The 121,896-nt window shown below is 42.5% G+C and overlaps 1 protein-coding gene across 1 annotated transcript; it reads left to right on the top strand.

Moving 5' to 3' along the window:
• The first annotated feature begins 826 nt into the window (after positions 1 to 826).
• On the top strand, positions 827 to 75,335 carry Ss18 (SS18 subunit of BAF chromatin remodeling complex). The gene is given in 13 exon segments (XM_028861277.2): positions 827 to 869; positions 872 to 909; positions 4,035 to 4,102; positions 11,009 to 11,017; positions 13,446 to 13,530; positions 48,933 to 49,086; positions 53,462 to 53,683; positions 63,378 to 63,545; positions 64,218 to 64,322; positions 67,169 to 67,261; positions 67,949 to 68,068; positions 70,120 to 70,253; positions 73,670 to 75,335. Coding segments are annotated over 13 exon segments (1,251 nt in total). The 5' UTR covers positions 827 to 841; the 3' UTR covers positions 73,697 to 75,335.
• The last annotated feature ends 46,561 nt before the right edge of the window (positions 75,336 to 121,896 follow it).

Here is a 121,896-nt window from a genome sequence, read left to right as displayed (position 1 = left end):
AGTCTAAGCTTGCAGAATTAATCCGCAGCAGTGTGTTCCTTTATTAATTTGCAGCTGTTGGTTTTATTCCCCTCACACTGACTTGAAGCTTGGCAGCTTGGGCCTAATTAACAAGCGCTAAGTATTTAACTGGAAAAGAGGGTGTCTTCTCATAGCTTCGTTTCAAAGGCTCTAAGTCAGACCGAGTGATCCACAAGTGTGGGACGGCTCGATCCCTAGGTAAGCTGCGGGTCCGGTTCCTTTCAACTTGGCGAGCGTGCGGGCGACTCCGAGGTGCGCACGTGGAGCGCAGGAGCCATTTAAACCAGCGAATCCGCGTTCTCGGTGCTGACCCGGCAGACGCTCCCGAGTCCCGGCTGTCCTGTTTCCCTCTCAGCGGCGGCCCGGGCGGCTCCGGACAGCCGTCTCTTCCCCGGAGGGTCGCGGGCGCAGTTGGGGACAGTTTGGCGGGCGGGCCCCGCGTTTCCTGTGACAGCGCGGCCGGGCCGCTCCCTCCCGCGGCGGCGGGACCATTTCCTGAGCGTCGGGGCGGAGGCGGCCGGCGAGGCGCTACCATCGGCGCGCGGGCGCGGGGGTGCGCCGGACAGCCTTCAGGGACAGACGGGCGGGCGCGGGCGGGGCGCGGGGATCGAGTCTCCCCGGCCCCGAGCGGCGCTCCGGACGCCTCGCTGGGAGCTGCCGCTCCGCGCAGGGCGCCACTCGGCCGGCGATGCGCGCGGCCCCGGAGCATCGTCCCCGCCGCGCGCGGCGAGGTGGGCTTGCCCGGGAGGCGGGCGTCGGGCCCCCAGCTCCGCGGCCCCCGGAGCGCTCCGGACTCGCCGATCGCGGGCTCGGTGGCAACATGTCTGTGGCGTTCGCGGCCCCGAGGCAGCGGGCAAAGGGGAGATCACGCCCGCCGCCATCCAGAAGGTGAGCCGGGAGAGGCGCCCGAGCGCGGGCCGAGGCGGGGTGGCGTTGGGGTGGAGGGGAGCGGCCGGGCGGTGGTGGGGGCGGGCGCCGGGAAGCCGGCGGAGCCCTTTGGCGCCTGCTCTGCCCGCACAAAAGCGCCGGCAACCGCCGCCGGACCTCCCCGCGGGCCCGGTGGGCTCGGCGGGGCGGCGCGGGGCCGGGAGAGGAGCGGCCCGCGGGACTCCGGCGTCGCCCCGCCCCGCCGGGACCCCACTCGCGGAAGCCGGAGCCTGGAGTGCTGCGCCGCAAACTCCGCGGAGTTGAGGCCCTCCCGGGAGAACTTGGGAACCTTCCGCAGAGGCTCGGCGAGGAAGGAGCCAGTGGGCGCGGGGCTGCCCCAGAGGAGCACCCGGGGTCCGCTCCGGTCTGCCCCTGCTAGATGCGCCTGAGCGCGGGGCAGGCGCTGGGGTTCGGGAGGGCGAGCCTGCCCCTCGCCGGCCGGAGTGGGCCGTCTCCGGCTGTCCACACCGACGGGCGGGCGGTTTGCATTAAGTCAGGGTAGAAGCGCTGGGAGCTGAGCGTGCCACCCCAGTCGCCGCTCTGGGACTGCCAACTGGGGACACAAAGGTTCTTTATTATCCTCTGAGCCTGTGTCTAAGAGCAAGGCACTATTCTAGATCTCGGCGTGGTAGACTAAGAAAAGTCGCTTGCTAAGTTGAGCAGTTTGCCTTGAGTATTTCTGTCTTGTCCCCTGCCTTGGAGCAAGCTTGAGGAGACAAAGTCAATTTGTAGTACCATTCGGGGCACCCCTGCAGACCTGGGTGTTGATGGCCACCCGTTTCTGTTTACTGTCAGGGTCTTTGTAGTGTGGCCTTTGACATTTGCCAAACTGTTGCTTTATTTTCTTTGAAGAAACCCGCCTGGCAGCGCCTGGAAACGCAGTTGCTTTCTCTAGTGGTAGCCTGGCGAACAACTTCCTTCACACACGTGCAGAAAGCATGTTTCTGAAGGGATTCGCGCTTTCTTTTTGAACTCTAGAAGACGTCTGTCGTTTTCCTTTTTCTCGGTAGAGTTCTTTCTTCTGTGTCTTACTGTTTATCGTGAGTGATCTAGTAGGTGTTAACTGGTTATTTCTCATTCTCAGATGAGAAGTGAAAAATGGATTAAATCTTTTTATATTGTGTGTGTGTGTGTGTGTGTGTGTGTGTGTGTGTGTGTGTATCATGTGCATGCAGTGCCTGGGGAGGTCAGAAGAAACATTAGATTCCTTTGAATTGGCGTTAACAGCCAGTTGTGAGTCGCATTGTGTGGGTGCTGGGAACCAAACCCAGGTCCTCAGCAAGAACATTAAATGCTCTTGTCCTTTGGGCCATCTCTCCAGCCCCCAACGTGTATTCCAGTTTAGTCTTGTTTACACGGTCAGACATTGGTATTAGACAGGAAGCAGACAGGTGGTTGTGGTTATTTAATGTACCATGCATTCCTTGATTTGAGTATTGAATTGATGGCACTCAGGAGGCAGACGGATCTCCAGATTTAAGGCCAGCCTGGTCTACATAGTGAGTTCCAAGACTGCCAGGGCTGTTATAAAGAGAAATCCTGTCTTAAAACCAGAAACAAACAAACAAACAAACAAAAAGAATATTCTTGGTATCTATCTAGTGATCTTTTAAGAAGCACACACCTTAGAGAAGATGGGGTTTGGGTGGTGTTCCTGGTCATTCACTGAATCACGAAAGGTGGGTTCAGGGTCAGCGTTACCCTAACCTAAGCTCCTACAAACTCAGATGGTGTGCTAGGGACAGCGTGCTGGCACTAACCGTCTTCTGTAGGTCCCTTTGTTTAGTGCCATTGTCATAGATGAGTTATTTAGATTGTTGTCAGATGATAAAATCATAATTTATGTATCTTAGGTTTTTTAAGCACTGAGAGATACCTAATTGTATATTATAAACTCAAATTTTATTAAATATTATAAATATCGTTATGTTATGTGTGATGTTAGAGAGTCACAAATCTATACAGTTAGAAAAGAAGGTAGCCTGTTATGTCAAGTTCCTGGGCATCCATATTCGTGTGTTTATTTCAGTCTGGGTAAGGACAGATTTCCTTCATATTACAAAGCATTAGAATGCTCCAAAACCAATTGAGACAACTTTCAGCTAGTTGAAACTATAGTTACAGATAGCACAGACAATTAAATGTTTCTGTATTAAAAAACAAACAAACAAACATGGGGCCTGGAGGATGGCTCAGTGGGGTTCAGGAGAGAACTGTGTCACAGAGTTGTCCTCTCTCTACATGCACCTTGGCGCGCGCTTTTGTGTTGTGTTAGAGTGTTAGATTGAGAGACAAAGAGAGAGGAGAGAGAGCACACTCACTAATGCTAAATAAAACAGGTCAAAAGAAACACCAATTTTCCCTTCTGGGTTTCAAGGAGAATAATTGGAATAGGGTAAATAGAGTATTAAACATAATTGATGAAATGTGATATCATTCCAGATATACAAAGTAGAGATTTTTTTTTTTTTTTTTTCGAGACAGGGTTTCTCTGTGTAGCTTTGCGCCTTTCCTGGAACTCACTTGGTAGCCCAGGCTGGCCTCGAACTCACAAAGATCTGCCTGCCTCTGCCTCCTGAGTGCTGGGATTAAAGGTATGCGCCACCACCGCCCGGCCAAAGTAGAGATTTTTATGTGTGTGTCACAAGGTATAATCTGTATATTAACAGAAGACCCCAGTAGGTTCAATTTCCATGTAGATGTGACATTTCTAGAAAAATCCAAATTACAAAAATCAGCTGTTGCAGAATTATATATATGAATCATGACTAGCATATTTTATAAGTATTTATACATTTTAACAGTATGAAAAATTTTAACTAAGTTAGTTCAGTCTCATGATTTCTTATTACTATGACTTTGAAATATTTTTGTAGCAGCAGGTAGAAACATTAACACAAAGTAATTGAAGTGGGTGTTTTCCCTGTTCACTTGGATGATTTTGCAATCTGTAATGATGACTTTGAAGAAACTGTATTTGTTCAGTATGTAATATTCATAAATATCTTCTGTCTTCAGACCTCTTGGTCATTCATCTTACTTGATGTGCACTAGATTTACAATAACCTTTTTCTGTTTTATTTTAGATGCTGGATGAAAACAACCATCTTATTCAGTGTATAATGGACTATCAGAACAAAGGGAAGACATCAGAGTGTCTCAGTAAGACCCACAGAAGCTCCTTGTATCTGGGTGGTGGGGTTTTTACTTGTCCTTTGAATAACAGTTTTAAATTTTATTTGTAGAGTTGTGGTACTGTCACCTGAATTGGTTTGAGGAAATTTTCATCTCCCCAAAGAGAAACACCTGTCCATTGGGATTTTTGTTTTGTTTTGTTTTGTTTTGTTTTGTTATTTTGAGGCAGGTTTTCTCTGTGTAGCCTTGGCTGCCCTGGAACTCACTCTGTAGATCAGGCTGGCCTTGAACTAGAGATGTGCCTGCCTCTGCCTCCCATCTATTAGTGTAGACTTGAACTGTTGGGACCTTTTGTGTAAATGGATTCCAACCTTGTGGTCTGTTTTGACTGACTTCTCCGCTGCCCCTGTACTTTTTGAAATAGTGTCTCATGAAGCCCAGGCTGCTGTCAAACTCCTGATCCCTGTTTCTGCCTCTCAAGTGCACATCATGGGGGTGAACCAAACACCCAGCTCTGATTGACTTTTTTCCACACAAAAAGACGTGATGTTTTCAGGGTTGATTGATACTGGCACATGTACTGGTACTTCCTTATAATGCCAAATAATCTTCCATTGTACTCTGTCATTTGGGTTGTTCCAGTTCTCTGCTCATGATACTCCTCTGAATTCATATGACTGTCTTTTCTTGATTCTTTTACAAAAGAAAAGCCCTTTGTGGTGGGAGGTAGGTGTCTTTTTTTCCCCCCTGTTTCTTATCCTATAGTATAAAATAATGATTTTAAACTTGTATAGAGCCTCATCTATAGAAAAGTAAAATCTTAGCTTGGTGGTGGTGGTGGTGGTGGTGGTGGCGGCGGTGGCGGCGATGGCGGCGGCACACACACCTTTAATCCCAGCACACAGGAGGCAGAGGCAGGCCTAGTTAACAGCAAGTTCCAGGACAGCCAGATCTACACAGAGAAACCCTGTCTTGAAAAACAAACAAACAAAAACCCCAAAAACAAAAAAGAAAAGAAAAAGAGAAATAAACTCTTCATGTATGTACTGTATTTAGTTACTTGTAAATACTGAGAGAGCAAAACTTTATGTTGTAGAGAACTGATTGTCTTTTACAAGGGCCAAACTTTGATTTTACAATGATCTCTCTGAAGTGACTGATAGATCCTAATAGACTCAGATTTGAGGTAGGCATGGCCAAGAACCCCAGCACCTTCAAGGCTAAGGCAGGTGAATGATAAATCCTGAGCCACACCTCAGGACCCTGTCTTTTATTTTATTTTTATTTTTGGTTTTTTGAGACAGGATTTCTCTGTGTAGCTTTGCGCCTTTCCTGGAACTCACTCTGTAGCCCAGGCTGTCCTCGAACTCACAGAGATCTGCCTGGCTCTGCTTCCCAAGTGCTGGGATTAAAGGTGTTGCCACCACCACCTGGTTAGGACCCTGTCTTAAGACAACAATCATACAACCTCAAAACAAGATTGGATGTGGTGGAATTGCCTATTTTGTCAAGCATCATTCAGAACCGCAGTGTCCAGCAGCTATATGTAAATACAAGTAACATTTTCTAGTAGACGCCGTAAACAAAAAAGAAGTGACATGAATGTGCTTTACTTGGTTCATTATTTATAAAGTACGGTCACCTTGATGCATAACTTAGATCAAAGCATTGCGAGAGCTCACACTCCATTCCAGTCCCGAGTTGTGGGTAGTGTTTCGATCAAGACCAGAAGTGCCATTCCACTGTGTCCAGTGGCTGCTGCCCTGGAGAGCACGGTGTTAGAATGTTTCACTGAACCCTGTTTTAGGGCCCATCCTTTCCTAGCGGTCTCATTGGCCTGCTCTGGGGGGACGGTCCCAGCGACCAGGTGATTGGCTTTTCAGTCTTTGTTGGGTTCTTTTCCTCCAGCGATTCACTCACCTCTGGATTTTAGGTCTCTTTCCCTTCGTTTAAATTAACTTTAAAATAAAAATCTCATGTTCAGTATTATAAAAATGTGGTATTAATTAATTAATTCCCACTGTCTTGTCTCCCTCTCTGTATTTATGTTAGTACACACACAGATTATGCTGTCCTAGTGTTTATGGAGGTCACCTTTTCCCCTCTTTCTTTCTTCCTGAGTTAGGCTCTTGTCTCTGTTTGGCAAGTGCTATCCCCTCCGAGTGAATGTCCGAACAGTCCTAGGCTGCAGTTCTTAAATGGATACTAGGTCAGAGACCATGCTAAATTGCCAGGCTACCCTGCCAAAAATGTCCTTGCTTTACTTCAGTCCTGTGCTGGTGTTCACTGCCAGCAGTAGATATTGGCCATCTTTTACAAAATTCTGTATATCTGATTGGTAAAAACTACGAGTTTTTAAACGAATGCTCCTTTCCAAACATTTCCTACTTAGTGAAAAGGGCTTAATGATGGTAATATAAATACTATATGTCCTTTACTGAAGTTCTTCAGCAGGTAACAGGTTAGCCCAATAGCTTTTTATTATATCGACATTTGAGACTGATTGCAGACATGATTCTCTTACTGTAAGTAGCCCAAGTTTTCCCTGAAGTTGGGCATGTATTCTTACATTGCCTGAGTATAAATTATTGAAGTGACTAGTGCAGTACGTCATCTCCAGCATTTTCAGGCTTTTAGTGTGTTCTTTTCAGATCCCAATGTGGGTCAATTTTGCCTTTAATGGGTATGTCTTGTGTTACGCTTTAATCTGCAACTGCTCCTCAGACTTAATGCTTCATGGTGTTGATGTTGCAGAATGCAGTTACTCTGTGGAATGTCCTCATTTAAGACCTAATTTACGTTTCTGCAGAATGAAGCTCACATGTGCCCTATGGCATTAGTGTCACATTGTGAAGTGACGCCCTTTTGACTGCGTCCTCCCTGGTTCAGTACTGGTGGTGGCTTTGATCCGCTTCCTAAGCTGGCACCTGCTGTTTTCTCCACCAGAGTCAGTATTTTCTCTTTTGTAATTCAAATGCATAACACTAGGCAGACACCTTGAAACACACACGGACCTTTTCTTCAATCCACTAATTTTAGTATCCACTAATTGTACTGAAAGTTTTCCTGTGCCCACAGCTGCTCAGACTCAAATGAACATACAGAGGCTTATACTAATTACAAACTGTATGGCCTGTTGGCCCAGGCTTCTCACCAGCTAGATCTTACATCTTAAATTAACTTATTTCTATAAATCTATATTGTGCCATGTGGCTCGTGGCTTACAGGTATCTTTACACCTTGCTTCTCATGGCGGTGGCTGGCAGCCTCTCCTCTGTTCTGCCTTTCTCCTTCCTCCTCTCTAGTTAGAATGTCCCGCCTAACCCTATTCTGCCTCACCATTGGCCAAACAGCTTTATCAACCAATCAGAGCAACATATTTTCACAGCTTACAAAAGACATTCTCCCATCAACTAATGCATTTTGCACAATGGTTGTTACTGTTGTGGTTGTCAAATGATGACCAGCTCCATCACTCCTCCTAAACTTACTTGGAATTCTGCTGTGAGAAAGTCATCTTTTACCCCTTCCCTCCATTCATTATTTCAGATTTTTATGTTTAAATGGATTTGTACATCCTACTGTATTCTCTGTCTTATGTTCTACTCTCCTACTTTGTTTTCTTTCTCGGGTTGTTCTAGATCTTACTACTGGAAGCTTTTCTGTCTGGCTTCTTGACATCTTTCAATTTTTTTCCTTTCCCTCTCTTCCTCCCTCCCTCCCTCCCTCCCTCCCTCCCTCCTCTTCCTTCATTCATTTATTGAGACAGGGTTTCACTCTGTAGCCCTGGCTGTCCTGGAACTCACTTTGTAGACCAGACTGGCCTTGAACTCACAGAGATCCACCTGCCTTTGCCTCCTGAGTGCTGGGAGTAAAGGTGTGCCACCACCACCGCCTTTCTCTGTTATTTTTTGAGCATTTTCTTTTTCTGTACTATGAAGTGTTCTAGTTTTGCCTTGTATTTTTCCTTGTACAAACCTGGAATCATCCATTTCTCTTTTAAGACCAGATTGGGAGTTGTTTTGTTTAAATATATAGGCTGAAATGTAGAAACCAAATTGCTGTTACCAGATTGTCTTGTTTCCTAATCACTTCCACATTTTGCATTTTGTATGACCATTTCCATTTACATATTTTGTTTCTTTAATAAATTTTGTCTGTATATATTTGAAATTTCATTTTTAAAAAGTAGAGGATCTATTTCTGTGGTTCGGCTGTGGGTAGTGCATAATCTTCAGTTGTGAGATCACCCCTGAAGCCAGGCGTGGAGGCCCTAGTGGGGTGACTGTTTTTCACCCAAGGCATTTAAGAACCTGTTAGAGATGAAAGATTTTGTGGTGTAGGACAGGTTTTGTTTTCATGTGTGACCAGTGTTATGGATAGCGAGGTGTTCCCAGCTGTTCCAGCTGTTCCGGTCTGAATCAATAGTGGTTGATACTGTTTACATTTGCAGCTTTGTTATTTATGTGTGTGTGTAGAGAGATAGATGCACTACTTTTTAAAAATAAAATTTCAGATACATGCAGACAAAATTTATTGAAGAATCAAAGTATATAAATCCCCTCTTCCTCTGCACATCAGGATAGACCTCAGAAATTTCTCTTAGTTGATGCACCTGGGACTTAGATTGATTTAAAGTAGAAACTTAAATTTTGCCCTTTCTAATGAATTTTATAGCTCTCATCCTTAATTAAGGGGGCTTTGCTATGTCACTTAGGGTTGCCCCGAATTCTAGGTTTTGGAATTTTATGTTTTTCAAGTTCATGTATTCTTTCACAATTTCATACCTATGCATAATGTACTCGATGATATTCTCCCCCATTATGCTCTCTTATCCCTGTCTACCAAACTCTTCTTCCTGTCAAGTCTCCCTACTTTCGTGTCGTGTGTGTGTGTGTGGGTATGTGTGTGTGTTCGTTCGTGTGTTCGTTTCGTTCTGTTTCAGCCGCAGAAGAGCTCGATCGACAGGTCTAAGCTGCCGGCCCTGCTTTGATGGGTTTACCTTTGTTTTGACTGTTCTTTTGGTATTCGTTCTTTCTTAAGTTGTCAGTGCGGTTTGAATAAAGAAAAAAAATCTCTTGCTCTCAGCAAATGCTCCTGTCCCTCATGGTGGAAGTGAAACAAAAATGTAGAGATAGAGTAAACACCAACTCTCTGCAAATTGGTAGTCTGACTTTGATTAAATATTTCCTTTGAATACAATTTCTTAGATTAAAAATAACTTACTTCCATCATGAGTGAGAGAGGATCTCTTGCGGCCCCACCCTCTCTAGGGCTGTGGGCCTTAGTAGTGCTGGGAACAGCTCAGCTGGGAGGTGCCTGTTCTGTTCCTCGGTGGTGTAACACTGACAAGCTGCCCCACACACATAAAAGAAGCTGATTTGGCTGGATGGCTTATATCTGTAATTCCATCACACTGAAGGCTGAGGCAGGAGGATTGCCATGAGTTCAAGGCCAGCTTAGACTATATAATGAGACCTTGTCTCAAAAAAAGTAAACCAAACAAACCCTTACTGAGTTCTGACCATTAACAGTATATGTCTTGTTAAAACAAACAAAAAAAAGAAAAAGAAAACAAATACATTTAAAACAAGACAACAAACACATCCTTGCCAAACAGATTGCGGTGGCGATTCTCTCCTCTCTGTGGCTCTGGCCATCGTCATCAGGAGACCGACACTGACTTGTGTTATTCTCCGTGTCGGAGGTCTGAAGCACTCACTGTGTGCAAGGCTCACAGCTCTCACGTGTGCTAACGCATACTCGGGACATTGCTTCCTTCTGTGTGGTTTGAATATTTCTAAAGCAGTTCAGACTTCGCTTTAGTCAGCAGCCTCGTTTGGGTATTTTAGGATGGGTACGACTATATTTCAGAGTGCTTTATAATTTTAATGCAAATAATTAGTATTCGTCATCATTTAGTGGAATTTTAGTTTAAATTACTGCTTATCAAGGTTACTTTTATCCTGTAAACTATAGCGCCATCCAATAAATGTGCTGTTTTAAAGTTGCTTTTAAATTAAACCTAAGCTTTTCAGATTATTTTTAATTAATAAACTTAGGACTGGTTATTTTGCCTTGTGCAAGGTACTGTGTTGTGGCTTTTAGTGGCGTCTTTGGAAGCTGGGCTCTCTTTTAATCCTGATCATAAACATTTGGAGGTATCTGTCAGAACTTGTTAGGACCATACAGTCATCAAACAAGATTTTGATGGATCTGGTAACTTTGGCTGGCTTTCAGCAGTTACCATGGTCAAATATAAGATGTTGAATATGTTTGCTAATCTCCCATTAGCTTGTATATTCAGCTTCCTTTGTTAACAAGGTATAGTTACATTTAAAGATGGGGACACCATAAAAGGCACTGTCAGCTAGTGTTGTCGTCGTGTAAACATTGCAGAGCACGCCGCGCAGGCCACAGGGCATGGGGCTGCTCAGCAGGGGTGGGGTATTGCCTGAGCTTGAGCACCACTCCGTGGCTGACTAAATGTAGAAGAGCGCAGACTCATTAGGATTGCAGGGACAAGTGGAATGGTATTTATAGACTAGAAAATGAAATGTCTCAGGAAATGTTTCTATTTTCATTCTGTAGTCTGAGCTGAGTTCTGATTCTCCTGTGGTTTTTGTTGTTGTTTCGTTTTTTAATTCCATTTTAGGTGACTTACATACAAACACAGAAGAGAATGTGAGAATATATAAATAACCAAGTTTTTGTTAATCATTTTTTGATACTTGTTTTTTTTTTCTTAGAATAAGCTTTCTGATGAATATTCCTTAGTTTTCTTACTGCAGTTTTATTCCACAGAGTTTCCATTACCCTGGACTAGAAAATTGAGAGCCTGACTCAAAAACCAAAAGCAAAACCAAAAAATATAAACCACAGCTAAAACTTGCTTTTGCCCACCTTCTTATGTTAGGAAAAGGAGATGTGGGCAGTAGGGTGCGTTGGGATGGGCTCTCTGGTACTGTGTTAGTGTCTTTGCGGTGGTTCTAAGGGGTGTCTTATTTGGGGGAGATTGGTATCGAAGTATCGTGTTGTGACTGAGTATGTGTGCATAGACATGAGACAGAAATAGAGGACAAATGCTAGAAAAGACTATTTGGAAATTTGGAAGAGAGATGTAAAAGGCTTCCCCTCCACCCATTCCTGAAACTTTTCTGAAAATTTAAAATAAGTTCAAATTAATTAAAAGTTAGATTTGATGTTGAGCACAATTGGGTAAATATCTTGAGAATAGATAAAGTTGCAAGGAGCTTTAGAGGCCTGCTCTAACTCCTGTTAGATTAAGCATGGGGCACTTAGTGACTTTCTGAGGCTGGCTAGGGCTAATCAGCATAATAACTAAGCTTTGTTGTGGTCATGTGTGCCATGATGTAGTTGGTAGTCCCTAGAAAGCTCACACTTGAGCATCATACAACGTACGAAAACTCCTAGAAGAAAACGGAGGATTTCCAAGTGTAGTCGTTGAAATCAGTGTGTGTCCTAATTAGAAGTGGCAGCTCGGGCCTGCTAGCTGGCTCAGCTGGTGAAGGTGCTTGTGTCACCAAGCCTGACTTCAGCTTGACCCCCAGGACCCGCATGGTGGAGAGAGAGAAGCAACTCTGGTTACTACTCGGGGCCCTTGTACAGCTCCCACCACCATGAAGAAAGTTAATAAGATGTTTTTGAGGCTGGCCATGGTGGCACACTCCTTTAATCCCAGCACTCAGAAGGCAGAGGCCAGAATGTAGGTGGATCTCTTAAATTCCAGACAACCCTGATCTACAGACTACAGATTAAGTTCCAGGACAGCCAGGGCTACACAGAGAAACCCTGTCTCCAAAAAGGAAAAAAAAAGACTGATTATTTTTGTCTAGAGCAGTGTTAAGTTCCCTGTGAGACTTGTAGAAAATTATGAAACAGTCACAGCTTCTGTTTGCTGTCAATTAATTATAATTAACCATAATAATTACTCATTGGTTTTGTTTATCCAAGGACCATTTATATGTGAAGAATGGAACTAAAAGTGTAGGCTTCTCAGTGTGGAAGGAAGCTTTGTGATCAGTAAGAGTCAGGCTTTCCCTTGTTAGAAAAGTGAAATCAGCCATTTATAACAAGGTTAGAGAAGTATTTCAGTTTGGATCTGAATTAGAATGCTTCATTTATTTGAATACAGTAAATGAAATTCATTGACATTCATTTTAGATTTATAGCTAGTATCTATAATAAATGATGTTTTGTCTTCTGAGACCTGGTCTTGCTATATTCTTAGACTAGCCTGTGTTTCTGTACCAGCTTCTCAAGTGTTAGGGCCACAGGCCTGGCCTCGGGAAAGTGAAATCTTAAAACAGTGGTACATTTGGTGTAGGTTTTCAATTTGTATGTATGGAACTTGCTCTTTCATGCACTGAGACCAGACAGCGATTAGATTGTTGCCAGTTTTGGGTTTTATAAGAGTTTAAAAATTATAAAGCTGCTGGGAGGTGGTGGCTCATGTCTTTAACCAGCATTGGTGAGGTAGAGGCAGGCCGATCTCTGTGAGTTCGAGGCCAGCCTAGGCTACAGATTGAGATCCAGTCCAGGAAAGGTGCAAAGCTACAGAGAAACCCTGTCTCGAAAAACCAAAAAAAAAAAAAAAAAAAAAAAAAAAAAAAAAATTATAAATCAACTTTAATTATTAAGCAGTATTACTAAAAGCCATTTTTGTAGTTATATTTAGCTATACAGCCCAAGTATTAAGAATTTGCTCTATTATTTTAAAGTGAATTGTTAATGATTTCAGTGACCCTTCATTTTGTTCATGTCTATTCTTGGGAGGCAGAGGCAGGTGGACCTCTGTGTTATTGAGACCTATGGCCTACATAGTGAGTTTCAGGACAGCCAGGGCTACATAATGAGTTCCTGTCTCAGAAAAACCAACCACAACAAAAGCAGAAGGAAGTGTGAGGGTGGGGTGGGGTGGTAAGCATATTTTATTGAACTTCTTTATTTTAGTTCTTGTAAAACCTAATAATATACTGTATGTCTGAGGCTGGATGTCGGTTATTCCTTGAGCAGCCATGAAATCGTGTGCAACTCAGCAGTCTCTCAACCATGACTCTTCAGTCATAAGGAGAAAGCGAGAGCTGCTGCCTCTGTTAAGTGAGGTATGTGCACATCGACAGGAACGGAGTCTCTCTAGCCCGTGGTGGATCACCGTGTTCCCCATTACTGTAAATGTGTTGTGTGCCATTTGGAATTACTTTGCAGAGGAAATAGGAAAAGTGCTATTGATGTTCAGCTAATACATCTTTCATTAAGCTCTAATAATAATTATAATGCTGCTTGTACTTAAGTAGCTAGAAAGATGTTCTTTAATACTGGTATTTGTTTTATTTTAATAGGTATCAGCAGATGTTGCATACGAACCTGGTATACCTCGCTACAATAGCAGATTCTAATCAAAATATGCAGTCTCTGCTGCCAGCAGTAAGTGCCTTGAAACATGTGAGCTGTGTGTGTGTGTGTGTGTGTGTGTGTGTGTGTGTGTGTGTGTGTGTTTGAAAATGTGTGAGGTCCATGTCTGAAGATGTGTATGTGATTGAAAGTGTGAGGTCAATGTCTGTGTGTGTGTGTGTGTGTGTGTGTGTGTGTGTGTGTGTGTGTGTGTGTGAGAGAGAGAGAGAGAGAGAGAGAGAGAGAGAGAGAGAGAGAGAGAGAAAGTGTGAGGTCCATGTCTGTCTCTGTGTGTGTGTGTGTGTGTGTGTGAAAGTGTGAGGTCCATGTCTGTAGCTGTGTGTGTTGTTTGAAAGTGTGTGAGGTCAAGTCTGTAGCTGTGTGATTTAATGTGATTTGTTTCAGTGATTTTGAATTTTGTGTCAGAAGCTCTGAATTATCTCGAGAACACAAGCCTATTCTGTACTCTCTAAATGCAGGACTGTTTCACTCATCTAATTTGAGTATTTGAATTAATTCATCTAAAACACTCCCTTCCCTGGGGAAGTTGTGTCCATTCACCTGTCTACCTATCTGTTTAGTTTATTTTTAATTACTAAGTAATTGCTAATGTATCTGGGGTATTTCCTATCATTTCAGTATTGAACACTTGCATATGAATCTTTAGCTATCAGGACTGCTATTCTTCACAATAAAGTAAATCAGTTTCTCAACATCAGTGAATGGCTAATTACTTTCAAGTTTTATCTCTTCACTCAACAAACTCAGCTTTATTTGATTACCTCATGTCCAGACAAAATCCTGGTGTTGCACTGGTTGGTGTACCTAACAGTTTATCCTTTTATATCTCCATTTATTTGTTGGGTAAACTGAGCCAAGTGTTGTTCAGATTTTATCATACTCTGAATTCTGTCTTCCAGCTTTATAACATGTCCTTCCATCTCAGTGCACAAACTGATAATTAGGTAGAGACTCAGAGCTGGGTTTGATGATATTCTAGGTGCTGTGGATTTCCTGTTGGAAACTGTCAGGACAGTATGGTGCTTTCAGGTCTGAGATAGCAGTCTAGTTATCTTTTATGCTCAAGAAATAGAGTTTTCAAGGAGTTTTCTTTCATTTTCTCTTCATTTATTTGGGGATTAGTACTCAGAGACCAATCTGAATGTTTGGAACATTTGTTATTACAAGATTTTCATGGATATTGAACATTTTTAGTAGACAGAACCAGAAAAAAAAAAGTTAAGAATTTGAGATCTAAGTGGTGTTTCTACTTCCATAAATTATTTCAATTATTTTATTTTATTGAGACAAGGTCTCACTGTATCCCTGACTGGCCCAAAATTTGCTATGTAAACAAGGTTGGCCTTAAACTCACAGTGGTCCCCCTGCCCCTGCTTCCTAAAGGCATGCACCACCATGTTCACCCTCAGAAACGATTTTTACCTAATTCTGATTTTGTTGGTATCTCTTGTCTTCATCTACAAGTTCGTAGTTGATTGCTTTATAGTGCATTGTGTAAGAACATAAGAGTACCCTGACAATAAGATCCTTGGCCTTAAGCTGCATCCACCTGGGCATATTTAATGTGTTTAGTTTTGAACATGAAATATTTATATGGATATCGCCTTAAACTTCATTGTCCTTGAGTTGATTTCTGCGGACTGTGGGAGGACTTGGCTTTCTCCTGTTTGCTTTCCAACAACTACTTCTCTGTCTTAGCATCTTTGGAGATGATTTTTTTATCTGGTTTGTCTGACCACTTGTATCATTTATCAAGTGTTGGTATATGTGTGGATCTGTGTTGGACCTCTGTTGTGTTGGTCTTTCTAAATAAATTCCATAATCTTGTCATACCTAATAATACATTTCTTCCCTCTTTCCTCCTCAAGAATGCCCTGGATACAGTGAGCTCTTCAAATGTCCATACAACTTAAACATCAGCATGACAGATTATTATTCTGCCTAATGCTGTTGGGATTTTCATTATTACCTGGACTTTAAGTCACTTTGGGAAGAATTGATACCTTAAAAAAAATGAGTCTTCCAAATCAAGAGCATTTATATGCATTCTTTGTTCATTCCTTTCATATCTGTCAGTTAAGTTTCTGGATTTCTCTCCTCAAGCATCTTTCTGCTCTCATTGGGTATAGTGCTAGGCACTTCATTCAGGGGTGTGTGTACACATGCATGTGCGTCACAGCACTTATGTGGAGGTCTGAAGCATGATCTTAACTAGTCTTATCAATAAAAACCAGGATATCAGGGTAAAAGCAGAAAGATCAGAGAAGGAGAGAAGCAACCACCAGTGACTTCTTACCTTTCCAAATCCTCTGATTTCCAAAAAGACTCGAGATCCTGTCTCCCATCTGTACAGACCTCCAGACTTCTATAGTTAACCAGTGGCTAGCTCTGTACTCTGATCTCCAGGTGAGCTTTATTTGTCAGAACACAAGCAAAGTATTACACAACATTTTCCCCTTGTTGTTAAAATAAAAAGCAAAGGTTTTAACTAGCATAGAAAAACTATATACAGTAAGTATAATAACTATATACAAATATATACTGGTAATAACTACATTAACAATGTCTAGTCCATTAGTATTTGACAAGTTCAGAGAAAATACTCTAATTCACCTTCTGCCCTAACTTGTATTACCAACCTATCTTTTGATGTCTTTCAACCTTATGTACTTTACACCTCTTTTGTGAGTAACTTTTCTGAATTTGTTAAAAACAAAACTATAACTGTCTGTTCTTCAACTCTGTCAGAGACCTGAGAAGGATGTAATATTACCCACGTAAACAGGAAGTGCAGAACAAACAAAATCCAAAATTAAAAAATAACAGAAACAGCTGGCTGCTTGGTCAGCTACCCAAGGTTCTTCTTAACGTTGGGGGCATCCATCTTTGGCCTGCAGGCCTGGAATATCTGACATGCTTTTCTGTGAAACAGAACTTTGAAAGGATTGTCCCACCTTGTCTTGGCAACGTTTGACAGTCAATTTCTTTTGTGTCCTCCTTGTCCAATTTGGACAGCATACTGGCAGCAGTCAGTGCAAGGGCAGTTCCTTGCCCAGTGGCTAACTTTTGTTGCAAAGAAAGTTAACTCCATATGGAGTTTCTTCGATGCCCATTATTTCTGAAGTAGATTGGTGCCACCCAGAGCAGATATGTCTCATTGTCATAAAAAACAAAACAAAAAACTAACTTATGTTACTGAACATCTTAAATGCTATATTCTGTAGATCTCTGAAGTGTTTGAAGACTACTTGCCTGTCTAAAATATATGTTTGACTTTGAAAACATACTTAACATGACTACAAGTTTGATTGTAATAGGTGACTATTGACTTGCATTTCTTTATTATCCTACTTTGTAATAATAACTTTCAACAACTAGAAATTTACATTACATTGTTAAATGAGCTGTATAGGTATGATACCTTGAACAAGTGTGGAAACATATGTATAGTATATTCTAACAAAAATAACCTTAGATTTGTATCAATATACAAAAATATCTTAAACAATAGTAGAAACATATATACAGTGTAACAACCTCAAATTTGTATCAATATACAAAAAACCATATCAATGTAAAATATTTAAAAATAAATAGTAGTTGGGTTTTTTTTTTTTTTGGTTTAAAAGCAGTTTTAATAATCTACCCTTTCCCCCCATCATTTCTGTATCCCCCTTTTTTCTTTTTAGAATGAGATCTCTGAATCTAATCTCCTTTGTTCAGCTTTTTTTCCTGACCATTACCAATAGCAACTTGTAATCAACTCCCCTAAATGATGACAAATATCCATACCCACTGAACGACCAGAAACCACCCACCCCACCTCTTGGGAATGTGGGCATCCTGTTCTTAAGTTTAATTCCTGCTGTCTGGAGGTGACGGCATTTTTAGGCATCCTGAGAAAAAACATTGGGATAATTGTCAAGTCTTGGATAGCTCGCTGTATCAGTTGTTATACAGTCTCTGTGTGATGATATCTTTTTCAGGAGCAATTTGTAATTTTCAACAAGGCAAAATTTTCTTTACTTCGAATATTTTCTCTAAACTATATACATTTGAATCAGCTAGTAAGATACCGTTCATATAATGGTAAATTACAGATTGAGCAAATGGTACATGAATCATTTCCTTCAGCTGTCGTACAAAATATTGGTATAGGATGTGACTGTTTGTTTAACATCACTCCCTTGTGGGAGGACCCTCCATTGATATCTCTTAACAGGCTGAGAATTATTATAAGTAAGCACCGTGAAGGCAATTTTTCTCTATTTTCTTGTAAAGGTATAGTGTAGAAACTATCTTTTAAATCAACAAGTATAATAGCTACTTAGCTAATCCATGTAGGCTAATACGAGAAGGCGAGGCGGAACATTTCCAGGTTTCTAATAAAAGCCGCCATTGGCTGAATCACCTTATTAACAACTCTTAAATCTGTTGCCATTTTCCATATTTCTTTTTAATAACAAAATATAGGAGAGTTTTAAGGACTTGTCAATTCTTCAATATGTTGAGCATTTAACTGCTGCTGTACTAGCTGTTCTAGGGCCTGTAATTTTTCTGATGCCAAAGGCTGCTGTTCCACCCAGACAGGTTTTTCAGTCAAGCAATTTAAAGGTAGGGCTGTTGGTACCTTTGAAAGATCAAGAGCTGTTGTACCCTCTTTTTGTACAACCTGAATGGTGTAGTAGAATATTTTAACGTGTATTACTTTTGTTTATATTGCATTGCTTTAACTCTGTGAAGCTGTGTTACTTGCCTGTCTAACACACTTAATGGTCTAATAAAGAACTGTGCAGTAGCAAGGCAGGAGAAAGGATAGGCGGGGCTGGCAGGCAGGGAGAATATATAAAGGGAGAAATCTGGGAGGAGGGATCTGATCTAGGAACCAGAGGAGGAGGACTCCAGAGACCAGCCACTCAGCTACACAGCAAGCCCAGAGTGAGAGTAAGATTCACAGAAGTTAGAGAACAGGAAAATCCCAGAGGCAAAAGATAGATGGGTTAATTTAGGGAAAGCTAGCTAGAAACTAAGCCAAGCTAAGGCCAGGCATTCATAATTAAGAATAAGCCTCCATGTGTGTTTTATTTGGGAGCTGGGTCACAGTCACCCCAAAAAAAGAGCCAAACAACAACAACAACAACAGAATGGTCAGTGACTATTAATACCTTTTTAATAGTTTTTCCAAAAACATAAGTTAATTTATGGTTTGTTTCTGAGATTGGAAGAATGTTAATCTGGGTATTCCACTGCTGTAACAAATCATGTCCCCATAAATTCATTGTTGTATTAGCCACATATGGCTGTAATTTCCCGTTTTGTCTTTCTGGCCCTATACATTTGACCCATCTGGTGTTTTGCTTTACCTCAGATAAAATTCTAGTCTCTAAAAGCTGAATATTTACCTCCTGAAGAGACCAATTTGGATGCTAAGATTCTGGTGAAATTATTGTTACATCTGCCCCTGTGTCTACAGGACCTTCAATCATAATGTCATTTATTTGTACCTTTAGCTTTGGTCTTTGATCATTTATAAAAGCCTACGAAAATATTTGCTATATGGTTTCTCCTGAAATTTTTGTTTCATCTTCTAAAGCTGTTCTATCATCCAGGGCAGTTTTTTTTTTTTTTTTTTTTTCTTTTTAACAACAGGCATTAATTAGGTCTTTAAATTGCTCTGGGGAGGAATTTCCCCCACAGTTAGAGGGAAATGACTGAACCAAATTTGACATGGGAGCATGTGAGAGCGCCCCCCCCCCCCAAGGTGTTTTCCCTTTGGCAAAGGGTTACCCTGTCAGGGGCCTTCTGTTTGAATTTTCCTAGAAATAACATTATTTCTAGGAATGCCCTGTCTGCAATCCCTTTTTAGGTGGTCTTGTTTGCCACAATTAAAATACCTGACATTTTGATTTTTTTCTTCAAGTCCTTGGAAATCACCTCCCCTATCCAAGCATAATCATGATTATGAAATTCAGTATTGACTGTATCTCAGATCCATTCCTCTATGGATGCTGATCTTGCCTTTAAAGGCCTAATTACCCTTTTGCATTTTGAATTAGCATTTTCAAAAGGCAAAGATTTAATTATTATTTGTATAGCTTCTGAATTTGGTATCATTCTATTTACTGCTGAAGTCAATCTTTGAAAAAAGTTAGTGAAGGTTTCTTTTGGGCCCTGTATAACTTTAGTAAATGACTCAGTTCTTTTTTTAACTTGTTCAATTCTGTCCCAAGCATTTGAAGCTGCATGACATAAAACCAGGGTGTATTCATCATATAGTGACTGTCTTTATAGGTCAGCATAATCACCCTCTCTAAGAAGTTGGTCTTGAGAGATTTCTATACCTCTAGTCCTACTTTGTTGTTCAATGGTCTTAGCCTCATCTTTCCACCAGGCCCTCCACTGTGACTGAGGACCAGGTTCTGATACTGTTGTAACCAAGTCTCTTCAGTGTTGTGGGACAATTCTGTTACTAGTTGATCATGAATTTAACATCTGCTTCACAAAAGGTGAATGCATACCATATGAGACTATCACTTCCTAAAATCTCCTCAAATCTAACATTTCCACAGGAATCCAGTCAGCTCTTGCATAACCTTGTAGATTCCTTTTATTTGACAGTTGTTTCTATAAGGTGACTGAATAAATTAAGGTTGGTTGTTTGATAGCCTTGGGCTGTTCCTCTCTAATTTTATAATGTAATGGTGAGGTTGGTTCTCCTTTAAATTCCTGTCTGGATATCTCTATGATCTATTTTAATAAGTTTTTCTAAGCTTGTATCTTGGCACTCGTATCAACCAACTTTTTTAGGGATAAAAATTACCAGAATGATAATTAACATTATGTCAATCCCAGTTAATTTTATTATCCCTTCTTTTAATTGTTCCATTTTTAAACCATCCATTGTGCAATCACACAGAGACCTAACTTCCTCCATCATAATAGTGTCTCCCATTTTTCAACATGGGAAGAAAACTTTTTTTTTTTAAACTATTCCCCCCTTTAAGAATTCCCAGTTGTCTCACCAAATCTGCTGACAGTGATGCTGAAGATGACGGTGAAGTGTGAGGCTGACTGCTGCTGCATAGAACAGTAGACACCCAAGCAGCTGTCAAGGCAGCTACCTGGTGTGTCAGCAGCCAGAAGAGGGGATCCAGGGACAGCCCACAACCCCTGAAAATGCACACAGGGGAGCGTGCGGAAGAAGCACATGTGGTGGGAGCCGCCTGGTGGTGAGGAGTTAACTTTGGCAGTGTTTGGAGCCCACATGCCTGTGGAGTTTACTTCAGAGAGACTGCAATAGAAAATTCCCAGACTCTCTCAGAGGGTTTGTGGGGGGAAAAAGGAAAACCCAGCTTGCGGGGCAGTGACTGGCAGGAGCCCCCACGTGCAGCTCCAGTGTGTGCCATTAGCTGCAAAGACTCAGGCATGTGGCTTTTTCATGAATTCATGCCCCAAAAGTTGGACGCCAGATGAAGTGTAATCCCAATTAGTCTTATCAATAAAAACCAGGATTCAGATACTGGGATTAACTCGGAAAGATCAGAGGAGCAGCCAACAGTGACTTCTTACCTCTCCAAATCCTCTGAACAAAAGGGCCGAGATCTGGTCTCTACCCTGCACTTCCTGTCTCCAGTCTGTACAGACCTCCAGACCTCTATGGTTAACTAGTGGCTAGCTCTGCCCTCTGATCTCCAGGCAAGCTTTATTTGTCAGAATACAAAACATAATGTCACACAACAGAGGTCAGAGGACAACCCTGTACTTTCTACCTTCTGTGAGTTCCAGTGATGGAATTGAGGTCCCAGGCTTGTGCTGCTGGGTGAGCATCTCTAGCTGCCTTTTTTTTGTGTGTGTGGTTTTTAAGCTTTGTTTTAACTGCATCTGTCATCTGCATGGAAATGTGGTTGATTTTGAATCTTAGCCTCTTGGGCATTGTCTTTAATTGCTAGTGTTTTGCTTTCTGTATTCACAGTTCTGTCATTTGTGAACAGGAATTCTGTTTGTTCCCTGCCAGTCCTGACACCTTCTCTTCTTAGAAGTGATAACACAGGACATCCTTGTCTAGTTCCTGATCTTAGAGGGAGACTTTGTTTGACCATTAAGTATGATGTTTGTTCTAGTGTTCTATAAGTAACTTTGATCAAAGTAAGGAGGTCTGCTTTGGTTTCTGGTGTGCTAGGAGTGTGTAACTTGACTGTATTGCACCTAGTGAGGTGAGCTTGTGCTTTTCTTCTTTAATCTGCTGTCAGTGTGGTAAATTACACTGGTAAACTCACCAGTGAATCCTGCTTCATAGGGAATTTTCTTGTGTGTAACTCACCTTTGCCTTTCTTTTTTCTTTTTTTCCTTGAGATGGGACATCTCATTATAGCTGAGGTTGGATTGGAATTTGCTTTGTAGCAGAGGGTGGCCTTGGCACTCAGAATCCTGCCTTTGCTTCCAATGTGCTGTGTTAACGGGTGTGTGTGTGTGTGTGTGTGTGTGTGTGTGTGTGTGTGTGTTTGTGTTTGAGTGCGCGTGCCACCTGCCCACTCACCTGCCCGGGTTGCTCACTGTCCTTTTAAATACCTGCTGTATTATGTTTTATAAGGATTTTGCATCTTTGTAACTGACCTCTGATTTTCCTTTCTTATGGTGCTTCTTCTGTGTATTGATTGCAGTAGGCGTCATAAAATGAAATGGAACTTTCCTGCTTTTTCTTATCTGAAATAATATGTTAAATGTGATTTTTTAAATGGTTGATATGCTTCTATAGAAAAGTATCTGAATCTAGTTTCCCTTGTATGAAAATATTTATATATTTTTTAAGGAGATAGGAAATTTATGTTTTTATATTTTGTCTATTTTGGTAAGATGTGGCTTTTGGTATTTTAGTAGCATTTTAAATTTATTTCCATAAAGTTGATGAAATCTTTCTAATTACAGGATATATGGGAATCTTGATTTTTTTTTTTTTAGAATAATTTATTTGTATATTCTCTTGTGAATTTTCTGTCATTCTTGACACACATAGGTTACTGACTTTAAAGAAAAAGGTTTTTGGCTTTGATTTTTCTGTGTTGTGTTTTTCAAGCTTTTTTTTAAACTCAGAATCCCATTGCACTGTCGTCATCATGTTATGATTGCAGATCAGTTCTCATGGAGTCTAGGCTGGCTTCAAACTCACTGCAGTTTAGGCGGCTGACAATTGTCTATCGGTCTGGTTCCAGGGAATTGGACACTCTCTTCTGACCTCGGGTACAAGGAATGCACACTGTGCACTGTTACCTGACAAAAATGTTCCTGGGGAGGCACAGCACACACATCTACTCACCCCAGATAGGAACCCCATGGCAGACCAAAGTAGGGATACCATCTAAGTCCAACTTGGTGAACCAGTGAGTTTTATTGGGATTATGTACAGGAGCAGAAATGACTCAATGATAGTTGTATCACGAAAGCCCACCCAGCATGGGTAACAGCTTACAAAGCTAGGGACCTGGGACACACTGACGGCCTGCAGGCAGCTCAGACAGGTTGGAGAGTGTCCTTTCCAGGCAGCTTGGCTGGTTTCTGCTACTTCCATGCAGCTGGTCTGGGCACAGAGTCCTCTTTGCAGTTCATCTTGTCTTAAAGTTGTCTTTATAGCTTGTCTTGTCTCCTCTAGTCAGAGAGGGTTTCTCAGCTTTTATTGCTGGGAATGGGTTAGTGAATCTGCTCAGCTTCAGGGACTTTCTGAATCTATTTTCAGTTGTTTACCTCCCTGCCTATTAAAGAGCTTTCCTGCAGGACGGTGTGTTTCAATCTAGGATGAATACGTAACACATGTGCATACATGTCAGTAAATCACTCATACACATAAAATGAATGAATAAGGGAAACAATAATGTAATACTTTATGAGAAACTACTGTGACAGATTTGAAATTTTTGCTGTAAATCTCTAACCTATAGTATCATCTGTTACTAAATTATAAATGATTTTCTTTGCATTTGTTTTTAAAGTTTACATTTTTCCTTATAATTCAATTAGTATAGAAAATTTACCCATGTATTATTACATCTAATTATTATAACTAATAATGCATGTTTAAAAATAGGAAAAAAGACATTTCAGATCCATTTATCTGGATTCACCACTCCATATTCTGTTTTATTCATGAATTTCATATCTGCATTGCTATTTGGTATATTTCATTATTTTAAAATAAAATTTTGCCTAACATCCATCAAAGATGAAAATAAAGTGGTCTGTCCTTTATGGTCATGAGGGAGCAGGGCTCACAGTAGATGTGAGGGAGCTGGGCTCAGTGGATGTGAGGGAGCAGGGCTCACAGTGGATGTGAGGGAGCTGGGCTCAGTGGATGTGAGGGAGCAGGGCTCACAGTGGATGTGAGACAGCTGGGCTCAGTGGATGTGAGGGAGCAGGGCTCACAAAGAGGGTAGTATTTTGGCAAACATAGAAATGAATACATATTAATAGAAATCAACAAAGGGTTAAGCCTGTAAAGAAAAAGACCCTTGAAAGTAATTAAAAACCATCCAGACACCTGGTGTGGTGGCAGGAGGTGGAAGCAGGCAGATGGAGTTCAAGACTAGCCTGGTCTACATTGTGAGCTCCAGGACAACCAGGGCTATAGAGAGGGACCTCAGAAAACATTCAGACAAACCAATGAAAAATCACCCTGAAGGTGAACAGGTGCTTTGGAGGTGTCGCAGAGGGAGGATGGCTTTGAGAAGGCTGTGGTGACAGGACAGTAGCTCCTCTTAGACGGGTAGTGTGGTGCACACCTGGAATCCCACCACTTGGGAGATGCAGACAGAAGTGGGAGGTTAAGGCCAGCCTGGGCTATGTGAAGCCTTCTCTGTCTCTGTCAATCTCTGTATGTCTCTCTCATTGTGTCTCTCTTGCATACACATTGTGTACAATTAAATGGTTTTAAAATTTTTGAGAGACCAACTTAATTCAATATAAGTTTCAACTTTTTTTTTTAATTAGTTTTTCATGGGGAGAATAGTCTTTTGTTGCACTAGTTCATTTTAAATCCATAAAATCAAGAGTTCTAGCATTGGGAAAGCATTTTGGATATCACGTCTAATATTTTCAACCATGGTCACATCTCAGAATCATCCAGAAAAAAAATTACTTAAAACTACCAGTAGCTAAGTTGTCTGGGGATGGGGTGTGTCTCTGTGCTCTAAAGGCCTGAAGTGATTCTGAAGACAGTAAGGGTCGAGAGCCTTGTATGTCCATGATTCATAAATGAAGCATTCAATGATATTATGGTATATGAAGCTTCAGAAAAATAGAGTTCATACTCTTGCAGTATCAACTTCACTTGATGATGTAAATTATGAATCATTTACATACTCTGAGAAAGAGTACTATATACTATCATTATTATGATGATGATGGTTAAATAAAAACCCCTAGGGTTTAGCATCTAAGAGAGCAGTTGATAAGTGTTGATGGGGTGACGGTGATGAAGGGGAAGGCAGTGAGGAGCTGGAGCCTTCCTGAGACAAGGCATTGGGTCCAGAACAGTCTGGAGTAGGACAGACAGAGCGCAGTGACTCAGTACAGGGTTGAGGAAGAGGATTTGGAACAGATATTCATTTAATAAGACTAAGCACACAAAAGCACATTGGGATCAAGGAGGCTGCTGGCAGTTATTTATTTATCTTGCTTTTCATTTAATTCATTTTGGATACTTAATTTCAAATTGTAGATGTAACCAACCGTCTTATTAAATAAGAAACACAGAAACAATGTAAAAGAGAAAGCCGAGAGGTCAGAGCTCAGAGCTAAAATCTCACCCTTCCTCCTGCTGTCCCAGCTTCGCGAAAGAGAGCTACTTCCTGTCTGTTCGTTTTTTTTTTTTATAGTATGTTGTTCTGCCTTCTCATTGGTTGTAAACCCAAACACATGACTGCCTCGTCACTGTCTGAATGTACAGCCCCCTAGGTCTTAAAGGCATATGTCTCCAATGCTGGCTATATCCCTGAACACACAGAGATCTATGGGATTAAAGGCGTGTGCCACCACCGCCACACTCTTGCTATGGCTCTAGTAGCTCTGACCCCCGGACAACTTTATTTATTAACATACAATCAAATAATATTTCAGTACAATTAGATTACCACCACATTTCCCCTTTTCTATTTTAAATAAAACAAAAAAAAGCAAAAGGTTATAACTAACAAAAGAAAACTATATACAAAAGTACAATAACTATATATAATATATACAAGTAACAAATACCTAAACAGGTATTTGACAAATCAGAGAAAATAATTCCATTATCTATCCTATTTTGGTAAATCCAAGATGTATCTAATGCACTTTCTATCCTAATTAATTTTCAACTATAACTAACTAATCTTCAACTATAACTAACTAATCTTCAACTCCCTCAGAGACCCAAGAAGGGAATAATATTAGCTAACAAAAATAAAAACAGGAAGTGCATGTAAGCAACTTCCAAAAAATTTGTAAGTTGACAGAAACAGCCAGCTGCCTGGGCAGTCACCTGAGGTTTCTCCGCAGTGTTGGGGTATCATCTTCAGCTTATAGGCTTAGTGTATCTGACAGACTCATTTGTGATGTAGGATGTACACAAGGTCAACAGTTCAACCTCACATTGGGTGAGAGCAGTCCACGTACCAGAAACACCTGAATTCCACTAGTGTCCTGTTATGATTCAGGATTTTAAATTCTGGAAATTGTTGACAGTTTTTAAATTCAGCTGTCCATTCTTCTTGGCTGTGTATATATGGCTTCATCTCAGCATCCCCTTCTTCTCCACATCCCTCTATTAAATGCCAGTCTACTTTCGAGAGACGTGAGCTTTCAGCTGCTGTTCCATTGTACAACAGAATCCATCGGTCCTCTGCCTGTTAAGCTGCCTTCGAAGAAAAGGGCACCGTACCTTTTCCGGATGCGAAGGCCACTTCAGAGATGGGGCCATATTGTCCTGGCCTCAGAAGATGCCTTTTGATAAAGCCATAACCACACTTGTTTTGGCAAGAATCAGTAGTCCCTTGTTTCGTGTTCTGTCTGTCCATTTTGTCCTGTTGATTCGAGGATAATTTGTTGTCAAGTGGCTAACTTTTGCCACAATGACAGTTGACTCTGTATACAGTTTCTTCAATGCCCATATTTTCTCTGAAGTAGATTGGTACTGCTAGGAGCCGACATGTCTCAAAAAAGAAAATTTTTCTAAGTTATTAAAACATTTTAAATGCCATATTCTGTAGATCTCTGAAGGGTTTGAAGATGACCTGTCTAAAACATCTCTGCTCAATTTTTAAAACATATCTAATATGACTACAAGTTCTATTGTAATGTCTAACTACTAACTTTCATTTCTTTATATCCTAATAGTTGGGAATAATAACATTCAAGGATCAGAAATTTGTATTACATTGTTAAATGAATGGTATAAATACAAATAGAAATATACATATAGCATTTTCTAACAATATCAGTTTCAAATTTGTATACAATATAAAACAATTCAATCCAATGTAAAGTATTAGTAATTGTCTTTTTTTCTTTTCTTTCTTTCTTTCTTTTTTTTTTAAACAAGAACCTTAAATCTAATCTCCTTTGCTTAGCCTTTTTCCTAACCCTTGACAATAACTTGTAACCAACCCCCCTAAACACTGAAAATTATCCCAGACCCAAAACCCATTAAAAAGACCAAAAAACCACCCGCCCCACACCACCTCTTTGGGAATGTGGGCGTCGTATTCTTAAAATTGCTTCCTGCTGGGTATGGGCGAAGTTTTCTTTATTCTGAAAGAAAAATTTTAGGTTAATTGTCAAATTCTAGGAGAGGTAACTATATCCTTCATTATCCAGTCTGTGTATAATGCCAAAGTTCAGGGTTTATCTCAAGTCCTTATTCAAGTAGTCTTTGAGACTGGATCATCTCAGCTAGTCATCTCAAATTTGCTCTGAGCACCTTGTAGTTCAAAGCTGATCTGTGGATGATGTTTGTCAGCTTAATGATATTATTATTGTCCACGTGGAATGGTTGTTGTTGTGGGGCCCATCTTCTTTCTGGAGACTTCAGTTGATGTTAGGCCTGGCCATGATTTCCTGCAGAAAACTGACAAGAGACTCGAACACAAAAACATATATATGCAGCTAGCCTTTTTTCTAGAATTAGTTAGTACTCTATATGACCATTCATATCTTAACAAAGTTTAAAATGTATATATATATATTAATCTTGTAAATTTTGATATAAAATTTATACTTTGAGAAAAGTTTAAAGAATCAGAATAGAATCAAAGAGTCGATTAGTAATAGAATAGTCCCTTAATTAATTTTGCTTTTGTCCTGTACCATAGCAGAAGATGGCTCTTATTCTGGCATGATACAGGGAGTTTGCATTTTCCTTTTAACAACATGCTTGATTTTAAAGAAGGAGAGAGCCATTCTCCAACTCCAAAGTCAGCTTTAAATTTTAATTGAACTGGGACTATTAGAAAACCAATAGTGTTAAATCTTTAGAGAAAAGCAGAAACAAACATTTAGGAAGACATAAAAATTTTTTAGATAATATATACCCATACACCGTTTCACTCTGTTTCTTGGGATAGATGATTTGTCCTTTTCTTCAGTTGTCTCATTTGTCCAGTGTTCTTCAGATTCCTTAACCTTCATTCTCCTAAAAGACAAAAACAAAAACCTTTCCCAAGACTAATTTTGGGATGTTTCCTTTTGACAAGTTATCTGATTAAATGAAGAGGCATGTGTTATTGATACCAGTTAGTTTAAATTGGATGTTCATGCTGGTTGAACTATCACCTCCTCTAATTAAGAGGTTACTCTTGTTCAAATCGAACCTTTATCAATTTTGATGGTACCCACAGCTTATCCTCTCCTGTAGAAACAAAAGCAAAACCTCGTCCCAATGTAATACATACCCTGGTTTCCATTCTGAGGTCAGCACATCCTTAAAGTATATAGGCTGATTTAATTCTGTAGTTTTTTCTATTATCCAATGTCTCTCTGCAGCTGTTGTTCCTTTCTCATTGGCATTCAGAAAATTCAAAGTTAATAAAGCATTATGCAGTCTATTTCTGGGGGTTTTTGTTACCCCTTTCTGTTTATTTAGCATATCCTTTAGAGTTCTGTTTGATCTTTCTATAACTGCTTGACCTGTAGGATTATGTGGTATGCTGTAATATGCTTTATATTGTAATAAGCAAAAAACTGTTTCATTTTAACAGAGACATATGATGGAGCATTGTCAGTTTTGATTTGTGCAGGTATACCCATGATGGCCATAACTTCTAGCAAATGAGTGATTGCAGAATCAGCCTTTTCAGAACTCAAAGCAGTTGCCCATTGAAATACTGAAAAAGTATCAATGGTGTGGTGTACATATTTCAGTTTTCCAAATTCTGCAAAGTGAAACACGTCCATCTGCCAGATTTCATTTCTCTGAGTACCCTTTGGGTTACATCCTGCTGGTAATGGCTTTTGATTGTAGAAGGAACAAGTAGGACATTTCTTTACTATTTCTTTGGCTTGTTGCCAGTTATGGAAAAATCTTTTTTAAACCTTTACTATTGACGTGATGTTTTTTATGAAATTCTGAGGCCTCCAGCACATTTCCTATCAATAATTTATCAATCTCATCATTGCCTTGTGCTAGAGGGCCTGGCAGACCAGTATGGGATCGAATGTGAGTTATATATAAAGGATGATTCCTTTTCCTGATTGTATCTTGTAATTGAATAAATAGTGAAGTTAATTCTGAAGCATCAGGGATAAATTCTGCAGTCTCAATATGTAATACCACTCTTTCAGCATACTGAGAGTCAGTTACTATGTTGAGAGGTTCTGAAAAATCCATTAATACCAACAGAATAGCATACAATTCTGATTTTTGAACTGAATTATACGGACTTTGAACCACTTTACTTAAATTTTCTGATTTGTAACCTGCCTTTCCTTCTTTGTTGGCATCTGTATAAAATGTACGAACTCCAGATATGGGTTTTTGCCGTACAATTGGGGCAAGATCCAATCAGCTCTCTTTATAAAATCAATTCTGTTGCTTTTGGGATATTTGCTGTTAATTTCTCCCAAAAAATTACTGCAAGCTCTTTGCCAAGGTTCACTTTCTGTCCATAATTTTTCAATGTCTCCTTAGTTAATGGTACGACAATTTCTGCTGGTCTATGCCTGCTAATTGACAAAGTCTCAGTTTTCCTTTGTAAATCAAGTCAGAGATTTTTTCCACATAAGTTTTAAATTTTTTATTTGGTTTATTTGGTAAAAATATCCATTCCAATATAATATCTTCCCTCTGCATTAATATTCCAGTAGGAGAACGCCTAGAAGGTAAAATAACCAAAATGCAATCCAGCTTTGGATCAATACGATCCACGTGTCCTTCATGCACTTTCTTTTCTACCAAGGCTAATTCTTTCTCAGCTTCAGGTGATAATTCTCTTGGACTATTTAAGTCCTTGTCACTTCTAAGTTTTGAACAAATTAGTCAGTTCATCATTTTTTACCCCAACAATAGTTCGTAGATGAGAAATATCTCCAAATAATCTTTGAAAGTCATTAAGAGTCTTAGTCTATCTCTCCGAATTTGCACCTTTTGGGCCTAATTTTTTGTAGCTCTATTTTATATCCTAAATAATTAATAGAATCTCCTCTTTGTATCTTTTCAGGAGCAATTTGTAATCCCCAGCAAGGCAAAATTTTCTTTACTTCTTCAAACATTATTTCTAAAGTACCTGCATTTGAGTCAGCTAGTAAAATATCATCCATATAATGATAAATTATAGATTTAGGAAATTTTTTACGTATCACTTCAATGGCTGTTGTACAAAGTATTGGCACAGAGTTGGGCTATTCAACATTCCCTGAGGGAGGACCCTCCATTGAAATCTTTTAACCGGTTGAGAATTATTATAAGTAGGCACTGTGAAAGCAAATCTTTCTTTGTCTTTTTCTTGTAAGGGTATTGAAAAGAAACAATCTTTTAAATCAATACTATGAGAGGCCATCCTTTTGGTAACAGAGTAGGCAAAGCATCCTAGATTGTAGAGAGCCCATTAGCTGAATTACTTTGTTAACTGCTCTAAGGTCTGTTACCATTCTCCATTTACCAGATTTCTTTTTAATAACAAATACAGGAGAATTCCAAGGGCTGGTTGATTCTTCAATATGCTGAGCATTTAACTGTTCTTCTACCAGCTTTTCTAAAGCCTGGAGTTTCTCTGTTGTTAAAGGCCATTGTTGGACCCATACAGGCTTGTCTGTTAACCATTTTAAAGTAGAGCTGTTGGTGTCTTTGGAAGATCATCAGTTATTGTGCCCTGTTCTTGTATAATATGGATGGCTGGTGACCACTCATTAGAACAATATCTTCTAATATTTCTCTCAGTAACATGTGCTAGTTTATGATTTGTTTCTGAGATTGGAGGTATGTTAATCTGAGTATTCCATTGTTGCAACAAGTCTCGACCCCACAGGTTCATAGTTATGTTAGCCACATATGGTTTTAATTTTCCTCTCTGTCCTTCTGGACCTATACATTCGAGCCATCTTGCACTCTGTTTCACCTGAGATAATGTCCCAATTCCTAACAGTTGAATGTTTACCTCCTGAAGAGGCCAAGTTGGATGCCAAAATTCTGGTGCAATTATGGTAACGTCCGCACCTGTGTCTACCAGAGCAGACAACAAAACACCATTTATTTTTATCGTTAATTTTGGTCTCTGTTCATTAATAGAAGTTTGCCAAAAATTTTCTTTATGTTTTCTCCTGAATTTTCTATTCTCTCTGTTTCATCATCCTGACCAGCATGATTTATTCCAATAGGCATTTGGTTATTTAATCGCTCTCCAGAGCAGGCATTTCCTCTATGACTGCAGGAAAGGTTTGAACTGGATTTGCACTGGGGCCTGCCTGAGGCCCTCTGGAGTTTCCCGAAGACTGAGGCAAAGGATTACCCTGTCTGTCCTTTGTTGATCTACATTCCTTGGTCCAGTGTTTTCCCTTACCACACCTTCTGCATACTTCAGAAGGAAGGGCATTCTGTTGCCATTGTTCCTTGAAGAAACATTGTTTCTGGAATGACCTGTCTACAGTCCCTTTTCAAATGTCCTTGCTTTCCACATCCAAAACATCTAACACTCCTCAAACCTTTTGAAATTACTTCTCCTACCCACGTATCATCATGCTCATCAGCTTCAACATTAATTGTCTCTAATCCAATCTTCCATAGGTACAGATCTTGCCCTTAATGGCCTGATTATTCTTTTGCATGCTGCATTTGCATTCTCAAAGGCCAAAGATTCAATTATTGCCTTACCAGCTTCTGAATCTGAGACCATTCTCTTTACTGCTGAAGCCAGTCTTTGTAAAAAATCTGTAAAAGACTCTTTTGGCCTTGCATCACCTTTGTAAATGACTCAGATTTTTTTCCTGATTTTCAACTCTGTCCCATGCATTCAAGGCTGCCGTTCGACATAAAATTAGGGTTTGGACATCATATAAACATTGTGTTTGTGCTGAAGCATATTGGCCTTCGCCAATAAGCTGATCCTGGCAAACTTGTATTCCTTTATCCCTCCATTGTTTTTCTATGTTTTTAGCCTCCTCCTTAAACCAAGTCAGAAATTGAAGTCTCTGGCTGGGTTCCAGAACACCTTGTGCAAGGTCCCGCCAGTCCTGTGGTACTATCCTATTATATGTTGACCAAGAGTTTAACATTTGCTTTACATATGGGGAATGCATGCCATAAGATACTATTGCCTCCTTAAACCTTTTTAAATCCAACATTTCAATTGGAGCCCAAATATTTTGTGTAGCCATTTGATCAGGCATCTGCTGTACGGTTACAGGATAAATTAAGGGTGACTGTGTGAAAACAGGCTTTCTTTCTGCAACCTTATGATCCCAACTTGAAACAACTTCACTGTTAATTTTTCTGTCTGAATTTTTACAGGTTTAACAAGTTCTTCTAAAGCTGTTATCCTGGCACTTAAATTGACTATCTTTTTAAATGTTAAAACGTGGATTAGCATAGTGATAAGGTGCATAATTCCACCAATACTAATATTATATAGTTGTTCCATTATCAGACTGCCTAAAATTTCGAACAAAAACCAATTTTCTTCCAATGTACACATAAAACCCATTTGTTTTTTAATGTGGAAAAATTCTCTTTTAGATAGTTTCCTTTAAAATATCTGATATGTTATGACTTACCAAATCTGCGTAGAACAGTAGAAATCCGAGGGGATTTTCAAAGCAGCCACCTAGTGTCCCAGGTGTAAATCCAGAGAGAGAGAGAGAGGGGGGGGGGGGAAGAGAGAACGCACAAGAAAGCGTAGCCGGCTAAAGCTTAAATCCAGCACATGTTCCCTCTTGTGCCGAGTCAAGGCTTGGGTCTGGCTTCCTTAAGCTCTGACCACGTGCGTTGGCTTTACAGGCAGGGCCCTGTTCAGCAGGCAGGTCTGAGTTGTTTGTAGTACCGGCTTTAAGCAAGCTGCTCACAGACCTAGGCCCGGGCTAGAAGCTGCCACCCGGACTAGGACGCCGGCAGCTCGGACTAGGACGCCGGCCGCTTCCTGCCGCTTCCTCTGCCGCCTGCCGCCCTTGCGGGAAAGCGACCTGCCGTCAAGCCAAGCGTTTTTAATGGATTCTTGTCACGTTGGGCGCCAGATATTGATGTAACCAACAATCTTATTAAATAAGAAATACAGAAACAATGTAAAAGAGAAAGCGAGAGGTCAGAGCTCAGAGCTAAAATCTCACCCTTCCTCCTGCTGTCCCAGCTTCGCGAAAGAGAGCTACTTCCTGTCTGTTCGTTTTTTTTTTTTTATAGTATGTTGTTCTGCCTTCTCATTGGTTGTAAACCCAAACACATGACTGCCTCGTCACTGTCTGAATGTACAGCCCCCTAGGTCTTAAAGGCATATGTCTCCAATGCTGGCTATATCCCTGAACACACAGAGATCTATGGGATTAAAGGCGTGTGCCACCACCGCCACACTCTTGCTATGGCTCTAGTAGCTCTGACCCCCGGACAACTTTATTTATTAACATACAATCAAAATAATATTTCAGTACAATTAGATTACCACCACATCAAATGGTACAACAAAAATCGTAATAGTACTTTAACCAATTATATGTCTTAAATTTTAACTTTATTAAAGGTAGTTGTAATTGTAAATGACCTATATACAAAGAATGAAAGATTTGTCTATGAATAAAAATGAATTCAGAGTACATAGTCTTACATTTTAGATAATACCTTCATTTTCTAGTCTGTAATTTTTGGGTGATGTTACATTTAAGATCATGAAAAGCCCGTGGGTGGTAATTAATGGCTTTTTTCCAAAAGCTTTAGCAAAATTGATTTTAGTTTTTAAGTTCAATGAGTGTTCTGTCAGAGCATCATTTAAGGCCCTTAATGACTAAACTTTAATATAACTATTATAAGTACAATAAGTAAAGTGAAAGAACATCTGTTGCTGTAGAGCGTTGTGAAGACTGCAGTGTGTGTGTGTGTGTGTGTGTGTGTGTGTGTGTGTCTGTGTGGCTGTATCACATCTATTGATCGGCTCTTTTCCCTCCGCCGTTTTGTGGTGAATCCAGGGGCTGATCTGCTGCTGAGATGGCGCCTCCACACTCGCTTCCACCTGCTTCTGTGCTTGTGGATGCATTTGTGCATTGCACGTGGGTGCATGCCAGGGTGCACATGTGGCAGTCAGGTTCACCTTAGGTATCAGTCCTCTAGGCTCTCTGGCCTGTGAGCTTCTGGGAATTCTCCCATCTCAGCCTCCACCTCCCAATGGGACAGCCAGGATTACAGATGTCCATGCTATGCATCCAGGTTTCACATGCGTTCTGGGACTTCGTGCTTGCTGTTTAATTTGATATTTAAGTGAAAGGCTTGCATTCTTGTCTGAGGTTATGGAACAAAGTCTGAAGTATGAACATTAAGTCATGGCATCTGTTAGACACAATACTATTTTTCCTGATGTCTTCTTTGCCTTCCCTGATTTCTTTTTCCTTTTAAATTATGTGTATGTATTGATTTGTGCATGTGAGTGCAGGTGCCCATGGAGTCCACAAGAGGGCGTCAGATTTCCTGGACCTGGAGTTAGAGGTCTTTACAGGATTCCTAACATGAGTGTGAAAACTGAACCCGGGCCCTCTGTGAGAACTCTGCAGTCTTAACCACTGAGCTGTCTCTTCCACTCTGTTACTTTTCATCTCACCTTCTGACTACTCGTGACCTGAATGTACTTCATTCTTGAGCATCTTGGTGCACAAGGTTCTTCAGGGAGGATTTATTTATGCTCTTAGTTTCCTGTGTTCTTGACTTAAACAGTTCTGCCTAGAAATAGTTTCCAAATAAGGATTTTCTTGCCGAGTGTGAGACAGGAATCTAGCTTGCATTAGACATGACTATTTGTGTGTCCACAGGCCTTTCAACACAATATGAAAAACAAACAAAAACCTCATTTGTGACTGTGATGGGACAGACTTCTGGGAAGATGCAATCCATTTGCCTGTCCACCCCAGAAAGGGAGCCCACAGACTTTGGCACAGACACCACCAGAGTCCAACCTGGTGAACCAGCGTGTTTTATTGGAGTTACTTATGGGAATATGAGTGAGGGGTTACTTACAGAATCAGAAATGACTCGAGACAGCTGCATCACCAAAGCCCAACCCAGCTTGGGTGACAGCTTACAGAAGCTGGGAACCTGGAGCCCACTGCACAGTCTGCAGGCAGCTCAACAGGTTGGAAAGTGCCCTTTCCAGGTGACATAGTTGGTCTAAGTCTCTTCCAAGCAGCTCAGTTGGTCTTTGTTTGTTTGTTTGTTTGTTTGTTTGCAGTTGACTGGTCTCTCAGCCCTCCAGGTTGCTTGTGTTGTCTCAGGGTCTTATTTACAGCCTAGCTGTTCTGAGAGTGACTCTCCCTAGTCTTCACTGCTCATAAACTCTTGGGGAGGAGGGACTTGGTGAATTTGATCAGTTTCAGGGAGTTCTTGAAGTTATTCTGAGTTGTTTTTGTCTTAACAGAGCATCCACACAGCACAGGTGTTTCCTCTCCTAGAACATCCTGTTATTTGACCTTATAAATACCCTGTCCTGAAACATGTTCTCCTTCACTTTCTTTTAAATCCCATGTCTTAGTAAGTTTCCCTCCAAGATGATGGGTTTAACCAAGGAACCTGCTCCACAACAGTGAGATAGGAAGGAAAGAAACCTCCACAGCCATTTTCTACTGCCAGTAAGGACAAGCATGCTAGCCTCCTGCCTTCTTGCCTACCCACAGCCTGATTTTCATGCCTTCTTTAGATGTCCAGTGGAAACATCTGATAGAAGGAACAGGGAGCAGACCTATAAACGAAGCATCTTGGAAGGGTGTTTTAGATTCAGTACAAATAAAAGCATCAGTATTTGATCTTCTGGTGAAGGGTATTTGTTTTATTTTGTTTTTTAGCATAAAAAAGAAAACACTGTAGAAAGATTGATTTGATTCCTTCAAAAAGTGTAAAACAAAGAATTTTACATGCTTTAAATGCTTGTAACTGAAGACAACTTCCATGCATATTTTATATAGACTACTATGTAGTATTATAGAAATGCTATGTATATTGGAGTATGTTTAAAACAGCAGATGAGATTATTTGAGATTAGGGACCACTCCGTAAGGGAGTTGGCCTGTGTTTGTGGAAATGTTACTGTGTGCATGTATTTTTATGTGTCGATACCACAGGCAACATTTTACCAACAAAAACGTAGTGTCTATTGGACTTTTTGGTTTTTTTTTTGAGACAAGGTTTCTCCGTGTAGTTTTGGTGCCTGTCCTGGATCTTGCACTGTAGACCAGGCTGGCCTCGAACTCACAGAGGTCCACTTGGCTCTAACTCCTGAGTGCTGGGATTAAAAGTGTGCGCCACTGCCGCCCGCTGTCTGTTGGACTTTATAAAATTCAGAAGCCTATGCAATTGAATCTAAATATGTAAAGAGATTGGCTATATCTTTCTGTGAATAGAAGTGTGTGTGTGTGTGTATGTGAGAGAGAGAGAGAGAGAGAGAGAGAGAGAGTGCTTCCAAAGGATTGTTGGATTTGTTCCTTTTTTAGTTTAATTGGAAATAATACTTCATTCTTCCCTACAAGGAATGGAATTACTATATCATGTGCATTGTATATATATGATATATATCATATGTATTATATATATATAATATGTATTATATATCATATGTATTATATATATAATATGTATTATATATGATTAAGAAAAGAACCTAGGTGTTGGAAAACGAATAACTTACTTTTAAAAAATCATATGCATGTGTATTGTATGCATGTTTGTATGTGTGTGGCTGAATGTGTTCACGTATGTGGGCTTGTATATGGAGGACAGGGTGACTGGGTATTTTCCTCAGTTGCTCTCTGGTCTTTTTGTGATGGTGTCTTACATAACCTGGTCTTCACTGGTCTGGTTAGGCTGGTGGGGCCAGCAAGCCCCAGATCTTGGTGTGTCTGCCACCACTCACCTTCTTCTCCCAGTTCTTCCCTGGGTGCTGGAGCTCTGGAGTCAGGTCGTCATGTTTGGGTGACAGGCACTTTATCAACTGAGTCGTTTCCCCAGCCCCATAGCCTGTTAATTTATACACATGCACAAAAGTGTTTGTATAAAGCTGTTTATTAATAAAATTATTTATTAATAAAGCTGTTTCTATTAATAAAACCAACAAACAGGAGCAAGTACCAGAATTAAGGATGACTAAAAAAACATACAGCTATTTAGTAGAATTCTACACTTGAATAAGGTTGATTTATACAACAATAAATAATAATTTGTAAATAGTACTGCCCTAGTTTTAAAAATTAGACATATGTTTATATAGGTTTGTTTTAAGTTTCAAGAAATGTGTATACTAAGCTTTTAGATTTCCTTATTTATTTTTTTTACCATGTTTATAAATGCATTGCTTCTGTAATTTAAGCAGATTGATACAGATGCAAGAACAATATAAAGAGTGAGTATAAATGTGCTAGTTATTTTGTTGCTGTGACAATACAAAGGAAACAACTTAGGAATTAAAGATTTACTTTGGCAGTAAGTTTTCAGAAATGTAAGTCTATGGTCAACTGGCTCCATCATGTTTCCAGCAAGATAGAAACATCATGGAGGAATGTAATGGGTAGCTGTTCTATGACCTTGAAGCACCTCCCCTAGAGATGTAGCAAGTAACTGCCCTACCTTCCTATGACCTTCAAGTACCTGCCCCTGGGGCGGGGCTCGGGGCTACTGTTAAAACCTGAGACACATGTCAGCTGCTCTCTGCTCTCCCTCATGGGCTTGGATGCTGAGACAGACCAGCCTGAAGACCAGTGTGGGACTGTAACTCTGCCTTCCAGGACCTACGATAAATCTCCCATTCTATAGTGAGTTTTCCTCCCTAATAAATTCCTTTACCCTTTAAGCAGACTCTGAATTTCTCAACCTTAGGGGAAGGTCATAGAAGACAGCCATTCTCTTCTTGGCAGCCAGGAAACAGAAAATTAACGGGACTGGGCCAAGTTAGACCCTTCAAAGGCATGACCCCTGGTGACCAGCTTCTTCTAGCTAGTCCCCCACATTCTCTTGTTTCACTATTTCCTAACAGTCTACTCAAAATTTCAATCTGTCAGTGGATTAAAGTGGATGGTCAGAAACATCATGATGTGGTGGTTTCAGGAAATAGCTCCAGAGGCACCCAGAAGTGTGCTGTACATCTTCCTAGGCTCCACTCAGGCCATTAATTTGACATTCAGGATTAACTACCACACATACTATCTTTCATTTTTTAAATGCATGGTATAGGTATAGCTTGTTGTTTGAGCATTTAATGGTCTGATATTCACAAGGCCATGAGTTCGACTCTAGCTTTTGCATATGAGGTCATATACATCCTTAAGTACTTGGGCGTGGAGAGGTGGCCCAGTGGGTAAGAAAGCTTGCTGTGCAAGCATGGTATCTTAGTTACTTTTCTATTGCTGGGATAAAACATGAACAAGGCAACTTATAAAAGAGTTTATTGGGGCTTACAGTTGTAGACGGTTAGAGTCCAGGACCATCATGGTAGGGAGATGGGAACAGGCATGGCGCTGGAGCAGTAGCTGAGAGCTTACAGCAAAGAAAGAGCTAACTGGGAACTGCATGGGCTTTTGAAACCCCAAAGCCCACCGCCCAGTGACACACCTCCTCCAGTAAGGCCACACCTCCTAGTCCTTCCCAAACAGTTCACCAACTGGAACAAACATTCAGATATATGAGCCTTTGGGGGACAGTTTAATGCAGACTGCCACACATGAAGATTTGACTTTTAATCCCAGCACCCACATGTAACCCACGTGTGTAGTAGAGGAGATGCAGATTGGTGGCAGCCAACTGAACTCCAGGAGGAAGCCCCTCGAGGCACACGAGTGGCCAGGCCTCTCTCCTGAGAACCTCTAACTGCCAGGTTCCACCCACAGAACACTCTGCTCTCCTAACAGCTGAATCCCAGTCCTCATCCTAAAAAAGCTCAAGCTCTGGACTTGAAATCCCACCAATCCCCAGCCTGGAAAGCTTCACTGTGAAAAGCTCTACCCTCTACCCCCAAGAAACTCCATATAAGCCCTGCCTTCTTCTGCTCAGTTCCCTGCTGTTTGTCACCTGGGCAGAGGCTGCAACCCTCCTGTCTTCTTCCCTCTCAGGAAATCTTTTATGTGAGGTTTGTTGTGTGCTGTGACTTTGTGGTATTCATTGGTTTCCGAATGACAGGATACCTTTCCACCCAGGTTGAAATGCTTACACAGGTACAGTGATAAAACCTCTTCTTAATTTCTATGTTCTTAGAGATCAATCTCAGAGCTTTAAATATGTTAGGCATGTGTTTCCCATAAGTGTGTCCTCAGCCCATTGTTTTGAAGCATATTCTAGAAAATCCTTTCCCTGGGAAGAGAAATCCCCCCCCCTCCATTTGCTTTCCTTATATAAAATTCAGGCACATGATGCCTATAATTTGAACATCCCAACACTGGGGAGCCTTACTTAGAATCACAGGGTCCAGGACAACCTGTCCTACAAAATGGGTTGGGATAAATTTGGGTTATCAGAACTGGGGTAGAGTGTAATATTTGGTTTGTTATATAGGAAATACTTGCTCTCATGAATGAGAAAGACTGGGTTGATTGGGAACCTGCTACTAAAACTGGGGAGCGTCCAGGCACTAGTGAACACTGAGTACCTAGGAAGTTTGGAGAATGGTCATCCTGCAGATATAGGTGGGCGCATTAACTATGGAAGGTCACCCAGTCAGTTCTTGTGGTTAGTTCTGAGGGTTTTTTGTTTGTTTGTTTGTTTGTTTGTTTAACTAGCTTTCTAGTTGGGGAGTTCAGATGATTCAGTTATGGAAATTAATTGATGACCTGAACACCTGCAGAAATTCAATACTGCTTATGATGGCATCCTGGAATCTCTTGTGAGAATGAGTGAACATGAGAGACCTTCTTCCTAAGCTGTTTAAGATAAATGTGTATGTATATATTATATATGATGAATATACACATGTATGTAGGTATACATGTATGTGTGTGTATATTCACTTTTGAGAGACTAAATTAGGGCCAAAAAGTCAAGCACGTGTGCCGGGGGTGAACAGGTGTGCCGGGGTGAGGCGGTGGCATGCATCCTGTCTCAGTGCATGACTAGGTCATATTTACGGGTCTAGCTTTTATCAACTGTAGGCAGGTTTATGTGTACATTTGTTTCTTGTTGCTCGTTTTGAGTCTTAGATTTCTGTGTCACTTTGGTGCCTCCTTGTGGGAGCTTTTTTAATGCCAGTTATACTACAGATGAGGAAGCTAAAGATTCTGTTTTGTTGTGGTATGTTTATGTTCTAAGGAGATATTGAAGGTAATTTGGTACACTAATTTATAGTTTTGTGGCAAACTATGAAATTTTGAGCTCATTAATTTGTTGACTGTATATTATTTAACAATATGTCAGGCTGTGTTAGTTAGTTCCTTTGAAGTGTCCGTGAAGAAAACTGCCAGAAACCCCTACTGTCTTGGGTTCTGTTTTCCATCAGGCTAGGCAGGTGTAGTAAAAGGTTGTGTAGGGTGTTGAAAGATGGTAAGCTGTGGAGAGGGAAGGCAAAGAGCAGGAAACATGTATTGGGGATACTGACAGCCATTGCAGTATAGGATATGCAGGGTGGAAGGAGGGAGGCTGCTCCTCATGGAGAAGCGGCTGATGGGAAGCTGTTTCTTGTTAAGGGAACAGGATGAAGGCTCTTGGGCCAATATATACAGTGAGTGAGGAGGCATGTCACCAGAAGATTGCTTTGTGGACTGTTCTAAGGACTTGGGTTTCTGCTCTGAAAATTAAAGCTATTAGAGGCTTTTGAGAAGTTGTTGTAGTTTAACAAGATCCTCTGCAGACCGGAGAGTATGTTACAGAAGAGGGTGGAGTGGAGGGAATCAGGAGGCAACTGTTACATCTGAGATGGCAGCAGCTGCGCCAGGATGATGGTCCAGGATGGGATGATGTCCAGGATGATGGTCCAGGATGATGGTCCAGGATGATGATCCAGGAAGCGATAGATGACGTGGTCACATCCCAGGTGTAAAGTAGAGGCCAGAGGATGTGCCGAAACTGTAGTGCCAGTGGGGATGAGGAAGAGAGGTGTTAGGGGTGGCTCCTGGGTGGAACTGCCTTCACTGAGACTTCAGATCCATTGATTTGAGCATGGGAGGCATCAAGGATTCACATCTGGGACATTTCTGGAAGAGGGGAAGGAACAGTGAGGACTAGGAGGAGGGTCAGTGGAAGAGTGCTTGTGAGCTTGTGGAAGACCCTGAATGAATTAGATCAGTAGATTCTCGACACGGGGAAAACAAGCATTCAGTGAAAGGACCCTGATGTGTATTTCGTAATCATTTCCCAAATATTTATCAAGTTGATACTGGGTAGTTGGAGGCGTCAACAATTAGCAAATAATGTAATCGTGGCCCTTGCCCTTCCTTAACCTACTGCATAGTAGAGTTATAGACAGTGAGCAGTGACAGACCTGGAGAATTAGAACTGGACCCAGCAATGGAGAAGTATCTGGGATGTTGGGAGTAAACAGTGGGGGCCAGGAAAGGTAGCAAATGCAGTAACCTTTGACATATAATTCACATGCAGTAAACCCATCCTTTGACGTGTTTAGATGAGTTTCCATAAATCCGTGGGTTTATTACTCGTCAGAACAATGCTGTCATCCCCAGAGTTTCCAGTGTACCTTTCTTAGCTACTTTTTAATTCCTTGAACTTTTTGCAATTGATTGTAAGAATTTTTAAAATAAAGACTGAGTCTCAAAGCTCGGGCCCTGTACATAGAGTTAAGTCTTTGTTTTCTGTATCTCTCTCACAGAACTTCTGCTTTAAAAGTTGCCTTGGTCTGCTTGTAACAGCATTGGATGCACGTTCCTTTTCCTTTATCAGGGTTGGAAGATAGGCCTGTATTTTCTTAAAAGTTTACCCAATAGTTGGTGGGTGTGACTTAGTGGCAGCTGACCAGCGTGCATAAGTTCCTAGGTTCAGTTTCTGGTAGGGGACAAGAGGAAAAGTTTATCCATGATCAGTTACATATCACACTCTATTAATTCGGCATCATTTATTGGAAAGTGTTCCTTGACCAATGAATGTTAGATATTTTTTTCTTACTCTGTGTGTGTGTGTGTGTGTGTGTGTGTGTGTGTGAGAGAGAGAGAGAGAGAGAGAGAGAGAGAGAGAGAGAGAGTTCCCAATTCTCTATTCTCTTTTCTCTGTCTCTTTACCTGTCCTTGCACCAACCACGTGTTTTTATTATTGTACCTTATAGTTAGTACCTTCCTATTTGCTAGTAATTGTTCTTAAGATTGCCATGGTGACTCTAAACTCTTTGGATGGTCTTGTAAATGTTGGAACGAGTTTGTGAGTTCATGGGAAAAGCTGGCTGTGGTTCTGGTATGTGTTTCATGGCATCTGTAGGTTAACGTTGGGGAATCCATTATCTGTATGCAGTGTCTGAAGACGGCAGGTCCTTCTGTTGCTGTCTTCAGTGGCCCTCAGCAGTGTCTCTCTGGAGATGCTGCACATCTCTCTTAGGTTCAGTGCTACCGGTTGACAGTTTCATTTTCAGTAGGTTGGAAATACACAGTAACATAGTTGATGTATGTGTCTACTTATTCTACATGTGTGCACATGTGTGTGCTCAGTCATGCATCTGAGGAGACAGCGATGTGGTTTCCTTTCCCAGTCTTCTGTCATCATTGCTGTTTTCTAGTTTCCTTCTGACATTAATTTGCTTGTTGGTTTATCTCACTGAAGATCAGTGTTAGTAAACTTTTCTGTTTTACTGCAGGGGCATGAGTACAGTATTTCATTCATAAGATGGTGTTGGTTGTAAACGTTTTGTAAATTAGTTTTATTTGAGTATGATGCTTCTTTTGCTCTTCAGTTGTTTTATACATTAGTGGATGGGGTTGTGAGCATCGTGGTGTGCTGTGGGAATCAGAGGTCAACCTTGTGGGGTGTTTTCTCCTTCCAGCTTGAATGGGTTCTTGGGGTCGCACTGTGGTCATCAGGCTTTCACTGTGGGGGGTCAGGCACCCCGACCTGCTGAGCCACCTAGCCAGGTCCACCTCTGTGCTGCATTGCTGAGGACTTTTATGGATAGGAATTAAATCTCATCAAGTACTTCTCTTCATGAGCTTTCTGTAGACTTCACTTGGTGATTTGGTGTTTCCGGTCATTTCCACGGTGGTGCTGGCCTGCGTGTCCAGAGTGCAGCCACTGCTTACGATGTTTTGCCTCGTTGTTCACTGCTCTAGACTTGATTGGCTCATGTTTGGATCAGGTTTCTAGTGTCTGAAAACATGTCCTGTAATTTTTCTTCTGAAATACCTCTGTCAGGGTGTGATGGCCTCGTAAAGAATTGGAAACTGCTCTCTCGTTTTTATTTCTGAAAGGTTACATATGGATTTCTATTTGGTATTTTTTTATTCTTAAGTGATTTACATATGAAACCATAATAAAAGCCCATAAGAGATTTCTTCAGGAAAGATTAAAAAATATGGATCAAGTTTTTAATAGAGAAATTAAATTTCCCTCCCCTCCCTCCCTCCTCCCTCCCTCCCTCCCCTCCCTTCCTCCCTCCCTCCTTCCTCTCTCTCTTTCTTGGTGCTTGGAGTTGAGTCCAGGCCCTCAAGTGTGCTGGCTGCCCTGCTGTGAGCCACACACACAGCCGCCCTCAGACTTGCTGGTTTTTGTGTCATTTTCCAGAAGCTCGATATGTTTCCAATGTTGTGTTTACTTCACATCATCTGAGTTATCAGGCGCCTGTTTAAAGTTGTTCCTAACAGTCTCTTACTGTCTCTTACTCAGTCTCTTGAGTATTGATTGCTGCTTGTACCCTTAATTTCTCTAAAATTTTATATTGTCTTTTTTCTTGGTAATTCCTGCTAAGGGTTGTTGGTTATTGGTAGTCTCAAAAAACCAGAACTTGGCTTTCTTTAAACCACAGACTATCATCTGCATAATAGTTCTGCACCTCATGCTTCTCTGTCCTTTTTTTGAACCAGGATCTTGCTGGGTAGCTCAGGGTGTCTCAGACTTAATGCTCTTCCAGCTTTCCACCTTGCCGAAGGGTTAGAATTCTATGTGTGCACCTATGCTGGCTACCACAAATTTTAATTATCATTTCAATTAAAACTTATTTCTGCTTTCATGTGGTTGCTTCCTTGAATGGTATCATTTTGTTAGTGATTTGTAGTTAATCATGCCAGCCTTCTGGTTTCCGCTCTTTTGATTTGCCTTTTTATCAGGGACTATGGGGGTCCAACCCCTCGATAGTCCCCTCCCAGGGTCCGGGAAGAATCTACAACCAGCTGATAATTAATCTTTGATGAAAAGAAATGAATCTATGTACACGAAATTCCTTAGTCCATATACTTTATTATTCTGTGTCAGTTACAAGCTTATATTCTGCTCTCATATTTAGCTCCTTTCTTGCCCAGTATCTCTACATTTATCTGTTGTCCCCTCTAGGTTCTATCTTAATTCCTTCATCTAGTTCTGTCCCTTCTAGGTTCTCATCCATCCAGTTCTTTCCCATATCAGCTCCTCTCCCGTCTCCTTCTCTCTCGTCTAGTTCTTCCTCATCTTGTTCTTCCCCATCTGGCTCTTCTTCATCTTCCATCTCATTCCTCTAGTATTCTCCTGTAGCCCTTCAATCTACTTCTTCCCCATCTCAGTTTGTTCCTCTCAAGTTCTTACCCATCTAGTTCTTCCATACTCTTTTCTCTTCTCCGTCCTGTGCCCTGGAAGTCCTGGTATATAAAACCAGACTTCCAGGGTCAAACGGAGGGGTGATAAGAATCACATAAGGAGGCAGTAACTGTAAATTATCATTTGCAACCCCAAAGGGAAGTGACCAATGGGGAAATGAATTAACTAAAGTCTAGATTTAAGTAATATCTAAGAAGAGGGCTCTTATGTGCTCAACTATAGTCTTAAATGTGATTAGTAGAAAATGTTAAGAATCTATAAGTTGCTAGGTCAATGGGAGAAAATAAAACTGCTTTCTTTTTTCCTGTGGCTCCTATCTGTCCAAGCTATCTGCCATTTTCCTGCAGGGTGGGGGAAAGTATGCTCAGTCGCTAGGCGACCTGTACAGCTAGATGCCTCTGGTGATAGTTAAAGGGAGATCTGGAACTAGAGGTAAGGTTTGGGAAAGGAGGAAGTAAAGTTTAATTGGCACATCTGCCAGGCCTTCTCAAACAGGTGGCCTGGATGCTTACAGAGGTATCTCTGATAAGGTACTTTCCTTCATCTGGGGATGGACCTGGCCGGATGCTGCCAATGATGATAATTACAGGGAGGCTTGAACTGAGGTTCTGGCTGAGCATAGCTGTCAGCGCAGGTTATCTAAATATTCCTAGAAGTGGTTAGGTAAGGAGTTAGCAGTCTATAAAGTTAGTAAGGCTGTAAGAAAGGAGGGTCCGAGCTAAATTGTGTAAAGCTATTACTTAACGTCCACCTGACCTAGGTGGTGTCTCCTTGTGGAATTTATCTTAAACCAGGAGACTTGCATGTGGACTGTTATTACTGCTAGTCCTTGAAAGTGGCCAAGGGAGATATCTGATTCCAGAGAAAGTCTTTCCTGAGGCTGTTTTCCAAACACCTGGAATATGTATGTCCAGAGAGTGAACAGCCCACACTGTTAGCCCTTCTTAGGGAAGAGTCAATTGGGAAAACTATGAAGGCACACATGATTTTCATAACAGAAGACAGCTGATATATAACAAGCCAAGTAACACCAAAAGCTCCTTGGGATTTGGCTTCCTCTGGAGGAAATCCTTGATCCCTCCAGGTAGTGACTTTGCCATAACCAGCTGAGTTCTTATGATATATTCCTGCGGCCTGCAGCACCTTTTTTTTTTTTTTTTGGCCTTTTGTGAATCACTGAGAGAAGTATGTTGAAAAGTCTTAACTCTTTCTCTGTGGTTTCCTCTTTGTCATTCTCTCAGTTTTTGCTTCTCAGGTCTTTGGAGCTGTGTTAAGAAGTGTAGACACCCTTGCTGTCGAGTATATGGTTTTGTTCTCTTCCTTCTGGTACTGATGACTCATCCCAGGGCCTTGTGCTTACTACTGTTCCCAGCCCCTCTACATGCCATTGTTACTGTGAATGTTAATAGTAATGTATGTTAATTGATGTATTGATTGATTGATTCATCATTCCTCCATACTCTTTCGTATGTAGTTACTTGCTGTTTAAAAGAGTTTGCCTGCATGTCTGCACATGTTTGTCTGTTGTCCCCAGAGGCCAGAACAGTTGTCAGATCCCCTGGAGCTGGAGTTTGCAGGTTGTGAGCTACCCAGGTTGTTGTTCAGTGAACCTCTTTCTTGTAACAAATTCTAGCTTTTGCTCACCTTAAAGAATTTGTATTTCATCCTCAAGCTGGAGAGAAGGGTGTTTTATCTTAGTGTAGAGTTCTGGGCTGATCTGTTACCTCTCCGTGTGTTGTCTCGGTGTTTTAAAGGAGTCGTTTATTAGCTTTGGAATGCTCTCAGCTCTGTGTTCTGTAACTCCAAGCAGATGCTGTATGTGCTCTTGTACTTTGCTTCTTCAGTGCTGGGCCTCCAGCCCAGGGTCTTGTGCATGCTACACCAGTTCTTCACACCAGCTCGGTCCTCCAGCCCAGGGTCTTGTGCATGCTACACCAGCTCTTCACACCAGCTCGGTCCTCGGCCGCTGTGTGCTTTCTTTGGTTTGTTTGTATGTTCCCTCTTTTACATGTCTGTATTTCTGTAAATTTCTTTACAGCCTGTTTTGTTGTTTCTAACTATTGCTTTCTTAATTTCTATGATTTTATTTCTAGCTCACAAATCTATACCTGACTCCCTTATAAGATTCCCAGGACTTTACAGAAATTCTCCATTTTCCTGTTTGTTTGTTTTTTGTTTGTTTGTTTTGTTGTTGTTGTTTGTTTGTTTTTTCCTATTCTTGCTAATATCAAACATGGTTATTTTTAGGCTTTTGAAAACCCCCAAATTTGAATGCTTTGCCAGTGTAGAGGAGCTTGCTGCCAAGCCTGACCATGTGAATTTGATCCCTAGGACCCACATCATGAAAGGAGAGAACCAACTCCCTCAAATTGCATTATGACAATGCCTCCCATCCCCGCCGCACACATGATAAAAATAAAACTTTAAAAATGTAATGTTACGATTATCTCCTTTGTTTATCCATTTGGATTGAAATAAAATTCATATATAACAGCCACCTTGTTAGCCATTGTAAAGCACACAACTCAGGGACCTTTACCATTACCATTGTGCCATTTCAAACCAAAACCAAAACCACGAACCTTCCTCTCCGCAGCTGGAGAGCGGCTCAGGGCGGCTGTGTGGTCTTGCACTTGACCCTCCTCCTGGAGGGATAGCCTTCGTTCCTCTTCCGGCCTGCTTTTGTTTCCCAGCACTGTATGACTTGGTATTAGGAGTGTGTTTGCTAGGCCTTGGAATGATAATAGTGATCCAGGATGTGTTATAGATTGGATTACAAAGAGTTAATCGGATTTGGAGGTGATGTATATAATTAAAACTGAGATGTGTGACTGTTTTTTTTTTTTTTAAATCAGAACTAAATTATTAAGTGTGTAAAGATATAAGCTAGACAAAGACCTGAAGATGAGGTTTTAAAATTCTTACTAAAGATTAGTGATCTGGATTTACTAATAAATTAAAAGTTGTGTTTTTGTATTTTTTTTTTCAAATGGTTAGAAATAACCAATATTGCTGGGTGGTGGCACACCTTTAATCCCAGCACTCGGGAGGCAGAGGCAGGTGGATCTTTGTGAGTTTGAGGCCAGCCTGGTCTACAAAAAAAGAAAAGATTTCTCTACCTTAGGGATTCATTAACAATGAGCATTTATGATGCCTGCCAAGTGCTGCTGTGTTTCACATCCGGAAAGCTACATAGTAACTAATTAGAGGTGACAAATACAGAGAGTTGCTGAAGTGGACGATGACCTGGAAGGAGGAAGGAAAGAAGGCAGGAGATGTGTGGAGCATAGTGAGCGCGTATATCCAAGTCTTCTAACCTGCAGACCGAAATGAGGGCTTCGGAGAAACTAACCAACCATTTGCCTTTTCCACCTAAGACAGGTGTTGAAGACCATCTTTTATGTGCATGAGTGCATGCGTGTGCACGTGTGTGCGTTTCACCCTTTTGTGAACTCAGATTTAGTGAGTAGTTTTCTTCAGAATTTCATTAGGAAGCTTGCCAAAGGCGTCCTTTAGAGGCCGCTGTCTGGGTACCCTTCCAGGCCATCAGTAACATTGCCAGCCAGTGAGGGACCCAGAGCTAAGCTGAGCTGTTGGACGTTCTTCCTGTCAGTCCTGACGCTCCAGGTCTGAAGACAGCACTCTTTGACACTTCTTGCTCCTTTTATGTGTTGTGCTGTTACTTGCTTTGCAGGTAAAAGTCTTCCATTAGTAACCATGCAAATATGTTCATTATGAAAGCACACTTAGTTTTTTAAATGTAATTTAAATAACAGTAGACATGTTAGAGATCATCAATAAATGAAAAAATCTGTTTGGATAACCTATTAAAAATTTCATTTCACTGTGAGATTTTTTAAGTTAGAACACACTCTAACTGTAGTCTACTTTCCAATGCACTTGAAGTTATGAGAGATTATTAAATATGATATTAATAAGTTCAACTTTTAAAGGCATTGAAATGCATTTATTGTTTTGTTTTTATCCAGTTTAATAATATAGACAGCAGCCATTCCATATGAATCTTTCATGCACCCGTCTACTGTTTCTCTTGTCTTACTAAGCTGTCTCTCTCTTTCAGCCGCCCACACAGAATATGCCTATGGGTCCTGGAGGGATGAGTCAGAGCGGCCCTCCGCCCCCTCCCCGCTCTCACAACATGCCTTCAGATGGAATGGTGGCTGGGGGCCCTCCTGCCCCACACATGCAGAACCAGATGAACGGCCAGATGCCTGGTAAGTTTTCTCCTCTAAGACATTAACACCAGAGTTGCTTAGCAACTGAAACGACATGGGGGCTCAGGGGATACTAGATTGTTGATGACAAAACTGCTTTGAATGCCCCCGAGTCCAAGCTCTCCTCGAGTTTGTTAGCTACAGAGCTACGTGACCTGTATTCAGTGTTTATCAGGCTGCCCTAGGGCTTTGGTGTAGCTGACACACAGCATTCCTCTGATGAACAGAACTGGCTAAATTTAGTCTGTCTGAAACTATGCAGTACAGTTGGCTTTAGGAGCTTTTGAGGGGAAAGGGATTGTGCCTTGGCTTAAGAATTCAAACCTGTTCATGAAAAAGAACCATCATGCGTTTATTTACCTAAAAATGTATTGATCTCAGAAACAGGAATGCTGCAGAAAGAACATCTGGGGACAGGAACAGAATTGTCCCTGAAGTGCTGGTGTATTTAGTATTTCCTTGCAGATATTTCTGAATCCAAATCTATATTCTTATTAGTACATATGTTTATGGAGTATCATTAGTATGGAAATTGATTTAGAAGCAGTATTAAAAGCTGAAAAGTACCACAAGCTCTTACATGTTGAGCCGTTCCCTTTGTCCGATTTTACCTTAGAGTCAGTATAACAGTAACCTTTTTAGGCTGTGGGTGTCTGTCTACTTAACCTTCCGCCACAGTGTCCTTAAACTGTCCTTTATAACAACAGTATCTACAGCATCAGTTTTGGCAAAGCATACTGTACCTTTAATTTGAGAAAATTTTTACTTTCCGAAGACTTAAGGTTATTTTCATTAGCCAAAAAGAAAAGAGCACTATTCAGTTAGCAGTAGAGTAATTTACAGTAACAGAATCATTCTTCTTATTAACCTGGATAATTGACATGCACAGCACAGTTTCTGCTTTGCCTGGTCGTGTGGTTGGTTGTGTTGACGCCCAAGGATGATGGATTTAGTCAAAGAAACAGAGGGGAACACTGAGTAGGAGAGACAAGGTGGTCTGGTTTAGAAGATGGATGTGTCGTTGGTAATGCAGGCGGTAAATGTGTTTCTCTGGTTCGCGTTGGTTTCCTGCTAAGGCTCGCAGCATGGCCTGCTCTCGCCCAGCATGGAGGTAGAAATGCAGGCATACTGTTTAGTCTGCAGTTAGGCTGTAGTTGAGAGAGAGCTGCTTGCCAGGTCACCGTGTGGCTCTCTACGACACAGTTTTAGAACTGCGACACAGTGCTGGTCCGGGTTACCCAGTTGGGAGTTCTGTGAGTCTGAGTGGTAGAACCTTTGATTAGAACTCGTACCTCAGTCTCCAGGTTACACTGGGCCGAAGACCAAGGAAACGGCTGAGAAGCATACACTTACTGCTAACCTGACGTCTTGGTTGATATATAAAGCTATATGTAATAGAGATACGTTCTTTCTTATTAAAAATTTCAATGCTTATCGTGTATGTGGATGTATATGGAATCCGAGGAAAATTTTGAGGAATTGGCTCTCGGCCTTGCAGAGGAAGGGTCTTCTTTGTGCTATGCACTGTGGACTCAGGCTAGCTCGCTGTGGACTCAGGCTAGCTCGCTGTGGACTCAGGCTAGCTCCCTGTGGACTCAGGCTAGCTCACTGTGGACTCCCTTCTGTCTCTTCATGTCTCTTGGCAGTGCTGGGATCTCAGGTGTGGCCACGGTGTCTGACTTCTTTATGTAGATTCCAAGTGTGGAACTCAGATCAAGGGGCTTGCATGGCAGTAAACACTTTACCTGCTAAGGCACACCCGTAAATAACATTTTCTGAGCAAAGATCATCAACCAATGATGAAATTGTCTAGAATACTACAGAGCTGCTAAAACAGTAATTTCTAAATACCCATTACTGTCCTAAAAGAAAGTTTACTGTTTGTTGTAAGAGAAATTGGAAGGCCAATAGCTTATATATTCTTTCAACGGTTTTAAATTTCCTAGTGTTTTTTGTTGTTGTTTGTTTGTTTCAAGACAGGGTTTCTCTGTGTAGTCCTGGATGTCCTGGAACTTGCTCTGTAGACCAGGCTGGTCTCACACCCAAAGAAATCTACCTGCCTCTCCCTCGCAAGTGCTGGGATTAAAGGCCTGTACCACCATGCCCAGCCCCTAGCATGGTTTTAATAGTTTTATTTAATAGTTCATTTGTGTGTATGTGTGTGTGTATATATATATATATATATATATATATATATATATATATATGTATATATATATATATATATATAGCTTTTTTCCAAATTTATAACAATTTGTTAGTGACAATCTTTTGTTTGTTTTGATTTTGGTAAGCATAGAAAGTAAAAGTAAGTCTATGGAACCAGAATCAAAAGGCACAGATGTTTCTTCTTCTCCCTCGCTTTTTCAGACACTTAGTTCTGGGTCTGGGGAGAAAGGAAAAGGAGCTCCTGTAATTTCTGGTTTCCTTTTTTTTCCTCCCCTCCCCTCCCCTCCCCTCCCTCCCTCCCCTCCCCTCCCCTCCCCTCCCCTCCCCTCCCTCCCCTCCATCCTTTCTTCCTTTCTAAGAAAGCATCCTTGACATAAACTTTGCATTCATTGTACAGACAGCCATGCAGACCCAGCTGGCTACCATGGGCTGGGGCATGGAGCGGTGGGAAGTTACTCACACCATGCAGGCACATGTCCATGTGGAAAGTTTTTATTATTAAAGGGGGAGAGAGAGGGAGAGAAGGAGAGAGAGCGAGAGGAGAGAGAGAGGGAGAGAGGGAGGGAGAGAGAGAGAACGAGCAGGCGAGTGCAAAGGGGGAGGAGTTTTTTCCTTGGAGGGGACTTTATATAAGATGACATTAAGACACTGGGTGGGTCCCCAAGGAGCGGGTCCCCAAGGGGCAGTTCAGAATACTGACAGCAGCTGTCTCATTTTCTTCGGTGCCCATGTCACATTTTTTTTAAAAGTATATACATGTTTTGCCTGCATTGTATGTCCGTACCAAAAGTATTCGTGGCACCCCAGGAAGCCAGTAGGGCGTAGGATCCTCTGGGACTATACTTGTAGACAGTTGTGGGCTGTAGTGGGTGCTGAGAATCAAACCCGGGTCCTCTGGAAGAGCAGCCACTGAGCCATCTCTCCAGCCTCATACCTTCCTTATGGATGTATCTAATCTGTACACTATTTTCTGATGACAGAAATGAAGTTTCTAGTGTCTTGGTATGTCTATGTATATGCATATAGTTTTACATCCATACATAGGTGTACCCCAAAACTCTTCTATGTGTGGAATTCCTAGAACTTAAATTATTGGATTACAAGTACATTTTATGATGGGTGTAAAGTACATTTCAACCTGGATGTAGTGGTGAATGCCTGTAATTCCAACACTTCAGAAGTGGAGGCAGGAGGGTAAGGAGTTCTAGGTCATCCCTTGCTGCATAGTCAATTTGAGGCCAGTCTGTGCTGCAGAGTATTCTGTGTTATAAAACCAGTGCACTTTGATCATTGCACGCTGTTCTGTATAAAAACAGTACTTAGATTCACATTCCTTCAGCAGTGCAGGAAAGTGTTTCTTCATGATGTGCTGGATCAGTGTTTAAGAAAGGTCCCGCTGAACCTGGACCTCACGAACTGGGCTAGGCCAGCTGGCCAGCAGGCCCAGATTGCAGGTGTGCGTTTCTCTGTTGTACACATGTTCTGGGGATCCGAACCCAGGTCCTCATGCCTGCATGGTAAGCAGTTAACCAACTGAGCCGTGCCCACAGCTTCTAGTTTAGTGTTTTTGTTAGGTTCAAATTGATTTTTATGTAGCTAAATTGATCCATTTATTATGGCTCTGAGCTTTCAAGCATGTTTAAGGCCTTCCCCTTCCAAGATTATTTTCAAAGTTCTCGTGTTTGAAATCATCTTTAATGATTTGTTTTCCTTTAATATGTAAATTTTATAATACACGTGAAATTACTTTAGTGGAAGGAGCGAGGTACTGATCCAGCTGGATGTTTTTTCCGAATGGCTCTCTCGTTGTCCCAGCCCTCTGCTGAACTCTGTCGCGTTGCGGAGATACAAACGTTACCTTGTTGTTTATCGTTTGCTACATTAGGAATGTCTTCACACTCCTGTGCTCCACTCACTGTCGTCGTTGCTTGTGTCTGCTCGGTACCACACACTTAGTTACTCCTCGAGTTGTCCCAGCAAGCTAGCGCTCCTCCTTTATCCTCTCGGACAGTTCCTGGTTTTCCAAGATCAATTTCCTCATCTCTAAACTGGGAAAATAGCAGCAAGTACCTGGTCAGGGTCACCTGTTTATGAAGTGTCTACTTATTTCCTGCTGACTAAATTACTACATTACTACAGTAATGAAAAAGACTTGTGCCGTGCATCTCTTGAACTCATTTTCCCTTCTGACCATTTCTCCTCGAAGGGCCTAACCATATGCCAATGCAGGGACCTGGACCCAATCAGCTCAACATGACAAACAGTTCCATGAATATGCCTTCAAGTAGCCATGGCTCCATGGGAGGTTACAACCATTCCGTGCCATCATCCCAGAGCATGCCTGTGCAGAACCAGATGACAATGAGTCAGGGGCAGCCGATGGGAAACTACGGCCCCAGACCAAACATGAATATGCAACCAAATCAAGGTAACTGCTCATCACTCCTTCCTCTTTCCCAGCTCTGGCCCCTCACTCCCTTCCTCCCAATTTGTGATCTCTTCCTTAGTTATTGGTGTGTGTGTGTGTGTGTGTGTGTGTGTGTGTGTGTGTGTGTGTGTGCGCGCGCGCGCTCACACATATGTGCACATACATATATAACTTGAGTCCATTTAGCATTGCTGTGTTTATGGCTCACCATTTGTGATCGGATAACCAGTTTTGGAGCTTGTTCCTGAGCAGCCTGGTTCTCAATTTTGGAGCTTGTTCCTGAGCAGCCTGGTTCTCCCTTTCTGGGCAGCTGTTGACATTGACGTTCTTCATCTAGGTGTAGGATCTTGTGGAATTTCCTCTGTGCATGTCGTCATGTCAGCTGGTGGTGTCATGCCATCTTGTGTTATTGAGATTTCATGGGTACATTTTTTTGTTACGTCTAACGGACACTATCTAGCACCAACTCTCCTGGGTCCCTGATTGGCTCGTAGGGGCATTCTGTTGAGAGGGGAATGCTTTTAAAGACAGATTCCCACTCTCTCATTGAGGCTGGCCTGGGCTTCGGAAGACCTGCCACAGCCTCTCCATTGCTGAGAGTGTAAGCATAAGCCCCAGCTTTGAACTTACTTATTTTCCTGAGTACTGTGCTGTAGACTTGTTGGTTTGCTTTGGTGATTGAAGGCAGAGTCTCTGTCTTAAGTGTGAAGTGAGTCACAGTTGTGCTCATGAGAAAACAACATTGAGTTGAAGTTGCCTTCAGTCTTTTTATTTGTGTTTAGAAATTAATTTGCCCAATTTGCCTTTTCAAAGTTGTTTGCCTTTTGCACATTTTATTTGGAGGTCTGTTGTTAAGTTGTTTCAGAATGCTGGGCAAGGCAGCATTTTGTTTCCTGTGGGAACACTGGGGCGCACAGTTTGCTTTCACAAGCACACTATCCTGAAAATCACCAGCCTGGTCCTTTTCACTTGCTGGGGGCACTTGTGATGACTTTCCTGTGTTTGAGGCAGGGACGGTCCTTCTGAAGATGGGGTGTGCCTCTGTGCCCATAGCTACTTTTAGCGCACTGGTTACAGTTTATTGCCAGGCTCAGTGAAGTTGTTACCATGTTCCTCTTTTAAGTAGCCTGTCAATAATAACTAAAAACCAGTCAATGGAGCTCTGTTCTGCTAATTGCTGTGTTAAAGAATTTGGCACATTGCCTCCTTAAAGATATTTCAAATACAAAATGTAGTGAGCCTTGATCTTTATTATAGGAAAAAAACTCAGATCACTCAAAGGTTCTCAGATAAAGGAAGAATTGGTTGTGTTCACATTATTTATGATGAAATATTGTAATTTCAAAATACTCATACAGTCTGGGCTTTTTATGATTTTGATGAGATATGCCTAAGTTAGTTATCTGGGATCTATTGGATGGGAAGCTGACCTGGCAAATGAAAGTTTCATTAATAAGTTTTTTGTTGTTGTTGTTTCATCATAAAACAGTTCTTTTTTTAGGTAGTTTTTATAAAAATAAGCCACGTATTTTACATGTTTTTGTTTAGACCTAACAACACGGCAGAGGTTAAAGCATACTGCTTTGCAAATTGTCCTCTTTTAGAAAGCTTGAAAAACTCTAAACGCGAAAAGGAACTTGTTTACATTTTTTACCTCTCAAACATTTCTCCCAGGACCCGAAGTCCTGGGTCCAGTCCTAGGCACTGTTCCGCTCCCAGGTCTCAGATTTAGTAAGGGTTGCTTTTATGTTTTGTTTTACATTTATCTGTGTGTCAAGAAACAACTAGAAAACTGTTTAAAAGTACTTGCTCTTGTTTTCCACGGGGCTGTGGCAGGGTGGTGTGGTTTGTTAAGATTTATTTTATGTGTGTGTTTGCCTGTATGGATGCGTGTGCACCATGTGTGTGCTGTTGCCTTTGGAGGTCAGAAGAGGGGCCCCTGGAGCTGGAGTCAGTGGATGCCTGTGAGTCACCATGTGGATGCTGGGAACCAAACCCGGGTCCTCGGCAACAACAAGTGCTCATAACCCCCGAGCAGGTCTCCAGCCCCTGTGTGTTTGTTTGAGATGGGGTTTCGCTGTGCATTCCAGGCTGGCCTTAAGCTTAGACCTCCCCTTCCTCAGCCTTCTCAGTTCTGGGCTTACAGCCATGTGCTACCATTTTTTAAATGGGGTTTTTGAGTCATGGAAACTAAATATTGGTGAAGTTCTAGGATTCGGCTTATGTTAGGGATCAGGAATGTAGCTCATTGGTAGAATGAGTGCTTTGTACGTGCAACACCCTGGGTTTGAGAAGAGGAAAGGAATAAAGGTTTTGTAAAGTGACTGAACACAATAGAAAAAAATAACAGCTTGAGTTGTGTTGCAAGGGAAAAAAAGAGGTACAATTGAATGGCAGTTAACTAGTGCATTGTATCATTTACTAATATACTTGTAATTAATGCTTAGTGCTATTTTTATGAATTGACTGATCATGTTGTAGTTTCTCTTTAGATTTTCTTGCTGGGGTTGTACCCTTAGGTGCATCCACACAGCACAGGTATTCTACACCAAGCTACATCTCACCTTGCCCCCTTCCACTCCAGTAGCAGTGGTTTTCTAATGAAGTTTTCTAATGAGGACTCTGCAGGACAGAGTCTAATGCACTCATTCTAGTAGCTGCTATAAGAATTCTGTTGCCCCCTTCCCACACCTCTACTTTGAATGTGAAATTAATGGGGAAAAAATAAACTCCCAAATTTTTTACATTGTATTTTTAATAGTCCATATGAAGTAATCTAATGTCTACTGTATTCATCTTTAGCTTTTAGATTGCTTGAGAAGTAGAGAAATACCACTGGTGCTGATGTACTTAGGCCTTGTAGGATTGAAAGAGCAGTAGAATTTGGAATTCCTTTGGATTTTTAAGTCTCTGAAAAATATTGAAATTAGTTTTATACATGAGCATATAAAGTACTGGGCTCCATTATGATATTGTCATATGCGTTTCATTACACTTTGTTTTAACTTGTCCACTTGCCCGACTGCCCTCCCTGGGCCTGGCCGCTCCGGCTGGTCCCCTTCTTTCCTGTCACGTGTACTCTCTTTCCCTGTAGGGTCTCTAGCTCCCTGTCATGGTCTCCTTTCTAGTTGGACCTTGTGAGTAAAAACTGTTTTTACCATTTAATAGTTTGTGAAAAAGTTTAAATTGACACAAAAGTTAAAGTAACAAAAACCAACAGTGTGCTGCGGGAGCGGCGTGTGCTGCGGGAGCGGCGTGTGCTGCGGGAGCGGCGTGTGCTGCGGGAGCGGCGTGTGCTGCGGGAGCGGCGTGTGCTGCGGGAGCGGCGTGTGCTGCGGGAGCGGCGTGTGCTGCGGGAGCGGCGTGTGCTGCGGGAGCGGCGTGTGCTGCGGGAGCGGCGTGTGCTGCGGGAGCGGCGTGTGCTGCGGGAGCGGCGTGTGCTGCGGGAGCCGTGCACACACACAGACCTGCATGGAGAGGGGCAGGAACACTGAAAAGCCAAGAGGCAGGGACCGTGGCTGCTCTGTTCCCGGCCTGCTTCACAGTGCTTGAGGTCATGCGGTCTGTTTCTTTGATGACTAGGAATTGGAACCAAACGTCATGGCATACTCTGGAAAGATGGCTAATGAAACAGCAAATAAGCCAAATTAGAAGAGAAAAGCCTCTGGAGATGACCCACGGTTACATTTGCTAGAAGCAGTGTATTTTTTATTCACAAACATTAATTGTAGCTTTCCTTAATAGAATTTTATTAATTAAGTGTCAGGTATAAGAGTTTCACAAATTGTTATTTTGTGTTAAGAATGTGCTTCACAAGCTCCCTGTACATAATTCTTTGGACTTAGATTGAAGTCTTGATACCAGGGCTTGCTTTGATAAAGCGACTAAAATTCTTGAAGATGAAGTGAAGTGGAGCAGTGGGATGGTTTGGTGGGTAGGAATGTTGGCTGCACACACCTGAGAACCTGAGTTGATTCCTCTGCTCGTGGTGGAAGGGCAGAACTGACTTCCAAAATTGTCATCTGGAGGGCTATAGAGGTGGCCCAGTGGTTACTGGGTCACTCTCGAAGACCCGGGTCCAGTTATCAGCACTCAAATGATAGTTCACAGCCATCCACAACTCCAGTTCCAAGGAGTCTGATTGATACACACACACACACACACACACACACACACACACACACACACACACATATATGCAGGCAAAATCAAATCAAATGAACCTTTAAAAAAATTGTCTTCATGTACCAGGCTCTGCTGACTTCCCATGGGAGGCCTTACCTTTTCGGAGGAGGGGATGGGTGGAGGAGGGAAGAGGGGGATCTGTGGTTGGTATGTAAAATGAATAGAAACTTTCTTAATTAAAAAAAAAATAAAAAAATTGTTTCTGGCCTGCTCCCCTTCCCACCCCCCACCAACTCATTTCTGCCATTACTAATGATGGTGATAAAAAATTAAGTACTGTAAAAGTTCTGATTCAGTAAGCGTTTGCATACTTTATATGAAACCATTTGGTCAGAGTTTTTCAAGCTTTTTCTTTTTAGATGATAGACGAACGTAAAAACCCGACATTGCTCTCTTAGTCTATGCAGCCACATTCCCTTAGCTGAGTTCTAGTCTGACTCCTCCCCTCTGAGCGGAGAGCAAATCGGAGGGGTGTCAACCCCTTTAGGTGTCATGACTCTTTGGAAGAACTTGTGGAACTCAACTGCATGCCCTTCTGCGGTCTACAGATTGACCCCGGGCCGGGGAGGAGGGTGCACAGGCTGCAGCAGTACCCAGAAGGGGCACTGGGCGATGCTCTGTTCTCTTCTCGAAGCGTCGCTCACTGGCGTGGATATGAGAACATGCATACATAGTTACCTGTGCCATGGGCCTCGTAAGGTAGAGTTGATTAATAGATTGGCCCACGTGGTTAATTTACATCTTTAGTCATGACTCCTGCTCCACGACTCCGAACTCAAACCAAGTTTAGGAACTGTAGGACTCTAGTATAGAAATTAAAATGATTGTAGTATATGGGATTATAGAGGACTGTTCCAGTCAGTACTGGCCTCGCTGCTTTGAGGGTAGATCTCAAGTCACTTACTAAATTTTGAGAATAGAAAATTAGCAAATGAAAGAGCTACTTGAAGTATTCCATGGGAGTGACTGTTTGGTAACGTGTTTTTAGTGACGGAATCGCAGTTATCTTTGTTCTTCCTCACTATTGAGACTGGTAAGTCTTAAAAATATTGCTGATACCATGGTTGCTGAGGTAAAGAGTTTGAGGGGTATTGCAGTCTTTCAGTTGTAGTTCAGACCAGATATTGTGTTATAATATATCATTTTTCAGTTACAAAAGTTAACCTCTGTTTAATATGAAGACTCTGGAAGATATATGAAGCATAGAATGCAAGCTAGGAATCACCTCCAGACTTGACACATTTTAAATTATTCTGTACGCACACCTATAGGTACAGTAGCATACTTAGGCTGTTCATGGAGATCTTAGCAGTTTTTATTACGTGATTGTTTATTTTTTTCCTCTATACTCTTTGTTGAGGACATCAGATGCTGTGGTCACACTGTATAATGTGTGTTGATTGACTGGGTACTTAGCTCGATGTCCTTCTGCTGTAACAAATTAGAAAACTAACACACTGTCATCCACCGGCTGTTATTTTTTGAAATTGTAAAATTATGGCACCGTTTTCCCCTTACCTCTGCTCCCTCCCAGCCCTCCCGTATCCTGGCATTGTAGCCCAGGCTGCAGCTCCAGCTTGTCAGATGTCTGGAGATGACCTTTGATTCTTGGTCCTTCTGCCCACACTGCCTAAGTGCTGGGCCGCAGGCATACGTCATGGTGCCTGGTTTATCTCACGCTGGGGATCCAATCTGGGATTGTGTGTGCTAAGCAAGCAGTGTACCAACGGAGCCGCATTTCTGATCACAAGGTATTCTGATGTAACCCCTCCCCATGGCTGTCTACTTAGGTAGATAGGGTTCTTTCGCAACAGATCTGTCAGTGTGCCACACGCATCGCGAGAGTTTTGGAATTCAGTTTGGTCACCAACAGATGTGTACCAGTGACTGCCTTTATTTACGAGTCACTGTAGCTGTAAGTTTCTCTGGTCCTGCCCAGCCTCGCGGTCCTGCGTGGTCCTGTGGTCCCGCAGCCACTTATAAAATAATTACTCAGAGGCTTGTATTAATTACCAACAGTATGGCTTATGGCAGGCTTCTTGCTAGCTAGCTCTTTAATCTTAAATTAATTCATTCCTAGTAATCTATATGTTGCCACGTGGGCATGGCGTTACCAGGCTGATGGCATCTTGTTCTTCCTTTGGCAGAGGGTGGTATCTGCCCCACCCTCCTGTTTTCTCCCGTCTCTCCAGTTGGAATGTACCACCTAACCTCATTCTACCTCACCATTGGCCAAACAGCTTTATTTATCAACCAATCAGAGCAACATATATTCACAGCATACAGGAAGACATCCCACAGCACTTCCTCTTTTCTGTCTAATCAAAAAGGAAGGTTTTAACTTTAACATCTGGCTATTTTTTCTGTGTTTAATGTAGAATTGCTATTGTCGATGGTGCAGTAAGTTGTAAAATTCAAAATGGAATAGTATGGAAATGGTGAATATTTGTTTTATGTACTCTGCAAAATAAATTAAAAATATATTTTAGGTTAGTAAGGTATTCTACATCTTTATGTGTTATCATGCTTTGTAACATATCTAATATATTTTCATTACATGAAATAATTTATATAAAAACAAGGACTATCTGAAGTGAAGAATAACGTATGCTGCTGTATTTGCAGGAAACGATGATCTGTACTAGGTTGATTTGCAAGCCTACCCTACTCTGCAGTGTACATTCTTCGAGTTGGTAGCCTTCTTTCCATTACTGTGTCAGGAAGAACAGCATACATTGTAAACAGAACTGAAGTTCTCAACTCTTCATGGAGGTGGTGCAGAGTGCCTGGTCTGAGCAGCACCATCCTGTCTCATTCTTTCTGGTTTTAAATTGATCTTGGATCAAGCCAAGGTCCCAAGAGGGAAGTGACAGACTAAAGGAAGGTGGTCCCAGCATACTCAGATGGCACGGTCTGCCTGGCCGTGGCTCCTGATGCATTACTGTTCTCCTGGAAGAGCTTTCAAGTGTGGCTGAGAATTCTGTTGTGCTAGATGGTTGTGGATTCCACCTCCCCCCCCCCCTTATATTTACCGTTTTAGTTTGGCTCCAGTATACAAATACAGTTTAACTATAACTATTACTGCTAAGTGAAGAGTTCTGTGGTGATTTTGTAAGATCTAAGGCGAGAAAGCTTTCATGTTTCCATTTCTTGAAAATGAAGTTATACAAAGGCCCAGTTAGGTTGACAATAAAATAGCATTATGAATACCTTATCGTATAGGAAATAGAGTTAAAAGTTTAAGTTCATGAGTATAGAGGGACAATACTATACTAATGAATGCTCAAGAACACTGGCTGCTGTTCCAGAAGACCCAGGTTCGGTTCCCAGCACCCACAGAGCAGCTCACAACTGTTTATAACTCCGGTTCCAGGCTATCCAGTGCTCTTCTTGGACTCTAGGCATGTACATGGTACACATACATACATGCAGGCACAACATTCAAACACACAAATTTTTAAAAATAATCTTTTTGTGGTGAATTCTGTGAAATTCATGACTGTTCTGCAGCTTTCCTATGGCAGAGTTTGCTGTGCGTCTGTGAACTTTGTTAAACCTTACTTTTGAGAAATGCAAGTGAAAAAAAAAAAAGGGTAGAAGAGGCGTGCACGTGGAACGCAGACTTGAGGTTGGTCTGGTCTGGGTCTTGGGATTCCTTGGTTGCCAGAGGCTCACGGGAAATGCATGTGAAGGCCGACTGGCTCCTGTGGTGCCCAGGGTTCGCTTCCTCACTGCTCTTACTGAGCTCTTCTCCCTGCTGTGAAGACTTCATTTCCACATTGACGGCCCCAGAGTAAGCTTTGGGAAGCTTATATTTATGATAGTAAAGATTGGAGAGAAAAGAATTTGAAACAAAAGAAAAGAATTTGAAACAAAGCTGAGCAGGCAAAGGTGGGTAGGAAGAAAATAGCTCTGAAAAAGCATTTCTTGAGATGAAACAGTTGGCCCCATTGTCAAGGAGGTAGAGTGCCAGGCTCCGGTTATCCCTGTAAACTGAGTGGCTTGCTGGTGTTTAGATGTTTGTTCACGTTAGTATTGTGCCTCTGGTCCAGCTGTGTCACTTCTGCCTGCAGAACTTTGCCGAGTTCTCTGGTCTTCGTGTTGTACACTTTCTTAAGTGACCCCCCCAGGCGAGTGAGGGGTGGTATGTATGTTAGTGGGGCGCTCCCTCACTCCTGAGAGGGCATCGAGAGTAGTGGAGTGAGGAGCTCTGAAGCCTCTGAGGGAGCAGCTTACCCTGCTAGGTGGCAGCATGGGGTGGGCTGGCCGCTGCTGTATGGGCAGATTGTCGCTGCATGTTCATGTATGCATGTACATGTATGCCCACAGAACTGGAGCTGCAGACAGTTGCTGGCTGCAATGTGGGCGCTGGGAATTGAAGCAGAGTCCTTTCCACGAACAGCTGAACCATCTCTCCAGTCTGCAGGACTGCAGTGCTTCTTAATCAACAACTAAACCTTCTCATCCCACCTTTTGTCTCCCCACACTAAAAGCTCCCAGGAGAAGGACTGTAATAAAGCATGGACTCAGAAAACAGACCTGCACCATCTCCAGTGAGAACCCAGAAGCAAAGGCACACCACTGCAGCGCACAGCAAAGCTGCAGCACACCCCTGCAGCGCACAGCAAAGCTGCAGCACAGCGAGGCACACAGCGAGGCACACCAAGCACACAAAATAATTTTTTCTTTATAAAAGAAGCATTGTGGTCCTTTGTTTTCAAGTTTATAAAGCTTGTAAAAAAAATGGGGAAGGAAAAGGGTTTTGTTTTGTTTTTTTTTGAAATTTTGTCCTCAAATTGAAGTTTATAAAATTCAACCGATCTGTTTGTGAAGTGCTTTTATAGGTTTCTACCTACCACTATTGAATAAATGTCTATTAAAAAGAATGAAAGGTAGGGTCAGAGGCACGGCTCAGTGGGTAAGAGCATTCATACTGGGCAGCTCAGAAGCACCGGTAACTCCTGCTCTAGGGGCTCTGATGCCCTCTTCCAGCCTCATTGGGCGCCTGCATGCATGTGATGTGTATAAATTGTGAAGCTCACGTACTTACATACAAATAGATAAATCTTTACCCTCCCCTCCTCAGAAAAGAATGAAATGGAAATCCAGAAGTTTGGTTTTTTGTGTTGGTTTGACTACTGATTTGATAGGGAACATTTGTGGAGTTTACTTATCATGGCTTTTCTAATACTGCAGTAAGATAATTTTGTCTAGAAAGATGGTATAGAAAATATGGTGTAGAAAATGCCCATGTTCAGGAAGAGGTTACTGTCTCCATTTTGACTTTTAAAAAAATGACTTTAGGTGGACCTGAGATTTGGTTGTTTTTTCTTACTTGCACATGAACTTGGGCATGTGAGCTTTATGCAAAAACTCATTTATACTTGAAGTCAATTTTCCCTGTTTGATTGCACATTTTGTATATTATATTTTAAAAAATTCTTGCATCTATCTTAGGATATTGAAGTGTTACCAGAATACTGTGTATTAATGTTTTATGTGTCCTCAGGTCCCATGATGCATCAGCAACCTCCTTCCCAGCAGTACAACATGCCACCTGGAGGTGGGCAGCACTACCAAGGACAGCAGCCGCCCATGGGCATGATGGGTCAAGTTAACCAAGGCAGCCACATGATGGGCCAGAGACAGATGCCTCCATATAGACCACCACAGCAGGGTGAGAGCCATTTGGAACATGCCTTGCTCAATGTAAATAACAGTGATTGGAAGGCTTTAAATTTTAATGAACTTTTTATCTAGGTAAACCCAGGGCTTTTTTTTTGGATTCCCCTCACATCCCCTCCCTAAGGTAGCAGGGTTTAGGGCACAGAAGGTCATGAGGTATATAGGAGCTTCCCAGCACACAGCTTCCTTTTGTCTGTTATTTTCTAGGAAAATACTACATCATGAAGTTTTCTATCACAATTTACTCATTTACAACAGAAAATACCTAAAAAAAAAAAAAAGAAAGAAAGAAAAGAAAAGAAAGAAAAAGAAACTACTAAATATATGACCAAGGACAAAGTCGATTTTACTTCAAAATGCACTAATACTAAAGTAAAAAGAAATGAGTTTCCTACCAGCTTCAGCCCCTTCTGAAGAGGTTGTTTGAGTTGGTTTGTTGGATATTATTTATTTATATGGTCTTATATTAACTTTATAAATGTGACTTGTGGACCTGCTGTGTGTATCTGTGTGTGTGTGGAAATAGTGAAAACGTCAGAAGGGCAGAGCGTTGGAGGGGAGTCTGCAGCTGAGGAGTAGCCTCTCTTAGTATGAGGTTAGGAAGAACGCCTGTGATGACCTCGAGGACAAATGATTTACATCTTGACTGGTTGTGGTTTTTCAGGCCCACCACAGCAGTTCTCAGGCCAGGAAGACTATTATGGGGACCAATACAGTCATGGTGGACAAGGTCCTCCAGAAGGCATGAACCAGCAGTATTACCCTGATGGTAATCTCTCCTAATGCTAACCTTCCCGTTTTCTATCCCTGCCCAGTATTGATGTAGACAGCATTTCATAGCTTTTTAATGAAGGGTGAAGAAACTACCTCTTGTTTCTTCCTTTAGAGACATTTGGGTATTCTACAGTAGCAGCAGTAAGCACATTTGTTTGTAATTAATTCACGGTATATTTGTATAGTTACTGTTAGTGCCGTCAGGAGTTGCATTCCGTCACTAGAATCTTGTCTCACATAAAGAGGCTCCTTTTATATTTAGGATTGTTCATTTGAATCTCAAACAAATGTTACTGATTTCTTTCGTCTTTTTTTTTTTTTTGTAATATTTTTATAGAGATTTAATTCACCTGCTGTAAAGTATCACCCATTGGTTTAAAGAATATGGCTCTGTAGAACCATAGAGAATATAGTTCCTGAGTATTTTCACTTTATCTAATGTTACATTCTTGTGAAGGAACTGTAGCTTATGTTCTTGCTTGCCTTTGAGAAAAGATGTGTCCACAGCACAGCAGTAGACAGGTGCACTGACTCATACTGAATGAACAATGCTTTTGGCTTTTCAGTTTGCCTTCTCCCCAGCCCCCTCTAGAAGGGAAGGTGAATCGGGAGAAGTTGACTTTACCGAGGAAGGGCTAAGAAAGTACATACAATGATAATCCAGGCGCACAAGTAGATTTTTTACTGTGCATTTTAAAATCTTTTTGTTTGAAAATTTTGTATTTTAATGTTAAAATTATCTAAATATATAGAACTGGTGAAGTGATAGGTGGCTATATTACATAGTGATTTGTCTTATAATGAAATGGTTTGCCAAAATATTGGTCTATATAGTAAATTCTGTTGTTATTTTTAATGTAAATTATATAGCAAAGAAACTTCAGGATAAAGTGTTAGGACCCCTTGGCTAGAACCTAATGCACGCCAACAAGAAGATGGAGTTTGGTCTGTTGTAAAGGCATTTCACCTGCTGCTTTCATGAGTGTATGAAGGATGAAGGTGTATCTGCATTAGACACCAACTGTCACCACAGAGGTCCTGATGAAGCAGAGAGAAGAGGCAGGCTCTTGTTGAACTTTCCACACAATAACGTTTATTAATAATGATGGTGTATCTATGTAATTCTGGTTAGAACAGTGTATTTTTTAATGCCAGATATTCTTGCCATGAAATATTCAGAATGTTCTTTTTTCTTTCCTTATTTCTATGTAGATATATTCAATTTTTTTAATTTAGAAACTTTAATAAGATAATTATATGTTTACAGAAAAATTGAAAAGATTGACATCTACCTGCTAAATATAAGTAATCTGAGAATAAATGAGTTTTTAATCAACTTTAAAGTACATCTTAAGCAATTATGTTGAACTTGGTGTTTTTTGGTCCTGGGTATTTCCTTAGATGTGAAATTTGTCTTATCTTAAACCTTTCTATTCAAAGTAGACCCACTACTTTTATAAATATTAAAACTTAAAGTTATTATAATTACTTGTGCTAGTATGTTTTCAATTTAAATGGTATCATGTTTTCACAGGTGTGTATAAGTCTTGACATATACAGAGTATTCCATTTATATCAACAATTATATTTTCCTAGGCAAATTTGAGCAGCATCTCTTTTTATGTCCAGATGTAATCATGTCCATAAAGACCTGGATGAGTACCTGGCTGAGGTTTTCTGCACAGGGCCAGGCAGTGAATGCTTTGGTCTTTAAGCCCTATGGTCTTGCTCTCGGATTGCAAATGGTTTGCTCTCAGATTGCAAATGCAAACCATCCTCACCAAAATCACGAGAGCAGCTGTAGACAGTGCTCAGGGGATGGGCATGATCGGATCTCAGCGAAACGCAGATCTAACAGGCCGCTGGCCTAGTAAGCTGTTTGGTCATCTTGCCAACCATTAAAATGGCTTGGGGGCTTTAAATCCTAACACAATGAGTGTAACTGTAGTCCTTCCTCCTAACTAGGCATTCTCAGAACATTAGTGCCATGTTTTAGCAACTGAAAAGTGAAACTTCAAAGAATGAGAAAATAATTAGTCTATCAGTGAAAGTTACTGTGTCATAAAACTTGAGGTGTTTTCTAACTTAGAAATTATAAATTTTATGAATTTTTATATTCAGGATACTCTAGAAGTATTTCTAGAGATGCCTAAAATGACAGCATTGAGAAATATATTTTCTACTTGTGCTTCACAGGCAGGTGGGTCCCTGTGAGTTTAAGGCCAGCCTGATTTATATAGAGTTCAAAGAAGCCGGGGTGAGAGACCCTGTCTTAAATTTTTTTTCTTGCATCTGAAAATACTGTGCAAAACACTTGTACTTGATGCAATAAAATTTTGAGAGTGTTAAAAACTCACTTCAGCTTCTTTCAGGGGAAAAACTTAAGGACCTCTTGTATAATTTGTGTTGTTTTTCGTATATGCTGTGGAAATGGTGGCCAACAGAACAGGGGTTTGATAAAGTACTGTAATTGCATACTGTTCATTCTGATTCAGCTTGATTTACTCACATGCGAGAGGCCTAAATGTTCTTATTTTCTCTTTAAAAATAGAATATAAGGTTTTTGTTTTTGTTTTTTTGCCCTCAGTGAGGGTTATCAAAATTAAGAGAACGAGTGTAACATTTCTAAAACTATTGCTCTTTGCTTTGAAAAAGTGTGCATGTTATCGCACTGTGAAAGCATTCACGTTGGTAAATACTTGCTAATGCAATTAAAATTATTTCTTATGTATTTCCATTTCTTTTTCTTTCTTTTCTTCAGTTTTATCTTAAAGTTTAATTGTAGGGTTTTCACTCAGTGGCCATTAACGTTTCTTCCTGTCTCTTGTCGAATTGATGTAGGTCATAATGATTACGGTTATCAGCAACCGTCGTATCCTGAACAAGGCTACGATAGGCCTTATGAGGATTCCTCACAACATTACTACGAAGGAGGTATCTATATACCTTCACACACATACACATGCAGACCCCTTCTACAGGAATGGCAGTTCTTGCATAGGACAGTGTCTTCCCATGCAAAGCTCTTGTAGAGTACTAGTTGCTGGCTTTCTGGAAAATTACAGGGCCCCAAACAACCTTACAAATATTTAGAATGTAACCACGATGTGTCATTTCTAACAGCAGTAAAAAGACTAAAACATTTAAAAATGCTTTTTTGCTCCGTGGAAATTTCCTCTTTGAACATAAACCCATCGGTCCCCACCCCCTACCCCGTGTGTGTTTGTACCTGTGTATTACTACATCTCAGCATAGTGCCTCTAGGGAACAGCTTGCTGGTGTTGTGTAGCTAGTGTGTGCTCTTGTAGCTGTCTTTAATTTTGTCTTTTTTATTTTATTTAGCGTAGTCATGATCTTAGGACTGATGCTCCAGTAACTGTAATGCTCGTGTGGCAGAGACGCTGACAGCTGCAGTTCAACCTTGCACACTTGGCTTTAACTGCAGTTTGTTTGGCCGAAATCCTTCTGTTTGGTTTGAGTTTTCCTTTGTTTTGTTAACTTTAAAAATCAGTATGGCATTTCATTCTGTTGTTGTATTGTTGGCTGTGCATCTGAGAGGGAAACCCGCGTCCTTGGGCCGACTTCTCAGTGCTTTGCCCGCCTCTCTCCATTCTCCTGTAGGAAACTCACAGTATGGCCAGCAGCAGGACGCTTACCAAGGACCGCCACCTCAGCAAGGCTACCCACCCCAGCAGCAGCAGTACCCGGGGCAGCAGTACCCAGGGCAGCAGCAGGGCTACGGTGAGAGCTCCTCTATCCCGCCTCCCTCCAAAAGGATGTCATGGGGGTGGTTCTAAAGTACACAGTGGTATTTCAGTTTCTGAGCATTTATTGTGTATATGTGTACACATGGAACACAGTGCATGTGTCTAAGTCAGAGGATAACCTATAGGAATCACTCCTTTCCACCATGTGTGGCCTGGGAATTGAACTCAGGTGGTCAGGTCTGGTGTGGCAAAGTGCCCTTGCCCACTTCGTCATCTGTCTCTCTAGTCCTTACATTTTTATAAGCATTCTTTTAGCCCGTCTACTATTACGTGTTTGTTTAGATTGTTCCATTTAAAGGCATGGGGAAATAACTGTTTCTATGGTAGGTTTTAAGTGGCTGTGGGAAATGACATTGAAGTGTCCAAACTGTCAGCTTCCGATTGAGAAAACCTTCCCTGGAGTCACTAGTTGAGTTTCCAAAGTAGAGCGCTTGCTCAGCAGGTGGAATCAGTCCCTTGCCGTTCCTGGGTCTAATCATTGGTTTATAGGTAAAGTTAAGGTGTTAACAGTGATTGATTCTCAGAGTGTGATTTTCTTCTAAGATTTACTTAGTTGTATTACGTGGGGAGGAGTGTTTCACCTGCATGTATGAGTGTGCACTGTGTGTGTCTGTTTACGTGGGGAGGAGTGTTTCACCTGCATGTATGAGTGTGCACTGTGTGTGTGTCTGTTTACGTGGGGAGGAGTGTTTCACCTGCATGTATGAGTGTGCACTGTGTGTGTGTGTCTGTTTACATGGGGAGGAGTGTTTCACCTGCATGTATGAGTGTGCACTATGTGTGTGTCTGTTTATGTGGGGAGGAGTGTTTCACCTGCATGTATGAGTGTGCACTGTGTGTGTCTGTTTACATGAGGAGGAGTGTTTCATGTATGAGTGTGCACTGTGTGTGTCTGTTTACATGAGGAGGAGTGTTTCACCTGCATGTATGGGTGTGCACTGTGTGTGTCTGTTTACATGAGGAGGAGTGTTTCACCTGCATGTATGGGTGTGCACTGTGTGTGTCTGTTTATGTGGGGAGGAGTGTTTCACCTGCATGTATGGTGTGCACTGTGTGTGTCTGTTTATGTGGGGAGGAGTGTTTCACCTGCATGTATGAGTGTGCACTGTGTGTGTCTGTTTACGTGGGGAGGAGTGTTTCACCTGCATGTATGAGTGTGCACTGTGTGTGTCTGTTTACGTGGGGAGGAGTGTTTCACCTGCATGTATGAGTGTGCACTGTGTGTGTGTCTGTTTACGTGGGAGGAGTGTTTCACCTGCATGTATGAGTGTGCACTGTGTGTGTCTGTTTACGTGGGGAGTGTTTCACCTGCATGTATGAGTGTGCACTGTGTGTGTCTGTTTACGTGGGGAAGAGTGTTTCACCTGCATGTATGGGTGTGCACTATGTGTGTGTCTGTTTACGTGGGGAGGAGTGTTTCACCTGCATGTATGGGTGTGCACTATGTATGTCTGGTGTTTCAGGAAGTTTGAAGAGGGCATGGGATCCCTCAGAACTGGAGTTAGTCAACTTTTTTCACATATAGCTTGTGAGTTTTTGAGTCTTTGTTTTTGTTTTAAAATACTGTGGAGGTAAGTTTATTGGTGATGGTGTAATCTTACCATTTTGATGATTTCAAATGTGAATTTAGTCACACAGTTAGAAATGTCATTAATTCCCCAACTTTATTCAGAAATTATGTCATTATTTGGACCGGCTTCTTAGTTATACTGGTTGTACACAGATAGATGCAGAGATTAACTTTGTTGTTATCATGGAGTTGCCCTGATTTATTGCTTCTTGAGTCTGTCTTACCAGCCCCCAGTGTGTGCATTTAGCACACTTATTTCACTGAAGCAGCATTCCAATGTTTTCCCTTCTACTACAACCATGAACATTTATTTCACAACACATCCTGAGAAAGTCAAGATGCTAAACTATCCTTTTCAGTTAGACACAAGATGTAACATCTCATTTGAAATCCTGAAATTGTGAAGACTCAGTACAGCTTTACCTGAGCGTTTGTTGGTATTAACTATCTTGCAGGTCCTTCCCAGGGCGGTCCAGGTCCTCAGTATCCTAATTATCCTCAGGGTCAAGGTCAGCAGTATGGGGGCTACAGAGCGGCACAGCCGGGACCACCCCAGCCACCCCAGCAGAGGCCTTATGGGTACGACCAGGTGAGTTGGGTGCCACCGTGGCATCACCACACTGTTAGTCATCTGCATGGACTCTAGTTGTTTCACTGATTTTCCAGTCAAGATTTTGCCATGTTGCCCAAACTGGTTTTGAACTCCTGATCCACCAGTCCCAGCCTCCAGGAACTGGAATTTCAGGCATGGGCCATCACACATGCCCCTTCTCTTGTTTGCTAGCTGGCGTTCCACTCCAAACAGTACAGGTACTTTAAAATATTTTAGAATGTCAGTACAGTTCAGTCACGGTTCCTTCTCCTTGTGAAACAACTTGAACTGAGACAGCAGTGTATTGTCCGCGGGCACACCGTCCACCTGTGTTTCTCTGCTGCCCCTTACGTTTGTTGAGAGTGCATCTGGCCCGGGCTTGTCTCAGCTCCCGGTGCAGCTCACCTGGCACATGCTGCCTTTGCTGTCAGAGCTCTTTGCATTGGAACTGCCCTGCTTAGTCCTTCCTCACGTATCTGTCGCCAAGTGTTTCTCTCTACCCTTAGATTTCAAATGTTGAGATGTGTCTTATCCTGAGATAAGAGTCCCTGGGATCTAGTAGTAGTCATCTAAGTTTTGATCTTTTTAACCAAACTTCTCAGACTTGTAACGTGTGCCTTAGGCACTTAGGTTGCCCCTGTTCTCACTCACTCATTACAGGAATAATTTATTGGCCACAGAATGTTTCAGTTTTGTGCGGTGAGGACATTTTGATATTTTCACAACTTGTAACGTACTAAAATGGGGAGTTTTGAACATGGGATCGTGTATAGTTTTAAATGTGGGATCTGAGGCCGCTGGAGAGGATGTTCCCATTTGAGGGACAGCCCAGGTGCTGCATTGGCTGGCGGTAGAGCCACCAGCAGCTCTTCCTGCCCTCCGTCACGCCCCAGCCCCTTGTGCCTACACTTGCTCTTTAGTGAAGACAAGGACAGAGACTAACAGAACGGGGAAGCGGATAGAAGCCCTGCCTGCTTTTCAGAAGAGCAGAGTCGGAGGAGAGGACAGAAATTAAGTTTTATTTTGTTTATTTGGCTTATATTGGGTATATGAGTGTTATGCCCACGTGTATGTCTGCACCGTGTGTGTGCAGTGCCTGTGAAGGTCAGAAGAATGCACTAGGTTCCCTGGAACTTGAGTTAAAGACAGCTGGGAACTGCCATGTTAGTGCTGGGGATTGAACCCAGGTCCTCTGGAAGAGCAGCCAGTGCTCTTAACTGCTGAGCCAGAGTATGGAAAGTGGAGTTCCTCTCGACCATTTAAGGTCTGCCGAGGGAAGGAGGCGGCTCGGCCGTGAAAGCACTGGCTGCAGTGGCAGAGGACCCAGTCCGTGGCTCACAGCCAGCTGTGGTCCAGCTCCAGCGCGGTCCTCCCGACTGCCACGCGGGCCCTGCATTCCTGTGCCTAGACCCACACACAGATGCACATGCATTATTTCAGATCGTTTTTTTAAAAACTAAAGATCTGGTTATATAACTTGATTGATTCTAAACTCTAGATGAACATTTTAAAAGGGGAGACTCATAGTCACATGGCTGTTGTTCTTCTACACGTGCTGGGCAGGTGAAACGGATGCTGAGGGGTGTAGAGCGGCTGTCTCCATCTTCCTTCTTTTAACGTTGGCCCATGCTCCTGTCTCACACTTAGAGGCCAGAGGTCGTTAGCGTGCGTCTACATCACTCTCCTACTTCTCTTACCTTTACACTTCTTCCTTAGTCCATCTGAACTGCAGATCAGAGAGCGTAGGAGTTTGAGGAAGTTACTGAGCAGCGTTATACCTGCTGTCTGTTGGGATTTTTAAATTGGTGTGGTGTGTATTCATGTGTGTTCTTATACTGAGGCAAGGTCTTTCGCTTGAACCCAGCACACAGCAGTTTCTCTGATCTAGCTAGCCAGCTCGCTGTAGGATCCCATGTCTGTTCCTCTGGCTCTGGGGTTCCAGGCAGGCTGCTGTGCCTATCCAGCCTCTGATCTCTTTATTTTTGAGGGTGGAAGCAGGAAGGAGAACCAAAGCATATTCCTCAGCCCAGTAGTGACAGAATTGTCGTGGCAGTTTATGTAGTTCGGACAGATAAATTTACAGTGAATTGAGGACCAACACTTCTTGGTGGTGCGTTCGTGGTCTCCATCTCTAACCTGTTCCTTGAGTTGACAACCTTGAATTGGAGATAGGTTTGCCTCCTGGCCTGTTCACACCAGGCCTGTACACACCAGGCCTGTACACACGAGTCACACAAAACACAAGAAGTAGTTGTATTCAGGACCACTGCACAGGCAGCCAGCACAGGACAGCGGTCTCAGATATGAACAACAAATTAGGTGAGCCCTTTGGAAACTGTTAGTGAATGTAGCAGAAACAAATGAATAAGGTCTTTTCCTAGAGAGAAAAGAAACTCCCTAAAGATAAGTGTGAACAAAAACCTTGTTATACGTTTGCTGGTGTGTACGCGCTCACATGTGCACGCCGGCACCATGGCATACCTGTAGCAATCAGACCATTGCGGGAGTTATTTTCTTTTCCCAACTCTAGATCCTGAACTCCTCAGTCTTAAGGCCTCATGGCAAGTCAGCTGAGCCTTCTCACCAGGCTCCTTTCCAGCAACTGTGTGCAATATACTCTGCTCATTAGCATCCCACATCACACCTGCACAGGGGATGTTTCCCATCACTGTTGAGACTAGGTGCGTTACAGTTAATCAGTAAATCAACTCACTGATTTTGAGACAAGGTTTCACCATAGTCTTGATCTCAGACTTCTAGGCTGAAGCAGCCCTCTTTGGCCTCCATAGTGGCTTGGACAGCAGACATAAACCATGGCACCTGCTCTTTATGAAAACCTTCTCGTGTCCTGTCTTGGTGAAGGAAACTAAGTCTCAGTATTTTTAGGCAAGGATAAAGGTAGCAGCAGAGTTAGAACTTGAGTTCACTGTTGGGCTTAGGTTCTGTAATGTGGGACAGTTAACTACAGGAGACCAACAGTTACCCTTTTAAAAATGTTTAAGTTTTAGTTAAAACTAAACTTAAATATATATATGCATGCAAGTCTGTGGGGGTTTGTGCATGTGTTTCCCATAGAACCTAGAACTCTTGATTTTGACTACACTGGCATTAGATCTACCTGCTCACTCTGCTCCCCACTCCTCCCCCAAATCCTAGGGTTACAGGCGTGTGCTACCACATCCAGCTTTGAAGTACTAATCCTTTCTGTAATTTAGGCAGTAAGGTGTATTTGCAATTGAATATAATACCAGGAAAATTAGAGTGATAATACCTAATACATAAACGTTTGAACTTATTGGATGTATAGTTGCTTTCCTGATATGATGACATTACAAATTACATTTGTAATTTTCTGTCTTAAACTAACTTAGGTCAAGCTCTTAACTAATTCTGTTTTTAAATTTATCTTTTAGGGACAATATGGAAATTACCAGCAGTGAAAATGTCCTTACATTCCAATAGCCAGTATCTATTAGCAGCCATATTGTCACAACTTCTGCACTGTGGACACCTCCCTGTGAAGACTCCTTCCATTCCGCCTGGTTTTGGGGAAAATGTTTGGATAAGTGGCTGCTTTATCAGCAGACTTTGTGGGTTAGTTTCTAAAGGCTCAGTAGCTACCAAATATACCTGATTTCACAGTTCTACTCTAGATGGCAACATTGGACAGAAAATGCATTGACAGGAAGTAATTTGCAGCGATTTCGGAACTGTGTTCCAAATGGACTGTCACAGACTGAGAGGTGTCAACAGCTTTGTATGTTTACGAAGGTTGAGGGGGTTTCATACTTTTCCACAGATTATTTTGTAAGGGGAAGGGGGAAATGTACACTTTTTACAGCAGCAATATTTTGTATATTATGTTTATTTCATGTGATGAATATGCAAGGCGGCACACTACGCACCGGGCAGAATCAAAACCCTGTCAGTGTGGAGTGTGGTAGATGCTTGGTGAAGACACAGGTGAGCGAGGACAGAAGCACACCGCATGTACTGTTAGTTCTTAGAGGAAAGTCACGTCTCTCTTATCTACCAGTTCAGCCAGGGCACTGTGATACAGTTTCTGAGTACAAAGACATTTTTTTAAAAGCCTTCCAGTTTTGTGCATTAAAGCCTTTTTGTAAAGATGATTTCTAATACTGTTTTCAAATGCAGGCAATAATTATGTTGCATCTGTGAATGTGCAGGTTCGTGCAAATGAAGTGTGAAGCCTCTCAAAACAGCAATAACTGCAGAGGAAAAGGCACTGTTTTTACCTTGTTTGAGCAATCAGGGAGCTTAGTGAGCACCGTCCACACATTCTAACCACACCAAAGAGGACTCAGTGGTGATTGGATCGGATTTTTTTTTAACGTTAGTATAATTGGTTCATGGAACAGAGTAAGAGAAGTCCAGGAGACTTTACACACTTGTATTTTAACTTTCGTAATTGGATATAAGTAAAGGGGCTCCTTCATGTTCCTCTCTTCATCTTAGTTACTATAACAGGAAAATGCTTTTGATGGGCGTTTCTCATCTGAATGGAAAGCCTTGAGGCTGTATTTTATGGTTCCTTGTTTTTAAGCATGACATACATAATCATTATTTGAGATTGGTTATTTTAGCTGAATTTGAGATATTGCACTGGTCAGGAAAGCACGCACTGAGAGATTTCTAAACACATCTATTTAAGCATACTTTGAAAACATCTAGCCCAAAGGTAAGTTGCTGTGTCCTCACAGTTGTCTGTGTCCAGGGAATATGACATACTCTTTGTAATTGACTTAGTTTTTGTCACTTCTAGCTGGAAACAGAACAGAAAGGTGCTGTAAATTCAAGAAGCAAAGCACACTGTTCTCAGCATACTGTAATCAAAGGAGGGGTTCGTGTGTCTGTGTAAGCGAGAGTGTGTGTTTTAAGGTCAGAATAACTTGGTCCACAGAAAATAGGCATCAAGTCTGAACAGATGAGGCATGGGAAGCCTTACTGTGATTGAAATGCTTATAGGTTCTGTGCCAGGTTCTCCCTACCACTGTGTACTTTGTTGCTATTTAAAACTGTATCAACTGTAACGAAAGAATAAATTATTTGTGATTTTAATTTTCTCATTTGTTTCTTTAAATTAGATCTCTTTGACTCTACTGTTTTGTCTGGAGACCATACTCTGGGTTTTTATGTAAGTTCGTCCAGTACGAATAGACTATATTTGTATTCTAGGACTTGATCAAAATTCTCTTGCCATGCCCAAGTTAATTAGAATTAACTGTTCAGTAATCAGCGTGTTGTGTAGGCTGTTTGTTGCAGAATTCTTTCGCTGAAAATGAAGTCCATGAGGCTATAATCAAGATGACTGAATTAGATAAATGAGTTGAGGAGACAAAATTGTGCTGATCCCAACCTGGTGGAGATACGTTATCTCATTTGAAATGAGCTCAGCTGACATTAAGAAATAATTTGTCTTGCCAGCCCATCTTCTGTTGTCTTATTCTCCTTTAATGGAAACTAAAATTGCAATTTTAATAAGCAGAATTTCCTCCAGGACTTTCCTCCTGGAGACTGGTGCATTTGCAAGGTTTAATTGTTTTATAACAGTCCTATTTCGTAAAAGTTTTTAATTGGTGGTGACAAAGATTACCTTACTCCTTTGGTACCTAGTAAGAACAATAACTTCACCGGTAGCTTTTCTACGAAAGTTGACATTTTCATACAGAAAAAAAGTAAAATTTTCATGTTAGCAAATGAATTCTAATGAATAAATATTATAGCATCCCATAAAATCCTAACAGGAGTAGTGTGGTTATTGATAAGGCTTTTCAGAATAATAAGTGTGCCAGTTCTGTTGCGTGCAACTGTTCGTGTTGTTGCGCAGCTTCTTCTGCTGGCACACTGTTGGAGCTTTAATGGATTTTCAAGTCAGAGTGCAGAGTGGGGTCCTGGGCCCTCCTGCAGGAGCCCAGTTTGCCCACCTCGCAGTCAGTGCTGGTCTTCTGTTGTCTGTACCCCATCTCTCAGGCAGAGGCAGACACTCTTGTGTAGCTCATAAATAGTTCAGTAAGGACCTGAGTGACTTCTCAATTTCACAAGATGCCTTGGACTTGGAGGAATCTTCTGTTCCTGAAATTCTTTATTTTCAAGAGCAATGTTCAGTTAGACACCATCTCAAAACCTGCCTTTCCTTCCACATTAAATAAAAAATTAACAAGCAAATTACCAACAGTGGACGTTTTATATAACTTTATCCCGTAAAAAATAATTTTTAAGGATCTGGTAGGTTTTCCCTGCTTGAGTTTTGACATATAGTCAGCATATATGTCAAATATACATAATACATATTCTCATTTTCTTTTCAACAAGAGAAGAATTGTGCTTTGCTGTTTTGTAATGTCTTTCTCTCTCTTTTTTTTTTAAATTTAGGATGCTCCTTTCTGAGTTACTTTCCTTTTTTTTTTTTTTAATATTATAGAAGCAATTTTCATAAAATACCCAGCAGAGTTCTTTATATGTGCTTTGGGGCTGTTTATGTACACTTCATGTCTTGTGTGTTAGCTTTATGTATATGTTGGTCTTTGTCTCTTTGGTGTCTTACAGATCTTTTTATCTGTCGCTTTTAAAACTTTGGATTATGATGTCTTTCACTATATTAAAGGTTTCCTGTAGCAAATTTGTTAAGTAATCCTATTTGCTTGCATTTTAAAAATTCACTTTACTTGCTATGATTTAGGGCATTAACTTTTTTTCATACAAGCAGCCAACTGTTTAGCCATTCATTAAAAAAGTTGTTGAGTTCCATTTTATTGCTTTTGTTAAAAATTTGAATATATGTAAGGTATGTTAAATATTTTATTTCAAAGACTATTAGAGTCATTCATAAAATAGAACTACTTATTGCCACAGAGATGAGGTCTTCTTTTCCTCTGAATTTCTTTTATTGGATAAAAGTCATTTGCAGACTTACAGACAATGACTGGCTTCTTAACAGTAAGAATCATTCAGATATTTACTATGGACTGTCTAGAACATGCTGCAATTTATCACTTAAATTGAGAAGTATTTTGATTTTTTTTGTACCTGATGATTCTGTAGCTGCCTCAAAGTGCCTCTATTGAATTACTAGGGGAAAAAATTAAGAGATCAATAGAAAATCCTTTCTTATTGTTTATTAGTCCTAGTCTGAGATAGAAAATCTGGTTTTATTGTTTATTGGTTCGAGTCTCAGAAGGAGATGATGGAATATAATTTCCATTAGTTCAGTAGAATCCAGTAAGCAGGGTGTGAGGGGAAATAGATTACGTATATACACATATTTAATAAACGTGTATGCCTGTGTTACATGTGTGCACATGCTCCTCTATGGGTAAATATGTTTTTAAATTTTAATGTTTTGGAGCTAGAGAGGCGGCTTAACAAGAACACTTGCTGCTCTTCCAAAGGACCCAGGTTTGGTTCCCAGCCTCCCTGTCGTGTGGTTCACAAGCACCTGCCTGTATCGCTGACTCTAAGGGATCTGACGTCTTCTGGTCTCAGTGTGTACTGGTCTCAGTGTGTACTGGTCTCCGTGTGTACTGGTCTCCGTGTGTACTGGTCTCCGTGTGTACTGGTCTCAGTGTGTACTGGTCTGCACAGGGCATCCACTCATACAGACATGCACTTAAAAAAACTAGTCATAAAAACCAATCTTTGAGAATTGTGATGTTTTCCTGAAAAGCCCCGTAATTGATGAATTTGGAGAATGTGGGTAATTGTGATGGATTTACAAAGCTGGAGCCGTTTGGGAAGAGGGAGTCTCAGAAACTGCCTCATAAAATCGGCATGTAGGCAAGTCTGGAGTTCATTTTTTATGTGGCTGTAGGTGGTGCGACCCCGGCAGGTGGTCCTGGGTGCTGTAAGACAGCAGGCTGGGCAGGCCAGGAGGGCACAGGCCAGCAGGCAGCTCCCTGCACGGCCTCTGCATCAGCTCCTGCCTCCAGGTTCCTGCCTTTACGTTCTGGTCTGACTTCCCCGGATGATGGACTACCTGTTGAGGGGGAAATACACCGTTTCCTCCTCAAGTTGCTTTTGCTCGTGGTGTTTGATTATAACAATGGAAGCCCTGAGACAGAGATGCACTCTATTTAAGATGGCATCATTAACTGCGTTAGCATGCTGTGAGGTATTTGGTGGCAGTACATTTCAAAATAAAATTATTGTTCCAACAGGTTAATAAGAAGACCAGAGTATCTAAGTTGCCATCATTCATGTTCCTGCTAGAGACTCCCACTCTCATTTTCCCATCTTTAACAAGATTGCCCCATGTTGGGAGTCTGTGGCTAACTACCTAGAAAGGGTTAATATCCCCCTTTCCCCTCATCATCATGTGACTTTCAGGCCTGTAGGATGTAAGCTGAGCACATGTGTGGATGTGCACTCCCATTTTCTCCTTTCAGTTTTTCCTTGGCTGGAACATGATGCATGGTGTGTGTGTGGGTTCTAGAAGAGTGTGGCAGCATTGAGAGGCAGAGTCAGGTCCCCAGAATGGACCCTGTGATGCCTGCTCTCCAGCTCACAGCTCAGACTGTGACGGGAGGAGATGACACTCACTGCAGTTACTGAGCACTTTTACTGTACAGTCCCCAGTACAGGGTGTGCAGTACAGTGACATCACACTTCCCTGTGACATGCTGTTATTTATAAAGTTACTTTTTAAGAATGACAAGTTAACATGTATCGTGTGCTTCATAGTCATAAAGTTCATGCTCTGGACCAGCAGAGTTGGGCAGAGCCCTTCAGTGCCTTCTGAGACCGTCCTGTGTTCTCTCATCCTGTGAGAAAGATGCCTCACTTCATGGTGCACACAATTTAAAAATGCTTATAAAAGCAGGGTAGTGCTGGAGCACGCCTTTAATCCCAGCACTTGGGAGGCAGAGACAGGTGGATCTCTGTGAGTTCAAGGCCAGCCTGGTCTGCAGAGTGAGTTTCCAGGACAACCATGGCTACAGAGTGAAAACCTGTCTCAAAAAACCACACCCCCACACACTCACCACGGTACACTTTCCCCCACTAACCCCTCCACACACATACTCCACCCCCCCACCCCACCCAATACTGATAGCATACAATAGTTATAGTATGTTTGGTAACTTCGTATAAACTTTGTGAAAGTCTGTTTTTGTTTGGAGATTTGTGAGACCTTCAAACCCGTGAAGTTTTTCATTTTATTTTGGCTTCTGTTACACACTTAGTCTCTCCATGGCTTCATGTTTTTTAACTTTTTGGCTTCCCTATTGATATGCATATTTTGATTGATTGTAGATTGGTTAAAAAAACAACAGATGACTAACATTTAATTTTATAGCTGGGTGAGATGCTTAAGGTCTAAAAAGTTATAAAGTTGAAGCAGGAGGATCCCAAGTTTGAAGGAAGCCTTGTCTATGTAGCCAGTGGGGTGGGGTGGAGAAATGATCTCTTTTTTTTTTTTTTTTTTTTTTTTTTTTTTTTTTTTTGGTTTTTGGAGACAGGGTTCCTCTGTGTAGCTTTGTGCCTTTCCTGGAACTCGCTTTGGAGACCAGGCTGGCCTCGAACTCACAGAGGTTCGCCTGCCTCTGCCTCCCTCCCGAGTGCTGGGATTAAAGGCGTGCGCCACCACTGACCGGCGAGAAATGATCTTAATAGTAGAAAAACACTTTAAAATAGTGTCATTTTTCATACACACACAACACACACACACACTTTTTTTTTTTTTTTTTTACAACTTTTTAAGACTTAGAGTGGACCCAAATACTGTTCATGGCTACCACATATTTTCCCTCTTTCCTATGCTTGTGGCTGTACTGGGGAACTGTGTCTGGTAATGATTAGTAAATTAAGATCATGGAAGTGTGGTGGAAGCGTTCTTTGCCGTCCTAATGTCACTCCAGTCGTACTATTTCCTGTTCACTAATTTCAGTCTTCCTCCCCTCCCAAGATCTCACTTCACAGCAAGACGTTCGTACTTGAAGCTCTCCACGTTAGTCCTCCGTCCTCATTCCCACATAAACAGCCATTTTGAAAACATGAACTGATATTAATTACCCCCTTGGCACCAAAAAGTCAGGATTTCCTGATGCGGCACGCTAATGTAGAACGCATTAGTGCCAAGGTGGCTCCGAGGGGTAATACTCTCTAAATAAACACTCGATGTTTTTCTTTATTCACGACTCTCAGGCTCTTCTCAAAATCATTCATCCTCTTCACAAACACCACCCCCTTAAAAAGCTGGAGCTTTAATAAGACATAACTGGGTTTTCATAGAAAATAGTCACATTCAGGCAGATCCGAAACCCTTAGCTCTGGTTCGATGAAGTACGCACATAAATGTGCTGGTGATAAAATGCCTCTGAACAGATCTGCTCATTAGATGATTCCAGTTTATGTTCAGTAATCCCTGTCACCAAAAATGCGCTTTTCACCTTTGGGCTTAATTTCCAGGCACAGAACAAGAAGCCTGCAGCCGTGTTTTGGCTTGTTTAGGGATGTGTGTATGATTATGTGAACTTTCCACGGAGGTGTTGGTCGAGAGCACGCCTTGTACTGGTGTGCACCTTCTAACACAGTGTGTAACTAAAGCTCACACCTGTGGACCGAAGAGGCCCCGAGACGGAAACAGCGAGAACGTCACGCCACGCTTGTCCTCCTGGGGTATGAAGCTGGTGGTGTGGCACTTGGGAAATTGTCCTCTATAGATGGATAGAGACTCAAATCCTTGCGTGGGATCTGATGCTGGGCCAGGCCTGCTGCACTAAGGCGGAGCTGCCCTGGGGCTGCCCAGCTTTCTAACCTTTCAAACAAGGAAGTAGTTGTCAGTACCTGGGCCTTTATTTTCAGGAAGTGGAGCATAGTGATGGTAGAAGATGGAGACCTGGGATGGAACCAAGCTGTCCCGGGGCTTGGGTGTTGCTGTGAGGTGTCAGCAGGAACCTAGGATGTCTTTGAGTTGAGTAATAGTAGTGCAAAGTAGTAATCATAGCTGTCGTCGCTTCTTGCTCCTCATTGAGAAAGCGTTAACATTTGTATTGATGGCATTGGGGGGAGTGCGGTAATTTCTAAAAGCCATTAGGGAACAGGCTCTCAAAGGTTTGATTCTGCACTCGGTTTCAGAGTGAATGGAACAAATGCAAGTAGGGAAGGAAACTGGAGAAGTGTGAAGTACAACCTTATTACCCAGATGAGCATCTTCAAATTCTGTCAGACTCAGAACATACGTCCACACTGTGTGGAAGCAGTGCACACAAGTCCTCAAATAGATGGAGTTACAAGTCAGAACAAATAGTTACATAGGAACTCCATTTGGAAATCTTGTAAGTAAAAAATATAGTCATTGCAAAAATGCCCAATTGGTATAAATTACAGATCGGACGTGGAGAGAAAATGTGGGTGTTAGATGATAGTATGAGAAATTGTCCTGTTCCAGAGCACCAGGAAACATTCTTGTAAAAAATATGAAAGAATGTTTCAGACATAGGAAAGCTGAGTGCAGAGTGTTGATACAAGACCTCCAGAGGGGGTTGGGAAAAAGAAGACATGAAGAAAAGCTGACGGTTTCCTACAAATGAGTCCAAGTACACACGTAGGCTTGGAGTAGTTCAGTCAGATCAAATAAAAATGAATTTGGTTCACATGCAGACATTATGTTTCTTTACCTCAAAGAAAGTGTATTACCCATGAACTAAAACCTGGATAAGAATTGTCAGCTGTTAGGATTCTGCAGTGAGGACAGAGACATCTTGGGCTTAGCAATGACCAAGAGGGTACCTCATCCATACATGGAAGGTGAACTTAAGTTAAATTGAAGATTATCCAGAGGGAAAGTGTAGAACTTTAGAACTAGAGATTATATGAAATTGGTAAAATAAAATTTTTTTAGTAGGATACTATTTTATTTATTTTTCTATTATCAGCTTGATACAGTATAAATTCTTATCCTAATAGTGAAATGTTTCATTGAGGCTTGCCCAATAATTGAGTAAAACCAAAACTTATTATAAGCCATAGTCATCCTAGGGTCCCCCCGATATGTAGCCTCCCTGGTTCTGCGGGTTGCAGTCTGATTGTTCTTTGCTTTATATCTAGAATCCACTTATGGGTGAGTACATATCATATTTGTCCTTCTGGGTTTGGGTTACCTCATTCAGGATGGTATTTTCTAGTTCCAAGTAGGATACTATTTTAGGTTTGAAGAGATGGTAACATTAAGTGCGATTGGCTGATCACCCTAATGGCTTCAAGTTTTTATCCCTCTGACGCCACGCCCCTTGGGTGGGCCTCTTCCAGTCCCCTTGACTGAAAAGAATAGAGCTGAAGTTTCTGCCCTTTGCAGCCACATTTGGGTGTGACTCGCTGTGGCCAATGGGATGTTGGCAGATGCCAGCTGAAGCTTGTGGAAGTTCTGTTTCCACTTGTTACTCTGCCATTGCCATGGCAGTCTGCTCAGGCTAGTGTGGGAGGGGAGTAAATAGACACAGGTTGAAGCCAGTGGACACAACTGGACACAGCCAGAAGCAGTCAACACCCTACCAAAAGCTGCCACCACTCAGCCAAATGTACCAAAGATGCACAGGCCAGCCTTCCTAGCCTCACTGGATTCTGCAGGCTCCTATGCATTGTGCGTTGTACAAGCCACTGAATTGTGAGCGTGTATCTTCATTTTGCAGCAGTATTATAGGAATAGATAACAGTCAAGTGGTACAGTGACCAAGATCAAGAGTGTGACCAGTAAACTGTATGCTGAGGGTTTTGTGAACAGAACAATCACTGAAAATCTTTAGATTTTCTTTCAGTGTTCCAAGTGAGAGTGTGAGTAATGTTAGAAGTTGAAATGTAAATGTAAGAATCATCATTAAAAGGCAAATTCAGAAAGTTAGAGTCAGAAGAGAAGAAGAAATAAAGAAAATGTACTCATCCAATGGAAGCCGTGAATGATGGGAAATGGTAGAAGGAACTTTAAAAATACGGAAGGTTGATTGTAGCTCAGTGGGTAGAGTGCTCATCTGGTATACACAAAGCCCTGGGTTCGATTCCCGCATTGTTAAACTGTCATGGTAGTACATACCCTGTCATTCCAGCACTTTAGAGGTAGAGGCAGGAGGATTAGAGGTTCAAGGTCAACCTGGGATAATTACATCCTGTCTCAAGATTAAATATAAACACAAATAAAAAATAATAGAATTCTATCCATATACTTCAGTAGGCACAACTGTAGCCAGGTTGAACTCATTCACTGAAAGGCTTTAGAGCAGGGAAGACTCAGTCTGCTTTTTATGAGAGATTCCTAAAATAATGCGGCAAAAATGCAGAAAACGGAAACAGGCTTCCAGTGCTCAAGTACAATCTAGAGCAGCATGACTAGAGGAGTAAAGAGGGAACCTGTCAGCACGGCCCGTTAAAGAGATGACTGTCACATAAAGCAAAAGCATGAAACGGGCCGCGGGGGAAGATGAACTCACGTATGGCGGAACTCAACTCAGATGAAACATGACAGCATGGGATGGTTCTAATAGAAATATCAGAAATATCAGCTGGGCCTGGTGGTGTGCTGGAATTGTAGCCTCTCTGGAAGCTGAGGCAGGGGGATCACAAGTTCAAGGTCTGAGCAACTGAGACCCTATCTCAAAATTTTAGAAAGTGGTGTGTGTGTGTGTGTGTGTGTGTGTGTGTGTGTGTGTGTACTTGCACTCAGGTGTACCTTTTATGACCACTTGTTGATCATGTGTGAGGCCCCAGGTTTAGACGCTGGAGCTGAGGAAAGGAAAAACAAACCTCATGCTGATGGAATTTTTAAATTTTTTAGGAACTACATTTAAAATGTAGGAAACATTTTTTGATATATTTTAATCTAATCTAGTATAGTCACAGTGCTAGTTCACCATGTAAATTTATGAGACATTGTTTAGTCTTTGTGTGATTAAAGTCCCATCAGTATCTTCTTCTTGTGGTGTCTTTAGCCAAATCTGAGGTGCTCAGCAGCCACATCTGGCCAGTGAGTGTGCCATATGGGAGAGAGTGAGGCCGAAATCCACCAGGTCAAGCAGAACCCACACTGGCAGTGCACAGCCGACTCAAGTATGTAGAACGTAGTTTTTTAAACTGACCTCTTGCTGACTTAAAAGCTGCCTGATCCCAATTCAAAGGCTCAGTAGGATATAAGCCACTTTCTCCGATAATAATACACATGCCAGGAATTTAAAAATGTATTATTCAGCAGCCTGTACTTAAAAATCAAGAATTTAGAAAATTTGGAAATGAGCTACAGTGAAAGTTCTTGGTCCAAACCTACACTTGTAGGCAAGGATAATGTACTGCACACTTAAAATGTTACGAGGGAGAGGTTGGGGAGATGGTTCTGTGGATCAAGTGTTTGCTGTGCAAACGTGAGAATTGGGAGTTTGGGTCTGAAAAGCCAGGTGGGCAAGGCAGGTTGGTTAATGAGACTAGCCATATACCCGGGCTCCGGGTTCAACTAGAAACACTGCTTCAGGAAATGACAAGGACACCCAGTGGCAAACTCTGACCTCTACAGGCATCCATACACACGCACCCATACATGTGAACACAGATACACAACAAACACACACACACACACACACACACACACACACACGAGAGAGAGAGAGAGAGAGAGAGAGAGAGAGAGAGAGAGAGAGAGAGAGAGAGAGAGAGAGAGAGAGAGAGTGTTTTTCTGTGTAGTTTTGGTGCCTGTCCTGGAGCTAGCTTGCTTTGTAGACCAGGCTGGCCTAGAACTCACAGAGATCCGCCTGGCTCTGCCTCCCACGTGCTGGGATTAAAGGCGTGCGCCACCACCGCCCAGCCTAGTCACTGCTTTCTATTGGGTCACCCAGGATTCAACATGAACTGGGGCAGGGGCACAGACATTCGGAGACTATCCTGTTCAGTGCCACCCAAACACATGCCTCCTGACCTGGAGTACATCGCAAAGGCCCCCAGAGTCATCCCAGCATTCATTCAAACCCTGAGTGCCAGCTGGGTGTCATCCAAATGGGATGTTGGTGGGACTCAGGTTACAGTTCAATTAGGACTTGAGTTGCTCCCCGGCTGCGTGCCTGTGATCAAACAAGTCAACTGCCCAAAAGAATGATGGGACAGGCAGAGAGATGCTTCCCGTCCAAAGGTGAAGTAAAGGGGATAAAAGGAAGCCGACAGTGCCAAGCAGCTTTAAAGCCCAACAGGATAATCCACTTGAAGTTCTACGTCCCCCAAACAACCCTTGGCTCACGGTCGGGTCTTAGATATTCCGGAGCAGAGACTGGGGCCCCAGGCTTCCCGGTGGCCGGCCTGTCCTCCTGGCTCTTCTGGCCACAGCCCCATCTCCTGCTGTAGCTGGTTGTAGTTTGGTGCTGTGTCTAGCACTGAACTGAACTGTCAAGATGCTCCACCACCTGTGTGCGCTGCTCTATGCTTTCCCATGTCACACACTTTCACAGCATGGCTGTGGGGCTGCCCTGTTTCCCAGCACTTCATAGAATCCTCCCCACACATTGTTAGATTTCAGATGGCTTTCTTCACCGTCTAACACTCAACCGTGTTCAATCAAGCTACCTGTTAAACTGGTTCCCTTTTTAAACATTTCATGGCTTTTAAGAATTTCCAAGTTCCTGTAGTAGACATTCAGGATGATAGGCTTCCGGTCTGGCATGTGTGATTGTTAGCAATAATTTCTCCTCATCTATGCAGAATAAACAGCAGGAGTTCATTGTTTAGTGTGGCAGGAATTTTATCGTCCTCTGTGCTAATGCCTCGATGAGGTTGCCATGGTGTGGGAAAATGAACAAAAATTCAGACGGAGAAAGATTAGCCATGTTACATCAATTCACAGTTGGAACTAAAGATTAAAAGTTATCTTCAGGGTGTGGGGAGGTGGCTCATCAGGAAAATCCCTGCTGTGCAAGCATCAAGATCTGAGTTCAGATCCCCAGCACCCACAGGAAAGCCAGGCACAATGATACCCGCCTGTAATCCCGGGGCTGGAGAAACAGACAGATGGATTCCTGGAGCCAGCTGGCAAGTTAGTCATACCAATTCAGTGAGCTCCAGGTTCACTGAGAGAACTCGACTCAAAAATAAGGTGGCTCAGGGAACACCGTGGAAGTAAGGTCAAAGATTATAAGAGGCAGAGGTCAGGGTGGACCACTGAAACAGTTTTTCCAGACATGGTGGGACAGCAGCATTCATGAACTCCTGCAGCCATGCCTTCCTGCGCTAGAACAAGCCAGTCAGCATCCCAGCATGGAGAGAGGGAGGACTCATGAGGCCGCTCCTGTTGAGGAGTCAGTTTTCTTTATGACTGTCACCATTCTCCAGTGGGGAGCCCCACACTCAGAAGTATGTGGGAAGCGTGAATTGGACTCATTGGATAGTACAAGTCAAGAAAAGGTTGTAAAGGACACACAGCCAGGAGGAGGTAGATCTTGGAGGAGTTAGGGGATGCGTTGGGGTCAATGTGATCAGAATACATCAGAAATACATCGACTGGAGAGATGTCTCTGTTTAAGAGCACTTGCTGCTTTTCCAAAGGACCTGGGTTCAGTTTCTACACCCACATGGCAGCTCACAACAACCTGCAACGTCCATTCCAGTGGATCTGATGCCCTCTTCTTGTAAGGCATGCATGTGGTGCATACATGCGAGCAACACACACATAAACAAAAATAAATAGCTGGGTGGTGGTGGTGCACACCTTTAGTCCCAGCACTTGGGAGGCAGAAGCAGATGAATTTCCAGATTAGAAGCCAGCCTGGTCTACAAGGTGAGTTCCAGGATAGCCAGAACTACACAGAGAAACCCTGTCTCAAAAAGCCAAAATTAAATAAATAAGATCTTAAGTAATACATTATATGCATTATGAAATTTTCAAAAAATTAATACAAATATATTTTTTAAAAATAAAGTGGAGAATGGTAGAGAAAAACACCGCATATCAACCTCTGGCCTACACACACACACACACACACACACACACACACCCCACATGCTATCTTCAGGAAGACAGAATAAGATGTATTCATGATCTGAGACTGATTTTGATCACACTTAAATATTTCTGAAATTGGGAGGGGTTTTTCCTTTGTAACAAAATACTGATGTCTTACTCCTCTACTAAGTAGTGCTTTACACTAGATAAAGTACAGTCATTGTCATAAAAAAGCAAAACAAAAACCACCACCAACAACAACATAAAAACCTATTGGCTAGGCATGGTGGTGTCACACATCTTTAGTCCCTGCACTCTGGAGGTTGAGGCAGGCAGGTCTCTGTGAGTTCAAAGCCAGCCAGGTCTACATAGTGAGACTCGGTCTCAAAAAAAAAAAAAAAATCTTTTATTTTTGTCTTAGAAAACTGTTTGTTTAGAGTCTGTAACAACCTAAAAAAAAAAAAAAAAAAAAAAAAAAAAAAAAAAAAAAAAAACCTCAATTGAAAACTTACATGTGGATTGGGGATTTAGCTCAGTGGTAGAGTGCTTGCCTAGCAATTGCAAGGCCCTGGGTTCGGTCCTCAGCTCCGACAAAAAAAAAAGAAAAGAAAAGAAAAAAAGAAAACTTACATGTAGAAAGCAAGCTCTGATATTTATTGTGTTAGACCTTTAGTAGCTGTAACAAATTGCCTGTCAGTGTCTCTCAGTAGCTTGGAATTTACCAAACAGGCTAAGCTGGGTTGTGAGCCCAGGGACCCACCTGTCTTTGCTTCCCTACTTGGGATTTCAAGAGTGTGCCACCACACCTGGCTCTTTGGATGATAATTTAATGCAGCAAGTGGGCAGCTCTGTCTGAGTCCAGGCCCAGGAGCTCCATCTTTGACTCTTCTCTCCCTCAGTGTGAACAAACAATCTGTACCTGCAGCCTTACTGCAGAGGTGACCCAGACCCTCGGAACTCTTTTAATCAGTGTCCATCACAAATCCCTCAGGCTGTGCTTCCTGCTGGAGTGACCCAGTGGCTTCTCAGACATTGCCTTCCTCTCTGAGGCTGTATGTCACATCATGTGGGATGTTTCTTGTTTTCTGCAATGAGGCAAACTCCTGTGTAGTGTTTCTCAGCATTCCAGAAACCTCGGGGGATGTGTTCCGAGGAGTTTTTGGTGACATCCTGGGCTTAGATAAAGAGGAACAACATGAGACTGTCATATACAGCCTCCTAAATTTTCAAAGTTCTCACCACATCACTTTGGCTTTTGCTTCCTTATGCTCTTGGGCTAGGTGTTAGAGTTCCAGTCAGCCTTGAACTCATGGACTCCTTATACACAGTACTTGATTTCCTTGACTGGAGAGATGGTTCAGTAGTGAGTCCTGACTGCTCTTCCAGAGGATCCAGGTTCTGTTCCCAGGACCCACGTGGTGGCTCACAACTTTCTGTAACTCTAGTCACAGGGGATCCAATGCCCTCTTCAGGCCTCCATGGGCACCAGGTATACTTAGGATGCTCACTTACGATGCACAGGTATACTTGCAGGCAAAACACTTACACAGAAGTTAATACATTTCATTGACAAGCATTTCTGTGTGTTAGTCAGTTTTGCATAGCTGTGACCAAAACGCCTAAGAGAACAGCTTGGAGGAGGATAGGTTTAATCTGCTCACGGTTTCAGAGGGCAAGCCCATGTAGGCTTAGCTGTGTCTTGGGCAGAGCAGCATGGTAGCAGTAGGCAAATGAGGTTTTCCTCTTCATGTAGTACGCAATGTAACTTTCTCCCCCCAGGCATCACAGGGCCATCCCATCCCCACTTTGGAGTAGAGGTTTTCTTGGCCGGTAGCCACTGATTGAGTACAACAATGCAGAGGTAGCTAGGCCTATGGCAATGGTAATGCAGCTGTTGACCCTTAGGGACAGAAGGAGGGAAGAGGAGCATATTACCCTGTCCCCTCCCCTCCAGCTGCAAGGGACCTTGGGAGATTTGGAGTATGTAAGAAATAGTTAAAAAGAAAGGGGTCTCAGCTTCCACCGGGTTGTCATCTAGGCTGGGGTAGGACTTTGCAGCTCTTTGGGGATCACTGTGCTCCTATAAGAAACTTCTTGTTCATGATCTGTAAGTAATCCCAATATATTCATTGGTTCACCAAGTTGGAATTTAATAGAATTGTTACTTTGGTCTGTAACAACATCTGTGTGGAAGAGAAGTTTATTTACAACTCCCCAGGAAAAGTTTATTATGGTAGACATGAAACAGGATGGTGAAGAGATGGGAACCAGGTATTATCTTCAAAGGCATTGCCCCCAGTGACCTGGTTCCTCTAAAAACAGTACCATCAGCCAGGGGACCAAGTGTCAATCGTGCAGGGCACAGGTCATGTCAAATAGTAACATAAGAATACTCATCCACATGGCACATGAATGAATAAATGACCTCCTGAATGGGTCATTTGTTGGTGTTCTTGATGTCATCACCCTTGTTATTATTGACACTGCTCACCTCTAGTTCTCATATTATTGCTTTTTAAAAAAGATTAATTTATTTATTATGTATACAGTGTTCTGCCTGCACATATGCCTATAGGCCAGAAGAGGGCACCAGATCTCATTATAGATGGTTGTGAGCCACCATGTGGTTGCTGGGAATTGAACTCGGAACCTTTGGAAGAACAGCGAGTGCTCTTAACCTCTGAGCCATCTCTCCGGCCCCTATTGCTTTCTTTCTTTCTTTTTTTTTAAATTGCTTTCTTTTTAAACTGTCTACTTTTATATCTTGGCGCCCTTCAAGGTTTCACCCTCAGCTACCTTCTGTTACCAACTGTCCTAATTACATTCTTCTGCAGGAACTTATTCTGTTTAGCCCTGGTTTGACTGCTGTTGATCCATTCGCCTTCTCACCCCAGAGCTCCTCATTTTACTTTAAACCTGTAGGACAGTGAACCAGCTCATGAAAACCAGTCTGTGCATTTACAAGAATTTTGTGAGCTAAATCTAGACATTGCTAAACTTAGGATTTTTAAGGTAATACATACTTAAAATGCATCACTTTCTTTTGCTACATTCTTTTCTGTCTATGTTGTTGAGATGATGTGTGTTTGTCACATCTGAATAGTAGAAATTCAATATAAGAGTTTGCTGCTCCCATCTCAACCAAGTGATGCTGTTACTGAAGGCTCTAAAACTAACTGCTGGGCTGGAGAGATGGCTCAGAGGTTAAGAACACTGGTTGCTCTTCCAGAGGTCCTGAGTTCAATTCCCAGCAACCATATGGTGGCTTATAACCATCTGTAATTTGATCTGGTGCCCTCTTCTGGCATGTAGGTAGAACACTGTATAATAAATAAATAAATAAATAAATAAATAAATAAATAAATCTAAAAAAAAGATTCTATTTAAAAAAACAAACAAAAAACAAAACTAACTGCCACAGTGGGAATATTTACACCTGGGAAATTGGGAAATGCTGCAAACCAGGGCTCAATTTAGATATTGATTGTTTTGACTTTAGAAAGCAATGTATAAATGTTGACAATGCAGATTAAACTGAATAGTGTATTATCCTGTGGTTAATAGGAAAAATTAAGGAAGGATTGTAATATTTAAAAAATCTACCTGCATGATTTGGCCAACAGCAGAAAGATTGTGTCTTCAGTGAACAAAAGACATTCTGGTTACATCTTCATTGTTTTACTCTCCTTTATTCATTAACATAGACATCAGCCAACATGGATGTCCTACCTGAGCTTGAGGCAGGAGCTATCTCACAGGAGATGGCAAGGAAGAAGGGCCCAAGGGGGAAAACCACAAGCTGTCTTAAAGCTCAGAACACCAGGGATGAGAAAGAGCCACAGTTGGGTATGAGATAGCAGAGTGGACCCTGTGAGAGACTGACACAGACCCTAGAAGCAAGCTTGGTCAGTGTTGGGGGGTCAGCTGGACAGCACCCATGAAACCCCTGAGGGAACACATATCCTTGCTTCTAATGCAGCTAATATAACAGAATAAAAGCTTCCTTCCATTCCAGGAAAGAGATCCCAGACCATGGTACAGGCAAGGGGATCACCAGCACCACTGGAAGTCCTCTGTGGAGGCTGTGAGAACTAAGAGAGTTTAGTATAATCAGCACCACTTGAAACACATGCAAAGTTGGAGATGGCAACAGGAGAAAGTGACTCGTCCTAGCTATGTGGACAGCATGTGGATAGAGCATGGACACCTCCCTGGCTGGACGAGGTGGACAGACACAGTGCAGACGGCCTTCTAGCATCTCTGTCTGAATAGTCCAGAGGTGTAATCTCACAGCAATTACCTTAGCCTCTGTCCAGGCTCTTCCGTGGCCCTGTAAAAATTCTGGACAAGGAATGTCTGTGTCCTTCTCCTCTCTTGGAAAACCCTCCCACTCTCAGGAGAATCTCTCACTTTCTTTAATTTCTCAACTCTTACTTTCTCACTTTTTTTCTGTAATTTTCTTTAATAAAATTTGTTTCTGCTTTCCATACACCCATGGGAGTCTGTGTCTTTTTTACCTTTCCTGGTGTGAGACAATGTACTTGATATCACTGCCCCTGGTTGATCTTTAGCAATGGTGAGAGTCTGACACCTTAGGCCCTGTGGTCAAACACATCTAGTCCTAGAAAGGTCAATCCATTGCCCTCAAAAGTTCCTTTATCAGACTCATTCATCAACTACAACCGCAGGTTTTTTTTTTTTTTCTTTTTTTAATGGATACAAGAGCTTAGCAAAAGTCAATGAAAACACACTTTGAGAATCTATTGGTAAATTTAAAAAATGCAATTTAAAAAGTGTTGTGTTATCGGCTATTATAAATTACATCCTTCACGTAAGTGATAAGTGCAAAACTGGATATACATATACACAAAAACATCCAGGTTCCAGCAGAGAGCCAGGTAAGTATTTACCACCACATCATGGCTTGAGACCCTCATTACCAACTCCTTAACAGAAAATTTGCATTTAAAATGATAGGTATCTCAGACACATCAAAAAACAGAGTGTGTTTTCTCCTACATTTCTTCCTCTTCTGGTCTACTGGATCTTGAAGAATGACACCGCCCAATGGTGAGAGAGTGGAAACTGTAATCCCAGCTTACTTCAGCATTTGGACTTCTCTATGGAGGCCACAAAGGAGGTATGTGGAGGGTTCTGGATGAGTGGGGCTGTTTGTTGGTTCAGTTAAAAGAGTGCCTTGCACAGACTCATTTGTGACAGAGACCAATGAACTTAATGAGACACTCAGGGAAGAAGATGGTTACCGGTCATAGGCTAGATTGCTGATAATGTGGGAGATAGGGTCTCAGAGGGCCTTGGCTATGGACAAAGAGGAGTCACCTGTACCCTGACATGATCTTTGTGTCCTAGTGAAGCAGAAGAATAGCATGCAAAGGGAGACTGGAAAGGCACCAAGATCAACATGAAAGAAGTCAAAAACAGAGAAGGACTAGAAAATCCAACTACTACCCGCATGTACAATACAGAATGCAGAGAGTGCATCATGACCATGAAAGGTCACAGGGCCCTAGACCTCCTTTGTAGCCTATACAAGACTCCATCTCTGACCTATTTCCTAGCTTATCCGTCTCTGTTCCTGCTGCCATCAATGTGTCTCTATCCCGATTGTTGTTCAGAAACATAAGGACCTGGAAGAGGCAATCTCTGGACTCAGACCTCTACCTGTAACCACAGGATGAGTTCCCTGAGAGGGAAGCCTGGAACAGATTTTTTTTTTTAAGATGAAATCATTATGAAGGCCATGTTGAACTTGAACTTGCCATGTAGCCCAGGCTACTATTGATCTTATGATCTTCCTGTCTCAATTCTCCAAGTAGCTAGGATTACAGATTGTGCTGCCATTTCTGGCTCTGAGATTTTTATTAAATTGATTGTGGAGAGCATGCTACTGGGAATGAGGAAGTAGGCTAGGAAGAGAGGGGAGCTGAGCATGACCCTGATTGGAATTTTCTGGAAGGTGCTGCTGAATCACGAACCACAACACAAGTGTATTTCCACCCCGGGACAAGGCATTCCACCTGTGCTGGTCACTCATCTGCTGAAGTTGGCTCACCAAGGGAGTGCATGCAGACGTCTAGCTAGGTGGGCTAGAACTGTTCGGCTGGGGACCAGGCTTCAGCATAGGGAAGAGCTATGAAGTTTAAGCAGAGCAGCTAAGACAGTGTGCCTGCCCCTCAGTAGGATCTGAGTGGACAGTAGCAATATCAACGGTAGTGTGGATACTACATATAGCTATATCTTAGCATATAAATATCTACCTTGTGTCTGCTAAAATACCTGATGGAAAACAACTTGGGAAGGAAGTGTTTATTTTGGCTTATAGTTCAAGGGTATAGACCATCATGGTGGAGAGTCATGGTGGCAGGTGATTAGTCATATTTCACCAACCAATCCGGAAGCCGAGAAGGATGAATGTTGGGGCTCAGTTGGTTTGTTCCCTTTTCCTATTTCATTCAGTCCAAGATAGGGTTATTCCTATTCAAGGTGAGTCTTCCCTCCTCAGTCAAATCCCTCTGGAACACCACCACAGACACATGCAGAGGTGTGTCTCCTAGGTGATTTCAAATCCGGTCAAACTGACAATGATGATCACTCATCACAAATGGATCATGTAATCAGGAGAAGGAGATGATACAGTTCTAGAAGAATGGTCTTCCTCTCCCAAAGGAGAATCCAAATTAACTGCAGAATCTAGGGAGGAACCAAGTGGTGGTTACTGAGTGTGACTAGGGCAAGAAGGCTTGGGTCAGCTCTGTTGTAAGTAGAGAATGAAGGAAGCCATCTTGGGCAGTGTTTAGTGTGTAGCTGCTATGAAGCAGGTAATGGCAGAACCTTGCATTCCTAGGCAAATATCCTTCAATAGTCCCAGTGTAGTAGGGAAATGAAGTTGGTTGGCTGACCCAGTCCTGAAGTTTTGCTCAGTTATATAGGGTCAGCAAAAAAGGATAAGATATCTGAGGATGATGGTGGGACACTTGCTGAAGTGTCTAAACTCATTTTAGGAATGCAGGCAGAAACACAACAAAACACACGGCAAGACAGTGTGTACTTAGTGCAATGGTGTAAGTACAAGGCAATGGGAACTCGAGGGAAGAGAGCCAAGCCCTTTCTCGGGGTAGAGAAGAGATGGTCCTAGGACTTCATGTGGAGGCTCTATTTGAACTCTCCCTTGAAGAACTGGGCATGGAAAAAAAGGAACTCACTGGAGAATATGAAAGAGAATGGAGAAAATGCATGAAAGCAAACCCTACCATGAGATACTGAAGTGAGGGAAATCAGGCAGAATGGTCAGCATTACCTCTCAGCCTCGCTCAACCCCTGTTCCCAAGTGATGAGGAGCTGAACTTCTATTGGCCCAGTAGGGTGGCTGTGGATTGCAATGGCAGTCTGGCCTGAGAAGGGGCAGGTGTGTCCATCTTGGGAAGCAGGAAGGCGAAAGCATTTTACTGCATTCCTGCCAACCTCTAGACTGTCCCCATGTCTGTGAAATGCACACCAATTAACCAGGAAGTAACTGGGATTATTGGCACTGCCTTTGAAATCTTAGCCAGCCAAGGAGCCTAGAATTGTCAATGGTGATATTTGAATCAGAGTCCACACACCACTCATAGACAAACAAGCTACAACCAAACCATGTCTGGATCTGGCATCTGCCCCAGAACTATTTTTGGCAAGCTCTGCAGACTCCCTCAAACTTTCTTTGATTTTACAATAATATATTTTACTTGATCGAATGTTTGGTTTTTATAAACATAGGATTTGGGTAAGGAGAAGCTTTTTAAATGATATGACAGAGAAAGCAAAAACAGCTGAAAGGGTAAATTTTAGTTGGAAAAATATCATTAAAATTATAAATATTTACAAAGTACATGCTTCATTTGTGAAGATAGCATAAGGAACCACATTCTTCCTTACAATCATTAAAAAATGTAACGTGTACACATTATTTCATGTTTTCAGAAATAGACTTACTGGGTTAGAATGTACAGTATTTTTAAACGCCAGTTAACTAACTGACATGTTTATAGAGGGCCTTCTAAAAATTTATATAAATATAATAGTTAGTGCTAATTGTCAACTTGACAGGCTCTAGAGTCATCTGGGAGATGGGCATGCCCGGAGGGGGTTATTTTGATTTCACTGATTGATAGTGGAAGATCCACTCATCATGGGTGGCATTGTTCCCTGGATGAGACCTGGGGCTGTGGAAGAGACAGAGAGCTGAACAGCCGCGTGCATGTGCCACCTCTGCTGTGGATGCTGTGGAGCCTGCTGCGCAAAGCTCCTGTTGCTTTGGTTCCATGATGGACCCTTTGGTCTGTGCCAGAACAAGACCTGTCCCCCACAAGTGCTTTCGTCAGAGTTCTTTCTTACAGCAACAGAAGGAAAAACAGTTTGCTTCCTGGGGACTGGGAGATAGAAGAGTTGGTAAAGTCCTTGCCTTGCTAGCATGAGGGCCTGAGTTAAATCCCCGCCCCCAAAACACCTGTATAAAAGCTGGGCATGATGGTGTGTGTTTGCAGCCCCAGCGCTGGGAAAGGTAAGACAGGTGATCTAGTCTAACCTACTTGGTGGAGCCCAGTCCAATGAGAGACCTTATCTCTGGGGGAAAGTGGTGCCTGAGGAACGACACACAGTTATCCACTGTAGAGCAATGCTTGTTTACCAACCAGAGTCACCATCAACCAATCCCTGCCACCCTTTTCCATGGCCATCTACCTTGTTTCTCTTTCTTTTATCTCTTTCTGTATCTACCACTGTCAATCACCCTCTCTGCCTCTGTTCCCTGACATTTCTGTCCCTATCTCACTAGTGCTGCTGCAGCGACCTTGGCCACTGCGAATTGCCTGTGCTGTCTCCTTTGTGTTAGTAGCCCAGCTTGCTCCACCCCTGTGAAGATCACTAGCATGAAGGAAGAAGACTACTTGGTGAACCCCTTTCCTGGGCTATTAGGATACCATGAAGAGGCAGCCTAGGGAGTGTTTCTTAGCTGGCTTAAAAAGTGAACCAAGTAGCTGGAGTATGTAGCCAGGAGGAAGTGACCAATCACAACAAGGCTTCTCATTGTGCGCACAGTATCAGACCTCCACCGGGCTGTGAGAAGTAATCTGGGTCGTCAGGGATTCACTGAGGCTCCTAATGTCTGGAGCCAGGGCAAGCTGTCTGATGCAGTCACAGCTGGAGCAGAGTCCAGAGTGGGAGCTGCCCCCTGCTGCTGTGGTGGAACATCAAGTCATTCAGGAACTAGGAAGCGCAACGGGACTGCAGAACGACAGGGTGACACGTCACCCAAACAGGAGCTGCTCGAGTCAGCTCCACAGAAGTGCCTGAAAGCTATCAATTAAAAAGTCAAACCAGGGCTGTTGAAGTGGCTGTGGTTAAGAGCTATACTATTTGCTTTACATTTTTAAAGATGTATTTTGTTTTATATGTATGAGTGTTTTGCCTGCATATGTGTGTACACACACACACACACACACACACACACACACACACACACATATATATATATATATATACAACACACATACATACATACACTATGTATGTGACTGGTGGCTATGGAGTTCAGAAGAAGGTGTTGGATCCCCTGGAACTGGAGTTATAGATGGTTGTGAACCACGGTTTGGGTGCTGGAAATCAAACCTGGGTCATCTGTGAGAATAAGTGCTCTTATCACTGAGTTATTTACAGAGTCCTAAGAATATACACCACTCCTGCAGAGTAAGATTGCCATCACTCACAACAGATGGCTCACAACCATGTGGAATTTCAGCTCTGGGGTATCTGGTACTCTCTTCTGACCTCCGTGGGTGCCTTCATTCAAGTCCACAAGACATCAACCTCCCCATACATACTTGAAATGAAAATCTTTTTAAAAAAAGTTAAATTAGGGCTGGTGAGATGGCTGTGCAGACGAAGGTGCTTTAAGCTGGGCCTGGTGATCTGGTTCTGTCCTCAGGACTAACATAACGGAAGGAAAAAGCTGACTCCTCCAAGTTGTCCTCCGACTTCCACGTGGACACACACACACAAACACACACATATTCACAAATGTAACAAAATGAAAAATAAACTAAAATGTCAAATCAACTTGGTTCCTCACAGCTTACTATGTTTGAAAGGAGAATAAACATAAAGGTATGCTTACAATAAGACTTGCCATTAGCAGTCTTACACAGTGTGTAGGGGATGCTTGACCCCACACGGAACAGCCTTAGGAAGAGTCGCTCTGTCTCCACTTCTTTATAACACATACTCTGTTAGAAGTGTGAGCTGCATCTCAAAGACGTCGGCTCTCCCCTGTCTGTAGTCCACTCCAGCCACAACCCTTTCCCATCTGTAACCCTGAAACAAAACCATGTTTGTTTCTTGGATCAGTTCTTCGCCTTTTCCTGCACCCTTCACTGGATCTCGCTGGCGCGAGTGAAACGTGCTTCCCAGATCACAATTTTGGTCTTAGCCACATTTTCTGCCCTGACTGTTGTAAGTAAATGGAAGTTCTGGCTAGGCTAGTGGTCTAAGGAGGACATAGACACATAGATCAGATAAAGTGTCACATGCAAACCAGAAATAGTCCAACTGATTCACAAGATGATGGAGACAAGTGCTTCTCACTGTGTGGCACTATTTTGTGGTTATTTATACAATATTATTTTAGCAATAGCTAATTGATACACATTTCTCCCCTTGGGATTCTTAGTGACTGTACAAATTTCACACCAATCTTTAAGTTCAGCACACCTGCTTCTAATATATTGTAACTCAATGCTGTGGTCTTTATTTCATATAAGGATTTTTAAGTCAAACCATAACCCTAGAAAAAAATATAACAACTTTGTTCTCTCATACACTAATAAAAATCAGAAAGCATTTATTTTCCTCAAACTTATATTTAATTATAAATAAACTTTGTCCACTTACATTTTACGCTAAGGTTATGATAAAGAGGGATGGGTATAGTGGAGTTCTTAAGTTTTCTTTGGGGGGCTGGGGAGATGGCTCAGCACTTCCTGTGCATGCATAAGGACCTGAGTGTGAATCTTTAGCCCACAAGAGAAAGGAAAAGGGGAAAGGGTAGCAACCCAGGCAGGCAGGCATGTCAGCTGGGTGCCTGAAACTCAAGCACTGTTGGGGGTGGGGCAGAGACAGGTGGGTCATGGGGGCGTCTTAGCTAGCCAGCTGAGCCAAAAGGGTGAGTTCAGGTTGCTTTTTTCCTGTCCCAAGGGAATAAAGCCATGAGCAACTGAGAAAGATACCTGATGTCCTGTTCTGGCCTCTTTGGGAGTCCACATGGATATGTGTGCACCTGAGCGCGTGCACACACACACACACACACACACACACACACACACACACACACGTTTCTTTTGCATTCAGTTTTTGGAATTCTCTTTTTGTCATATAGGCCTAAATGGTTAAAAATAGCTATGTTCAGACCTTTCCTTGGGCTTTATTCTTCTTTGGGATTGTTTTTAAGCCTTCTTCCCAAACTGGGTCATCACCCTTGCCTAATTCAAAAATCCCCCAGATCCCATGTTCTCCAAAAATCAATAAAATTTTCCTTCCTGACAGATAATGCCAGGAGCCACACACTGTATTCTCAGGGCTGGTTCTGCATGAGTCTGATTTTATACAAACTATTGTGATAATTTATTAACTTGATAAAATCTGCTGACTCCTCATGGAAAATACTTGTTTATATTTTAACATTTCCTTCAGCTTTCTCCCATAGCCTTTGTTACTGAGCATTTACATGAGAATAGGGCTTTTGTTTTAGAAGTTCATTTCTGCCTGTTGTTACTGTGTCCCCCGAAGTCACAGCCCTGTTTGTGACATACATCGTGCTTTTCATATAAAAGCACTCAACGAACCCTGAATGATTACTCTTCCTAGTCTTTATGTGATCTAGGTGACTTGAATGGCCTCATTTTGCAAGCAGGACAACCTACAGAGATACCCTTGAGGGTGTGCCACCTCCATGTGGGGTCTAGTTGGTTCTGCTGAGTGTTTAAAAAAAACATCATTTATTATTATTGCTGTGGGCGTATGGTGGTGTGTGTGCCCTGGCACATCTGTGGAGGTCATTTCAGGAGTCAGTTCTCTCCTTTTACCACGAGTGGGTTCTAAGGACTGAACTCAGGTCATCAGGCTTGCACAGAAATCACCTTTACCTGCTGAGCCATCCCTCTAGTTTCTACTGAGTTATTATAATGTGTACTATATTATGCTTTCTTCTCAAAGGGAGGATATCGATGAGAAATAAGGGATACATGGCCAGTGAGGGAATTCCACAAAGTCACCGTGCATCTGTCTCTGAGGGTAGGTGGCGTGGGGAGCTACCCTGGAGGGCAGGGCACGCGTCTGTTACTGTTGTGTAAGAACACAGTTGCAGGGGCTGAGGGGAAATCCCACCTCTTAGTACTCCTTTCCCACTGGTTACCCCTGGAGCCCCCACGCACAGACAGACTGCATGACTGATGGACGACCCTGCCCTCCACACTAGCCATTAAACTAGAGTGAATTTTCCCGGTTCTTTTCGTGCTGTACTCAATGATTTAAGAATTTCCTTGCTGGTGAGTGATCAAGACCAAGCCAATTTTTTAAAACCTATATAGCAGTTTAATATTCGGCGTAAATTTGCACAGAAGATAAGCTGTGAGTCTCTGCGTTCTTACCCTTGGGTGTCTCCACAGCTTTCTTTTCCTCCCTCCTGCTTAATAGATTCCTGTTAAAAACCCTTCAAGGCCTTCGCAGTGGCAGCGACTTCTATCTCCTTACCTATCTTTTTCTTTTGAATCCACACTCTATTTTGTTTGAAGCTCTCTCGTGTAAGTTATCAGACTGCCGTCTTATCTTCATGCTAGATTTTAAACTTCTTGGGGGCAAGGACTATAATTAATTCATCTTTATCATCTCTGAGGGCCTAAGAGCCTTCTAGTCTTTCTATTTAAATAGTGTTCAACTGAATGTTAAAGTCACTAATGAAATGTAATACTAAAATCTGTGTGAGTGTATACATGTGTGTACATGAGGATGCTAGTCTCAGGCTAAATCCATGAGGAAAACCAAATTTCAGCAGAATTGTAATGGTGGCATCCCTAGGAGGACCCTTTCCAAGTCTAAACCCGGGTCACAGTTTCAGTGAATCTCACGATGTTTGCAACACTACATAGTAGACTCCACACCTTTGAGCTCTGGTTTTCAAAAGTGTCTGTTTTACTAAGAAGCCAGGGGCCTGCGAATGGAGCTCTGTTTCTGGAGTCACGTATGGGGTAACACTACAGTTGGTCCAGGTGGGGAGAGAGCACATCCTCCTAGGTACTCAAATATTAATTGCATTGCTGTTCATCAACCTTTAGGAATCTGGAAATAATATTCCTGCTGGCTGTTTGTGCTATGAATCAGTCTAGCGAACGATACTAGGTCTATATTGGAAAAAAAAAAAAAGATTTGAAAATAGTTTCCCCAATGAGAATTATTTAAAAAAAAAAAAAAAGCCCTCCAAATCACATGCTCCGTAGGTCAAATATTTTGATTGGATTAGATGGAACAGTTACATGGAACCCATGGGAACAATTTTTGCTTTCTCCCAATATCATTCCCCCTGCTCAACTCCGCCTTTTGAAAGGCAGATTCTTGCTCATAGTATCAGCTCCTTCCTGGAAGGTGAATGGAAATGAGGTGACCCTGACTGCTAGGTCTCCAGGAGATCTTCAAGTCCTGGCTTCCTCCATCCCCATCTAGACCTGGCAGCAGGGATGCCCTGCTGGATTGCAGAGAATAAGTCCAAGGTGCACGCTGTCAGCCTGGTGTTAGAAGCGATGTCCTTCCCAGTTCTCAATACAGTGCAGATAGCTTACTTTAGTGGGGACTGTATTTCCACTGATTTCAAATCCTTTCCCAACACTGTGTTACACATGAAAGTTACTAGTTAAATTTTGACATGAGAATAACATCTACAGTTTATTAAAGTTGATTAAAGAAACGAGAAGGTTTATGCCTTTAAAAAATGTAAATTCAGTGACACTGCATTGTAAAAAACTTATGTTCTCTTTGCCAGCAGGTCTCAATAGCAAATAGCTTCTGCTTACTGGTGGAGCCCGATGCCCATTTCCCCCTCTCAGGACTGGGACCCTATCTGGCTTGAACCAGTACAAGTCCTATGTGTACAGCCACAGAGCTTATGAATTGATATGCACATAAGTCCTGGAGAGAGGGCAAGAAAGGGAGAAAGCAAAGTGTGTGTGTGTGTGTGTGTGTGTGTGTGTGTGTGTGTGTGTGTGTGAGAGAGAGAGAGAGAGAGAGAGAGAGAGAGAGAGAGAGAGAGAGAGAGAGAACGTGAAGCTGGGTAGGGAGGGAGGTGGGGGAGGACCTGGGAGGAGTTGGAGGAGGGGAAACATGATCAAGCTATGTTGTACGAAAAAATTTAAATAAAAAATTTAAAAACTAAAACCAAACTAACAAAACTCCCAAGGTAAACAATATTTAACTTGCGGGGGTGGTGGTGGTGGTGGTGGTGGTGGTGGTGGTGGTGGATCTCAACCCGTGTCCTAGCATCAACATTTCCAGGGCACCCTGCTCTGTGGCCATCATATGATTATGGTTAGTTATTATTATTGTTATTTTGTATAAGTGTGGTGTGAATGTTGGTGCTGATGTGCATAATGGCATCTATGTGAAGGTCAGAGGTCAACTTTCCAGAGTTGTTCTCTCCACTATGGGCTCCAGGGACTGAATTCAAGTCTGAGCCGTCTTGCTGTCCCGATATTTCTACATAACTCTGTTCTCTGGCACATGAACAGGATCTAGAACCATCGTTGTTTATGTTTCCTGACTCCCAAGCCTCCTGTTTTTCTGCCTTGTTTCTAGTTCAATCCCCGCATTCGTCAGGGCTTACCTTTGGGATCACATCCATGCTACTCAGAGTTACTCTTACCCTTTATTTTACTTTTTTAAAGCTAAGCCCTCCGGCCTTGGCACCAACATTTGGTGACCTGTGTCCACGATGGTTTGGCCTCATTCTTGTGAGGATGGGAGCTGTCTACAAAGCACCAGAGGTGGGTTTCCTCATCATATATAAAAATGACCACATGGTTTGTGAAATTCAAACATTTTGTTGGTTCAGTTTTATTCATCAGATTTATGGGGGGCTGTGCGGCACTGGGGTGCATGGACAATACAGTTTCCCGGTAAAGACGGGATGGAGGCTGGTAGAAAAGTTCACAGGAAGTTAGGGCATGCCAGGTTCTACGTGATCCTGCTTCATCAGCGTGGTAGAGAGGCACAGCACAAGCACGCATAAAGGCTTCCAGAGGTAAGGAACACCTCAACCGTGGTTAGGAACAGTTTGGAGTCAGACAGCTGAGGAGACAAGACCGTGAAGGACCTGGAGAGGCGTTAGACAACCTGTTCCAGAGCCAGCTAGCCCAGCTAGCAAAGGGTTTTATTTCCGTGAGCCTTAGTTATTAGAACTGTAAAAATGAGGGGTTCGGGGAATGATTCGCAGTTTGGATGCTATGGGTTGTTTATTTTGTGTTAGTTACTATGTCTTCTTATTCTAACTGTACGATGATTTTGGCTTTTGGAAAAACACCCAAGGCTCATGGGGCTGACTTCATACTCAGCTCTGAGAGGAAGGGAAGATCATAGACCTGGGCTCAGGACATTGGTTCTCTCAAGAGTCCTGTGTACACATGTGCTGACGAGACTTGAGACTTTTATTCTTCGGGAGAGACTTGAACTTAAAATTACACTGAGCCAGGACTTCCACAGCCATTGAATCCCACAGAAATGCCTCTGGGAGTTTGGAGCCAGCTGAATGTACCTGGAGCTTAGAAGAAAAGTGGATCTCAAGAGCTCTGCAATTACCCCAGGGAGGGTAAGCGTAATAGCAGTCCGTGTCCAGACTTCTTTTCCATTCTCTCTCCCTCTCTCTCTGTCTTTCTCTCTGTCTCTCGTGTGTGTGTGTGTGTGTGTGTGTGTGTGTGTGTGTGTGTGTGTGTGTGTAAGATGGCTAACTAGGCTGGCTAGCCAGTAAGCCCCAGTGACCTGTTTGTCCCAGTCTTCCCATTACAGAGCACACACCACCATGGGTGCTGAGGACCAAACTCGGGTCTTCACACTTTCATTGTAAAGAACACCCACTGACGGAGTCGTTTCCCCAGGCTCTGAAGCTGCTTTCTTATCAGGTATTTGCTCACAGCTGAGAAGAATGACCGAGGCAGGTGATAGAGCTTTTTCTTTCTCCTTGGATCATGGACAGGACCAATGCCACTAAGCACAAATGCTCTACAAAGCCAAGGTTTCACTGAAGGAACTTGTCACTGGGGCCACTTGGTTGTTGATCTCTCTCATCAAGTGTGCGTGGGTTGGGCAGGGTGAGGATGGTGGCTTTGAGTAGGACTAGAGAGGAAGAGAGGGAAGGAGAGGAAGAAGAGGGAGAGGGAAGGGGAAGGAGAGGGGAGAGACCCAGTTACCCCAAAGATGCTAGGAGAGCAGCTGCGAATCTGGGTGCGATTTAGAATCTCAATTTCCCTTCACTGCCTATGTGTAATTCACAATTATGCTTCACTAAGTACAGATGAGTTCATTCTGCCTCTGCTCAGAACCAGTTGATGAGAGAGATGCTACAAACCATCCTTTTGTATTTGCTAAATCTGGACCTAATTCCATTTTTCAAGAAATCATGTTTGCAGAAATAAGGCCACATGGAAATGAACAAATAATGAAAAATTGAATATAACAAACCCCTGAGGTCCTAGAGAATTAAAACTCTGCCAGAATTATTTATAAAACGTGCAGCAGTATCCAAAAAGTATTTACAATTTGCTCCACGGCTTGTAAAATCTGGTGCAGTCCAAACATACTTGGTGGTTCCATGAGACTCCAAACATGTTTCTGAAATCCCGTGCCCAGCTCCAGTGCAGAGCAAAGAGCCCCATATGGTGGGATCAGACTCTGACATGCAAAATTCTTCCTAGTGACAGACCTTCTGGGCCACTCAGTGTAGAGGGATTGTGCACGAAACCCGGCTACTCTCTAGCAAGACTTCAAATACACAAGAGTATGCAACTGTCTGTGACCCACAGAAGCTGCCTTGAGGTGGGGGTGAAAGGGGCGGGGCTTCACAGACCAGAATTTAGGAAGAAAAGCAAATGAAGTGAATATCATAAGGCCCTTGAAAGACAAAAGTGTGTGGGAATGCTTGCTGCCCTGCTTTCCTGAAGTCTGGAGTTAGGTCCCCAGCACTTACTTAAGGATGCTCCCAGCTACCTGTAACTGCATCTCTAAGAGATTCAACACCCTCTTCTAGCTTCTGAGGGTACTCCTACACAGGTGTCAGACACACTGACCACACACACATACACACAAATTAAAAAAACAAATGAAAAATAAATGACAAAGCAAAGGGGACTCTCAACACTGAACAGGCAGGTGATTTATTTATGTGGAGTGACGGAGGCCCAGATGCAGATTTCAAAGTCTCCCAGTGCAGAGACGCTGGGAACGGCCCTGCAGAGGGACTCGGACGTCCCCCCCCCCCCCACTTCACCGAGCCGCATATCCCTTGCTGTTGTGACCCATTCAGATGGTGAGAACACAGTGCCATCCATCTGCACCTCTTTGAAACAAGAGTCTCATATTCCGACGTCCCTTTTAAATGGTGGGTACAAGAGCCAACTCTCGCTGCTTGCACAAGGTCTCCCAAGGCTGTTAATCACAAGTACTGAGCGCTACTGTTCAGCGTTGGATGAATACCAATTAGAGAGATGGGGCAACCCGAGGAATGGAGAGGAGAGAGCAGTGGGGGACTGGCTTTGTTGTTTTGGGGAGGGGCTGCCAAAAAAATATTACCTGGGGCGCCAGTTCTTCGCGCCAACCCTGAGGGGTGGCTGGTGAGACTGGCAGACTAATTGACAAAGTATAAAGTGGAGGCCGTCGCGGAGGCACGTATTACTATTGATAAGCTTCGTTTTCCTGGAGGGTGATGGTCAAATCTGACTTGCTTTGAGTTTCAGAACCAGGCACCATTTGTCTACACTTTATAATTCTGTTTGCTTGGTCTCTCGCGGTATTTCCTGTCTAAAGGAGGTTGTGGGAGCTGCAGGCAAGCTCATGAGGAAAGGGCCCGGGAACAAACAAACAAACCAAAGATCTCTGCCACATGCAAAAGAGAATTTACCAGGGAACATTCAGGGGACTAGACTGAAGAAAAATCCTACTTAAAGGCCTTCTGACACTTGGGCAGAGTCTAAGCGGAAACAAATTGCAATATGCAGTTGTGTGTGTGTGTGTGTGTGTGCACATGCGTTCATGTATTTCCTTGTGAACACACAGGTGTACATGTGTGTGTATGTACATGTGTTGGAAGGTTAATTTTGGGCATCTCAGTTGTTCTTCATCTTATTTTTTGAGACAAGGTCCCTCACTGAATCTGGAACTCACCAGTTGGCCAGACTGGCTGGCCTGCAAGATCCAGGGATCTGCCTGCTGCTCCTGGCCCCACACTGACCTACAGATGTGCACCACAGTGCCGAGTTTTTCCTGAGTTCTGAGGGCCCAGCTTCAGGACCTCATGCTGGAGCAGCAAGTGCCTTACCAACTGAGCCATCCATTGCTCGAGCCCCAGCAAGCAATTGTCTACGTTCAGTCAACGCAATTCCAAACCAGCGCTCAGCACAGACTCCCTTCCTCGTTCTTGTGGATCCATATCTGGCCCCACGTGTCTCTCAGCATCTCTGGTGGAATCTTGGGGACAGTGGTTCTCAGTGGGATGATCAACCTTTGGGACTGGCTACAGAGCAGAAGCAAACGTTGAGAGCTAAATACAGACTTGGGAATAGAAAGGGAAAAACATATTTTCTCCTGGTTCATTTTTCAAACCATCTTCTTCCCTTACCACCCAGTGCTGCAGGCTCAGCGTGGAGCTGCTCAGAAAACTTGATTAAATCCCACAGTGCCGAGCACGCTGAGTTTCAAGAGGCCAGGAAACCGTTCCTGTCTTTGGAAGTTGTGAAAAATGATCTGTGTGGAGGGAGGACAAAAATTAAGCTGAGTTGACTGAGAAACATATTAAACTAAAATGGTGTTTGATTTGCCATCCAGAGCTCCACTCTTTCAGGTGCATAGGAGAGCGCCTCTGTGGGGAGATGAAAAGCTGTGTCCGAGGCCTCTCCTGAAGTGATAGTGTTCCCTGGGCTGCTGTGAATCGTTCAAGGGTAGAGCCACAGGGGACTTTCACCTGGGTGAGAAGCTCTTGTGATACATTTTGAGGAGAAAAATTTTGGAAAAAGAAAGAAAACGTCCTAGGAAATGCTTGGAAGTTTTTGTTCTGGCAGGTCGTAGGCACTCAATACTTTTTTTTTCCATCTAGTGATGTTTGTTCTACCATGATGAAATGATAAGCAACTTGAAAGCAGTGAGTCTGGCCAGATGTTTCTAGACGATTGTCTCATGACAAGAAACTCCTGACTCTGAGTGAGAGTAGAGCTACGAGCCAGAGCGAGTGGATTTTTCCCTGAGATGGAGCCTTCTGAGCCATTATTTGCTCAAGTGATTCATGATCTTTAGACTGTGGAAGTCACAGCTACATTGAAACTACCAGGTGGAAAGAGAGGCCAACCATGTGTAAAGCAAAATCTTGTACTGAGTAGAACTGAGGTGGTGACTGACTTGCAAGCATGTTCAGTGAGTAGAAACAGCATCTGTTTTATATCTACCTCAACAGTCCGCCTTGAGTTCAAAGCCCACTATGACCTTTCTGTTCACGTAGTAGTAGCCATAGCTGTCTTTATGTGGTAAAGACCTTTATACCTAAGTCTGTGATTTTATTGTCCTTTGTCTTAAAGATCACTGCAGGGGACATACCTCACACATGTTTATACACTTTTTAAACTTTTAACTACATTCTTGTTTATTTTAAATTTTTTATTATTTTATGTGTATGTTTATTTTGCCAGCATGTATGTATGTATGCCTTGTGCATGCCTGATACCCGAAGGTCAGAAGAGGGTGTCAGGTTCCCTGGGACTGGAGTTACAGATGATTGTTAGCTACCATGTGGGTTCTGGGAATCAATGAATGCTCTTAACTGTGGAGCCAACTCTCCATCCCCTTATTTATTTATTTATTTATTTATTTATTTATTTATTTATTTATTGTCTCTCTGTGTGTGCACACATGTCTATACATGGTGTGTGTGTGGAGGTCAGAGGACAACTTGCTAGAGTTGGTTCTCTTCTACTGTGTGGATCCTGGGGATCGAACTCAGATCAGCAAGCTTGCCGGCAAACAACTTTACTGACAGTCATCATGCCTGCTCTATGTCTTAATACGCGGAAGTCCTTTGTAGTCTTCCAACAGAATCGAAGAATGTGAGACATATTCCCATCACCTTAATAGAGAAGAATGAAAAAGTAGGTGCCACAGAGGAAGAAAAGTGTGTGGAATTATTCTAGGGAAGACACATTACTGATGGGCTCCATTTATAAGATGGCCATGTTTATAAATTTACAACATTTTATAAATGTTCCTTTACAAGCATTTCCCTGGTGTAAAGACCATCACTTCAAAATGGATTAAACTCAGGTCAATGAATGAGAAAAATAAAATCGTGAGTGGAGAAGAAAAACTGAATGAAAAATAGGAACCTTCATCAACTTGGGCTGTGGGAAGACAGCAAACCAAGAGGATGGGAGACGAATGTCAGGTGTGTAGAGGAAAAGCCATCCATCCAACAAGCAGGAGGGCCAGTCTGAGCAGTAAGCTGCAAATGCACAGCATCAATATCTCGTCAACACTGCTCCAAGAGGCCACTCTTGGAGAGGAGCGTGGAGCTGTACAGTCCTGATCCAGAGGGTGTTAGTGGAGAATTCTGGAAAGCTGACAAAATGGTGTGTGACTTTTGGGAGATCAGACATTGTGAAAATGGAAGGTGAGCCACATGTAAGAGGGAGGGGACATGGTACAGATATTGCTGTTCAGTGACTTGGGGCTTTTCAAAATTATACCAACTTTTGTACCTGTAACAACAGGTTTAGAGCAAAATCTAGGTTCTAGGATTCCTTGTTGACTAGGTTGGACCACTTGTCCCAATATGTCAATCAAAGAGACCAGTAATGGTGAAGAGGAGAGAAAGGAGATTTAGTTCAGATGACCACAATGGGAAGCCCACTTGGAGGGGCTCAGTGACCCCAAGTACATCTCCAGCCCACCTCATGTGCTTTAGTTTAAGTCAAGGAAGGATCAGAGCAGGGTACAACAGTATAATAAAGATACTGGTCCAGATGTCTGACTGATCTGACTGGTCGTTATCTGGGTTCTGATTCTGCAAGGTGGGTCAAGGAAGTCCTTATTGCTTGAGGGAGCAATCTGGTTCCCAGAAGATGATGGCTCCTGCTCAAGAGTGCCTGCTTATCATGGATGATTGCTCTCATCTACTGTGTGGATTGTCCTGTATTCCACACCACAGCCTGGGGGTGGTTTTAGTTCCTTATCATAAAGATGTTTTCCCCCTTCCCTTCTCTTCTCTTCCCTTCCCTTCCCTTCTTTTTCTTTTTTCTCTCTCCCTCTCTCCCTCTCTCCTTCCTTCCCTCCCTCCTCCTCTTCCTCTTTTGGTTTTTTAAGATTTCTCTGTGTAACCTTGGCTGTCCTGGAACTCGATCTGTAGACCAGGCTGGTCTTGAACTCAGAGATAGGCCTGCCTCTGCCTCCCAAGTGCTGAGATTAAAGGCATGGGTCACCACACTCAACTGGTAAAGATATTTTTCAATCAATCCTGTTTTCCTGGAATGCAAAATGACTGCAGATTTAGAGGAAATGACTGGACATCTTTCTGCCCACGTTTTGGAGGCCTGATACAGGCTATAAAAACCAAGGTACTTAAAGGAGACAGACCCAGAACGAAGGTGGAGGTGCAGGCTTTTAACCCGCTTTCAGTCACTTTGTGGGCCCAAGGGAGGAGTCGGTGCTTTTGAGCAAATGCTCCGTTAGGTGTGGCAGGGTCTGGATGAGAGCTCTTTGACTGTAGGACTGAAAAAGTTGATGATCCTTTTTAGCTTATCCTAAAGGGCTGTGCCCCACACCCTGAACAAATGACGGAGTAGCAGGAGAAAAGCATATGACTCGGGAGCCTTTAGAGTTAACATCAAAGACCCAGGGAAAACGGTCCATTTTTACGTTTTTGTTTCTACCAGGCATGAACAGCCATATAGAAATATGATTGGACCTAAAGGGTGTGATCTAATAACAAGGCGGGGTGGATCCAGCAAAGCCCAGTGTTCAGATTCTTCCCAGCCCCTCCATTGTAGCATGTCCCTTTCCTGGGAATGGGACAAGGCATTTCTGGATAAGGATCTGAATTCTTTATGGCCACTGCCACACAGAAGCATGCAGGCAAAGGAAGAGGACTATTTCAAGGTTTGTGATGGGCTTTGGGTGCGGACAGGTGTTCTGGTTCCCATGCTGTGCCTTGGGGAAGAGGATTTCTAGATTCTTTGCCTTGCCTCAGTGGAGAGCAGGACTGAGAGGTGGGCAAAAGAGGCCAGAAACTTCCCTTCTGAGGATGATTCTAGGCCTTTACTTGGTGAAATCATTTTTTCCTACCACCAACAAAACTCAAATATGCACATGAATCCTTCCAGGGTCTCCTGAAGTGTGTGTGCATTCTGAGTCAGTAAGTTTGGGTGAGTGCTAAGACTCAGCATTTCCAACAAGATCCAGGATAATGTCCATGAGATTGTTTCAAAGACTGAATTAAAAAAAATTCTTAAATGAGCCTGTATTGATTGTACACGATAATGGACATCAACTGTGACCTTTTCATAACGTATGTGATACATTTCCATCTGATTCATCAGTTCATCCCCTTGTTCCCAATGAGTTCTACTCTCTGTCTTTTGGTGTGTGTTATCTCAGGAGTTCAATTAGGGTTGCTTATAGGAGCAAGGGTTAGGGTTGTTCACAGAAGCGTGGGAACATTATCAGTGGCTACATCACTGAAGAAAATGTTAAGAAATGAATTTCAACTAGTGACTGCCAGGCTATTTAATATGGACGATTTAAATGGTCCTTGAAGGAATGGATGACTCTGCATGGTGACATGCTGAAGGTTGTGTTTTCGTATTTATTTGGTAGTTTCTTCACATGTTTCAGTGGTTGGTATTCTGAGATAATGGCTTGTGCCATGTTAAACTGCCTCTGGGTAGCAACTATGACCTCACTGCTTTATTCAGGTGACTGACAGCTGGTGTTCTAGGCTGCTCTAATTTGGTCACTATACAAGGAAAACTACAAGGAATGACATTATCTTTATCCAGTTCTAATTGCAACAAGATGTACTAGGATGTTCCTTCCATTCTTTTTCTTTTTAATTCCTCTTCTTTTAAGCTGCTACTGAGTCAATGGAACCCAGCCAAAACCCTGGAAGCCATCCAGACCTGCGCATTTCTCTTGCCCATTACAGCTGAAGCAGTACTAGCGAAGCAGAAATAGCTCTATTTACACAAACATTTCCCCCTACAATTTAAGATTACAACTGGCACGCCAAATCGATATTAGGGACGTGTTTAATACACTTATGTATTTGGGGGGGTGGGGAAAAGAAATAACACCTTTTATTTCGGAATCAATTTGAAGGGGGCTGCCTTCATGCTCCGAAGAGAGATCTCAGCCCATAATCTTGGGTTCCTGAGCACACAGCACCAGTTTGGCTTCTAATTCACTCTCGGGTGACTTAGTGGTGTTGCTTAATTATAGCAGTTGCAAATTCTATCCTCGCAAATACATCACAGGCAGCCAAACATCTGCAGGGTCCTGCAGGAGGGAGGTCGCCAAAATGAAAAGCTCATGTTTGTATTATTTTGCTTTTATTAGTTTTTAATACATATATGTAATAAACAAGACGAGCAAGACAACACTTAAATATGCACCAATGGTAATCAAATGTAAGATATTAAGTTGCAAAAATGCCCCTTCTATGAAAGGAATATGATCCTCTAGAGACTCGAGGCTGTGGCGGGGTATGTGTTAAAATAACACTGACTTTTCAATGATTGAGTAGAAGGAAGAAGCGTTCTCAACATGGGAAGTGTAGATCAGAGCCAGAGGAAGTCCCACAGAGCAGCACCCCAGTGCCAGCAAGACGTGCTGATGTCCTGGGAAGTGGGGGGCTAACTACTGACAGATTGAAGCACCTCTGATTCCCAGTGCTGACTTTCAGTAAGGCCGATAAAGGCTGAGTACTGTGGGAAGCTCAAAGTTCAACACTGTGTTAGCTCTGCATTGTCTCAAGCTGATGACCGACAGATAACGGCAAAATGATGGTTATTTTCCGTAAAAGATGTTTTCAAGAAAAATCTAAAATACTATCATTTTCAGAAATTAATTTTATCGAGTGTGTGACAAACTAAAAGATACAAGGCCGGGTATGGTAGAGCAGGCCTTTAATACCAGCAGTTGGGAGGCAGAGGCAGGCATATTACCATGAATTTGAAGTTAGCCTGGTGTATGTATTAACTCCCAGGCCAGCCAGGGTGATGTAGTAAGACCCTATTTAAAAAAGAAAACTGATATAATTTCTTATGTGCAAATGTGTGAAAACTCTTTGGGGTCTGTTTTTTCTTTATAACAAAAAGATATTTCCTGTCACTAAAAGAGATACATTTGTACCCAGCACTCATTGAAAAAGCCTGTACTCCCAGAACTGGGGAGGTGGAGTTGATCCCTAGGGATTACTGTTACTTAGCCTACTTGGTAAGTTCCAAGTCAGTGAGAGACCCTGCCTCAAAAATCAGGGTGGATGGTATCTAAAGAATGATACCTAAGATTGACAACTGGCTTTCACAGGCATGCATGTGCAGGTGTACCTGAACACACACACACACACACACACACACACACACACACAACACACACACACACACACACACACACACACACACGAGAGAGAGAGAGAGAGAGAGAGAAGAGAGAGAGAGAGAGAGAGAGAGAGAGAGAGAGAGAGAGGAGGGGGAGCACTATCTCGACTCTAATCCTTTAAAAACATTGTATTGAACACAGCTGCAAACTTCATTCTTCTTGTGCAAGAGTATTTGTATAAACTCAAAAAGAGAAGGGGAAAAGAAGAAAAAAATTACAAAATATAAAAAAATAGCTAATTAAAAAAATTGCTTCTCATATGCTCAGCAGGGATCTGGTAAGAATTAAGCTGAGGCTAATGGACTCTCAGCCCCCATATACCGCCACCAAGGGAGGAAAGCTAGATATTGCCTTGGAGGAGGCAAACAGCTTAAGGAGCTCAGTGGATGTCTTAGAGAAGCCTACTGAGCAAATGCTCCTGTCCCCAGCTGCCATGAAGATCATCTCCGATCGAGTAATATTGCTGTCACTGTGGAGCTAGGTGTGACCCTCGCGAGTGCTTACAGCTTCGTCATCTCAATGAGGTGTTAGCTGGAAGCTGAGGGAGACTGGTGAGGGCCTCTTATTAGACCAACCAAAAGCCTAGGGTCTTGTGGATACCCAGGAGGGTGCTAGGCACATATATGGTTTATTAGGAAGACTCATCCATTCCCTTTGCTGAACCCATGTGTGTGTGTGTGTGTGTGTGTGTGTGTGTGTGTGTGTGTGTGTGTGTGTGTGTGTGTTCTAAAGCCTGGCAGTTTCCAAGCAATCCTATCAGAGGTTGTCTTACCTCATCCATGACTCAAGGCTGTAGTCAGGCTTTTCCTGGAGAATTCCCAGTCTCCCATGGGAGGAGCTGTCTGAGTACACAGTGCTGGCCAAACCTCGTTCGTGAGCACTACATTTATGCTACACATTCTCAGTCCACTCGGCCTCTGCACAAGGCTTGCTAGTTTTGCTAGCTGCTCTAAGTGCCTCTGGCATCACAAAGCCCAAGGGCTTGTTAGGAACCGCAGGGATTGGGACCCCATGTGTAAGCTACTGCCTCTGAAGCAGCTTTTACCCAAGAGCTGGAGATGAGACCTATGCACCCTCAAGTTTACATAATTCACGTTGGAGGTTGGAGTGGCTAAGTGAATTGGTCTATCTAAGGCCATTTATGCAGGGAGGAGGAGTTTGAGTGATAGAAAATTTTGGATAGAAAGAACGAAAGCTTGTGATAGATTCTATACACTGACTCAGGGAAGCCTGTTGGGTGAGGGTTATACATACATACATACATACATACATATATGTATGTATGGCATTAAATTAACGTATAGAGCAACATGTTTCATTATGGCATTTCATACACACTTCCTTTTGTTTGATCCTCTTTCCTTACCATTTTTGTGTGCCCCCCCCCATCATCCCTTTCCACTTACAGGTCCTGTCTATTCTTTTACCTTCTCCTTCCTTAAAACCCCTTTCTCAGCCTTGGTTGTAAAGCACCTGCTGGACAAGTACAAGATCCTCAGATTTTATATGAACGCCCGACACAGTGCTTCTGTGATGGGGGAAGAACGGAAGGAGGGAGGGACAGAGGGAGGGAGGGACAGAGGGAGGGAGGGACAGAGGGAGGGATGGAGGGACAGAGGGAGGGAGGGACAGAGGGAGGGATGGAGGGACAGAGGGAGGGATGGAGGGACAGAGGGAGGGATGGAGGGACAGAGGGAGGGATGGAGGGACAGAGGGAGGGAGGGACAGAGGGAGGGATGGAGGGACAGAGGGAGGGATGGAGGGACAGAGGGAGGGAGGGAGGGACAGAGGCTAGGGGCCCTCTGCATCCTGCTCTGACCTTCATCTAACCCTTAGATTCTAAGGAGATGGCAAACTGATTTAAGGACATTGGGTGACACAGACTGTTATCTGTTTGTTCAAGTTAACAGTTTTGTTTTAAAAACAATTACTAAGGCCAGGGTGGTAGTGTACTCCTTCAATTCTAGGCAAGCAGATCTCTGTGAGTTTGAGGCCAGCCTGGTATACAGAGCTAGTTCTAGGACAGTCGGGGCTACACAGAGAAACCCTGTCTTGAAAAACCAAAACCAAAATGAACAAACAAAAACCCCCAAACCAAAAGACAACCAATTACTAGTCCATTAATAGATTACTTTTTAGGTCTAGAATTGCAAAATCAAATAATATTTATGTCTAATTATTCCTCTAATTTTATTTTTTTTTGACACGGTGTCTTCTATGTAGATCTGGTTGTCCTTGAATTCACTATGGAGACCAGGCTGGCCTCCAACTCACAGAAACTGTGCCTGCCTCTGCCTCCTGAGTCTAGTACGAAGATTAAAGATGTGTCTTATCACACTCATCCTTTTGTCAGAGTCTTAAACTTTATGGTGTGAGTTTAATAAATGCTCACATTGTTACCAAACATGGCGTTGAAGGCATTTGAGAAGACTGAGACGTAGCCAGAAGTTTCCTGGTCCCGCCTGGTCCTGCAGTTGCTGTTATTATAATAATCACTCAGAGGCTTGATGTTAATTACAAACTGCACGGCCTATGCTGTTATTATAATAATCACTCAGAGGCTTGATATTAATTACAAACTGTACGGCCTATGGCTCAGGCTTCGTGCTAGCTAGTTCTTTCATCTTAAATGAACCCATTTCTGTTAATCTATGTATTGCCATGTGCCCGTGGCATTACCTGTCTGCTGGCATGTTGCTCCTTGGGTGGCGGATTGGCATCTGCCCATGACTCTGCCCTTCTTCTCTCTGTATCTCTGCTTGGATTCCCTGCCTGGCTCTATCCTGCCTTACCATAGGCCAAAGCAGCTTTACTTACTAACCAATAAAAGCAACACACGTCCACAGAAAGACCATCTCATAGCACTGAGATGGTGAAAGGTTTTGTACTTAGGCTGCCAGTGACTGTAAACCTTCCAAGTCAAATGGCACCTGGGTCACTTTTGCCACATGAGGGGAAGAAAATAAAATTTCCCTTTCTTTAAAAACAAGTGGCTTGACCCTTGGGGCTCCTGGAATTCGGAGTGCTGCAGCTGCAAGCTTCTGAACAGATGGAAATGTAAAGACAGAGGAATTATGGAGAAGGAAATTATTTTCTGATAACAACACAGAACTATTTTGTACTTTTTAATGAGGATGCATTAGGTATTTCAGCATCCATAAATAGAGGCCCTTTGTCTTCTTGAGTGACTCAGGTTGGGCTAAACTCAAGCACTGTTGACATTGATTTTTGAATTCTGCTTGACACCAAGGAGTTTCCTAAATAAATATATCTTAGTAAAGTACCCAGACTGAAGAAGGATGGAATGTGTGTTTAAATTCATTGAAACCAAAACCACATAAGTTAATGTGATCCCACCACGCCTGCTTTACAATGCGTTCCTTACTCCAGACTCGTTCATCTAAGCAGTGGAAGAAACCAGCCTACCTATCCTCTAATACATTAATTTAAGAACTAGGATAGTTACACACTCCCATCACCAAAAGATTCAGAGTAGATCAACAATCTGAAAAGCACAGAACTAAATGAACAGAAAGACTCTGGTTGTGCTGGGGAACTTCACAGGTTGCTGGGGCCATTGCCTGCCTTCTTTGCTTTTCATTCCTGGTGGCAACATTTTCTCTTTCTTGTAGGTTGGAGTTGGCACAGAAGAGAAAACCCGTTGTTTGGAAGGAGGGTCTGGTAGTGCTGTAAAGTGGCTAAACGCCCATTGAGAAGTGAACTTGACTGTTGAATTGAGAATCCAGAGTTCTCACCACCACACCATGGAACCCACAGGTGGTCCCTGCTGGGTTGATCACGCTCCAGTGGATGGTCCCATACCCATGTGTAGGTGGGCAGCACAAATCGGACTCAATGAGAGGAGAAGAGGAGGAGCAGGAGGAGAAGGAGCAGGGGAGGAGGAGGAGGAGCAGGGGAAGGAGGAGGAGGAGGAGCAGCAGGGGGAGGAGGAGCAGGGGAGGAGGAGGAGCAGGGGAGGACGAGCAGGGGGAGGAGCAGGAGGAGGAGCAGCAGGAGGAGGAGGGGGAGGAGGAGGAGGAGCAGGAGGAGGAGGAGCAGGAGGAGGAGGAGGATGCTGATACGAAATCGGGAGAGGTTGGGGATGATTTGGGAGGAGTTAGTGGGAGGAGTGGAGGAGGATGAATATGGTCAAAACACATTTTATGCATGTGTGAAATTCTCAAAGAATTAATAAAAAATACAATACTAAATAAACTAAGAAATTCTTACACCTGTTTGAACATGTGCTAAACGACATTTGCTAAAACAAATGATCTGGTGAACCCAAGTCCAATTTATGGATATAGTTTTGTGCTGGGTCCTCCATCATCAGTCAGTGCTGTGCTGGGTCCTCTGTCAGTCAGTGCTGTGCTGGGTCCTCCATCAGTCAGTGCTGTGCTGGGTCCTCCATCAGTCAGTGCTGTGCTGGGTCCTCCATTAGTCAGTGCTGTGCTGGGTTCTCCATCAGTCAGTGCTGTGCTGGGTCCTCCATCAGTCAGTGCTGTGCTGGGTCCTCCATCAGTCAGTGGTGTGCTGGGTCCTCCATCATTAGTGCTGTGCTGGGTCCTCCATCAGTCAGTGCTGTGCTGGGTCCTCCATCAGTCAGTGCTGTGCTGGGTCCTCCATCATCACTCAGTGGTGTTCTGGGTCCTCCATCAGTCAGTGCTGTGCTGGGTCCTCCATCAGTCAGTGGTGTGCTGGGTCCTCCATCATCAGTGCTGTGCTGGGTCCTCCATCATCAGTCAGTGGTGTTCTGGGTCCTCCATCATCAGTGCTGTGCTGGGTCCTCCATCTGTCAGTGCTGTGCTGGGTCCTCCATCAGTCAGTGGTGTTCTGGGTCCTCCATCAGTCAGTGCTGTGCTGGGTCCTCCATCATCAGTCAGTGCTGTGCTGGGTCCTCCATCAGTCAGTGCTGTGCTGGGTCCTCCATCAGTCAGTGCTGTGCTGGGTTCTCCGTCAGTCAGTGGTGAGGTGGGTTTCCTGTTCCCATGGCCATCCGTTTGGGGAGATAATTGTTTCCTCGGGCACTATTTCACCCCCTTTTCTGAAACACTGATGTCTCGTGTTGATCTTTTTTTGTGATACTGGGGATCAAACCCAGGCCCCTCAAACATACTTGGCAAGCACTCTAACCTTGAATCACACCCCTACCCCATCATCTCAGAGCTAAGGAAGTCTTTCCTTATGCTGGGTCTCTCCCTGACAGACTTTAACTGCTCTGTTCCCCACTTTTCCCCTGAATGTTAATTGTCAGCCACCTCTTCCTTGAAGTAATGCTTTCTTGTGAGTTATTTTCATGATAAATTACTTTCTAGTAGGGATTTTGAGTCTAGTGTATTTTTTTTTTCCCCTAACCGAATATCACTAAAGGCCATGTGGATTACATGGAGTAAAAACTTACTCACATATTTTATTTTCAACTGTTTTCTGAAGTGGAAGTTGGAGGTGTAAGACTGCTTGACCTGAAGCGCTTTGGTGTGTAAATTCTGCAAGGGCGTTCTCTTCATAGCTGCAGCATAACCATCAAAGTCAGAACATTAATGCCCACGTACCACTGTTATCTACTCCACCATATTTGATTGGTGCCAATTTCCCAAATAATGTCTTTAATGGCAAGAGAAAATTCTAGGTGGTGCATGTGTGTTCAACTGCCAAGTCGACACAATCTCCTAACCCCTCCACTTCTCTGGTCTGCCTTTGTCACAACCATGAAGTCCTTGGAGAGTCTGCATTAGCTGTTCTGTAGAATGCTCTTCAGTGTGGGTTCACTCGTGTGTTTTTTAAAGCATAAAATATTCACTGGGAAGGAGTTAGAAAATTATTCTTGTTTATAAACCCATAATTTCAAATTTTATTAAGGTATGTTGTGCTCAAATACAAGACATACTGAACAACAGGCGTGGCTTCTAAGCCATTTGTTCACGTGTGTGTATTCCTCAGAACCTGTACATTTGGTCTTTAAGGAAAAATAATAAATGGCCATAGTTGGGATTTGAAAATTTTTTTATCTCATTTTAAGGGGAACGTTCCATGTTCTTGATTATAGTAAGAATTGCTAATAGACCTTTTCTTTCCTCCTAATTTCTCCTACTTTGTCATAGGATGGAGTGAAAAGTTGCTATAGAAAGCTTCAAGAGAGGTTTCCTAGGCAATTCAACTAACTTCCTGAAAAAGTGCGCCAGGGCTGTCAACCCAAAAGACCTTTTCTGAGAGATGACAGGACCATCGCCAGTCAGGGATTCCTCCTCTTTTTATTCTACAATGTAACTTCTTTTCCTCAGCTGGCTCCTCCTTGTTTGGGCAAATCTACAACACCCGGGCCTTGTACAGATGCATAGCTTTGTCCATTCAACTGACGTGGTCTTCTTAAAAACAACAACAACAACAACAACAACGACAAAGGCTGACATTTTCTTTATATTATTCTCTCTTCTGTGCTGCAGAAACAAGCTGAACTAGCTGTTTCTGAAACCACAGATTAGATGTTTATTTTAGGACTCAGGAAGGTGTGCTTGACACACTGGTATTATGGTAGCATGCATGTAAGCATGGAGATTTTTATTCTACTAGATGGGGATTTGCCCACCTAGGACAAAGACCACCCTGTCAGCCTCCCTCCTCCCTCTCCCCCTCTCTCCTCTTCCCTCCCTCCCTCCCTCCCTCCCTCCCTCCTCTCCCTCCCTCCCTCTTCTTCCATCCTTCCTTCCTTCCTGAAAAGGAAATGGCATAATTAACACACACACACACACACACACACACACACACACACACACACACACACACACAGTCAGTCACATTTCTACTCCAGTTGACCTTGATTTCATCGACCTGTCACCCAGACACCTTTTGCATTGTTCAGTCCTTGTGTCTTGTATCTCTGCCACCACTGATGCCTTCTCCCCGAAAGATTTTCTCTGTAACAGCAAACAGCAGAAGAAGGGTTAAGTAATCGGCTTGGGACAACCAGTTGCTGCTCTTTGTCCATTGTGGAAGCCTGCCTGGCACCTGTAGTACTCTACTTCTGATTAGAAAAAGCGGCTGCGATGTCTTGAGATGCCTTCCTTTGGATACATTATTCTTCACAAGCACAGCGAGTAATATTAGGATTATTTTAATTGAGCCCAAACATTACAGTTCTGCTTTCCAGAAAAATCATTGTGGGAAATGCCTTTGTTTTCCTGTCAGCGGCCGTTACCTGCCTTTCAGAAGTTACTGTGCTGTGATGTTTTGGTGGCCATCCCTGTCACCTGTTTTTGAGTAACAGACATCTCGTTTGCCCCTAGTGCCATCCAGAATGTCTTGCCGAATCAACTTTTCTGGCTCTCAACTTTCTTTTCAGTCCCCTCACCTCTGTGAATGAGCCGACAGGCCTAGGGACTCGGCTTTGTCGCACGGGCGCACACTTCAAAGGCATTTCAGCGTTCACACTTCAAAATTAAAATATACATTTTCTTTTCGGCGGCTGAGCATTGGAACAGAATCACATGGGATACGGAAGTGGTAGAGTAGAACAGAAAAAACTCTAACACAGAAACGAGCACTTCCCAGGGAATTCACTTTCTCAAACATGTGTTTCCCAGAGCTCTGGAAACACTAATTTCGATGTTGTTGGTATTGTTTCTTTGTTCTACCCTGCCACTTCCTTATCCCACATGATTCCATTTCACACCTCAGTCACCAAGTAAGAAAATGTATATTTTAGGTTAGATTTTAACTTTAAGCACAGTTTTGAAGAGCCCCCGGTATTAAAAATGCTGACACCAAGGGTCTTTGCTGAAAGGGTGTGATCTGAGGGACTTCTCTCCACAGGGACAACTGTGTCATCTGGAGACAGGCGGCATCTCCTCCTCAAGCCGTAGATCATTTAACTGCAGTCCTGTGGGGACCAATGGAATCTCAGCACTTGAGCTGCCTGGTGTGTGACATGGAAGGTTCCATATTTCAGAATAATCACCCAATTACAGGCCGTTACAATGGGAGTGATGTGTCCCTCCGCTGGCCTGATGGATGGCCCATTGAAAACCGGTTCCACAGAGGGCTTTGCCTTCCCGCACTCCTCTCGTGGTGGTATTGTTTGCTCTACATTTTGAGGGGGAGCTCACTAGTGTCTGGGTGATCACAGAATAAGGGCTTTGTGTGGAGATGAGCAGAAAGAGGAGGGTACCCTACGTGAGTCCCTCCATTCTAGAACAAGGCCAGGCTGCCATCAGCTTGGGGTCCTCACACACAAGTGACATGGTGGGCTCAGACCACAGGCTCTAGCTGTTTCCATCTCAACTCTCTCCAGCAGGCCTCCTTCCTCTTTCTCCCTTTTCCAGCTGAGAAGGAACATTTTTCTTATTTCTAGGAAAACAAAGCATGATTTGCCCATTTTCCTACTTGGATTTAAGTGAGGTGAGCCACTGCTCTAATAGTTAAATAAGTGTGCAAATGTTCTTTATTTTCTGGTTCCTAGTGAGAGAGTTTTAGGTTTTTCTGTAAGCTAAGAGGAAACGGGTTTTGGAGAATAAACTGAATAATTCATTGGATCTGGGGAAGCAGAAACAACAGACACATTTCAACAAGCTTATAACCTCACTTAACGTCTAGGTTGTCCATATCCTGACCCATCACCAGTACAGGCTTTGAACTCAGAAAGATTAATAGCTTGTTTTTAAAAAGATTTTATTTTTATTTTAAATTAAGTCTCTGTGTGGGTTTATGCATGTGAGTGCAGAACCAGCAGAAGCCAGAAGAGGGCGTCTGATCTCCCTGGTGGAGTGCCAGGTGGTTATGACACACCAGATATGGGTCCTGGGAACTGAATTTGGGTCCTCTGCACGAGTAGGACAGGATCTTAACTGCTGAACCACCCTTCCAATCCCAGCATCATCTTCTGATAGTCAGCTCAGAAGTAGGTAGACTTTCCGAGATCATCTGGCTGCCAGACACTTGCCTTACACCGTGTTTGCAACTGTAAATCATGCTTAAGTTCTTTATTCAGACAGTTGAACAAACTCTAAACGCCCTAGAAACTGGTGAGCCCTGGGCTAGGGTTGAGGATCGTGAGGAACAGTTAGATCCCGCCTCAGGGAGTTTAGAGCTGTGCACAAAACCTCAGTGCACAACAGGATCCTGGAAACAGTAAGATCTGTATAAAATAGAGAAATATTATAGATCTTGGGGTGATAAATCCTTGTGAAGAGAGGGGTTGGTGGATATTTTTCAAGAAGAAATGATCCCTAATCTGGATTTCTGATGACTGTATGAAGAGATGCAGATTCATCTAAGTGGAAGAAGAACAGGCAAAGGGTGGGAGACACACCCACCTTGCAATCTGAATTCTGGTGCTGCTGTCCTTGGGATCTTTGAAGAGTGTGTTGTGAGGTCTGAAGCTCCCTGGGGCACTTGCTTTATGGATCTTGGGAGGTCTGAAGATTTCAATGTGAAAAGTGGGTTACAAATTCTCTGGAAAACTAAACATAGAGAGGAATGGTTGGAATCCTGTCTTGCTGTAGAGAGTCCATTTTGGGGCACCGGAGTTCCTCCTCTTTGGCAAAGCTGCTGCTGCTTTTTTTTTTTTTTTTTTTTTTTTTTTTTTTTTTTTTTTTTTTTTTTTTTTGGTGCGAAGCTAATAGGCCCTTGCTAGAAAGATGTCCATGATCGGTATGTAAACAAGGCTGAGATGTGTAGGGGGGAAGCCATCATCCATGTAGGGATCTAGAGAAATTCACACTCTCAAACTTTTGGAGAAAGAAGGAGGACACATCATCAGCCCCAGTCTGTCGCTTAGCATTGTGGGAA

Source organism: Peromyscus leucopus, chromosome 19 (genome assembly GCF_004664715.2).
Source record: "Peromyscus leucopus breed LL Stock chromosome 19, UCI_PerLeu_2.1, whole genome shotgun sequence".
Lineage (NCBI taxonomy): Eukaryota > Metazoa > Chordata > Mammalia > Rodentia > Cricetidae > Peromyscus > Peromyscus leucopus.
The sequence above is the reverse complement of the archived record's forward strand: the minus strand, read 5'-3'. Positions and strand labels throughout refer to the sequence as shown.